The following is a 118,001-nucleotide window of genomic DNA, read 5'->3' as shown; positions in this document are numbered from 1 at the left end:
AGCACGTGCACTGCAGACACCAACTTACAGTTGTACTGTCGAAATTACTTAGATACTGCAAGGAGGTGCTGTAATCCAGCACACCACCAAAGCCCAACCCGAATAGATGAAACAGCTGGACCTTTGGTAACAACTTTCCGCTTTGTTGTACCAGAGTTTGTCGGTGCCAAAGGCAGTTCAAGCGGGTCTCGCAGCTTATGGAAGAACGTGACGAATGGAAGGATTGTCTGCAAGTTTTTGCTTTAGCAGCGTTGGGGAGATCTATGTTCAAGAATGATTCGGAGAATATGCTGGCGACCGCTTAAAAGAACAGTACAAAACCTCTGATTAAGTAAAGAAAATTATTCATTTATTCAAATAAAAGTAAAGGCAATGGATAGAGTCACCGTCGTTTAAATCTATTTGGGATGCGCCAACGCATTTCACTGTAATTCGCAATCGTTGGGGTCTTTGAACACGCGTTGGCCTATGGCATGACAATGACTTGCGCGTGCAAGCCGGTGATCAATTTGGTGATTTTATCCTCCAAGACAAGGCTGGTACCAAGTTATCGACCCCAAATAGATGAAAGGTTTTGTTGGCAATTGGACGGTATCGAAACATCGACCGTAGGGCTGCACCGCACCTCTAAACAAACACCTCTAAACACCTCTAAACATAAACTAAACTACACCCGCCCATTAATTTAAATATGTAATTCTAAACGATGAATAGATGATATGATATATTACTCGAAACATCGGCGCTTTCTACAGACGACTTTTGCGGCAATAAGTGCAGCAAATCCTTAATTAAAACTAGCGTCAAAAATGCATCTGACATGTAGACATAGTCGTAACCGAAAAGGTTTAACCGGGCGACAGCGTGAAGATGCCTCAAAGGACGCTCTTTTACAGCTTGACAAGCATTCCTTCTCCATTTCTCTTTGCTCTTATCAAACTAAACAGTTTCAGTGGTCACTATCTATTCTTAACAGTAGAACATAAGTGACCCAAACATAGAAGAAAACGAAATCGATGGAAATAAAAAAAAGGTGAAGAGAATGAGACATGTCAAAATACTGCAAACTAGTTTATAAGACAACTTTACAAACCAACCAAAGAAATTAAGGACATGGACGACGAGTGTAGAAGAACGTATTGCACTACACATGAACGCTAGGTGATCACGAACTTATATGTACGTCGTTCCACACCATGTCTCGCCTTTCTGATCATACATCGCGTACCCAGCATGTCTTAGAAGCTTACATCCATCAAATCCGACCAATGAACACTGTAAAAGTCAACCCCTACGCAAATGATGAATGGCTTTTGTGAATCCCACGGACTCTAACAGTCTCCAGAAAAATCCTGACTACAAATCATTTAGAACCAGTGACAAACACAGAGATAATTTCTCTCAAGGTAGCGTCAGGTGCGGAAAGCTAAGCAATCAAAACGAGTTTCCATCGCTTTTCTTCATCCCTGCTGAGCGTTAGGATATGTCCGTTTAGATAAACTAGTGAGTGTACCACGAAGCGGTACTCCTTAAAAATGAATGATTCCTTTTACGAAATCTTCTCTGTTACAGGGCCAAAATCAACTTACCCAAGTTTGAAGTTTACAGTGACAAATCATGTGATTGACCATATCATGAGTTAAAAACCAAATTACATAGAGGGAAAGGTTGTTCACGTCCGAACCTCTTTTTGCAGAAGACGGTATACATTCTTGCTGGACTTCAACGCTTTCTATTTCTTTTGTGGATTACATTAAAACATAAAACATTGTACTTGATTACACAGAAAATGTCAAAAGGCACATAATGCCGTCCATTCCGCATTCATCAGTATTTTCTTCTGTTTTCTGCTAGAAAAGCTGTACTAGAAAAGAAAAGCGAGGATAGAGAGGGACACGTAACACAGCAGTTCTTTGCTGCAACGCTCCAAATTACGCCCAACGATTGTTTTACAAACGCTCTTTTCTTCTCACAAGGAATAAAAACTAGGTGCTAATACTTATGTTTGTCCGGACAACCGCAAGACATTCACTGGGATTTCTCCGCTAAGGCTTTGTCCCACGCATAGCAGTTGTCAACGAAAGCACTGCCGCCACATGTCGAAATTGTTCCAGGGAATTTTTGATCTTTTTACATATTACTCAGGAGATACCCAACCAAATGCAGTTTTTGATACAAGGACGAATTCTAAAGGTAGTAGATAATAATCGTGTTGTTGAAGACGTCGTCCACAGAAAAACTTAAAGAGGAGATGGAAAAAAGAATATTTCTCGTGTACTCACAACAGCACCAGCCTTCAAACAAATTGATTTGATCCCGTAAGACTCGCCTCGTTCTCACTTCCATGAACACAGTCCTTGGCCGTTTTCGAGCACGGTTATTGGCTTTCGAATAACTCTATTCTTAGAGTCGTTGCCTTTCGAGCTAGCATGCAAATGGTATTTTTTTATTCCTAGCAACTTTCCTCTATTAAAAATTCAATTTTTTTTTAATCTTAAATGCAGCAGTAGCGAATTATCTTGTATAAAAAGCGATGTTCCATTAAGTATTTTCGTCAAGCGCACTCTATATACATATGATAAGACGGCTTCTAAAAATAGAGAATCATTTCAGCATTTTAAACATCTGCTGCACATGTTTATAATGAAATATTCCCTATGTTAATGTTAATAAATATATTTCTTTTTTGTGGGCAAATACTTTCATTTGAAACAATTTCACGCATTTTTCTCCCTTTCTGTGCTGACCACAGTATTTATACGCAATCCAGCATCAACCAATTCAAGAATGGGCACAGTTTGTCTAGCCATCACCGTTTTCAGCGCTAATACGTGCACCATAATTTCGGGCATGTGTTGGTTTGGAAGCTTTAAACACAAGTTAAATATGTTCCTCGCAAAATTGGATAAATACATGTTTAGGAAAGTAATTTCGATAGAGTGACTGATTTCTTTTGATTAGCGAGAGTCCCACGCATTTAATGGAATTTAATGGGATCAGGACGACACGAATCACGGTGCAGTTGGGTAAGTGAACCGTAGCGGTTCGCGTCGTGGGAGGACCTTTCTAGCACCATTCTTCACTTCACTTCCCAGCGGTCCCACCTCGACTCCGACCTCTGTCTCCACCGCACGGCTTCAAGCGATTTCTTAATAAAATTATGAGTCAGATTTCGCCTAAAATATCATCACATTAGTCGAACAAGCACCATTTCTTTGAAAGATTATGCAATGTGAGAGTTGAAGACGCCTGCGCGATAGTCCTTTGATGTGACCGAACTCTAAACGAATGTGAAAAACAATGAGGCGCTAGTTCTATGCGAGATGATATATTTACATGGTAACTAAATGGAAGCTTATGGCCTTAATACCTAAATTGCAGCATTCTCAAGTGGACAGGAAATTATTTTGAAAATACAGAACATCAGGCAAATAAAGGTTTCATCTATCAATCTTGTAGGCACACTATTATTGAACTCAGACAAAACTATGGCGAAAATTCAATTCACGAGAACGTTTGAAATACATTTATCGTGGTTTTTTGTTATTAGTTCCGGATTGCTAAAAAATCGAAGAAGACAGGCTTTCAGAACCAAGGTGAAGGTTCCTTCTAACTTTCTTTTGCATCACATTTTCTTTTAATTAGGAAAATGCAAAGGGACGTATAAAACAGATTATTCTTGGATTTTCATTAAAGGTTGGTTTTATTAAAGGTTCCAAACAAGTAAAAATCGACAAGGAAGACTCGGGCTCGATCGTAATAAAAGATCAGGATTGTTTCTAAACGTTCCTGCTGCTACGCTTTCATTCAGTGTTTTGAATTCAAAGTGTACATACGAAACAGGTTTATCCTGTATTTTTGTTTTGGGTACTGGAATGCCAAGAATTGATCAAGAAGGTTCGGACTCGAACACCTCAAGACTAAAGTAAAGTGGCTGCAAAAGAAGTTAATCTTTGTTAGTTATTTTGTTCTGTAAATAGCTAGAATAAAGTTAGAAGCTATGTGTAATGCTGGATCCACGGATCTTCCTTATTTCAGGGGTGACACCCATTTGGACACAAGGTTTGCGTGTGCAGGTGGCGGAGAGGGGGCAAATCGCGAACCAAAAGCGATCTTGTACTTCACGTCGGTCCAGTGAAAAGCCAGCAATCAAGTGCCTGCGAGGTGCAACGAAGGCGGTTTTTAGTCGAGGGAGTTTGGAGGCAACTCCAAACCGTCTTCGTTGCACCTCAAATCAAATAAGTCAGTATTAGTCAACGTATAAGCTCCACCTGTCCTTCACCGGAGCACGTAACGCCCTCCCAAAACTCATATGACTAGAGGCCTGCAGCCTGCCCACAAGTTTTAAACGTATATGCTAAACACGGTAATAGAAAAGAGACTCTGGATTCTGGAGGAAAGCCGGATACGATAGCGCCAGGAAAGAGGGGGTTGCAGGAGTCATGTGGGCTACCGAAACGGAAAAGGACTAAGGTGATAATCTGAACTCATAACGTTCGTACGCTTGCGCTCGATCATGTTTAAGTGGCAGCAATACTTGAACAGGACAATACGCAAATAGATCGGCTACATTACTCTATCTTAGGAAAATGTAAAATGTTGGAAAAGTATAACTGAAAGCTGCACAGACGAAAAATCAAAACGAAAAAGAGCAGCAGCAATAAACAGGAGTATCATAGTCTCACAATCATGTGACCAATTACTGTTTTACTCAAGATATTCGTAAGTCTCATGGGTGACCTTGACCAGGTTTTTAAGCCACATCCAGAAGACGTCAGCGGATTCTCTCATGTTCTTTCTCGTTGGCAGTTTACCTTGTCGAACACGTTTTTGAATTCATGCCAACGTCCTCTCTGTCAAGCTGACGTCGATTCTCATCAAAATCTCACCGACCCATCTATACTCCGTTCTCCATATATGTTGCCAGAGTCAGAAAAGTCATTTGTAACATATCCTCTCAAACGCCTCATCCAGAACAAGTCAAATAGCGGTCTCGAGGAGCAAGTGAGAATAGAGAGAATATTTCCACTCCTGAAATCCAAAACGAACGAAAGAGGTTATGATAACGGGGAGGAATGCGATGAGAGAGAGAAAATTTTCACTGAAATATACTTAAGCGAACTAAACATTTTGCACTCTTTAGCGCCTACACGTGTTATTCGATGCTACAGTTTTTCCATGAATATTCCTGAGAGCAGCACCACTACAGTTTTCCGCAAAAATCCTCATAAACGATTTTAAGAAGGAACGCATCCTTGCACAAGTTGTTGTCCTCTTTCTTCCTCGCGTACAGCATATTGCAACGAACTCATTAGTTGCAGAAGGTTTGTGACTCGCCTTAAACAGAAAACTGCTTGAGCGCAGTCGCCTACCATACGGTTGGTTTTGAGATTCTGTTGGAGGTGTTTCCACTTCGACAGTGGATTTTTAGCCGGTTCTGTCCTATTGAAGTGGATCTGCTGCTAGCGCTGCTTTTTCGGTTAGCTATGAGCTATAGTTAGCTCACCTATAAATTCAACGCAAGAAATTGGTTACCCACTGCACTATTTTAAATTTCGCGGGATGTTAGCATTGGCCCAAGTGGCGGAGCCTCATTCTTCTAAAATATTCACAACAGTGAAAGTAGCTAACGGATTGGATAAGAATTGGCCAGAATGACATATAGAGGGAAAAAGTAGGAAGTTGCATGTGCTGTGCATTCAAAATCGAGTCCAGAAATGGCAGTAGACCACATCCAGGTCAGTACTGTTGAATATTTGCATTTGAGTTTTGTCCTCAGGATTCCGAAGGTTTCTCTGCCCTTTGTATGATACCGCACGATGACCAAGTAGAGTAAATAGATTTTGAAGTTATGTCAGCCTGAAGCTTGCTTATTCCTTCAAGGCTGGCTTCTCCTCGCTTCAGGACCAAGAATTCCTAGAGAGATAATGAACTTGTGCTTATGACGATGAGTGTATCATTCTACTTTTATCGGCTATACATGTTTTGGCAGAAGTAGATGATTCCTTAAGGAAATGTTGCACCTGTCACCTACTATTGTGCCAAATTTCCTCCCTTACGTGATCCCAGGGTCGAATCAAAATATGGTGATGCCTTTAGGGGAAAATGTGGTTGAGAAGAGAAGAACACTCATCCGCGTTCTTACTTCAAAACACAATAATAATAATAATGATAATAATAATAATAATAATAATAATAATAATAATAATAATAATAATAATAATAATAATAATAATAATAATAATGGGCGGGTGTAGTGTAGCGGTTAGAGGTTCCGCTTACTGCGCAATCGATCGGAGGTTCGAATCCTAGTGTTCACCAAGCCTTTCATCCCTCCGGGGTCGATAAATTGGTACCAGACTTGTCTGAGAGGATAAAAACACTGACTTGACACATCGGCTAGCCACCGCAAGTCATTGTATAGGCCAGATACACGTTCGTAAACCTCAAACGATTCTGAATTGAAGTGAACGTGGGGGCGCATCCCAAGCGGATTGATTACCGCCAGAAACTTTGTCCTTTATCCTTTATCCTTTAATAATAATAATAATAATAATAATAATAATAATAATAATAATAATAATAATAATAATAATAATAATAATAATAATAATAATAGTAATAATAATAATAATAATCATGATATATAATAACGGGTTTATTCTGTCACGTATGTGTGTGTGTGTGTGTGTGCGTGTGTGTGTGTGTGTCAAAAAATTCGAAAAGTGGGGCGGCACCGGCGTTGAGTTCATATGTCGTGGTGTAGAAGTATTGTGCAGTACCTTCCTGTGCATATCGCAAAAGGTAAATGGGACGTTCCAAACGTTTCATAGGTGTATCCGCTTTCCGCGTTGCTTTTCACCTCTACGACTCCTCCGTTCTTCAGAAAGTGGAAACACGAATACTAGCTGCTGCTTGTATAGTAGCCAACTGTTTACGTGATCTGTGGATGTGGAACGCCATCTTTATCAGTATGATGATATCGTTCACTTCATTTTAAGTGAAACATCATTCTGCGATAACTGTTGGGGAAAACAAAAGGGAAACCTATATTCCGAGAAACGATTCCAAGTCGTGTCTATATTACGTTGGTATCGAAGGTGAAAGCTAAATGGTGAAGTTTGAGTGTTCTCCAAATGCAGAACTGACGCAAAAGACGTTTTACAAAGAAAAATATGAAATTTTCAGCCTAAATTTCCTTTAAGAAAAAGAAGAAAACGTTGTTAGAAAAACACAGTTCCAATTTTACAGAAACTTTCACTATTATTAATTTATTTTCATTAGTCAGTGATAGCGAGCGGAGCGAACACCAGAGAAAGTCTGACGTACGACGTTAGCTGGATGTTCAGACTGGTAATAATACTAATAAAGATAGATGCACGTCGAATGCCCGATTAAAACCAACGCTAATAACCTATGGCTCTCTAACCTTTAAGTCAAAATATAGAGATATTCGTTAAGAAACTTGAACTGATCCCAAAAATGATAACCAAATGAATGTGTACATACGGGAAAGGGATATACATGTGCAGCACCGCAGGTTTAGTCACCGCTTGACACAGGCTCCCTCTGTCGCAACCCCATCGAAGTGCATTGCAGTTATTTGGTTGGACATATCCGCCGCCAACTATGTGGTCCCGATGAAAAACAGCTCGTAATCCAAACACTCCATGTAATTGGTTCAAAGTTGTGATCACCCATGCATCACTTCTATACTTAATCATTTCCTTCTAATTAGTCCAAAACTATAGCAACAAGAAAAACCGGTGATAAAAAAACAGAAGAGAATAGGATAGAATCGTAGAACATTTTATTCAGTGAAGTGACTTTTAGAAGGTTTCTTGAGATAAATGGACAAATGTAGCTCAGACATCTACAACGATTCTCAGAAGCAGTCAGTTGCTGTTGGCCTCTTCCGTTACAACCATCCTAGAAATTGCAAATATTACTGAAATTCCAACGCCGTACCACCGTATATTCACATACCACCTATTTTTCTTTAAAAAAAAAGCCTACCTCCTGGTCCACCCCATCCTCCCCGATTTGGTAGCCGAGGCCCTTAAGAGATACCCGAACATCTGCTGTCGCCTCTTTTAATCGTAATAATGAATGTAACCTGGTCCTCCTTGTCCTCCCCAAGGGCCGCCTCCACCTTAAAGTCGTTTCTCTTTTTCAGATTTTGAATACATATTAATTTGTTCAAGCGCGTAACAAACCTCTACTTGGTCCACCTCCCATGCCTCCTTGGTTTGGTAGCTGAGGACCTTAACACAACATTTATACATTTGCTATCACTTCCTTCTTTAATGTAGTGATAAATAAAAACCTGGTCCTCCTTCTCCTCCCCAAGGACCGCCTCCACCTTAAAGTCTTTTCTGTTCTTTAGGTCTTGCATCCACATCAATTTGTTAAAGCGCGCAACTAACCTGGCCCTCGTCCACCTCCCATGCCTCCTTCATTTGGTAGCTGAGGCCCTTAACAGAACATCCATACATCTGTTATCACTTCCTTTTTTAATCGTATAAATGAATGGAAACCTAGTCCTCCCCAAAGGTTGCCTCCACCTTAAAATTATCTTTTCTGAATATTGCAACTCCACTAATTCTTTTTTTAAAAAAAATAGCGCCAACCTGGTCCAAGTCCACCTCCTGGTCCGTTCCAGCCACCTTAAAAATTAGAAGTTTTGGTAGCCTGCCTCAAATCTTTATATAACTTTACATGAAATAATTTCTTATGTCTTTCTTTCTTTCTTTCTTTCTTTAATTCTTATGTCTTTGTCTGTCTTTGTGCACAAAAACGTCGTGTACGAGTTGACAGCACATCACCAGTGAACGATACCAGCACCAGTAAACGATACACAGTATTTACTGTGCAAGTAGGAGATGCAAACTTGTCCGCGGAGATCCAAATTGATCACGCCGTGTTTGATGTATGGGATATTCAGAAGACACAAATCGTTGTGATTATCCCATTTTTTGGTCCCCCAATACATGTCTTAATTCAGCAAGTTAATGAAAAACGTTGCGAAACAATTCTTACTCTTTCTCTTTGATGAAGGGTGTAAACGTTGCTGAACAAATCTAAATCTTTCTTTTTCGATGAAGGGTGTCGCGTATTCGACGCCACTCTTTTACATGTTATCCAAAAGGTGTCCATCGGGGCCGGCACGACAAGGTCCAAAGCGGTGTTCCTACATTGCGCGCTTTACGCCCCGCCAACGTCTGCCTCTATAACGGCAGCGTTTTTGAAATTCATTCGAGCTCTTGTTGGATCAGCAAGCCGAACGGAAAGAAGAGCGGAAGAGAGCCTAATACACGAGGAGCGCAAAACTCGAGCAACACCTTTATTCAGAGGAGGGACAGGAGAAACTGGCGAGAGCTGGGCCCTGCCCCCTTTCTACATTTTAGTATGTGTATATTCGTAGAGTAGGATGAGGACTGAGTAGAAAAGTGAGTACAAAGTGTAGTATGCAGTCGAGCACACAGGAGCCACAAGAGAGTTGGGAACAAATCCAATATGTTATGGAACATAATGGGGTATATTGCCTCACTTGCTCTACATGAAATCTACAATATGTAGGTATAACAACCAGAAAACTCAAAATTAGAATTAGAGAACATATAAGTGGCATTCCTAATAAAAATCATTCGAACAAATTATTTTATGACCATTATTATAAAAATAATTGCGATCTCGCTAAATTTAATATACATTTATAACTTAGAAGAAATTAAAAAAGAAGTTACAGATCTATTTACATCTAATCCTCATTTTGATTACATCTACAAGTATCTTAAATCCAAAAACAAGTCTTTTATCCAAAACCTCATTTACCTATCCACGTATGACTCCCTTTCTTTCAGAGTATCAATCTACAAAAAAATACTTCTACTCTCCACTTTATGTTTTTACCAATTTAAAAAGCAATCCATATGTATATGTGTGTGTGTTCCAAAGGATCTCGACAGGTTGAAAGATTTCGACAGGGAGCGTGCCGAGGCGACTGCCTGTGGATCTTTACAAGTGTTTGAGCCGACATGAGGCCAGAGAAAGCGTAAAATATAGGAAAGGTGTAGTAGGTAGGTCCTCTCAGTAGGTGTCTATGCGAGGCACAGCGAAACCACTGATGTCGAGCGCAAGCCTAGTGGCTACCATTACAGGTATATATTCATTACGGGTATATTCTAGCCTGATGTCCAACTTTGTTGTGTCCCAGGGGTGTTAGCGTCCCGGTGCCAGTTCCTCACATAAAAATACTAATAAAATTACCTGGGCCGCCTCCACCCCATTGAGGAGCTGAATCAATGAAGTCGATAAGGACAAGAATCAGAAGAAACAAGTACATCTTCTGCCAAAAACGCCTTATTCTGCAAAATACACGAAATGATCGAAAGTGAAAATTACGCCAATTTTATAGCAGTTCGATTCTATTGATCAAATGAGGAGTATAAAAGGAAGAAAAGCATGATCGTTTTTGCCAAGTACCGTCATAATATGTTTTGATTGTTGTTGGCCCGAGGACAAACTGGAAAGAGTGAAGAGATGCTTTGTTATGACATACACGATAACCAACACACCAGGATATCATAGATGAATAAGAGGAAACACTGAAATTTCGATGGTCTTGGATCAAACTTTAATCAATCAAATCAGCAACTTTCACCTGGTAACATACAATACAATACAATGGTAATACCACAACAAGAGGCCAAATAGGATATTATTACAGAGTACAACAGAACATTATACTGTCATTCTAGTGCAACGCTAAGGCTCATACATTACTATCACTTGCGATCCCAACGATCCAATTGCAACCTGCCATGATGGCCCCGCTTCCACTAGATCCAATCAGATATTTGAGTATACGCTCTGAGCACGTGCACTGCAGACACTAACTTACAGTTATACGGTCGAAGTTACTTAGATACTGCAAGGAGGTGCTGTAATCCAGCACACCACCAAAGCCCAACCCGAATAGATGAAACAGCTGGACCTTTGGTAACAACTTTCCGCTTTGTTGTACCAGAGTTTGTCGGTGCCAAAGGCAGTTCAAGCGGGTCTCGCAACTTATGAAAGAACGTGACGAATAGAAGGATTGTCTGCAAGTTTTTGCTTTAGCAGCGTTGGGGAGATCTATGTTCAAGGATGATTCGGAGAATATGCTGGCGACCGCTTCAGAGAACAGTACAAAACCTCTGATTAAGTAAAGGAAATTATTCATTTATTCAAATAAAAGTAAAGGCAATGGATAGAGTCACCGTCGTTTAAATCTACTTGGGACGCGCCAACGCGTTTTACTGTAATTCGCAATCGTTGGGGTCTTTGAACACGCGTTGGCCTATGGCATGACAATGACTTGCGCGTGCAAGCCGGTGATCAATTTGGTGATTTTATCCTCCAAGACAAGGCTGGTACCAAGTTATCGACCCCAAATAGATGAAAGGTTTTGTTGGCACTAGGACGGTATCGAAACATCGACCGTAGGGCTGCACCGCACCTCTAAACAAACACCTCTAAACACCTCTAAACATAAACTAAACTACACCCGCCCATTAATTTAAATATGTAATTCTAAACGATGAATAGATGATATGATATATTGCTTGAAACATCGGCGCTTTCTACAGACGACTTTTGCGGCAATAAGTGCAACAAATCCTTAATTAAAACTAGCGTCAAGAATGTATCCAACATATAGACATAGTCGTAACCGACGAGGTTTAACCGAGCGACAGATGCCTCAAAAGACGCTCTTTTACAGCTTGACAAGCATTCCTTCTCCATTTCTCTTTGCTCTTATCAAACTGAACAGTTTCACTGGTCACTATCTATTCTTAACAGTAGAACATAAGTGACCCAAACATAGAAGAAAACCAAATAGATGGAAATAGAAAAAAAAGGTGAGACAGGTCAAAATACTGCAAACTATTTTATAAGAGAACTTTACGAACCAACCAAAGAATTTAAGGACATGGAGGACGAGTGTAGAAGGAAAGTATTGCACTACACATGAACGCTAGGTGATCACGAACTTATATGTACGTCGTTCCACACCATGTTTCGCCAATCTGATCATATTTCGCGTACGCAATAAGCTTACATCCGTCAAGTCCGACCAATGAACACTATAAAAGTCAACCCCTACATAGGTGATGAATAGCTTCTGAGAATCCCACGGACTCTAGCGGCTTGCAGATAAATCCTGACTGCAAATCATTTAGAGCCAGTGACCAACACAGAGATGTTTCCCTCAAGGTAGGGTCACCTAGGCAATCAAGACGAATCCCCAGCACTTTTCTGTATCCGTATTGAGCACTATTATATGTCCGTTTAGGTAAAGTAATAATTATACTGACAAAGCTCCCATTATTAAGCAACCCCACCTTTCTTAAAATCAATCTCAAATAAGTAATAGGTGGTTTTTCATATTAGATGTACAAAACGTGAAACCTTACGGTTATTCTGTTTTTTTTTTACCTTAGCACATCCCTTCTCACAAAAATCTTGAGAAAATCATGACAGACAACTGTTGTACAGTTACCCTTTTGCGTGGATACAGATGCAAATATTTTCTATGTTATTAGATAGAGATCTTTAAATAGCAAGAACAGAAATTTTTCATAAGCAATGGCAAAAAGACTAACAGCTGTAAAATTTTTAATTTTCCACTCTCTAGCACTCCGCGAAAACAATCTCCTGAAACTGGTCAAATTCCTAAAGAACAGGGTGGCGAGGGTGAATTTTACTGCAGAAATTTTTCATTAGAAATTTTTTAGTACAAATAGTAGGAAGATCAAGAGCACTTTTTTCCAGAATCTCCTATCGCCAGAATTCCGCAGAATCACTTCCCCGAAACTGGTAAAACTCCCAAAGAACAAGGTGGCGAGGGTGAATTCTACAGTTACAACAGGAATTTTTCAATAGAAATGGTAGGAAGATCAAGAGCTCCTTTTTCTAGGATCTCAACACACCAGAATTCCGCAGAATCACTTTCCCGAAACTGGTCAAATTCCTAACGAACAAGGTGGCGTTGATGAATTCTACTGCAGAAATTTTTCAGTAGAAATTTTTATGTAGAAATAGTAAGAAGATCAAGAGCTCTTTTTTCGAGGATATCTAATCGCCAGAATTCCGTGGAATCAATTTCCTGTAACTGTTCAAATTCCGGAACAACAAAGTAGTAAAAGTGTATATTACAGCGGTATTTCACAGTTCTCTAAATTGTGGAGAGGATTTGAAAAATTCGTGTTCGAAAACTGGGAATTAGTGAAGTAAATAAGAGTTGTAAGTCTTAAGAAGGTGAAATTTCAAAATATTTTTCACCTTGAATTAATTTTCTAGTTTTAACAGAATAATACTGTACCAGGACGTAAATCTCCTGACCAAGCGTTGTCAAGAGGGCGCATCCTCCCGTAGATCTCTTACGGCACATATTCCTGCATAATATTACTGGCTATTTTCTTCTGAACCGAATTCAAAAAAAACATTATTGTAATGGTGCTGACAAAGGACAACATTTGCATATTAATCAGGAGGGTCTTAATTGAAACTGTGCATAATATCATACTATTATATCTATGTATTTATGTTGTATTGGAATACCTTATTAAAAATTATTATATCCAAAGTAATGCTCATGGTTTTAATTATTATTCGAGCCTCCCAACTAATTCGACTAAGCAAATGAGGATACGAATGAAGAAATCACCAGATATGCTGCTATTTCTTGAAAAATACCTTTTTTCCCTCGTTTTATTCTGTTTGTTCTGTTCAAAATACTTTTTTGTGCTATTTCTGTTGATGACTGTCTAATCTTGAAACCGACTGCAAAATGAAAAAACGAAATAAATGGATGAAAAAAAGAAAAAGGAATATGATGACTACATTAGGACAAAGAAAAAGATACATTACCCAGAGTTCGAGGAGAAGGGACTGAAGTCACCGAGTTCTACTTCTATTCGAAATCGTTACAGGAGTATGCAACATTTAAAGATTTACACTAAACAAGCGAAGGATTAGATCAATGTTTTTAGTTTACCAGACCAAATCGTAACCAATTCGTTGCATCCAAAGGGGTGAAAGGATTTGTTGGCCCCGATCCGTCTCGAACCATCGATCGTCCAGAGCCCTTGAATTTTCTCCGTTCTAATAGTGTTATACATGAATGAGAATTATTACATTACTTTCCCACAGAAATTTTCATTTTTTTCTGTCTAGCGCGTTCTATTTTTTTGGTTTTTTTTGCTACTACGTATAAATAACCATTCAAAGAGGAATATTCGCAAATTTTCCAGCATTTTACGCCCAATTAAATGATGTATGGACCGTTCATGTTCATAAAGCAAGAGAAACTAATGAACACTGTTGATAATGTCAAAAACTAGAATATTTCTTAATCGACGAACAGAATTCGCCCGATTCAGGCATTTATTGCTTTTTTACGACGATTTTCCACATCCACAACCTGTTTTTCATGGAATTGGAAGTCAAAATGACGGCAAAGATCATGAACACGAAAAAAAACACGAGTTCGGTAGTTTTTCACGCAAAACAACGGCGATAATCATTAATGGATCGAATTATTTGGTTGATTATTATTTATTTTATTTATTTATTTATTTTATTTGATTATTTGGTACGTGAAAAATGTATTTATACACAAGTTCAGCAACATATTTATTCACACGTGAATGGGATTTGTGCACAGGTTACTACTACGAGGTTATACTCTTCACTAACATATTACATTATAACGTTATATAACGAAAAAAAATTCTTAGTTGAGTGCTTTTGTAAAGTGATTCAATTCCTTCTAGGAAGATCACCTTCACGAACGTAAGTCGGCATTCCCATACGTGGTAGAACAAATCGTCGTTTAAGATACGGTCGAAATCGTGGCGAAATCACTGCATTCGCATTCACCGGTATATTAACCACACGAAATTCGTCAGCTGAAATTAGGAGAAATCAAAAGTTATTCAGTTGAAAAAAAAAACTGAATAATGATCCCTTACACATAATTCTAGGAAATCTCAAGAAATACTTTTTTCCAATTATTTTTTCAAATAAAGCAGCACTGATCTACACTCAAACTGTTAATAAAAACACGTAAAATAAGGTATTTTGCTAGTACAATTGTTAGAAATCCTAAAAATTCTAAATGTCTTAATACATTTGCCTATTTTTGAAAATTTTCTCGTTCTCATACACTACATTAGAAACAGCTATGGAAAGAAAACTATCTGGAAATATGAAAGAGAGCCGAAAGCGTATTTTTTTACAAATTTTCTTATCAATTCCGACTATCGCAGATCTGCAGAAGCATGTATTTGATCGATTTCGCTCTCTCTCTCTTCCTCTTCGAAAAAAAACTCCTATCCTCTTCTTAAGCGTTCGTGGCAACGTCATTAGCGGAAGCGATAACGAAAGAGCTCCTTAGGTTCACAAATAAATGCATAGATTCCTTAAATCAGTATGTTAAAGGCAACAATTTGACGCGCTCTGTGAGAATTTCACAGATTATTGTAGTAATTTACGAGTAATCAAGAATTGGCATATTGAAGTGAGGGAAATTTCCTATGGATTCCACATATATCTGTGCGTTTTTTATTGAAATAGTTAGGAATTCGCTAAAGTTTTTTTTCCCAAAATAAGTGTCAATTTTCAAATTAAAATAAGTGTCAATTTTCAAATTTTCAATAAAGTTGAGTTATAAAAAATAAGAAAGATGCTGTCCACCTCTCCTTTAGAAAATTTTATGAAGAGATGGAAGGCAGTTGTTCTCATTTTCACTTATCTGTCTGATAAGTTAAATTCTAAATATTTATTCAATATTTCTATTTATTTATGTATGTGTTGTATTGTTAATGTATTTCTATTACTTACATTTTTGTTAGCACGAAAAAAACCTCTCAAAATCAATTTATACACGATATCCATGCGATTGTCACTCCTTATTTTTCTTTACAGAACTCCAACAAAAACCTATTATTAGAGTAAGCAACAACAGGAAACTCACACGGTGACTGCCCTCGAAATGTGAAAAATGCCTGAGCAGCAGCGACAACAGCCAGAACGAACAGCAACAATCGCATTTTGGCTTATTGTGTGATCTCTGTTTAACGGACCGTCTGAAATTCGGTATTTCAGCCAAGTTGCCTCAATTAGTATGCCCTCGAGGATCGAATGAGGCGACCGTAAATCAAAGAGATATGTGATATGACATGAAATTTTGGGTAATGATAAACAATTATAGAGGAAAAGCTCAGTCAACTTGCGATTGATGAGTTTTTATGGTTTTCTTTAAGGTCATTTTTTAGAATGAATAGAGAAGGGTAAATTACTTAAGGTTACAGTAAAATACTTAAGCCTGCAGACTTATGTTGAATGGATTTTTGGGGTGTTGGGTTTTTTTTTCTTGAAACTCTTATTAAAGTTCCCCAGTATTCGAATTTTTTTAACAAAGCTATATATGAAGCGAAAAAAATTGTGCAATTCTAAATCTCTCAATGCACTTGGGCCCAACTGACCTCTCTTTAAGAAAAAATACAAATAAATCATAAAATCAAATAATACAAAAAATACAGAACACACTTAAAATTGAAATAAGAAAATTCAAAAAATACAAGGAATATTTCAGGGAGACCTGAACTCTTTACCGTAGACCGCTTTGTGAAGAGAATATGACAACTGCGAGAAAAAAAACTAACTAAACTAATAAGAGAATAAATGTATTCACAGCAAGAAATGTCGGATGCATTCTTCTAGAAATAGCCATGAAAAGTGTGAAACATTTCAGCCAAGGCATGCTCATAGGTGAAATAGCATCATATTTGCCCACGGCTACATACCTAAGTACATTATCACCTGTCTTATATCATTTGTTATTTATGACGAACGAGTTTAGCATTTGAACTTGGATAATTTTAGATGTGAATTGCATTTAATAACGATTCACTAGAAAATTTCATTATTAACGAACATTTTCTGAGATACCTGTTTAATGTAGTGCTCATTTAGTTGAAAAAAATCGCTAAAAGTTAACAATCCTCGCTTCGGAAATTAAAGAGCATCCATAATTTCTGCATTCAAGACTTAATTTCAAAAAAAAATTAAGCCGATATGTTGTGCTCAAATTTGGAGCCGAATTTCGCAGAAGCTCCGCAAGACTACTAAAACACTACTAAAAACATTGTTATTTCAGCTAGCCCTTACCTTTGGAATAAAGTTCTACAATAGGATTCCAAATATTTTTGGATTTTCAAGACAAATATCAATGTCTGACTAAACAATGAAAATATCAATTGTCAAATTCGTCATGGATTCCAACACATGAAATTACTATTACTCAAGATTTCAAATACTTGAATTTTTGAATGTTGAAGTATTTCGGATTTCAAATCTTCAACTTTTCGAATATTTTATTTACATCTTTCGCATTTCTCGAATATAGTATTTTCGAACAAACACTTTGCAGGACTAGTGCAGAATATTTCATATGTCCTGAATAACAGAGACTTCAAACAGGAGAAATTCCATGGAGTGAATGGAGTGAACTTATGTATGCAGATTTTCGCTCAGCGATCCTCCCTGCAGTAGGATATAAAATTGTATCTGACAAATATAATCGCGACATCTGTCTATCGTTATGAAATGTTGGCTTATCCCTGTGAAAGTAAAACCTCGAAAAAAAAGCTTTTTTCTTTATGTTTTGTGACAGTGTGCCTGCGATGTTTTTAGATGGAACTTTTATTTGCCTGACGTTTCGGCTTTTTCGCAAAACACAGACAGAATAGGCCGAGGTTTCAAGACAAGAGAACATTCGAACATTTTTCTTTAATTTTGCTCATGTTTGCAGCATTTTTTTTTTCTTTTTGTCCACTCCCATTCCAAATAAAGCACGTCAGGAAGAAAGATTTTAGGGGAAAAATGAACAGAATCCTGTTATACATACGGAGGAAAAAGCAAAATCCTTAAGGAGGGGGGAGAAATTGAAGTTAAAATCGTAAATCTCATAATGTGTCCAACGTCTCACTTTGAAACTCCTGAATTTAGGGGTCAAATATTCCATTTTCACAATTTCAAATCATTATAAACTACTTCTTCACAACAACAACAACAACAACAACAACAACAGCAACAACAGCAACAGCAACAATAAAAGTCCTGCAAAGCAACTCCTCCTCCACTCTTATTCTAAAATGATTAGGAATTCATCATCACGTCATTGTCTACAACTTTTTAGGAATTTGATGGAAGCATAAATTAAACACAAGTTGTCACAGTTTTTTTTCTCATTTCAAGAGAAAAATCGTTCGAATTCATTGCGAGCAGCATCATGTCATTAGTGGGGGATTTGACACAAATAGAACATTTTCTTACATTTTAATGGGGGCTTATAGCTGGCCAAAGAAGAACCCCTTTTAATTTTGCTTTTTTTATTTGTGTGGGAGAACAATGGAAGGAATCAGAGAAGCGTTGTGGTGTTTAACAGCGGATAAAACGTGATATCATAAAGATGTTCCGCTACGGGCACGGAAACAACAGACAGACATTCTAAACGCGTGAAGCTGAGCAATGACCACGATTTGTGCGCACAGATGAGCCCAAAACATTCAGATGGGACCTAAACAGAGTACAGAAATGCTGCGATTCCATTTATATACTCCTTTAGACCTTTTTCCTTACGATAAATACCTGGAACATATGGAAAAGAAGGTTTTAAAAAACTCTATTAGAAAAATTATCTGAGTTTTAAAAATTTGAAATTTTATGTAGGTTCAAAAACCGAAGCCCACTAAATGGTTAAGGAGCGTTTTCCAGATATATTATTTCTTTTTTTTAAAATAAAATTTTCCTTTGAATATAAGAAGAACACAGAGTAGAAACTGTTCGAAATGATTCAAATGTGTCAAAAACATTGGCAAAATAGGTAAGCTAATACAAAAATATCTAATTAAATTAATTACGGTTTCTATATCTAGTTCGTGTTAAGCGGATCTTAAACTTGTTCCCGGCTTCTTCCAAAAAATATTCATGAAAATTGAAAATATGATAAAAGCTTATGATGAATATTCATCAAATATAACCTATCCTTGCATAAAAATATTTAAAATTTTCATCTACAAAGCAAATACCAACCAGAACAAGTTTCTAACCTCTGTTACGATCCCTTTAAATTCATATAGATCTAATTCTTAGAGCAACTTTGAAATTCATATTTCCTTTCAAAGAAAAAATGTGCGGTTAAGTAGAAAAAAAGAAGATATTTCTGAAATTCTTTCATATGCTCTCTTATTTTGTCCTCATCTTCAATTAATCACAGAAGGACAACCACCTACAAATCGAAATACGAGGATTTCTCATCCTTTTGGCAAAAAAAAAAACTCGTGCAGATGAGTATATATATATATACATATATATATAATGATTCTTCTCTACATATATTTTTTCTTAATGTATTCATATGGGAAGTTTTACATTAGTTTCGAATATTCTTTAAAAAGCAAGGAAAGAAGGAATACGCTCGTTGGCGTAGGGCATGATATTTTACTAGCAAATATGTAATGTGAAATGCAAAAACTCAATTCATTAGTTATTCATTGGCTGCAATTTTTTGAAATAATAGCATTCATAACTACAGTAACTGTTTTCATAACTATAGGTATCTGCTAGTCAACGAGATTATCCTTTCATTTCTGAACAGTTTTAGTTCTCATTATGTGAAATTTAAAGAAAAAAATGTTATCAAAAACAAAAAACACGTCAAACTTCGTACAACGATTATTCCATTTTTGTGTGATTTAATGCTTATGTATTTGACAAGAAAACTGAATATTACATGTAAAAATATAATAGTAATATATAATAAAAATATAAAAGTTAAGTTGTAGTGTGGGGCGAGTAAATATGGTCTCCGTTGTGTGTTTCTGCTAGTTTCGCACTTGGATTTCAATTACTAGTATTTCTCTCCTATCTCCTCTACGTTCTAACAACTATAAAATGTTATGTTTGAGAAGATAAATGTGTTCGCTTGCCTACTTTTCAGGATAAAAAAACATGCGGATTGATAAATTGCTACTTTCCTCAGAAACGGATAAAGATTCGAACGCGTTCCACGGATAACTTATTTCTCAAACAAGTTGAAGGGAAATATTTTCTATTTTTCGTCTCTATTTCCAAATATGTTTATCTTTTCAAATTTTTTCTGATTACGCTGAAAAGTTTGATGAATTTGTAGCGTCTGAGCGCAGAACAAAAGAGGTGGAACTTTACGGAATCAGGAAAAAAAATCTGCTCACAAAAACTCCATAGTACCTCCATAGAAAACTTTAGCTTGCAAAAAAAAAACGTTTGAAATTGAGAACATAGCGAATCAACTTTCTTTTTCATGTTAATGGGTGGATTCCGGTAACCGATGTACGCATGGATGATGTAATTACGCTATAGGTTTTTAATTTGCTATGTATTATACCTTCATCCATTATTTATTGGCGAGAGACTCATTAACATTTCGCGCGTAATTATCTACCGTATTTGAATCTGTAATCAAGATGAACGAGAATAAGTCCATTAATTTTTTTTTCTAACTATTTTCATTTGTTCGAATATTCATATATTCGAATTTCTATTCGAAATCCACTTGCTAAACGATAAAAATACAAACTCTGAGAAGTCAAAAAAGCATTTATTGAATTAAAAACAATTATGGATGACCTGGTTAACGACTGAGGGAACTTGGGATGGAAATAAATGGGTTTTGATGTCTAAAATGAATCACGGTTCCTGTTATGAACATTATTTTTAATCTACGAAAAACAAGTATTGCTCATGATTTTCGCTAATGCTTTCCGCTGATAATTAGCTGCTAACTAGCTTCTAAAGAGACAAACATTCTTTTTTTAGTAGATCAGACAACTCCTACATACAGTTAAATGACGAAAAATCAGCAAAATTTGCATTATTTCCAGTGGAAGAACAATTAGAAAAAAGAGGACGGCGTCGGAAATTTCTTATCACATTTCATTTAAAAAAAGTAAAGGAATTTGGACCTCGTCCTAGAATCAATTAGCCCCTAAATCCGTTTATTCGAGAACTATCGAATTTTGCGCACTCTTTTCTTATCAACATGTTACACTAGATTCCAGAAAGTATTATTTTAAGATTTTCCTACGCAGTAAAAAAAACTAACCACAAAGAAAAAATACTACAACTATTTTTAATTTATAGTATACCTTTTATAGTGGATCTACTTTTAATCTAAAATAAACAAAAAAAAACCAAAACAAAGCAAAGTAGAAATACTTCAAAAGAGCTTAAATTTACTGCTGGAGTATTTGCTCCTTTTATGTCGAGTCTTTTACGAAGAACATTAATAGCAGAAGTCCTACGCAAACATTAAAAAAACAATTTATTGACGTCATGCTCGAGTGGAATGTTATGCTGCTGCACACATCCTTTTTTTTAGATGTTTTACTCACTGGATTTGATCCCATGTAAAAATAGCACCAAAATTAATGTGTAGGCTCTTTTTTATCCTGAAAAGGTTAACGTCATATGCAAACTTATTAATGTTAGACAAATCAAAGGTCAAAGTAATCATCTCTGTTAGATGTTTTTTTTTTTCAAATTTACAAAAGAGGAGGAAGTACAGAGATCACCTAAGTGTCTAAAGTCAAATCCAACTCGAAGCGTGGTGAATGAATGGAACCAAGTTAACACAAGGGAGGAGGAAGTAGTCACGCCCTATCCGATTAGCCGCAATCTGATCATACAGCATATAGGCGCAATTTTGATGTTAAAAAAAATCTTTTGAAAGAAAAACCTGAATTTCTCAGTTAGTCAGCAACTTCCTTGAAAAAAAGGTCTCCTACCAAATTTCTGCTGCTGCTTTTTATCCCCTTTCTCTGACGCGGCTACTTTCAATATATTCCAAAGAAGAAAACCAGTTATAACGCATTCCCAATTAGTAGCTGACATATTCGTTAAAATAAAATTCCGTGTTTTTTTTTCTCCAATGAACCTGCTATCAGCATTTTCCTGAGGAAAAGGAAAATTATTTCTTTTTTCGCAGCTTATTCGCTAAAGTATACATTCAAAATAAATTCTAGAAATTCTTCAAACGGGTTACTTAAAGTAACAGATTATAACAAAATTGAAAAAAAAAACGAAAAAAAAAATGTTCAGTGGTGCTAAACCCATCGAAACTCTTGGAGATGTCAGTTATTAAACTCCAGATTCCATGAAAAAAGTTTAACCCGGTCATTATTCTGGTCTCGAAATCTCGAAAATATGAAGTTTTATGTGGTATCTAACTCTCTGTGGAGCTAAAAATCAAAAAGGCAGAATTGCTTAAAATTGTTGTAATTTTATGCAATGAACATTAGCAGAAATTCTGAAAATATGTGAAATCCGGATCTCGGAATCGCTCATTTTTGAGTGCTGATAGATGGTACAGAATGATAGTATAGAATGCTTATGAGTAAATCTTTTGTCATTAAATAGTGGTTGGAATAATTTTAAAAGTGTGGACCCTTTGATAACAATTATAATAAAACAATTAGATCAAAAATTAATGTAAATCGTTAGGAACGCGTTCATCTTTTCGTTGATGATGATTTCCGTATTTGGTATGACATCCGTGAGAACGTTTACATTTCAGAATTAATCAAGCATACAGCTCGCGTCTATAAGACAAAGCAAAATAGCTTTCAGCATACAAATAAGCTCATTTGAGAAAGCTAAACAGAATTATTTTTTCGAATTAAATCTTCCCATGTAGCTTAGCAACTAACAGAATGTCCCTTTTTTTGGGGTGTCAGAAATGCGCATATTCAAATAGACAAAAAAAAAACTGTACTTTCTGGATAGAACCTTCTTGACTAGTCGAAAAAAAAAATTGTGTCTAAGGGTTCTTATCGTCCTACGTCAAGGTAAAGATTTCACGTTCAAAGAATTTAGAACTACATAAATCTAGTAAAATCCGCAGTTACAGAAATTATGAGTAAACGCCACTGTTCTTCGATTTTAGCAGAGTATACCGTTGACGAAAGGTCACTACGTCTTTGTTGATACACATGGAAGGAGAGCATTTTTTGAAATTTTGTTTGGTTCTTGCCTGATCTTGCTGCTAACATGCGAAAAGAGGAAATTATCATTGAAGAAATGATTTGTGACGGGTAAATTTAGTGGATTGATCGAATAATCACTCCCTGTGATACTATTTCCTAAATTTTGAGCCTTTGCTATTCCATCTCATGTAATTTCAGACAGAAAAACAAAGAAACATTCTGGAAAATTCCTATATTTGACGGAAAAGAGTGATGAGAAATCCAAAGCACGGCGGGCGACAGTAGCTACGAGGTCGAAATTTCTGTGCCTTTTTATAGGAGACTACCACAATTCTCAATTAGACCCAATGGTGTCGTATAGCGATAAGGTCGGTATATGTACACCTACGTTACTAAAGCAATATAGTTTTTATGAGAGTGTCTAGATGTCATTTTCTGAAATAACGATCTAGTAGGTGGCGTACTTTACCAATTGACTTAATTACACAAGAATTCAAGTATTTCCTAGGCATATTCCAGTCTGGAAGCAGTATACTGAGAAAATACGGAAAACAACTCATGGATGTGATATAAATCCATTGGCACCGTTCCACTTCATCTTTACAGAGAAACTGCATCGTTCTTTGAGATAACTTCAGGCCTCGGCTCAAAGCTCACAGAGATAAAGCTCATAAAGAAGAAAAAAATTCAAAAAATAAAATCGAAAAACTACTTGTTAGATCGTCCCTGCGCTCAAATAGCGTAGAGATGATAAGGAAGAGTTGGATTATCTTGTCGCTTTTTTTTTGTTGTTTTTTTAATGGTTCAAGAGAAATAGAACGTAAGAATAACTTTTACGTTTTCGCGAAAGTTAGTTTCACTTCGCATTAAAATTGACTCTACGGCTCACTTTTGACCAAAAGAAAAGTGAACAACGTGGCGTGAGGTGTAACATTTTCTGAGATTCTCTTACACTTTTTCGAACTCTCACTTACGTTTGCTCGTTATTAATTTACTATTTTAATTCGCCTTTAAATTCAATTTTTTCTGGCTTAGTCAGGAGTAGTAGTTTCTCTATCCTTCCAATATCACAGCAAAGTTCATTAAGGCAGAGATGTTCACAGATATCCTGAAGTTTTCTGCGTCTCTAAGTCTTCATGAACAATCTGTGAGATAAACTGGATCCTAAAGTTGTACTGAACTTTAAGACGTTCTACGATTGAGTAAGATTTAAGCTGTGGTGCTGGTCCTTCACAGATCCCACCAAGGTGTGGTCGGGTCAAGACAACATGAAGCAGTGTAGTTACACGAGCGGTCGCAACGGATGGAGCAACACGGTTTCTTGCTCGCAGCGCCTTGCGAGCGGTCTGCCTGGCAATTTGCCAAAGTGATGTGAAGTGACTTCATTTAGATCGATATTGGCCTCAATACTTTGTTTGTTTTCATTTTTTCTTTTCATTCCAGTTTTTTCGTCTTTTAAATCTCTTTTCGGTATTTTTGTTATGTTCGCTGTATTTGCTTTTGTTACGTAGATTTATATTGTATCTGTGTTGTTCTTAAGTTGTTGTATTGCTTTTTTTCATGTTTTGCTTTTAAAGTTTGGTTCAAAAATGTATTTATTTCTATGTCAATATTCTTTTTTTTTTGTTTCTTCGCCTACCCTCCCTTCCTCACAAACCAAAAAAATATGAAACAAAAGGCACGAACAAAAACAATACAATGACTGAAGAGCAATACAGATATAATATAGATCTACATAGCAAAACCAAACGTAGCAAACATAACAAAAATAAACATAACATACTAAAAAAAAGAAACTCAGAAAATGAAAAAACCAGAAAGAAAAGTAAAAAGAGTGAAAACAACCAAAAAATTATGGTTCAGCAAATGCCTACTTGATACGGTAGAGTCACAAGACGTGGAGAACATAGTAGTCGCATAAGCGACTGCGCTGGAAGCGGCATGGTGGAGATAGCTGTTGGAGTCGAGGTGGGACCATCACGAACAACAGCGAAGAATGGTGCCAGTGAAGGTCCCCTCTAGATTCTGACCGCTACACTTCGCCGCACCACCTCGAGCGCACTTGCTTACGCAAATGCACCGTGCTTCATGTTGTTTTGACACTACTACATAAATACACTTGAATAACATTAGCTCTACACTATTTTAAGTACTTTTCGCAAGAAATAACACTATAGTACGAAAAGTAAAATGTGGGAAGGTGGTGAGACTCTTTCAGAGCCGTTTTGAGATGACAACAATTTTTATCAGCGGAAGGTGTTTACGCAGATTCTTAGAACTGTGCTCTAGAAAAAAGGGATCTATGCGCAAAGAAAGGCTCATGGTTTGACTTCAAGGCATCGACAAACTTCTTAAGGACAATCAACTCGATCCATGCATGGTTGGATTTCCAGCATGCTAATGAGAATCACAGAAAATTGACTACTTCTCTATTGAGCATCTCCATTTGTTCAAGTTGACTAAAGCTGATTTGAACCCACTAGCAACTTTTAGGTATTTCTCTGTCTGTTTATAAATCTAGCTTTGAAGTCGTGCATTACTGAGCTCTAAGTCATCTCTTAACGGCGCTTTTTCTACCAACCCAACGCCTTAGCTATGGTTGCTCGGTAACTTGACATTGAACACATTAAGCAGCACCTCATGGATGTCATATGAGGTGCATCTAAGTGCTAAATGTTCCCCATGTTTCCCATTCGCTCCACGTACCGTACCTAGCCAAAAAGTGTCCTCGCAGTAAAATCTGGTATTTTGGAAAAGAAATGACCCTAAAAGCTTCGCAATCACGCAAAACTTTGACATTCATTGCTAAGGAATAACAGAAAGTAACAGCTACAATCCTTATATCAATGTGTTAAAACTGAATGGGTAGAAATGTCGAATAAAGGGAATCCCAGGTGAATTTTCAGAGAGCATGTGGTACAATGAAAAATAGACAATACGTACATTAAAGAAGTATCTGGCATAGACAGATATAATTACCACGCAGATAGATCTCTTCGCTCATTTTTGTTCAGCATGAAGGATGAAGAATAAAATTCATGTTGCTGAGCAATCCTTTTGGAATATGCCACTCCCTTCCATTTCAAATCCAAAATTGTGGAGGATTATGAATTGCATACGGTAGAACAATGACCTTGAAGGGCTGGGCAAGGTGTCATATGCCATAAGGTGCACCTAACCTCTCAGACAAGTTTACCGCTAAGTTTATCAACTTCCAGGGACGAAGGTCTGGTATGAAATAAGAATTTTGAATTTTTATTCTTTCCTCGAAGGAACAAGGTAAAAATTAGTTGAACAGATAGTAGTACAGATAGCAAATCTACTTCAAGTCACTTATAGATGTTATTTTACAGTTCAACTTACGTGGAATGTAATGACAAAATCAAACAATGCTATTGTGATGAAATCTAAAATGGTCAGCGTACGAGTGTGTTAGATCCATCCTGGTATATCATTAGTCCTCGACCAAAATGTGTGAGAGTTTATGGTATGTTCGAAGCTGAAACTTCTAGAGGTATATATAGCAATCGATTTGCTGGAGCCATATCGACGTAACCAAGTTTGTTCCTTTCACATTTGTAAAATTAAGCTATTTGTACGTCCAATAATGATTATGTTGGCTTGCACTATCTACATATCTGTTTTTCGAATACGCTTTCCTATAAGCGGTGTGCACCTGAATTTGACTGTCATGATTTATTTTATGCGACAAAGGGGTTTTAATGGCGCATGAGAGGTGGAGCTACGAATGAGATCTGCCGCCGTTTCAATTCCTGACATCGCTGAAGCGCAGATATAGCAGTTTGCCTCTGCGCATCGACAAGTCTCTCAAATCCTACGGCAGGGTGAGAAAGGTAAGGACGGATAAGGTAGGTAACTTGGACAGTTGTGGTTGCAGCTGCAATTACTTGTTTCAAAAATAGCTAGAAATACAAACCTATCAAATGAAGGAAGGATTTTCGTGGTTTGAATTGCGAAAGTGATCCCACTGACTTTCTAGTCCCAATATTAACATTTTCCTGCGATACACCTCACTTCTATAAACTGTTTGCTACAAGGAAAATCTGGACATTTCCTCGGTCCGTACAAATAGTCACTGTTAAATAAGTACTGCAGCTACAAAATGGCATCTATACTTAAACACAACACACTCAGTGCGGTCTAATAGAGAATCTTAATTCACCTACCATGTTCTTACCGCAGTTTACACCTTTACATTAGAATTTCAGAATGTTCAGACTAATCTGTCCGCCTGGGGATTATATGAAGACTGAACGACTGCTCAGTTTCGCCATTCTTCTCGCAGCTGTCGGTCACGATTCATATGTGGAGGGAGCGTGGACATTATGCAAGTTTGATTCCTTTTCTTGAAAAAAAAAACTGCGAGAAAGAAGAGGACCAAAGCAGAATAGCATGACAGTCCTCATACACGAGAAGCAATAGTTGCATCGACAAGGAAACTCGGAATTTATTCCAATCGTTCTTCTTTTAAACTTGCAACTTCAGACAATCAAAAGATCCAAAATCAAAAGCTATAGCGTCCGAAATTTAGAACTGCAGAGGTATGAAGTTCTAAGTTTGCACGAATGTACACATCTAGACTTCTCCATCAGCATAGGCAAAATATTCGCATGAGTGTATCTAAGACGCAAGCGAGATTGTGTACTCTGTGGGCAACCTAAATGACCAATATTTCCTGGTGGCCAGAGGTATGGCAGCGTACGTAAAAGGACTTCGAGTTGTTCACAGATAATGTAACGGAGAAAGATGGTACAGGAAGTTCCAAATAGGACGACCTTCCTGTGCAACGTGACGCTACTACCGACACCATTAAACGCAACATACCACGAATCTGACGTGGTGATGGAATCCGCGCGAAAATCTACAGTTAGGGTTACAGTTTGCCGGATCAGGAATGTTTCCGCTCATATCTTCCTGATCGTCGTAAGAAACGTGCAAAAAAAAGCGTGGAAGACGGCGTCTTTTTAAGAAGATTTCACTAGCAACGCGCCACCCTTATGCACGCGCCGCATCCAAGAGCGATCGGTCGAAGATCAGTGATGTCTTTTTACCAGTCTATTCAAGTAAAACCAATGAGTAGGATGCTGAGCGGGCAGGAACGTTTGCATAGAGTAATTAAAGTTATTCCCACGCCGTTTCTTACGACGACCAAGGAACCAGCGCTGATTCCGCAGACTACAATCTCATCTCTAGTTTTTCCCGCCGAATCCGTCACCACGTCAGATACGTGGTATGCTACCTTTAAAAGTTCTGCGTGTTTCGCCGTCGCTGATGGGACGCTGCGAACAGCCTTTGACTGTTTCGATGATCGAGTGGTCACAGAACAGGGTTGTGAAAGTTATTTCAGCCAGCAGATATAGACGGGTCAAAACGAAATGAATCACGAGTGTAGTTGCGGTGCATTTGCGCTCGTGCTCGAAACGGCGCGGTGGAGGCAGCGGTTGGGACCGTAGCAAACTGCAGCGATGGGTGGTGCCAACTACAGTTTCTCCTAACTGCTACGCTCCACCGAAGCGCCTCGAGAAAAGCCGCGTACGCAATTGCGTGCCTGCTTCATGTCATTTTGACCCTGCTATACAACGGCGTTTCTCTTTGAAAAGTAAAATTGATTGTTGGAGACTACTTGGTGCTCCATGTTTACTAATCTAGAATTTGTACGAAGTGAGTCAAATAATCACAGGCAACTTCATCACTAAAAGCTGTTCATCCATCATAAGTGCTTGAAATCGCACGCAATGCTAGCAACTCATATAAGCACTTACGACAGCTGAATGAGTTAGTTAAGAAGCAGCAAAACAGGGATCTTAAAACGACTAGGATTAGTGCTGTGAATATTTCGAATGGCCTGGAAGTATCGACCTACAATCCTAAGTGAAATAAAGGCACCAACTTCAGCAACTTGATAATATTGAGCAAACAGCAACTCGTGCAACCCAGCATGGAGAGGTGCAAGCAACAAAGAACTTACGTACGACCTCGCAAGGCTTTCCAGAGAGACGATAAAAGAAGAACTCAAAGAGAGAAGAGCAGAAGTGTTGGCTGAAGGTACACAGGCGGGATAGAGCATTCACTACTCCCGTCGAAACTTCACCAATCGTAAAACAATAATGACTGGATCCCAGATGGAAGAATCGCAGAGAAGGGGATGGAAAATGTCATTCAACTTCTACTCAGATCTCTTTGACAGCTACATCCATTTGCCTCCTCACCATCTGAGGGAAGATGGACATGTCATTTCAAGGGTCCTCCTTTCCGAAGTCTAACATGCTATCATTTCGGTAAGAAATCGTACGACCCGGTCCCGACAGAATTAGACCAGAACACCTGAAGAACCTACCGCCAGTCCTCATCAACACACTGTCGTCACTTGCTATCTGTTGGAATGCCAGGTTCCTAAGCAATGGAAAACCACTAAGACCATGTTGTTGTATAAAAAGAGAGATCCACATGATCACGGCAACTATCGCCCAATCTGCTTAAAGTCCGTCATCTACAAGGTCTTTACAAGAGATCCTTAATAGGAAAAACTCTTGGATGAACGACAGCTATGCGAGCAAGCAGGGTTTTGAAAAGGGTTCAGTACGTTTGACCACATACACACGGTTAAACCCATAGAGGTATCGTGAGAGTACAAGCTCCAGCTTTGTCTCACTTTCTTCGATTTGAAGGAAGCCTTTGGTACACTTCAAACCGAGCGGTCATGGAGGCCTTGAACAACCAGTGCGTCCTTACTCCATACATAAAGATACTCCGTGAGTTGTAGCTTCACGACCAAAAGTTTCCCATTCACCAATAATGTCATGATCGACGTGAAGAGAGGGTTTTGTCAGGGTGATGCAATTTCACCGAAAATATGTATTCAGTGCCACCCCTGAGAACGCAATGCGAGGATTGGAATTGGATAATATGGGAGTGAAAGTTGACGGCTGGCATTTACACCACCTTCGTTTCGCTTTACATCCTTCTTATAATATCAAGCATCAATCAGGCTAAACGGATGTTGGCCGAATTTGATGAAACGTGTAAAAAGATCGGTCTTCAGCTGAACCTAGACGAGAAGATGTTTATGAGGAACGGATGGGTTTCTGATGCCTCATTCACGTTCAAGAACATATCTGAATGCTTCAGCTATGTATATCTACGTCGGGAAATCAACATGATGAACGACCTGACCTCCGAGCTGGGCAGAAGAAAACGAGCGGCTTGGAGAACATTCAAGTGCATCGAGGATGTAGTGGAGAGGACCAAGAACATTAGCCTCCGTGCTCACCTATTCAACATCACCGTTCTTCCTGCTTTCACCTACGCTTCAAAGACGTTTGCGTTTCGCAGGCAGAAGAAAAATGCAATCGGCGTCATAGAACGCGGAATTGAAACGGTGTTGCTAGAAGTATCCCTCTTTACGCAAGTGAAGGAAGGGATTCGAAATTCACTCATACGTCACCGATCGAAGATCAAAGACGCTGCCGCATATGCCAAGGAAAGCAAAATTAGGTGGTCCGAACACGTGATGGGTTCCAACGACAATCGTTGAACCAGAGCCGTAAGCGACTGCATACCACGCGACATTAAACGGACCGCAGGAAGACCGCTGACCCTGTGGTCAGACCTCTTTACGAAGTCCTTCAAAGAAAAATGCGATGCTCTCCGACGATGTTACGGTATGGAATCGCTTTGCTAATACTAATAAGATTGCAGCTCGCATGTGATCCCACAGATCAAAAACCGCAAATCTTTTGATGCAGAGCTGACTCGTTGGAAATGACTATGCACTCTTCCTTCCAAAGGCATCAGCCCACGAATCCCCCATAATCCACGAGTCCGTATAGACATAACTCACCTGAAATCCGCACCAACCCAGATTCGTGGAATGATGCCTTCAATTCATTTTTTATACATTTAGTGCTCATCCAAAACGCCTCAATGGGTCTGCGTGCCACAATTTCGGGTCGTACAATAGGATAGTTTCAACCTTGCAGAAAGGAGCATTTTGATGACCTTGTCTGCTCCAAGAAAGGTCGCTGCATCCGCGTGTTTTACCGAATTGTTCCCCACATGCTTTGAACAAAATTAGACCCCAACGCCGAAACGTTTGCCGTCATAAAGAGTGTTAACAATCTTAGCTCTTGCTTCACATTGACAATCTTCCGTATATCATTTTTGTTGAAAAATACTTTTTCAATGCAAAAAAAAACACATCACAAATACAGATACATTTCTAAGCGCACCGGAGAAAAATAGTGTAAAGATTTCCTGCAAAAAAAAGAAACGTCCGTCAAGAGACACAGTAAATTCATATCCAGTTATGTCCTTAATGTTTCAGCCACCAAGATTTGTATCGAAGGTGATGACAGCTCATCCGGTTCGACTATTTTAGAAGAAGTCAAAAAAAAGTGCCACTCACTCTTGAATAATCTTGGAAACGTTGAAAGCGGGAAACACTTCGACGAGATAGAGTCAACGTTTTGTGAAGAGGCTGTGAAATGTTGTATGAAACCCACAACGTTGAGCCAGACACAATCAAATACAGATCCACATCTCACTTCGGGCAGAAAATATTTCTCCACATGCATTCTGGATTATAACTACAATCCTCATATAAAAAAAAATACATGCCACATCAACATAACTTTTCGCAAAAAGTGTACTACGAATCAAACATCGGAGGAACAATCTCAAAATACAACTGCGAAGAGAAACGCTTGCATTAGTGTGAAAACAAAGGAGATACAAGCGATGGTTACCTCTTCGAAGAAAAAAGTAACAGAAGCTGTCCCGAACACTTTTTTGTTCATAATCGACGCTGCTGAAAGTAAAACTAGTGGCGACTCGGAGGGCAGCAGCGCGAATACTACCTATAAAACGATACCACCAGACGGAAATGAAGAAAGCGAAGTGGATGGAGAACTTCCCGAAAACACAGCGAGTGTTACGGCAGTGATTAACGGTACGATCGAGCATACAACGTCGATACAACGTCTCTTCTCTGCACATTCACACCCAGTGACGCAAGCAACAACGCTGTCGACGACAGTCCACACTGATGGAAGCAGTAGCGCCACAGCCGGTACAGCTACACTAGCAAGTGATGTCACCACCTCTATCAGTTCTACCTATTCGTTAAGGATCCATCGCACAAGGCCTGGTGTGGAAACATACCATTATTATGATGGATATACCGATTCTACTGATACGCACCCATCACAATTCCAACGAAGGACGAGTGGAGTTGAAACCACATATTATCACGACACAAAAACCCACCTACCGGATGGCACGACTACATTGGTGGAGGATATTGGAAGGTCTACTTCCCCTACGTATTTATCTCAAATTAAAACTTTTACAGAACCACACAATGCACTAGGAGTAACATCTGCTATAGTTCCTGAAAACACTGACTTTACTTCCACGTATTCATCAGAACTCCAGAGAAGATCCAGTAGAGTGGGAACCTCTTACTATTACGGAAGAAAAACCCACTTTTCACCTAGCACATCTACAGTAACAGAAGATATTGGGAGGTCGACTGCTACTACTCACGAAACCCAAATTAGAACCTCAACAAAGCCATACAATGCACCAGAAGAGACCCTAGCTACAGTTTCAAATTCTGCTGCTGCTAACGGTTCATCTAGTGCTCCTAGGACAGAAGATAACGACTCTGGCTACACTGCTTCAGAAGTAACATCAGCTCCTGCTACTAGTTATACTAGAGGAAGAACGAAAGCTTTGTTTAGTAGTGCCAAAACAATAGAAGAAGAGAGCGGTTCCGCGAAAGTTACGTATGCTCCCAGAACTCAACAAAGAACCTCTCCAAAATTGGCTTCAACTGCACCATTCACCGCCACTTCTTCAACGCACTTCCTAGGAACTCAACCAATAACGTCTGCACAGCCACACACCACTCTAGAAATAACATCGGTTACAGCTCTTAGTCATTCAGGAAGAAGTATTAATGTTTTATCAGGCGTAACAACCGCAGAGAAAGATGTTGATAGCACTTCTACACATTCGCAAAAAACTCAGTCATCAGCAGTTGAAAACGGAAGTTTCACTGCCTCGAACAAGAACACTGCTCTACCAAGTAGTACCAGTAGTGGCAGAGCAACAGAAGAAAAGGGTATTTCCGCGAAATTTACGCATGATCCGAGAACTCAACAAGGAACCTCTTCGAAAATGACTTCATCTACACCATTCACTTATCCTGAACGAAGTGCTAGAACTTATTTAGACAAAAGCACCTGGGACGTGGAAGATCTCAGTTCTGCCACTTCTTCAATGCACTTCCTGAGAACTCAATCAAGAATCTCTACACTACCATTCATCACTCCAGAATTAACGTCAGTTACAGTTCCTAGTTATTCGGGAGGAAGTACCAGTGTTTTACCTAGCACTACAACCGCAGGTAACGATGACGATAGCACTTCTACACATTCACTAAAAATCCAGTCGCCAGCAGGTGAATATGGAGGTTTCACTGTCTCCAACAAGAACACAGGTTTGTTAAGCAGTAGCAGGAGGAAGAGCAGTGAAGCTCCGGTTAGCAGTACCGAAAATATGAAAGATAATTGGAGAACTCCTTCTTCTACAACGCATACTTTAACGACTCTGAAGGTAGCCTCCACATTATTGCACACTTACAAGGAACTACCGTCAAAAATGGATTTGAATACTCACAAAACAGTCACCGGCGAATCGTCCAGCAGCAACAGCTACGCAACAGAGTTCGAATACCCTACCTCTTTCTTCAGCATTTACTCGAAGAGAACTACGTTGCCACATAGTAATCCAAAAGATGCGCCAGCGACGCATTCTAGTAGTTCTCATACAAGTAACAGGGGTGTAGCTACCACTACAATCTCAGGTGCAGTTAGGAGTACCACTAGTTCCACACATACTCCAGAAATTCAGCGGACAGCTGAGTCTCCAAACACAAAGGAAAGAACGCTGCTCACAACCTCACCTCTTTTCGCTGAAACTGCTCGAGGTACTAGTTCGAAAAGTGATTTCAGCGCTACTCCCTTTTCTTTCATGACCTCGCAAGGAACAATTCAGTCAACTAAAAGTTCCGAAAGTTCATCTTCCGCTTCAATTTCTACTACATTCACCTCAACAATACCAGAAAACACAAAGCTCATTCACCATTCAAGTGCTCATGATCAAGTTCATGAAAATATTTCGGATGAAGAAACAACGACAAGGGTAACAGGTGTACTCACAACTAAAAACACAGTAACACCTTTGACAACCTTGTCTTTAATGACATCAGCGAATAAAAAGCAAGTCGACGAACTTTCGCTAAACACTTCGGCTACAAGCTCTACAGTAGAAACGTTAGAAAGCGTTTTGGAGCCTTCTGACGCTTCTGACAGATTTACAAATGGCACAGAACACCCAGAATTCGGGAAAACATCTCATAGCTCAACAGCTATCCCAGTGATAAACACCGCTTTGGGACTAACTAAAAGAAACGTTCAGCTCACAAATGGGACGGAACACCCGGAAACGAAGACAACATCGTACAGTTTAACAGCTGTTCCAACATTAAGCACCATTGCGAAATTTACTGAAAGGAACACTGAATTCAAAAACGAGACGGAACACCCGGAACTAAGGACAACCTTCCACACTTCGGCAACTACTTCGACGTTAGGGACAACTGAGAAACTTACTAAAAGACATTTTTTGAAGCTGTTTTCCCCTTCACCGCCTAAAATGATGGGCTCTATGTTATCTATTACGGAGCAACAAACCTCTCAGCCATCGTCACAACGACACACAAATTCGACTTCGACTTCAGCACCTAGCAGCAAAGCAGTGTTCTTACAGTTCACTGAAACTACATTAGAAGACGAGCTCAGAACAGAAAAAAGTACTGTGGGAAGCTATACTTCCCGAATCACCTCACCACAAACAACACCAAACACCATATTCTCTTCTACGCTGCCCAGGATCGATGGGACTTCATTCTCGGAAGACCATTCACGTCTAAAAACCTTGCCATATGGTTCCAGAGATAAAACGTCATTTACAACGACAATATCTGCATCTACAAAAACTAGTGAAGAAACAACAAGAAGTAGGAGAAATCTGTATTCCCTTTTTCAGATCATTACATTATGTTATCACCTGCATGGGTACTATTAAGGAGCGCTGGAGGAATGCGAGAAGCCTTGTCCGAGCGGTTACATTGAAGGTCCTGCGTACTGCTACCGCATTATTCCAATTAAACTATCTAGAACCTACCGAAAGGTAAGAATACACGCACATCATCAAAGCAGGTACATGCATAATGCAAATCATCGTTGGCATTCGCTATAGTTACACCAAAAAGAAACACGAGAAAGGTCACAATACATATCATTCACTAAATATCTTGATGAAACAAAGTGAAGATCCACCCACGCACAAAAGGATGCAACTTTTGAAAATAGAAAATAGAGTAGTACCTTGATAATAGCAAATAAAACTCATACGGGTAAAACTCAGTGCTCTTCTAAATCGACCAACATTTAACGAATTTTTAAATACATATGTACATAATATCCTTTGGGTGTAGGTGAAAAGCTTTCAAATCATAGAAACTCGTCGAGTAAACACCAACCTTATTACACAAAGGGTAGATTTACACAAAGGGTAGAATAACTGTGTGATTTGTTTTAAAAGAATATAATTTAAAAAACTCAGGCAGAATGAGATATTTAGTGCTTGTAGAGTTTCTTTAAGGATGAGAACGTAAGAAATGGAATTTCGCCATCTTTAATTTCTATGTGAGGAATACTTAGGACAACTCATAATGCGAATTTTACTATGTGAGTTAGATCAAAGCAGAGCCACAACATTTTATTATAAGATCAATGAACAGGGTCTTATTAAAGATGTTAGAAAAAAAGGTATTTAATGCCGTGGAATACAACAGTGTTTTCAGGCACTGGGTTTCTGTCAGACGAACGATAACTCAGACCTAGCTCGTCAACAAGACTTTCTTGACCCTGAGGTTATCCGCGTCGCAAAGGAGTTAAGGTAGTTCTTTTTGCAACATGTTTCATAAATTTGTAACGCAAAATGTATACCTTTTTCTGTCCTTTCCGCTTACCACATTTATTCTATTCTTCATCTATCACAGTTTTTTTTTTCTAAAAAGAAGATAGCTCCTTTTCGATCAACGGAGGAGCGCAAGACATAATAATGATAAGTACTTAAAATTACGCAAAAGTATGACTTGTATTTTACTCAGTTGCTGATGTTTGTATTAGTTGCTTTATTAACTATTACTTTCTTGTAAAATGACCATCTCTTCGCTTAACAAAAACGATGATTCAGAAGTGTCGATCGCAGTAATTGAATGAAATGAAAAAATTGGACTGAAATTAGGAAAAAAGCATTTCTGTTTGAAAAAACTGTATTTTCCAAAAGCTGCCATTTTCAATTCTTCTTTAATTCTCTTATTCCCGAATTAAAGTTGTAAATTTCAGCCAACAAATGAATATACCAACGACTAGGTTCTTCATAAACGAGAGGACATACCGAAACAGAGGGAAGTTGCGGCTGGTCGACATTAATGGGACAGACGGCTCTACACTTGTTGTAAATTCCACTGTGTCTGCTAACGAGGTCGTCCTTAATGTGGCTGCACTTTGCAGAAAGACAAGTATGTGCTTATGATATCATGATATCGGGTGTGGTGCGCATCAGGAGGTACCCAGAGCGGCTGTCAGAATATACCCTTAGGTGCGTCGATGATTGCGCTGCGCTGCGGTCGGCAGCATGCAGGATGCTCCGCCCATCTACTTTCTGCGGCTGAGCCTAGGCAGACTGATCAAAGTTATGAGAACTCCAGATTGCGATAATGACCACTGCAATCCGCGTAGATGGGGAAAGTGTGCATGGGGTGGTGTGAGATAGCTTATTTCTTATCGGATTCAGATCTTGAAGAGTTTAAAGCTTCGTTTTATTTGTTTCTGAAATCCCACTCGTACTCTCTTTATTTTTCAAGTGCTATATAATATTAGTAATATATAATAAGTAATAGTTATGATAACATTAGTTTATATTAGATTGTTTTATTGGTGTTCGAGTGATATTGATGCTATCAATCGTCCTGGCAACTGCGAAAACTGTGTTGCAGGCACACAATATTCCTGGAGGCATATCTTGCGGACAGGACGCCGTATGATCGCGGGTCAACGAATGTTTCTAGACAAAACTTTTCTTAAACATGAAAAAATATGGAGTGAAGTAACGGGAAAACTTACTTTCAAAACTATACTCTGATAGCTACGATTTTTACCTTCCTGCACGAGTGAAGATTTGCATTCAAGTTCTACTCTAGTTATGTCAGAGTATCCAGGTAGAGATATCATTCGCGTCTTCGGTGGAAGGGGTAAGCGGAGCCTAAGGATGGACAGTGCGCTGGACAGACGTAGCGGCGATGCTACTGCTACTAGCACACCGATCGGCTGCACCCAATTCGCTCGGCGACTAACTGGACTCCTGAGCCCCCCCCCCCCTATCGGGTGATATCAGGTCAAAGCAGCCTGACTTCTGAAGCGATCCACTCTAGCATTCTTTTAGCCCACCTATCGTCGATTTTTCTCATAATATGGCCTTTCCATCTATACCTTCATTTCAATATACATTCTGCTGGGTCGCGAGGACGGGACATTGGTCTTAAATCGGAGCTGGGAAGATGGGCTGGGTGTCGTGTGCAGCAGTTAAACTTTATAAGACATTTACGGGTACTCTGGGCATTAAATGGCTTCGTAGACGTAGCAGCTACGTCTGCTCACGTATCCGCTGCGTAACAGAGCGCTGGAAGAACCCTCAAGTAAAAAAAAATGGGCACGCACCTCTTGGTTCGTCAGTTGCTCCTTTCCCTGACGGGTGGAAATGTTGCCCATGCTGTTCTCATCCTTTCACTTCTTTTTTCAAGCCGTTCGTCATACTCATAGAATCTCCGAGGTACACGTATGTCGAAGTTTCTACGATTTGGAGACCTTCAAGGTGTACTCCTCTGTCCTCGCTGTAGACTTCCTTCATGAACTCTCTTCTTTCTGTTTATTCACATTCCTATTCTCTTCCTTCCTGATTATTTTGATTAATAGTTTAATTAGTTTAATTCCTTGACCATCTTCTCTGCTTCACTCGTACTTCTCGAGGACAATATCGTCCGCAAAACGGAGGTTTGAAAGGAATCCTCCACGAACACCAACACGTATGCCACTTTTTTCCCAAGCAAGTAATTTCATTATCCATCCACTGTAATGTAACCGTAAACAGCTTTGGCGATATAGACATCGTCCTTGTCGTACCTTCTTTCCAAAGAGTGTGGGGAGTATCGTGTCGATCGTAGCAATTGACTAATGTCTTCCCATAAGACGCGGTCACAACTCGATCGGCCAGCGTTGACAGTATTTCATTCGATTCTACATTGTTGAAGGGTTTCTTATACACGACAGTAGCCAGGCGATATTCCCGGCAAACCTCTATGATTCATGATTAAGCTGGAAGGCGGTAGGTTGGATTCTCTGTCGGGCATACTCCCCTGTCCAATACAGTGCTATGCAGGATTTACTGTTCGCACTCTCGAGGCTTAGGTAATTAAACTTTATGATCATAAACATTGCATTATAACATTTACATTATAACCATAAACAATTATCTGAGCAAAACAACATAAACGATAACCGATATCGTATGACAATAAACGTAAAGTTAGGTAACCTTCTAATCGGGATTGGATGCGGGCTTGTTATCTACGTCTGGTTGGACAATGAATTCGATGAATACGTAGGAGACGTACACGTAATAGCCAGTGCAAGGACGCGGTAATGTAGCGATAGCAGCGACAGCGTAGCGTATCCACAACAAGCGCAGAATTACACACAATAAATGGTGATGGAATAACACGGTAGTGGGAGATGAGGAGGCAGTGAAGCGAAAAAACGAAACGATCGATCCTGTGTGGCAGAAAGGTGGTTCAATACGAATAAAATGAGCCCACCACGGAATAAGGAAGACAAAGTAATAAAATACTTCACTCAACGTAACGGTGGATTAATGCTGCAACGATTCTTTCCCCTGCGTCTGGCGGGGAAAAGGGCTGTGTGAAAGAGCGTAGAAGAGGTGGGGTGGAGGAGTAGTGAAGTAGTTGAGGCTTTGGTGAGCCAACTGGCGCTGAAAACTGCGGCATATCGCCAGAAAAACGCGTCCAATCCAGATTCATCAGCTACTGATGCTGGTGGCTAGCACTTGATGATGGTCATGAAGCGGCGAAACCGTCATCGCCTGTATCTTTGCCTTTCGTGCGTGATGTGCAAGTGTAGCTTGTGCCTGTTGTTTGACGACGGAAGGAGAAGTAATCAAAATGTTATATCGAATAGTTTCGCTCACTGTCCACTGACGATAATCCTTCTTCATGAAAAGAAGAATTCTCATGAAAAAGGCGAGTGGCAGACAACAGCCTGCGAGACGATTGCCGTTCAGTTCCTATCCCCAACTGTAAATCTTTATATACTTCTTCGGTGGTGTTTCCAAAGTTTCGCCTTAAAGACTTCGAGAACAATTTTGTAGAGGGGCTTCTTGTTGCAGATCACTTCCTACAGCTCCCCATAAAACGCCTCCAATTCGGATTCATCAGCTACTGATGCTGGTGGCTAGCACTTGATGATGGTCTTGAATTTTTTGCTGCAGAGGGAGGGGGAATGACCCGACGAGGTGTCAAGGGGGCTGACGACAACGACGACAGATGGGTGCATAACAAAAACAACATCAGTGCATTTCGTTCTGCAACTTTTTCTCCACAAATGACTACTGTACCGTCATCCATTTGTCACAAGTCGCTCGTTCTGCTCCTAGTCTCTTGGAGAACAATCACGTGGAATTTGATGATGCTATACAGCTCAGAGCAGGGCACGTAGGCTAGCATCTGTAAATACTGTTCTCGCGTAGTAGTCTTCATTACTAGTTGTAGACGTGCCGCCTTGGTCCGGAATACAAGTCATTTTAAGCAATTTGAGATTTCATCGCCTCTTAGTGGTGGCCATACCGTCTGAAGCCTGAGGCGGTACTGCTCAATGAGCAGTGTATTGAAGCACTGTATGCTGGAGCGACATGTGCACTTTTCTCCATACTGAGAAGCTCTGCTATGGTGAGGTATCTTTTACCACAGCTCGCCGCACAATCTATATTTATCAGAGAGCAACATTTTAGTAAGACGGTGATGAATCTTAGCAGCGGTTTACTCTTAACTCGGCTTACGATTCCGAGAACATGGAGGTGGCGAGCTCCTTCTCAGCTGGCTGGTGAGCCCCTGCCTGAGGATTCCTCTGTAGTTCCTCTTTGTATCGCAGTTTACGAGTCAACTCCACGCCACCATAAGGCTTAGAGCGATATGGTGAATAAAACAATTGACGAAACAAAGAAAAGATGCGTGTGTATAGAGTGTGTGTCTCTATTCCTCCGTTTGGATAGCATAATTTTGAGCTCAATTAGCGATTTTCACTGCACCTGAGACATTCAAAGTGAGGCACTCGAATATCGAATGCTCACGTAACTAGTCAGAACGCGAAACGGATGATATTTAATTTATGGGTGGGCTATTTTTCGGTGGGGGGAGCTCGGGACGTACCCGAGCTAATTGGATGCAGCCGACAATTAAAGAGAAGACAAGTTAAGACAAGTTACCACAAACTAATTGATACATTTCAAAGTTTCCTTATATAAATGCGCATAAATATATAATGCTTCAAAACACGTGTGAAGAATTGGAATCTACTAGTTATGTCACGAAAATGACTATCAGCGAGTACTGCCCTGAAATTCCCACCTTGTTACGCAGAAGACTACGTAAGAGATATATTTGTAGTATATGTATATGATATATTTCTTTCCTGTACGAGTAAAAGTTTAGCTTCAAGCTCTTCCCTGGCTACTCACTTCATTGCGTTTTGGAGTTCCTGGATCATTGGTGAAACTAACTTTGTCTTGTCTTGTCGGCTAAACTGAATCAGCTCGAGTACCTCCTGATACGCAATCACTCTTCGACATTAGTGGCAGCACAAGAAAATAACTGTAAACAAAGTTTCTCTAAAAGCCTAGCACTGCTTCTTATTCTCTTAAAGGCATCACCCCACAAATCTGAGATGCTATGGATTTCAGGTGGAGTATTCGTATACGGCATAGTAGATTATGGAGAGGAGTGTGATTCCGTTCATTTCTTCCTAATTTCCGTAAAAAACGGCCCGGAAGATGCGGCGCGCGCACAATGCTGGCGCGCTCCAATCGAACTCATTGTAGAAGATAGTGAGCCGGAACGCTCGAAGCCGTATCTTCCGGGTCATTTTCTACGGTAATTAGAAAGAAATGAACGAAGTCACCCTCTCTCAATAATCCACGATTCCGTATACAAATACTCCACCGGGAATCCGTACCACCCCAGATTCGTTGAGAGATGCCTTTAAAATCCAGCTTTGTGTGCTTCTAAGAAAGACTAAGTAGATACGTATATGTTTCATGAGAGGATGTTCATGCATAGAGTCCAGTCAGAACGACATGAAACACAGACTACACAAGCAGATGTGCTCGAAGCGGTGCGGTGGAGGCAAAAAAAAAAAATCGAGGCGGGACTACGGAGATGAGTGGCGGTAGCGAGGATTCTTACACGATTCCAACCGCTACGCTCCACCGCGCCGCTTCGAGCGCAACCGCTCACGCAACTGTCCGCTTCATGTCGTTTTGACTCAACCATACCACAATTTCGTTATCAATGCATTTCAGAGTACTGTGCATCCTTGCCTTGTGAGTTGAGCGATTTCGCAAAATTTGGTAAAGAAAAGGAGCTGATCATTCCGGAGAATCTGACAATAATCAATATTGGCGAAACAATCGAGTAAGCATCTACTCATTCTAATGTTCTGGTGGTTTTGAGATTCTGTTCTGACATTAAACATGAGTTCTACGCGACAGATTTGTCCAAGTTATTGTATGCACGGTATTCGGTATCTCAATTGCCAGGCTTCCATGTGCGTCCTCCGAGAGCAACACTGTCATAACCTTCACCTGTAAAGACAAAGGGAACATTCGACCACATCCAAGCAGAGTCAACTGCGACGTAAAAGGTGATTTAGCGGAATTGCAAGTGAATTGATATTCAGCTGAGCGGTGAACTCGGCATCATGATACGTTGTTTCTCTAGGGTGGAGTAACACGAGCTATTAAGTAAGAGTAAAGACAGCTACCTGAAGCTTGGTGCAGTTGTTAACCAGCTACACCCGAAGCGGCGCGGTGAAGCCAGCAGTTAACAGCAAGGTGGGACCAAGTCGCTAAGGGGTGTGTATCGTTAGGTACCCACAGCCTCCTCGACAACCTATCCTTAGGGAAACGACTGCCAGCGGCGTTCGTTAATTGCGCTGCGTAGCAGTTAAAGGCATCACCCCACGAATCTGGAGTGGTACGGATTTCTGGTGGAGTATTCGTATACGGGATCGTCGATTATCGAGAGAAGGGTGATTCCGTTCATTTCTTCCTAATTGCCGTAGAAAACGGCCAGGAAGGTACGGCTTCGAGCGTTCCGGCTCACTATCTTCTACAATGAGTTCGATTGGAGAGCGCTACCCTTGTGCATCGCCGCATCTTCCGGGCCGTTTTTTTTTTAAATGAAAATTAGGAAGGAAATGACGGAATCACCTACCTCTCCATAATCTATTATCCCGTATAACATACTCCACCTGAAATCCGTACCACCTCAGATTCGTGGGCTGATGCCTTTAATAGCGTCAGCAGAGCATTGCGCTGTGTTTGCCTTATGTCCCGTACATCACATCGTCCATTTTCTGCCCTCATGGTCTAGTGAAGTGCGAAACATGCCTCGCAGGAGCATGTTATCTCTTGTATTGCTTCTGTACGGAGTATCGATCACTTACGTATAGAGATACATCGAACGATTGCACACGAAATACCAGAAATAGAAAATGATAGTGTTTTATTTGTGTAAAACGAACAAATCGAAACTCTTACAAACTACTGCAGTATCTTACCTGCATTAAATACTCTGTATGAATACAAATATATCTATATCTTCTATATAGTTTCTTCAGTCACAAATGTACGCCTTCCAACGTCTAAGTTGTTGTTTTTACTCTTTTTATCTTTTATTTTGGAACGTTTCAGCTTCAGTTAGTTTTCTTTCTAGTTTTTTTTTTCTTTGTTGTTTTGTTCTTGTACAAATCCTCCATGTTTTGGCTTAATTTTTAGCGTTTTCATTCTCCACGTTTTTTCGGCTTTTCTATTCTACGTTGCTACATTGTTGCCTTTTCGTTCTTCGAACCTTCCTAGAAGTCAACTCTACCACGTTATTGCAATACAAACCATGGCACATGACCTCAGTGATGCGGTGATGGATGGGTTAGTGAACACAGCTACCCTACGATATGCCTGCTCTGGCCTACCGACAGCCTCTTCTGCAGGCACTTATTCGGCTGCAGACGGCTGCGGTTACCTAACGATCGCCCCCCTCCCACCCCAGTCGCTAAGTGGTGCTACCGAAAGTTCTTCTCGATCGCAAGTGCTAACTTCATCGTATCGCTACTAGCGCCAGCTTTTACGCACATGTACCAAGCGTAATGTCGTTTCATTATACCACTTTATTTACTTCGGACTCGAAGATACTTTGAACAGCGCAATATTTTATGGAGCGCTACAGGACTCAAGATTACACAAGTGATGTTGTGAGGGAATGAAAAGCGTGTCGCTGGAAATCCGGCATAAAATTTTAGTCTATTTCAAATGTACATTGTCAATTGGTGTGCGGGGTTCCAAGTAATTCTTGAACTGGTATCAAGAAAGTGTTTTCGTTTGGAATTTTTGATGTTTCAGACACAAGTAAAGATCAGGAAAGCATTGAAACTTCCTGGAATACAAAGGTACAGACATCTTGTGAGAAGTGCCATAGTTTGGGAACTGCTTCGTGCGCTGTTGTGTCAGGAGGATTTTCTTGTACTTGTAACCCAGGATGGACGGTAAGTTAACATTTCGAAGACCAGTTGTGTAATTTTTGAAAAAGCCTTCACGGTACACGGTTCCCTTGGAATTTTCTTACTTATCAAAAATCACATGTTTTTCACACATTTATTAAAGACATCACCCCACGAATCTGAGGTGATGCAGATTTCAGGTGGAGTATTCTTATAAGGGGTAGTAGATTATGGAGAGGAGGGCGATTCCGTCTATTTCTTCCTAGTTGCCGTAAAAACTACCCGGAAGATCCGGCGCCGCACAAGGCTGGCGCGCTCCAGTCGAACTCCTTGTAGAAAATAGTGCGCCAGAACGCCTGAACCTGTATCTTCCGGGCCATTTTTTACGGCAATTAGGAAGAAATGGACGGAATCACCCCCCTCTCCATAATCTACTATTCCGTATACGAGTACTCCACCTGAAATCCATACCACCTCAGATTCGTGGAGTGATGTCTTTAAATGACCAATTAATTGGCATTTAAGTAATCCAGCATTTAAGTATGTACCACCTAGGTATTCTTCCAGACTTAACTGGAGAGAATATTCGTATCATCGATCCCGATGATAGATAAGGGGCGTGGCGTTCGTTGTTGTGATTATTTTCGTGGCATAACTACTTGTACCGGCCACGAGACAACACTCTGCGCACTCATTCATTTGATCACATTGCTTGCAACTGTTCTGTTTATCTATACTCATATAATAAATACGTTCCACTGAACCATCGTCTCGGTCTGCTCAATTCTAATAGAAGCCTTAAGCCTCTAGTCACCCACTCTATAATTCAAATATGTCAAAACATCGAAAATTCAATCGAATCTCATCAAAGACCCATGCAAATTGCTATAAATGAAGTCATTCCAATCGTGGTGTCCGACTGGCTAGCTAGCGTAGTAGGGTCAAAACGACGTGAAGCATGGTGCTGTAGCGTGAGCGGCGCGGAGGAGCGTAACAGTTAGGATCGCGAGAGGATCTTTGATAGCACAATTCATTTAGCGATGGTCCCACGTCTATTCCAACCGCCATCATCACCGCCCCGCTTCGTGCTTGAAATTGAAGAAGCGGTGTGGGACCTTAGTTCAACTCCAGAGCCATGTTGTAGCTGAGCGGTGGTCTAGCACAAGCGCTTACGGGCCACAATCAGGTCGTGTTGACTCGATTGTAGCGTCCTTTTTTTTGAAACACGATTGTAGGATAATGCTCACTCGCTCCTTTCCAAGGTGTATTAGCTGTTTCTCCGTGGTTGCATGTAGAGGTTTTCAACGGTAGTGCCACAGTTTGAATAACAGTAATTCTACAAGATTCTGTAGGAGCCCATGTTCAATATATAAAAGAAAAAGTTTGCTCTCAATATCGACTATTAGAATATTTCGTTCCAGGGATACCGATGTATTAGTGCACCAGATATGTGTAAATTGCAAAAATGGAATTGTGGGCAGAATGGTAAATGCGTGACAATAATAGACCAGGTACCGTTTTACTTTCTATACTCCTTGACATGAGGACGGGTCGTCACATTCTGCGGCGAGAGAGCTTTGAATACTGTATATCTCAGATGCAAAATGCAAAGGTTTGTAGTAATCTACCTGTAAAGCATGCGTCTAAAGATCTCATATGATGACCACAATCGGGTGCCAGAAGCACATAAGACATAAAGAACCCATCTTGGTTCGGTATGCCCTGTTTCAGGCTTACTGTGCTTGTGACGAAGGATTCGGTGGAACTCATTGTGAAATATCGATGATCCACATTTCATTTAATGGACAAAATGAGGTAAGAACTGCAGAAGGGATGGCATACTATTCAATCTCGAAATTCAGGTACAATACCTGAATTTCGCGATTCATTCATCCTAACGATTGAACGCTTAGATGAGTAATGTATAAAACACCATCTGTTGAAACGGGAAGTTTCCATAAGTACATACAGAATTCTTGATTGGAAGAATTAACATCAAGAGAAAACTGTAAGCTAATCATTTCAGAGTTCATTTCTGTCTCCAGGCACTGCTTCAGCTCTAGCGCTTACTGCAGGCGAAACATTCACGATAATTGCAAAGGCTGTTCTCCTCATTCACGTCCCACGAACGGAACCTGTAAGGTGTTTCAGAACGGTTGTAATTTTCAAGTTAAAAAGAACTTAATCACAAGTGTAGTCGCGTTGAAGTGTAGTTGCACTCGACTGCACTTGTGTCAATGTTCGATGAAGTAGTTCTCCATCATTTGGGGGGCACTCATTCGGCTCATTTCGGCGCCCTTATTTCTCGAAGTAAATAATCCAATAAGTCGGGGCCCTAAGGCCTAAGTGTTAGTTTTAGAGGATCTATGACATGTAAACTGAAGTTACTGAGAGAAAAAAAGTAAGTTAGAGCGTCGGGAAATAAGGGCGCCAGTGAGTGCTCCCCCCTCCCTTCCCAACTACATTTTTCCCCAAATAATTGACTCGTATTTGTATCTGTACCGACAAATATATACAATTCGAGCAAAACAGCAGGAAGATCGGTGCAGTTGCGCAATCAGCTGCGCTCAAAGCGTTGTGGTGAAGCTAGGAATGGAGATCAAGGTGGGACTTTGCGCGATTATTGGTGCTAGCAGTAATCCCCATCAATTCTAATTGCTACGTTCCAGCGCACCGGTTACGCACCTGCACCGAGCAAGCTTCAGTTGGGTTTTTTATTCGCTATAAATGATTTCACAGGATCCTCAAGCATCATATCAAGAAATACGTTCAACATTCTTGATGTGCGCTGGTTATCTGTTTTTGTTTCTTCACCATCCTGGTCTACTCCTTCTGGACATGTATAGATGTACACTTGCGTGGTACGGAACTACTACCTTCTACTCACTTGGTATGTTCATGTGATCTCGTTCTTCCTATTAGAGAAAAGAATCCGTAGACAGATCAACCTTTTTGCGGCTAACAAGACATAACCAGGTTAAAGGCGGCATACCATGAATTTGATGAGCGAATCCGCGGGAAAAGCTAGAGATGGAGTTGTTGATAGTGTGATTCCGCTCACATCCCTAATCTTCCGTAGGAACCGCTTTTGTTCCTACGGTGAACGTTAGAACGCTCCTCTTTGTGTACATTCTGGTCCGCTTACCAACCTATTCATTGGTTTCACTTGAATAGGTAGTTAAGGAGAACCCGCTGGCTTTTGACCGGACTTGCAACGCTCCACACTTGTCAAAGTGTGGAGCGTTACGACTGAAATCGTCATGAAAAGCGGTGTCTTTCACGCCGTTTTTTACGATTAAGGAAAGATGAGCGCAGCCACACCTGATCGCTCGATCGCCGCATCCAGCTGCGCAGTGGTCAAAAGCCAGTGAGTTCTCCTTAACTGCCCATTCAAGTGAAACAAATAAATAGGTTGCTGAGGGTACCAGAATACATAGAAGAGCGTTCTAACGTTCTTCGTAGGAACTAAAGCGCTTCCCACGGACGATTAGGGAGGAGTGAGCGGAATCCCGCTATCTACAACCCCGTCAGATTCGTGGTATGCTGCTTTTAAAGGCGGAGGTGTGCTATAACCGTTGGTAGTTTTAATGAGACGTTCATCCGAAGCGACCTGCAACGTCGCAATTTATACTTCTATCTCCTTCTTTAATATGGTGGACTCAAAATGGCCTGTATTCTGGTACATTTTCATAAGCTGCTGTGTTCGAAGCGGTATGGAAAAGCCCGTGCTGTTATTGAGATGAGACACCATCACTAGCTTCAGTCAAAGTGTAGTGGAGCTGTGTGTGAGTGTGTGTGAGTGGAGCTAGCAAGGGCCTCTATCTCATCATCCTGTCATCAACCCGCTAAAACTTCAGTAGCGTTTTGACTTGACTATGTTACATATTATCTCGAAGAAATTAATTTGCTATTTGAAAAATATCTTTTAAGAGTGCAAACTTATGGGCTGTCAAGTGATGCATAACTTTTTGCAACATTGAAGGTGAAAGGTGTGAGTAATGTGGACGATAATTTTTGCAATGGCACTGAAGAAAAAAACGAAAAAAGTTTTTGCGCACCCTTAACCACAATATTTTTATGTTCCTTAAATAGAATTTGAAACATCAACTGTCTATGTTAGGCGATAAAGTCTCGCTAGCAAATAAGCGAAAGGTGGGCGATGGAGATACTGTCAGGTATACATATATACTTCCGAATCACACAGTCTTCGCACCCAGCTAGAATGAAGTGTAAGTTGGAGAAAGACAATTGACTATTTACAACAAGCAATTAGGATGAAAATGAGAGGAGGAAGATGAAATATCACAGTATGTTCATTTGGAACCTATTCTTACAAAAAAAATTTTGTGAACATATGAATGAAACAAGGTGCATTGAGATTTAGGCCTGAAAAGTTTTGTGCCGAATGTTTCATCGTTTATGATCTACTGTCGCAAACTGTGGCCAAAGTTAAAATCATGTTACTCTTCTGCAGCGTTGTCCTTAAAATTCAATTTTCAGTGCTTTGTTCATGCGTTCTTCATATTTTGTCGAATACCGGACTACAACAGCTAGATATTTCGTGTCCTGCAATATAATGATATCAATGTTCCTATTTCAGCACTCACCACATACGCGCTTGAAGCAGTAAATGCTTACGAGGTCATAGTAGTAAAGCAGCGTAACGTTTGGGGTCTTGATATCGATGAGAAGAAGTCGTGGTATTACGGCTTGACAGTACGTTTCATTTTGCAAAACTCACTCCGCTTGTTTAGCTACTAGCTTGTTGAAGCATCTTTGTGCAGTTCGATCTAGCTGAGTGTGTAGAAAGGGCGTGCTTCAGTTAAGAGGAAAACGTTTACGTTTATATGCTTTTCTAGTTTCGTCTGCTGTTTTCTTTCGCCGCAGTGGGTGGTGCCGTTATTGCAGTTGGTGCTAGCGCATTCAATCAGGTTCGTACAATGCGTATCCTTGGGACCACTCAGCCGTGCCCTCGTTGACTTGTACTGTAAAGGCGCCGAAAATTGCCTACACAGGAGAAGGATCGTTCTCAAGTGACAAATGGCTCTCCCATTTGAAAAAAATTTGAGAATCATTTGAGAATTTGAGGTTCATCAATCGACAGGTCATTATCAGAAATGAACAGCTAAGTCAGTCGGCGCCTTAAAACCTGAGAATAACTCTTAAAAGATCTGTGAAATAGAGACTAAAGCTACTAAAAAAAAGTAGTCCACGATCAGCTGGGCATTCATCAAGCTCCTTGGTAGACTTTGATGCAAGTTTCGGACACTTGAAAATCGGAGTGAAATACCGGATAGTCAGCAAGTTACTTTTTGCAGCAATTATGCCAATGAAACGACTTAACAGCAATAAATGACTTAAAACGGAATAAATTACAATCTTCGTGCTCTATTTTTGCAGTGCATGCAGAAGTACAAGCCAAACAGGGCACAGCTAAGTGTCCCCACCATCATGTAAGACCTTCCTTCAATAGCCTTCACTGAAATATTGATGCATTAGTTATGTAGTGAAGTCGAAATCGTGCATTGAATAAGATGGAAAGTGTTGATGGATAAGATAGTACATGTATTGTATCTCCGTGAAGTCATGATGGGTTTTCAAATCCGTACAGTTCAAAGCAGAAGACAGAACAATATATGCTCCACGACATTTGAAGAACATCACAGTGATAGCTCACATTAATACTTTGGAAGACGAGATACCATACTGTTTCGTGGTGACTTGCTGAGATCTATAACCTTACTTTTTCTTTTTTGAAAAATGTTTATAAAACGTCACTTACCTCTCCGTTTTCAGCTCACCACACAATGGACCTGTGTGGGGATCTATTCGCAGAACTCTATAAATTTATGGCTTCCATTAGTTCTTCTGAATTTGATACTTGCATTAGCTGCTAGTGCTTATTCGTACAAAGCATCATTTATTCAATGGTACTTGCCGCAATACGAAGAGAAAATGGAGAAGAATACAGAGAAATTGGATTTGGCCGCGCGGAGCAACGTTGAGAAGGTAAAAGTATAGTTATATTTTCTTATTCTGGTGGAGAGGAGCAAAGTGGTTTTGTTTTTTGTTCACATTCTAAGAATAATTATGAATAATTCTAAAGCAGTTCCGTTCAATAAGCATTCTACGGTGAAATGTAGTATAACTACAAGGAAGCAAATTTTGTAGGTTGGTTTCTAATGGCGCAATTTCCTATACAGGTACATACACGATGTTGATATTAAACTAGTAAAGTCTCACTCACATGAATTCATAGCTATGAAATTTCATTTCATGGTTGTGGATATCAATTATAAGGCAGTAATTTGTTGATCATCCCCTTTAGCTGTAGCTAACCTTAAGCGTCTCTATAATGATCTTTTGAATTAATTTTTTGAATTTTTCTTGAATTAGTGTAAGCGGGATATTTACTTCACGTTCATTGGGCCATGGCTATTGTGTGGAGTTTGGATTCTGCAGACAGCATCAAGTTACCGGACGATGGACACATCTCTGAATCTGTACGTTTTTGGTTGCTCTATTTCTCCACTCGTTTCTTTTTTCTTGCAATAGGAGGTAAAGTCAAAAACTCTGTTCCATCCGTACAATTCAGTATCACATTGGCTATCGGAAGAAGTATTTACTATCCAGTATTTATTTGACACTCGTCTGAAACAAACTCGATTACAGACTAACAATGATAATTCCACTACTCCATACCGTCTGCAATATCCTCCAATCTGTGCTCACTACTCCAACGGTTCGCCTCTTCGTTCACTATATTGAAGGCTGTTAACAGCAGCGACCTAATTACAGACGTACAGCAGAGCACTCCAGCTGGCCATGAGAACAATGCCTAAGAGCATATCACCTGCATGTGATCCGGTAACTATGTGGACAAGAGGAGAAGTTTTGCAAAGGAGTAAAATTAGGAAATATGGAGGAAAAGTAGAAATTTTACAAAACAACGCGATATATCCATGGACTCCAGCGTTTGAAGTGAACTTTCACTTTATTGCCCTGTTTATTCGACTCACATTCGCCATACACATCGTAGTGCAATTTCAACATATTTTTTTGTTCCATTCAAGCATTACGTTCCAAAATGCAAACGTGGTCGCATAAAGAAGTGTTGGATGCGCACCTACGCTAAAATGAGGGTAGAGGAGGAAAGCAGGACAAAATCCGAACTTATCTGGGTCAGTAGTTCTTTCCTAATATTGATAAATCCAATCATCACTAGAATCTGAAATCCTGATTTAGCAGCTTCGATAATTTTCACAGTTAAGTTTCATTTAAGGGAGTGTTCGTTAAGGAACTATGTGACCATGGTGTATATGAATACAGTAAACCTGTCCTAGATCAACTAAGGTCAGTTTCATGCTTCAAATTTAAATCTTGAGGGCAAGTGCTAGTTTGTACTCCTACATATGTTTGAGCGTTATTGTTTATTTGTCAGTAACGAATTGATCGAATCAAATTTAAGTGAAATATAATCTCACTTTTTGTCAACAAAGATGAATAGAAAGAACGCTGACTCATTGGGAAAATTGTAAAGATTTTTCAAAAAGTGCGCAGGAGCTGACTTCTCCTATAGTAGGCCCGCGAATATCGGAAGATATCTGCCGATGACCCCACCACTTAGAGTGATGCCCTCTGAAAAAGAAACAAGGAAGCAGGCTCATTCCTTGTAGATAAATTATTAACGACTTAGTAAGCAAAGTCAGCACCATATTGTTTGTAAATGTATGCTACGAACGTAGTTAACACATTTGCCCCTCCGTTGAGTGAAAGTGATCAAACGTTATTACTATCCAAGTGGGAACATGAGTATCGATTTCGAAATGCATGGACGAGTTTCAACTCAGGCAACTACTGTAGTAAGGGACAAAATTAAATGGACGAACGTGATAACTTGGAACGTGAACTTTGCTTTGACTTAATCGATGGCCTGATATTATCGCCTAACGCGATTGCCTGCATCTTCGCAGAGGTGTGTCGCCCTTAACGACAGCTCCACCCAACCTAATTCATCCTCAGCAAGAGCTTGCACAGATCCATTTGTCAGGGGCGTAAAAGTTCGATCTTCTCTAAATTTTGACATAATGAATGAAATCTGCCGATTGTCGATGTGAAGCAGGAGCTAAGATTTTCAACAGTCTTTATTACGGCTATCGCTTCAGCGTTGTCACCGTCGTCAGAACGTGCAAACTCAGGACATTTGGAATATATCCTCTCAAAGCCTCACAACTCAGCATCCCTTGAGATACTACACCTATGACCAAGAATCAAAAGAGCCCAAATCGTTGTGCCATATGAATATGTAGATCAAAACCTGCACAGATCTTGATACAGAGAAATCTCGTTGGTGACATCTATGCACTCTTTCTTGCTGTTCATTCTCGGACCTTTTTGATTTATCCAAAAACCTCTAGAGTTTAGTGAGCCACATTTTCGGCTTCGTACGATACGGTGGTGGCAGCAATGCAAAAAGGAGCATTTTCATGACATTGTCTGTGGTGAGCTGCAAGAGGCTGCATTCGATTGTTTCATCCCATTTGGATGTTCTCTAATACAAGCACAAAGTGGTCCCCCTGTTCGCTGTTGGTTTCACTGTGGCATACCCTATGCCAAAAGTAGCAAATACAGTCGTCTACGCAGCTTCCTTTCAGTGCATTTAAGCCTCTCCATCACCCTCGACGTTTCCGATTCCGACAGTGATTAGCTGCTGGCTGGGTTTTAGACAAGAATTTTAGACAAGAACGCATTGAGTTCATCATAGAAGACACATGTAGTTGAACCAAATTTCTCCACCACGTTGTTATAGTCGTTCTTTTTAATTATCTCGCAGTCTCCTATTTTCTTTTCATCGACTGCAGCAAATAGTGCAGTCTGTGATACTGGTGACAAGCTGGTCTCTGATACGTGTTTCCTGGAGCGCAGCAAACAACACACAGAAATATCGTTGGAGCCAAGGCGGGACGGCTTGTTAACTTTCACTCGACAGTGTTTGACAGTTCAGCATAATAAAATAATGGTTTGTTGCTAAAAATTTCAAGCTCCCTTTAGGCAGTTGACCTTTCAGAACTGGACGACAGCACCTTTTTGCAATGTATGGGAATATTGTGCCATATAATTGTGTCCACAGCTCGTGTGTTCCCAATGCGTACACTCGAATGTTTAATTAGTGAAAGCAAGGCCACCACGAGCAGGTAGCAATGAAACTTGTGTACACGGCCCTTGCCTAAAGTTGTTCTGAGTTATTAATTGATTCCTGGAATAGACCATCGTCATAACTCGTCCAGTCGTAAGGTATTCGAAAGAATATGCTGGGCATTGCTTCTGGATGTCAAGAAACTACACTTGTATACGCCTTAATTCTTCTGCGCTTTCCAGATATCTGTTCAAATGTTGGGTTGTTCAAACGTACCGAAGCGACCCGAAAAGTGACACCGTGAAACCAAGACGAACTCGTGCTGGTGAAGAAGTAAGCGAAAGATGCCACTTTTCACCAAATTTGAAGGACTCTTTGTTTTTGCACTTTTTCGCAGTAACAAGTATGACCATTTTGTTGAATTATAAACTAACACTTGAAAACAATGAATGACTTTCAAAGAAATACTTTTTAGCTGGAATACCTTCTGTCCAACTACTACGAAGTGCTTAACAGTTTGAATATTCTGAAGCTCACTCTTTCCAGTCGCATCCAGAGAAGTGATTACTATGTAAGTATTGTCGCAGAAGCTACAACTTTTGTTGTATTCTTGTACTATCACCTACGGTTGCAATGGAACGAAGAGGAGAGAGTCTTCCTGTGCTCATGATTGCTACGAAATCCACATAGGGAACTCGCAATTTCAGAAGACCTCTTCTCTACGCTAGACATAAGAGTCAGCTGGTAGAGGGTGCCGCAATGAAATTGGAGGTTGCTGACTTACATACTGGACTCGAACGGCAAGCGGATGCAATGACCTAACTTAATTTTCCGCATCTTCGCTGGGGTTTGTCGTCTTTAGACATATCGGACCCCATCCTCGTCGATCTCCAGCTAGAATCTATCCATTCGTTGCTATTCCATAATCTGAGAAAATATACGTCCTGACTGAACTGCCTGTTAACCCCAAATGTCCTCAGATTTTCTTTCTCCCCCTCTGTCCACCGGCAGATGTAGTGTAGCGGTTGGAGGTTCCGCTACCTGCACGATCGATCAGAGGTTCGAATCAGCCTTAGTCTTCAGCAAGCCTTTCACACCTGCGGGGTCGATAAATTGCTACCAGACTTGTCTGGGAGAATAAGAACACTGACTTGACACATCGTGTAGCCTTCACAAGTCAGTATAAATCAGTTACAGGTTACTGAAGTTCAAACGATACTGAATTGAAGTGAACGTTGTGGCGCATTTCGAGCGGATTGATTAACGCCAGACACTTTATCCTTTATCTTTTACCTCCATCCAGAAATTTGTTGCACGAAGGAGTAAAGAGTGCTTGTAAGAAGCACTTTTCAATTTGAATGTGGTAGCATCAGAACAAATTGAACAAGATGATGGGACGACCTTCTCATACGTGACCAAAGAAGCAAAAACGACTCCTTGTGACTTATCAGAAACCCTACAAAATTTCCGTGTGTCACCAGCAGTTACAGAACATTCATTTCTGAATAAAGTTCTTCGCTTTGGCACACCAACGGCTAAAAAAGCATAACAGTCGTGTATACAGCTTCTCTTCCATCACCGTCGACGTTTCCGTTCAAGTCTCCGATCATCACAGTAGAGCACAAATAACAAAACTCAACAGAGTATAGGCTTTTCTCGGGTTCTCGTTCTCTCACCTCTTTTCAAACTCATTCGTCCTGGACGTCAATTTGTTCTCACGATCACGTTTTCGCCTAGGACGCAGCTTTCTCAGACGCTTCTCCTGGCTGGAGTCCTAGCTGAAGCTACTCATACTGAATTGTACATGGATCTTATCTCCTCACACGCAAAGGCGAGCTTCTTCCTTGGTTTTGAAATCGAAGGCTTTCTCTTTGCAGCATCCTGAATATATTCAGTGAAAGAGTCAACATCATCCATTTTTTTCTTGGTCTCCGTCTCCGTAATCCAATATTGATCCACACCTGTTGGCGGAACTTCTCTCTGCATTTATCGTCAGACTCGCAAAGTCGGTATTTGGTCAATGCTAAACTGTACGACTCCTCATCTAGGACCGTACCATCAAGCTGTGAAGAACTGGACGGAGGTCGAAATTGAATGAGAGGTCCCATATTGCTCTAGATTTTTGGATGTCTGACAAAGGAACGTTCCTTGACAGAACATAATCGAGCTGGAGCTTAAAGGCATCACCCCACGAATCTGGGGTGGTGGAGGCTTTAAGTGTGTCATCCCTATATGGGGTCGTAGATTGTGGCGAAGAGGGTGATTCCGTCCTCCGTTTCTTCCTAATTGCCGTAAAAAAACCGCACGGAAGATGCCGCTTCGCATAATCCACCTGAAATTCGTACCACCCTTGATTCGTGCGGTGATGACTTCAAAAGTCGGCATTCTCCTCTTTCGCTGCTCTTCTAGCGTTAAATGGGTTGTCCGTTGTCATGTAAGCTGATGGTGCCGAAGAGTCCTCCTAAACATGGATGCAAAGATGAGGTTTGTCTCTTTGCAAAGGTCTATCAGACTACTTCCGTTCTCCGATGTAGACGCTTCGTGGTATAGAACCATTTTTAGGCACATCGGGTTGTTGTTCGAGTCCCTTCTTTGCTTTCGCAATTCAGACAATAAAATTTCCTGCTGACTTGCTATCTTCAATGTCAACACACTGAATTAGTAATAGAACTTGTCCTTGTGATTGTCCTCAGCGGTTAGGAGCGTGAGTAGCTACGTGAGTTACCAGAGTTTGAGTCATCTGCGGTCCCGCAACCGTGCAAAAATGCATCTTGACGACGTTGATCCAAACGCTTCCACCAGACTGTTATAGTTGTTCCACACAGCTGCTGGTTCCTACATTCCTTTCATCAGCAATTCCGTAGTATATGGCATAGTCATTGATGCAAATGATGGGCGATCTTTGATACCTGTTTCATGCAACACAGTAAATGATGCATGGAGATGACGCAGTAGTCTCGGCAGAGCGGCTTGTTGGAGTTTTTCTGATAGCGATCGGCAGTTCAACGTTGCGAGAAAGATGTGTTTTTTTTTTTCTTGCTAGAGTTTCTTCTTAGACATTTGACCTATTCAGGTATGGGGTCTACCAGGATGCTGGACGAAATCATCTTTTCCAATATCTGAGAAGTTTTTGCCATATAACAGTGCGGGTTATATAGCTCGTACGCTCTTAGGGTTATACTCAAATACCTGCTTTGGTGAAAGCAGGGCCACTACGTGTAGGTAACAATCAGAGTTGCATGCGCGGCCTCGGAACGTCCTAAGCAATGGAACACGACATCAGCACCTATCGCCCGATGCTTACTCTCTGTCATCTACAAGCTCCTCATAAGAGTAATCCAAAACAGGACTGAAAGAACATTGGGTGAAGGATAGCCATACGAGCAAGCACGGCTTCGTAAGAGGTTCAGCACGATTGGCTACATAAATATCGTTAAAAAACTCAACGGGAGAGTAGATGTCCCTGGGTCTCAATTTCATCGACTTGAAGAAACCTTTGACTCAATTGAGGGGGAAGCGGTCATGGAAGCCGTGTACAACAAAGGACAACTTTACGACTAAAATTTCCCCGTTCTACACAAATGCCACAATCAACGTGAAGAGAGGGGATCGACTTCGATTTCTTACGACAGAGCGACACAATCTCACCCAAAATGTTCAGTGGTAGTCTCGAGAACATGATGCGAGGATTGGAATAGGATAACTTGCAGTGAATGTTGACGGCCATCAGTTACACCATCTCCGTTTCACTGATGCTAAACGGATGCTTGCCGAATTTGCGAAAATTGTGCGAAAAGATCGGTAAGACTGTAGGGATGTAGTGAAGAGAAGTAACGAATGTGATCACCTTTTCAACACCACCGTTCTTCCTGCTTTGATCCATGCTTCGGAAAGTCTCACAAGTAGGAGGAGACGGAATCAGCATCATTGAACACTCAAGAAATTGTGATGCCAGGAGTATCCCACTAGTGAAAGGGGTGACATGGAGTTCAGTTTTACGTCAGCAATCAAACATCAGAAAAACTTTCATTTTATAGCTTTTATGTTGCATAGCTGCTACAGAAGGACTTCTGACCAGATGATCAGATTCTACCTGGAGCCTGTTAAAGAGAGGTGTGGTGCTCTTCGAGTCACTCGCGAGAAGAGAAGCCACCGGGAATGCTTGCCCACGATCGTGACAAATGGGAATACTAGTGGTGCAGCTTAAGCAAATCGAACAGGGGAAGCACAGGTAGTACCGGAGAATTGAACTACTTATGACTGGACTGATCTTGTATTAGTGTACTTGCACTAGAGTGAACTATCAGAAGTGCATTGCTAGTGTTTTACTCCTTTGTTTTGATTTCATATCAACAACCAACCTTTTTTCAATAGAAACTAGTTGATATTGACCTTTTTACCTTTGCTTTTAGAACTCGATTGAGAACTACCTTAGAACATGTGACACATATGATCCTTTCCTGATGTGTATGATCACTTCGATGGATAGGAACGGTAACACAGAGCAAATTCCACTTTTAAGAACGCCACTGAAGTTGCTTAGCATCCAGGTACGACTTGTGACATACTAAAAATGAACCACTCATTTTATTGGTTCTTTAAGGTGCTGGACGATATGAAGCTTGCTTCAGAGGAGGAGAACACAATGTCACATCGAAACGTGTAAGCGGTTACATCTTTACGCAACAATCTTTACGTAATGCTTCCTCTGACGACCGCAATAAGTGTTCAATGAGAAGGAAACGTAGTTGGGAAAGATGTTGTGTCACATAGTATAATTCGTAGTTTTCCACATAGTTGTTATTAAATTCAGAAGAAGGAACGGAGAACCTAACACTCCAACTTGGATGCTAACGAGAGGGGAGAAAACAGCGGAAGAACTACGTGTAATAACTCTTAAATCTTTACGTTCGTAATTTTTCAATTTTAAGAAACTTTTTTTTTTAGGAATTTTCTAATCGCGTTTGGGAGATGGCGAAACAAAACTGGGATTATCTTCAGAGATCAAAAGCACTATAAGTTCGGCTCCGTTGTAGTTTTGCACTCTTCAGTTTCTGCTTTTGAATTCACTACGTTAGTCCTACAGTCATAAAGAAGTTTTCTGCGAAGAATATTTTTAGCTACAGAAACGCTTGCCTTTGTTGAGAAATTGTGTTCGAATCAGTAATGTTGCACTTTTCTAATAAATAGTACTGTACATGGAGATGTTCTGTGGGTTCCCACCGTTCTAGATACCCCGAAATAGTTGTCTATTTTCTGTTGTTGTTGTTTGAAAGCTGTATTCCCACTTTGTTTTAAAACTCTAAAAAGTTACTGGTCTGTATAGAAGCCGAGAACCATTGGAAAATGTATACCTAGGTGAATTCACCGTTCTTCTAGGAGTCATTCGCAATTATCATCTTTGCGTATATTGATTGCAGCAAGTGAGAGTCCGTCCCTGATCACAACAATTAACTCTACCAGGCAACTTAGAGCGCACTGCACCATGCTTTAAATCATTCCAAACCGACTGTAGTGACTCAGCGTTGTGTTCTGAACTTGAGCCGGACGCGAGGTTGTTATAATACTTTATAATCTTCTTGAAAGACAAAATTTATACCTACAACCGTGAGTTGACCGTAAGCTGACCGCTGATAGCAAGCTTGCCCTTGAAACTCTGTCATCGTTCAAGGTAAGACCTATCATGAGCTGCGTGGGAAGCCTTACAGACAGCATCGCATCATTCCTGCACACAGTGCTGGTTCAACTGCTGAAATTCATTCCTGTCCACCCGACAATTATTCGTGTGTTTCTGGGCCAATTATATTATGCAATGCACGTGCTGGTAACTCACCTGTAATGGAGTCTTTCCATGTTTCTGCATTGTTAACGAATCTCATAAACCGCTATGTAAGCGATCTATGAGACCGAACACGACAGGTCAATCAATGTATATGTCTTTGCAGTAAAACGGTTGATGGTTGTCCTCAGAGAATGTCTGATGCATTGTCTTTAGATGGTCGGACAAGTATTCCGCACAAATCAGAGATCTTACTATAAGACAACAGTTGGCGCCTATGGTTGCCAGTGTTTTCGTATACGGCATAGGAAGAAATGGACGGAATCACCCTCATCTGCATAATCTACACTCCCGTATAAGAATACTCCACCTGAAATCCGCACCAACCCAGATTCGTGGGGTGATGCCTTTCAACGTCACACTTGCTTCATTAAAAGCATCACCCCACGAATCTGGGTTGGTGCGGATTTCAGGTGGAGGATTCTTGTACGGGAGTGTAGATTATGCAGATGAGGGTGATTCCGTCCATTTCTTCCTAATTGCCGTAAAATACGGCTCTGGCTTCCAGCGTTCCGGTGCGCTATTTTCTACAACGAGTTCGATTGGGGCGTGCAAGCCTTGTACACAAACATCTTCCGGACCGTTTTTTACGGCAATTAGGAAGAAATGGACGGTATCACCCTTTCCATAATCTACAATCCCGTATAAGAATACTCCACTTGAAATCCGTGTCACCTCAGATTCGTGGGGTGATGCCTTTAACATGGAAATACAATGGTCCAACGGTGAGTGGAAGACACGATGGTTTCGAAAACCATGAAGTAAAGCATATTAGTCCACTTTTTTTCCCGCTCATCCTTGGAAAACCAGGAAATCAGTCATTGATAACATGTTTAGGACAGCCGTAAGGGTAGCATTTGATGTTCAGGAGCGGATCTATCAGCATGTCCGGTAAGGCTTGTGTGGGCTGGTTTTCTCAAAAGAGCTACACGGCACAAAAGGAATTGGACTCGTACGGTACCCAGCTCTCATCTCCAGTAACCAGGTCTTTCAGAGACTTCTTTTGATTGGTGCGGAGAAAGAGATATTGTGAGAAAAATACCGAGTGTACCTCGTGACATCCGTCAAGGTATGACGGATCCATCAATTCAGCACTTTTCTGTAGCTGAGATCTATAAGGCAACTGAGGACTGTTGGTTGGTTACATACGAGTCTCACCGCAGGCAGGACTGCGATGCAGTGCGATCCACATTAAATGAAGTGTCGTCAGCGGTTTATTCACTGAAAACCAATGAACAGGTTGCTGAGAGAAGCGGACCATGCACAAGGTACATTCTAACATACCTCGTAAAGACGAAAGCCGTTCTAACGCCGTTTTTTGAGGTCGACTAGAGGGAATTGGGCGCGACCATGGTCATACTCGTCATCTACAACCCTAACTCCACACTGTCCTACGGAGCCTCTGACATTCTCGATTTCTTGGTATGCTGCCTTCAAAGAGAGTGTCGCGAACATTTGGGTGTGCATCAAACAATCACTTCTTCCACTGAATTTTTTCTCGTTAGTGACTCATTGAAGAGCATAATTCCAAGCTTCAAGGGGTCATAACGCAAAATAGCCGGCTATACTAATTGGAATCTTCCTTCATCCGCTCTGATTCCCTTTTCTTTCGTGATCTACCATGAAGAATGAGAATTATGAACAGTTCAGCATTCAGTTTTCCTTCAGCTTCCTCTACAACGGCTTGTTGTCAGTATATCATTTGCATAACAATGCAATACATAATTTACTTCCAACAAAAACTCAAAAAAATCTATCTCACCTTTCGCAAACGCTTATTTTGGGTACCTATTCCAAAGACAACCAGTACTGTGAGAAAAAAAAATGTGTGTAGGTTTTTTCTTAAAGCTGAGATGACAACATTTTCTCCCAGGAGATGAAGTTTACGCAGATCCTTGAGACAGCGCAGAGAAGTGAGGACGTATGCGCTAACAAAAGGCAGGTGATTCGACGAAACATATCAGCAAACCGCTGTTAGACAATCAATTCTATGCAAGTATTGTTAAATTTCCATTATCCCATAAGAATCAGAAAAAATTGGTCACTTCTCCATCAGGCACCTTCACTTGTTTGAGTGTAGTATTAAGCTAATTTAAAGCTAACATTTTCTTAATTACCTCCGTTACTCCGTTTAAAATTACTAGACTCATGTAACTCTTAAAAGGAGACGACAAAAAAAAAATTCGGATTCATAGCCATAAACTCGTGGGTTACCTAGCTATAAGCCATCGCTCGAGGACAGTTTTTTTTTTCTAAAAAAAAGGACGTCTAAGGTCTGGTTGCTTGGTAACTTGTAATATTAAGCACATTAAACAGCACTTAAGGATGCTGTAATAAGTGCATCGTTGTGCTGAATGTTCCTCTAATCTCCCATTCAGCTCCACTTACCGTACCACTCATTACTGTTTTTAACCTGTATTTTGTGATTAATAGAGAAGAATTGAGCCTAAAAGCTTTGAAAACTCCTCAAACTTTGATACTCATTAAGACGGACGTAGTGACAGAAAATAGCAGCAACAATCCTTGTAATGGATCTGTTAAAATTGAATGGGTAGAAATACCTAATAAAGAGGATTATAGCTTGATTATCAGATGTTACGGTGTGCTACAGCGAAAAGTAGACAACATTTTCATCGAAACTTTGTTCTAGAAGTAGCTGCATTAAACAGATAATTATCGACCACGCTGGTTGATTCTACCATTCATTTTTGTTGAGGATGAAGGATAAACGATAAAGTACTTGGTGCTGATCAATCCCTTTGGAACGTGGCAGCTCGTTCAATTTTCGTTCGAAACCATAGATGTTTATGAACATCTTTATGACCACTTCAATGAACATCAGGGGTTTAGTAATCTGCAAAATCGGCAAACCCCACCTCTCAGACAAGTTTACTGTTAATTTGCCTACTTTCGAGATATGAAGGACATGAAGGCATGAATAGTAAGAATTTCGAAAGGATTTTTTCTTGGTGGATAAAGTTAGAATCTAGTTGCACACCTACGTATGGATAGCAAGTCTCATTCATGTCACGTATGATATTTTACAATCCAACCTGGTCAGCGTACGAGTGTCTTAAGTCCATCTTGGTAAATCTTTGGTCCTGGAACAAAATGTGTGGGGCTTTTATGGTCTGTTCGAAGCTGACACTTAAAACCAAACTTCTAGAGCTATAAAACAATCAATTTGCTGGGATCACCTCGATGTAACCAAGTTTGTTCCTTTCAGATTTGTAAAATTCCGATCAGCTATGTGTACGCCCAATGATAATTACCTTGGCTTGCACTACCTACATATCTGTATTTCAAATAGGCTTTACTATAAATGGTGTGTCACTGAATTTATCTGTCACGATTTATTTTATGCGAAGAGTGCATGCTGGTGCATGAGAGGTGGAGCTACGAATGAGTTCTGCCGCCATTTCAATTCCTGCCTTCGCCTAAGCGCAGATATAGGAGTCTCTTCTCCACGCATCGACAAGGCTCTTGGATCGACGGTAAGGTACCTGGAGCAACGGTGGCTGTCATGAGCTAACGGTTTTTTTTTTCTGCTTTAAAGCCCAAAGTAGTAGAAGTAGAAAGAAAGAGTAGTAGAAAGTAGTTAAAAAAAAACATTGATTAACTTCATAATGATCCTGTTTTCATCCATTAATCGCTTAGTTGCTTTTGAAAAAAGCTAGCACTACTACTATACGAAGGAACATTTTCGTGACTCTACCTGCGAAAGTATGATCTTAGCAACTTTCTGGTCTTAATAGTAACATTTTCCTGTGATGCATTTCAATTACATGAATTTTTTTTTTATGAGGAAGATCTGGACATTTCCTCGCTGCGTAGAAAATAACACCTCCCAAATAGGAGTTGCAGCTACAAAACAGCATCTATACCTAAACAAAAGACGCTTAAGAAGGTCTAAATACGGAACGTAATTTAACCTACCATCCTCGTAAAATTTTTGTTTTTTACATTAATTTTTGGAGGTTCAATCAAGTCCATCCGGCAGGAGATTCCCATGAAGACTATGCGATTGGTTCTGATCAGTTCCGCCCTACTTCTTGCAGCTGTCGCTAACAATTCGTATGCGATCCGATACAAGGCGTTATGCAAGTTTCATTTTTTCTTTGTAAAAACAAAAAACGATAAACAAACAACAAACAGGACAAAAAGAGAGCAGTACAACAGTCATCGTTCACAAGAAACAAAAATTGCGTCGGCGAATTCTGCAACTTCTTACAATCATTTCTCCTTCAAATCGGTCTGGTATTACAGCTGCAATTCAATCAAAGGTGCCTGCTATTTATAGCGCTCGAAATTTTGTTCTGCAAAGACATAAAACTCATAACAATGTAAACCTTTGACAAAAAAAACCTTACCTTGCAACAAGCTTCCACCAGCGCCGGCAAAACATGCGAACGCGTGTATCTAGTTGATGAATATATGTACTTTTGCTAGAAAACATTAATTTTTAAAGGCATCACCCCACGAATCTGAGGTGGTACGAATTTCAGGTGGAGTATTCGTATATGGGATCGTAGATTATGGAGAGAGGGGTGATTCCGTTCACTTCTTCCTAATTGCCGTAAAACCGGCCCGGAAGATACGGTTTGTGCACGAGGCTGGAGCGATCCAATGGAACTCCTTTGTAGAAAATAGTGCGCCGGAACGCCCGAAGCCGTATCTTCCGGGCCGTTTTTTACGGCAATTAGGAAGAAATGAACGGAATCATCCCTCTCTCCATAATTTACGATCCCGTGTAGGAATACTCCACCTGAAATCCGTGCCACCTCAGATTCGTGGGATGATGCCTTTAAGTCACTGGGGAAAGGTTTGTATAGATATATTTTTGTGCAAAAACAAACGCAAATTCTATTAAGGGTCCGTCAAGGTACATGTTAACTTCACATCTATTCATGCTTATATCATTTCAGCTTTCGATACTCGCATCGAAGATGCTCAAGTAACCTGCTCCAGTGATTCGAGTTCTTTTGAAGGAGTAGTTCAAGCAAAATGTCATTCAATCCTTCGAGAAGAGATACAAAAACTCGCAGAAGATCTCGATACTAAACCTGGCCCAAACGCGGAGAAGAGTTTTTGTGGAGAGGTTGTGCATGAGTGTGTGACATTCCTGGCCGACATGAAGTCAAATGCAAATTTGCGAAGCAATTTGTACGGAGAATGTCCATGCAAGTGCTCTATGAAATGCAACACCAATCCTACATTCACGCAAACTTCATGCCAGAGCAACAAGGATTATCACCAAGAGTGTACTACGAATGAAATATCGGAAGAAGAAATTCGCCATACAACTACGAAGAGAAACTTTTGCATTAGTGTGAAAAAAAAGAAGATTCAAGTGTTAGTTATCCCTCTAGAGAAAGAAGTTGCAGTGCCGAATAATCGTTTGTTCACAGTCGACATCAACATGTCGGTCGCTGAAAGTGAAACAAGTGGTGACTCAGAAGCAAATAGCGAGGGTGTTACCCATAAAACGACATTACCGACAAGTGAATTACCAGTCGGAAATGCAGAAGGCGAAGTTGATGGAGAATTTTCCAGAAACACTGCGAGTGTTATGGCAATCATCGAGCATAGCACGTCGGTACAACGTCTCCTCTCCACACATTCACACCCAGTGACGGAAGCAACAACGCTGTTGACAACAGTCTACCCTGACGGCAGCAGTAGCACCACACCCCGTACAACTACACCAGCAAGTGATGTCCCCACCTCTATCAGTTCTACCTATTCGTTAAGGATCCATCGCACAAGGGCTAGTGTGGAAACATCCCATTATTATGATGGATACACCGACTCCACTCCTACGCACCCATCACAATTCCAACCAAGGACGAGTAGAGTTGAAACCACATATTATCACGACACGAAAACCCACCCTACGGATGGCACGACTACCTTCGTGGAGGATATTGGAAGGTCTACTTCTCCTACGTATGTATCCCAAATTAAAACTTTTACAGAACCACACAATGCACTAGAAGTAACATCTGCCATAGTTCCTGAAAAAACCGACTTTACTTCTACATACTCATCAGAACTCCAAAGAGGATCCAGTAGAGTGGGAACCTCTTACTATTACGAAAGAAAAACCCACTTCTCACCTAGCACATCTACAGTAACAGAAGATATTGGGAGGTCGACTGCTTCTACTCACGAAACCCAAATTAGAACCTCAACAAAGCCATACAATGCACCAAAAGTGACCCTTGCTACAGTTTCAAATTATGCTGCAACAAACGGTTCATCTAGTGCTCCTAGGACAGAAGATAACGACTCTGGCTACACTGCTTCAGAAGTAACATCAGCTCCTGCTACTAGTTATACTAGAGGAAGAACGAAAGCTTTGTTTAGTAGTGCCAAAACAATAGAAGAAGAGAGCGGTTCCGCGAAAGTTACGTATGCTCCGAGAACTCAACAAAGAACCTCTCCAGAATTGGCTTCAACTGCACCATTCTCCGCCACTTCTTCAACGCACTTCCTAGGAACTCAACCAATAACGTCTGCACAGCCACACACCACTCTAGAAATAACATCGGTTACAGCTCTTAGTCATTCAGGAAGAAGTATTAATGTTTTATCAGGCGTAACAACCGCAGAGAAAGATGTTGATAGCACTTCTACACGTTCGCAAAAAACTCAGTCATCAGCAGTTGAAAACGGAAGTTTCACTGCCTCGAACAAGAACACTGCTCTACCAAGTAGTACCAGTAGTGGCAGAGCAACAGAAGAAAAGGGTATTTCCGCGAAATTTACGCATGATCCGAGAACTCAACAAGGAACCTCTTCGAAACTGACTTCATCTACATTCACTTATCCTGAACGAAGTGCTAGAACTTATTTAGACAAAAGCACCTGGGACGTGGAAGATCTTAGTTCTGCCACTTCTTCAATGCACTTCCTGAGAACTCAATCAAGAATCTCTACACTACCATTCATCACTCCAGAATTAACGTCGGTTACAGTTCCTAGTTATTCGGGAGGAAGTACCAGTGTTTTACCTAGCACTACAACCGCAGGTAACGATGACGATAGCACTTCTACACATTCACTAAAAATCCAGTCGCCAGCAGGTGAATATGGAGGTTTCACTGTCTCCAACAAGAACACAGGTTTGTTAAGCAGTAGCAGGAGGAAGAGCAGTGAAGCTCCGGTTAGCAGTACCGAAAATATGAAAGATAATTGGAGAACTCCTTCTTCTACAACGCATACTTTAACGACTCAGAGGATAACCACCACATTACTACACACTTACAAGGAAGTACCGTCAAAAATGGATTTGAATACTCACAAAACAGTCACCGGCGAATCGTCCAGCAGCAACAGCTACGCAACAGACTTCGAATACCCTACCTCTTTCTTCAGCATTCACTCGAAGAGAACTACGTTGCCACATAGTAATCCAAAAGATGCGCCAGCAACGCATTCTAGTAGTTCTCATACAAGTAACAGGGGTGTAGCTACCACTACAATCTCAGGTGCAGTTAGGAGTACCACTAGTTCCATACATACTCCAGAACTTCAGCGAACAGCTGAGTCTCCAAACACAAAGGAAAGAACGCTGCTCACAACCTCACCACTTTTCTCTGAAACTGCTCGAGGTACTAGTTCGAAAAGTGATTTCAGCGCTACTCCCTTTTCTTTCATGTCCTCGCAAGGAACAATTCAGTCAACTAAAAGTTCCGAAAGTTCATCTTCCGCTTCAATTTCTACTACATTCACCTCAACAATACCAGAAAACACAAAGCTCATTTACCATTCAAGTACTCATGATCAAGTTCATGAAAATATTTCGGATGAAGAAACAACGACAAGGGTAACAGGTGTACCCACAACTAGAAAAAACATAGTAACACCTTTGATAACATTGTCAGCAATGACATCAGCGAATAAAAAGCAAGTCGACGAACTTCCGCTAAACACTTCGGCTACAATCTCCACAGTAGAAACGTTAGAAAGCGTTTTGGAGCTTTCTGACGCTTCTGACAGATTCACAAATGGCACAGAACACCCGGAATCCAAGACAACATCGTACACTTTAACGGTTGTTCCAATATTCAGCACCATTACGGAATTTACTGAAAGAAACACTGAATTCAAAAACGAGACGGAACACCCGGAACTAAGGACAACCTTCCACACTTCAGCAACTACTTCGACGTTAGGGACAACTGGGAAACTTACTAAAAGACATTTTTCGGAGCTGGTTTCCACGTCACCGCCTAAAATGATGGGCTCTATGTTATCTATTACGGAGCAACAAACCTCTCAGCCATCCTCACAACGACACACAAATTCGACTTCGACTTCAGCACCTAGCAGCAAAGCAGTGTTCTTACAGGTCACTGAAACTACATTAGAAGACGAGCTCAGAACAGAAAAAAGTACTGTGGGAAGCTATACTTCCAGAATCACCTCACCAGAAACAACTCCAAACACCATATTCTCTTCTACGCTGGCCAGGATCGATGGGACTTCATTCTCGGAAGACCATTCACGTCTCAAAACCTTGCCATATGGTTCCAGAGATAAAACGTCATCTACAACGACAATATCTACATCTACAGAAACTGGTAGAGAAACAACAAGAAGTAAGAGACATCTCTATTCTCTTTTTCAGATCATTACATTATGTTACCACCTACATGGGTATCATTAAGGGGCGCTGGAAGAATGCGAGAAGCCTTGTCCAAGAGGCTACGTTGAGGGGCCTTCATACTGTTATGGTATTCTTGCAATAAACCTATCTACAACCTACCGAAAAGTAAGAACAAATACAATATCAGACGATGTAAAACCGTGATGGAAACATTCCTCACTGTTAATTCTTTTAATTCAATTCATGCAAGCGTACATATTTTGAAAATAGAAAGGGAGGTGGCAACCTGCTAATGGCAAAAAAAAACTTGTAATGAGCGGAACTGAGTTTCCTTCTGAGCCCACATATAGTTCACAAATTACACCTCCTAGATGTACATCGTATCCTTTGAGTACATTAGTTAGGTTCAGAGTTTTCAAGTCATTGAAATTCCCACATGTGAACAACTTCATCACATCATTTGTTTTCTTAAATTGAACCAGAAAAGAAGTTATTATAATCATTTTTTCGTTGTTAACGTTTCGGCAAGTTCGAGTTCTTCAGAGTCTGAAATGATAAAGTCGAAAGTGATTTACCCGATGAAACACCCTATCTGGCTGTCAGAAAAATCCTACTTCGATTGTTGGGTCTCACAGCTCCAAGTACAAGTGTCGATCCTACAAAACCTTAGCATCAGTTGACTTTCCTGTCGCTGCTCGAAACCTGTGTTGGGTCCCATTTGAGGCTAACACTTGAATGCTAGCGCTTTCAAGTGTTAGACTCAAATGGGGGCGAGTTCCCGTGTAATACAGAATCCTTTTTGCAGTTCAACTTTGGGCCCCTGAAGAGGATGCAAAACGAGACAGCGACTGGATTGGAGATGGGACTATGGCGAACATGTCATGTCGTTTTGACCCACTTATAGTAATGGGGCGCGCAAGCCTCCGGAAGTTGACCGTTTTGACTCAACTATATGTTTGCACGCCAATATCGTGAGACTGTCTTCAGAATCTTCTTCCTTATGACACCCTAACCTATGAACACCTATGGCAGTGGAGTCATGTGAATTCCTTCTGCGCTTCAGATGTTCTTTAACTCAAACACATAGGGATTTGGCCCATTCTCCTCTATATTCATCGCCGCACTACATACAGAAGATCAGATAAACAACGCAATAACTCATGCAACCGCCTTCTTTGTTATTAGGACATATTGTCCAGTCCGGTATAGTGCCGAAACGGTCATATCAGAATCTTCAAGATTTGTCTTCCTCAGATACCGTCGAATGACATTACATTACTTTGCAGCCTTTATTGACCACGATTTTCGTTGCAAGCTCCATTGATTTTTGTCTTTCCTCTGTACTAGTGCACATGGAGATTGCTGTGTGGAACAACCGACCTCTTGTGTTTGTTGAGCAGAAGGATAGTGAACTATGTCATTCTTGTTACTGGATTCGTGGTATCACTTTGTTATGTGCGTTCTGTTTGAGGTTGAGATATGCACTTGAACAGTGAGAAAGGGGAACTATCCTCCTATAGCATTATTTTATTAGGTTGAGTCGAAAGTTCTCGGACAATGTGGTAGTGATGACTTCTGGAGATCATCACTCAGCAAAGAGCTGACAAAAATGGATGAGTTAGCTACCGTTTGATAGAGTATAAAAGGCTCTTCAAAGCGTAGGTTAACAATTACACTGAGCTAGTTCCCTTCCTGTTACCATGTCGCGCAATTTCAAGCCGTCGTCACTCCACCTCCGCAACGTCATACTCTTTCTCCATCTATCTGGGCAAGAACCCGCGGATATCGATAGACGTCTCAAGGAAGTTTACAAGGAGCACGCCGCCGCTAGGAGTGCCGTCTACATGTGGCACTCGAAGTTCACATCGGGCGACTATTCCATCGAAGATGAAGACCGTTCGGGACGCCCGATGGAGTTGGATTTGGGCTTGCTGCGGAGACAGGTGGAAGCCGATCCGTATCAAACCACTTGCGAACTGGCAGTCGCTCTTGGGGTGAATCAAACCACAGTTGTTCGCGGATTGAAGTCAATCGGCAAGGCGCGAAAACTAGGTCGATGGGTACCACATGCTCTGACGCAGTATGAGATGGACTGCCGCGTTAATACGGCACTTTCTCTCCTCACGCTCAAGCGCACCCACACGTGGCTTGAGCACCTAGTCACCGGAGGTGAGAAGTGGATTGACAATGGGTTGACAAAGGTACGGATGCAGAAGACGTCTCTAAACTCAACGTACACGCCAAAAAGATTATGCTCTGCATCTGGTGGAGCGTACACGGCGTCGAATACTGGGAGCTGATCGCTGAGGGATGTACAGTGATCGCAGACGTCTACGTTGAGCAACTGAGGAATCTGAAGGCAAATCTCGAAAATGCACGCTCACAACAGTGCGAAGTCTACTTCCACCACGACAACGCTTGCAAGAACGACCAAGGCTGAAACTGATGAAATTCGGTCGGACCATTTTGCCACACCCGCCCCAGACCTGACTACCTCGGATTACCACCTTTGTTCCTATATCCAATGTCATCTGGATGGTCGAGACCTCCAAACCCGCGACGACATCAAAAAGGCACTCGAGCAGTTCTTGAAGGACAGTCCCCAGCGTTCAGGAGCAAAGGCATCTACGATCTGCTTAAACGTTGGCAGAAGACCGTCGATGCCAATTACCCATACTTCGAATGATTCACAGTTGTCGTTTGAAAACTGCAAAGTAAATAAAAATATTGTCAATTTGTCCGAGAACTTTCGACTCAACATAATATGTGCTCTAATTTAGTACGTTGAAACAATTGACCACCTTATCACACATCAGAATAAAGAATTACTTGCTGTGATTATCGAAGGAGGATGAGATACGTAGTGATGATGGAAATTCTATAGTAGGAGGTCGTTATAATTGGAGTTTCACCATCACTTATATCTCAGTAAAGAATGACTAGGTGAGCTTAACATGCGTGTTCTACCGCACTAAGTAAATTACATCAAAGCGGGACCACTATACACTATTCCAAGGTCAACGAGCAGAGTAGCATTTGAGATCTTTCAAAAAAAGTTTATGCAGTGGAAGACAGCAGTGCTTTCAGGCATTGGGTTTTTGTCAAGCAAGCGATAACTCAGACCTGGCTCGTCAGACGGACTTTCTTAATCCTGAGGTTATCCGAATCACAAGGGAGCTAAGGTAAGTCTTCTTGCAACACGTTTCATGATCCGGGACGCAAAATCCTGACTTTTTCTTCCCTTTCCATTTATTCTTCATTCAAATCTGCTTTTTTAAGTAGAGGATAGCTCTTTTCAATTAGCAGGGAAGACAGCAAGCCTATTTGAATGGAATTTACTTAGTACTTAAAGTTGAATAAAAGTATAATTTGCATTTACTCTGTAGTCACTATTTGCGCTACAGGTTCTCTTGGGAATGACTAACTCTTCTTCTTGAAAAAAAAAATGGTTCAGATGTCTCGACTGCAATCCCAATTACTCGAGACGAAAAAACACGTTTTAAAAAGCTTATATCCTAGAAGTTTGCTGTTCCCTAAGTAAAGTTGCACATTGCAGTCAACATATGCATATATCGACGAGCAGGTTCTTCATAAACGAGAGGACATTTCGACATAGAGGGAAGTTGCGGCTGGTCGACATAAGTGCAACAGACGGGTCTACACTTACTATAAATTCCACTGTGTCTGCTAACGAGGTCGTCCGTGATGTGGCAGCACTTTGTAGAAGGACAAGTATGTGCTTATTGGTTTCAGGTCATAACGAGCTGACTTCTGTTGCAATTGCATGGGTTATTGCTCCGGTCTAAACGGGTGGTGGAACCTCGCCAGCCAGATTATAGCTGGCAAAGGTCCTTTCACGAACCCTCACCCTTACGCACTGAAACCACAAAACCAGTCAATTGGACTCGACCGCATGTCCAATCATTTCGAATGAGGAAAAAAGTCGAAGAAAACATTAGGCTAAAAACCCTTGGTGGTCTAGCGTTGGCTCTGGGACTCACACATACATTACACCTTACACATATTCCAAATATTGATGAGACTTTGGAAAACTTCAACTGTCATAAAGCAGCTTTGGCAGAGAAGTTCCCATCTACCGCCGCAGTACATCACCATAACGTCAAGAATAAAAATAGAAATAAAATAGAAATAGAAAAAGATGTGCATGTATGGTACGTATAGTAGGGTCCAAATGACAAGAGATATGGTGAAGGTTCGCAAGCGAGTGCGCTCGAAGCGGCGCGGTGGAACGTAGCAGTTAGGATCGAATGGCGACCACTGCTAGCACCTTCCATCGTTAGAGTTTGCGATGGGCCCACGTCGACTCCAACCGCTACGCTCCACCACGCCGCTTCTAGCGCACCCGCCTACGTAACTACACTATGATTCATGTCGTTTTGACCCGACTATGTATACCTCACTCCCTCTTTTTTTGGCAGATTCTGACTTGACTTGCGATTCTCACTGCAGTTGAAACATTCGAAGAGAGGGTTCAAATATCCGAACATCGAAAGCTAGCAAAACAACTAATAATGAGGCCGAATTGTAGCGTCGAAACGGCATGAAGCACGTACGGAATTGCGTACGCGGCTTCTCTCGAGGCGCTTCGGTGCAGCGTAGCGACTGGGAGCGTGGTGAAACCCTTGCTGGCACCACACATCGCTGCGGTCCCACCTCGGTTCCATTTGCTGTTCCCACCGCGCCGTTTCGACCACGTACGCAAATGCACCGCAACTACGCTCGTTTTGACCCGACTATATTTTACGCCGAGCATTTTTCTGCAGAAAAAAACAACTGTAGGAAAAGTTCTCCTAATAGGCTAGTATTGCCTCTGATTCTGTTAAAATGCAGTTTTGTGTGCTTGTAAGAAAGGCTGAGACAACACGTATATGTTTCAAAAAGAGAATATTCATACACCACAGTTTCATTATCACTGCATTTCAGAGCATTGTTCATCATTTTCTTGTGAATTGAGCGATTTCGCAGAATTTGGTAAAGAAAAGGAGCTGATCATTCCGAGGGATCTGACAATAATGAACATAGGTGAAACAATCAAGTAAGCACTCTATTCGTTCTAATTTTCTGATGGTTTGAGGTTTCGCTCTAACGTTAATGTCCTACACAACAGATTTGTCCAAGCTAATTGTTATTACAGACCATGTCTTCGGTAGATTTTTAATCACAATTTCCAGGTTTTCATGTGCCTCCCCCGAAAGTAACACTGTCATAACATTCAGCTGTGGAGAGAGAGGATATATTCGACCACATCCAAGCCAAGTCAACTGTAAAGTAAAAGGTGGTTTAGCGAAATTGCACCTGAATTGATATTCGGCTGAGAGATGAACTCGAAACGATGATACGCCGCCTTTTCTCCAGAGTGAGACCAACACGAGGTAGACGAACTAAAAGTAACGATAACGACCTTAAGCCTGGTGCAGTAGCATATGTGACGGAAGCGGTGGTGAAGCGTGAAAGCATTGCTTACGAAGTTGGACCATTACTAGTTTCACTCTGCACTGCTGCAGTGATGAGTGGGGCTTACGGGTCCCATCTCGATCGCAACTGCTAGTTCCGTTGCGTCGCCGTTTCCCAGATTTTTAATAGTTTTGACCCTATCACACAACTTCGTTTACTTGGGGTTCGATGATACATGAAACAATGCGATCTTTTATGGAGCGCTGCTAGACTGAATGCACCGGAGAACCGATGTGTGAGACAATGAGAATCGTGTCGATGAGAATTCGGCATAAAATTTTGGTGTGTTTCAAGTATACGTTGCAAATGTATACGCAGGTTTCCAAGTAATTCTTGGACGAGCATCAACGAACATTTTTTCGTTGAGAAATTTTTGGTATTTCAGATACAAATGAAGATCTTGAGGGCGTTGAAATTTCCTGGAATACAAAGGTACAGACGTCTTGTGAGAAGTGTCATGCTTTGGGAACTGCGTCGTGTTCTATAGAGCCAGAAGGATTCTCTTGTATTTGTAACGAAGGATGGACGGTAGGTAAATATTTCGAAGTGCAATGCAATGTTGTGCAATTCGTAGTAAAGTTTTCGTACGGTTCCCTTCGAGGTTCTTTACTTGCTAGAAATTATATTTTCTTTATATCTTTATTTCCAGGATCAATTGATTAGCAATCTGGCATTTCAGTATGTGCCACCTACGCAATCTTCTTAGCTTAACTAGAAGAACATTCAGTTATCTCAAAACATCACCAAAGTTCAGAGAGAAAATGCTCGGCCAAAACACATAGGAAGACGATATGCTTCGCGCTAAGTTACTCTGGGATATTGAACCTACGACCCTGGATGGGAAAATCCCAAGTGGATTGATACGCCAGTGACTTTATCTTTATCTTCATCTTTATTAGTTAATATTCCTATCCAAAGTGTGGTGCGACCGTTAAAAACATGCACGCGCAAGGGAGTGCGGTGAGATATTGAATTTCCCACCTCACTCCCTTACGACCCCCCTCCCTAGCAACCGATCCTCCCTCTACGACCCTCGATGGGAAAATCCCATCACACATTTGACCCTGAATGGGATCGTTTCAACCGTGATCCGATTGTGGGTAACTGGTCGCCACGTGCCAGCGTTCGAGATGGCGCTGCGAGACCCTATTTCAACTTCACAGCCCGACTGTAGCTGAGCGAGGTTTGTGCGTGGAGGTTTTTAACGGTCGCAACACACTTTGAATAGGAATATTAACTAATAAAGATGAAGATAAAGATAAAGTCACTGGCGTATCAATCCACTTGGGATTTTCCCCTCGAGGGTCGTAGCGGGAGGATCGGTTGCTATGTGCCAACGTGTTTTACTGGAATCCGTAATCGATGAGGTTTTGGAACGCGTGTTGGCCTACAGAATGACTTGCGGGGGCCAGCCGATGATCAAGTCAGTGTTTTTATCCTTCTAGACAAGTCTGGTACCAATTTATCGACCCCGGAGGGATGAAAGGCTTGGTTTCGAACCCTCGACCGTGTGGCTACAACGGACCTCTAAACAACTGCGCTACACCCGTCCTGTTAAATAATAGTAAAGAATAAGTAATAATAAGAATAAGAATAATAGAATAGTAAAGAATAGTAATGTACAAGATTCTGTGGAAGCCTATGTGCAAGAAATAAAAGAGAAAGAGGATTTTTGCCTATGATGTCAACTAATAGAATATTTCGTTTAAGGGACATCGATGTTTTAGTGCCCCAGATATGTGTAAATTGCAAAAATGGAATTGTGGACAAAATGGCAAATGCGTGACAACAATCGACCAGGTACCTTTTTCTGCAGTAATCTACCTGTAAAACACTTGTCTAGAGATCTCACACGACAGCACAACCACAATCGGGCGCCAGATCCACATAAGACATAAAGCAGCCATCTCACTTTGGTTTGTCCTGTTTCAGGCATACTGTGCTTGTGACGAGGGCTTCGGTGGAACTCATTGTGAGATATCGAAGGTCCATATGTCATTTAATGGACAAAATGAGGTAAGAACTATAGAAGTGATGGTATTCCACCTGAACTTCGAGATATTTATTCATCTTGGTGATGAGGGGAGGGGGACGGTCGTTAGGTACCCGCAGCCGAGTAAGTGCCTGCAGAAGAGGCTGTCGGTAGGCCAGAGCAGGCATATTTTAATCCACCTATGATCACTAAGCCACGCTCGTCCATCACAACTTCACTGAGGTGATGTGCCGTGTTTGTGTTGCAATTAAGTGATAGAGTTAACTTCTGAGTTGGTGATTGAATGGTAAGAGTATAAAGGATAAAGTGTGTGGCGTTAACCAATCCGCTTGGAATGCACCACCGCCACAATTTAGAATCGTTTGAGGTTTTGAAACCCATAACTAACCTACAATGAATTGCGGGGGCTAGACGATATATAAACTCAGCGTTCTTATCTTCCCAGACATGTCTGATGTACTAATATTGCTGGGTTGAGACATTCTCCCTTGCTCTCTTTGGCTTGTACTGTACTTGTACAGCGTGTAAAATCGTCCACAGAGCAGAGTTATCATTCCTACGTGACAAATGGCTTCCCCATTTGAAAAGCAGAAAAACATTTGAGAAGGCGGTAGTTCATCAATCGACAGATCATTACCAGAAATGAATAGCTGAGTTAGTCTGGGCCCTAAAAATTAAGCGCTATCCTTAGAGGAATGTCTGATGTACTAATATAGCTGGGTTGAGGTAAGAGTATAAAGGATAAAGTCGTGATATGTTGGTTAAAGCTACTAAAAAAAAGGAAGACAGACCCGGAACAACCTCTGCTTTAACTATAACAAACCTTCCAAACATGCTTACAAGAAGAGAATAGCTAAGTCATTCCATGTAGGAGTTTCAAAGAAAAAAAAATCGAAAATGGCTTCCACAGCAATCCACGGTCACCAGGAAAGCATGCAAATTATTTAAATTAAGACAATTAATGACTAACAACAAAATGAACTACAACCTTTGTCTTCTATGGACGGTTTTTGCGCAAACTTCAATTTCTCTCATGCACCTTTTTGCGCGCCAAAGTGCAGGCGAAAGAGGGCGCGGCTGAGTGATCCCAGCTACCTTAGCAGCCAAGTCTGGTACCAACTTATCTACCCCGAAGGAATGGAAGGTTTGATTAGCACTGGGACGGGTTTGAACTTCTAATCCATCATGCGGCCATACCGTAGAATCTTATTGACTTTGTCACACCGCCTGACTGGTTAGGTGAGCAATGTATAAAGTACTACCTATTGAACCAAAAAGTTAGCTTAAGTACACGTAGAATTCTAGGGTAAAGTGGGGGAGAGGGCACTCGGTGGAGATCCTTATTTCAGCAGCAGTGGCGCCCTTATTTCTCCAAGTAAATAATCAAATCAGTCGGGGCCCTAAGGCCTAAGCATTAGTCTTAGAGGATCTATGACATGTAAACTTATTTACTAAGAGAAAAAAGCAAGATAGAGCCTCGGGAAATAACGGCCCCACTGAGTGCCCCCTCTTCCCAACGACATTTTCGCCAAATTCTTAATTGGGAGAATTTATGTATTAGGAGAGCAGTGCAAACTAATCGTTTCAGAGTTCATTTATGTCTGCAGGCACTGCTTCAGTTATTGTGCTTACTGCAAGCGAAACATTCTTGATGATAGGAAAGGCTCTTCTCCTCATTCATATTCCACGAATGGAACCGGTGAGCGGTTCTAGAAATGTTGTAATTTTTAACTTAAAAAAAACTTAAAACACAAGTGTAGTCGGGTGGAAGTGCAGTTGCACTCGATTGCACTTCAACAAAATAGTTCTCCGTCAATTCAAATATTTGACTCATGTATTTGTATCTGTACCTACCAACACCGAAATCTAAATCTAAATACCAACACTGGAATCGAAACGGTACGAAGCTCATTGCAGTTGCGTAACCAGCTGCGCTTAAAGCGTTGCGGATGAGCTGGTTGATGGGATCGAGGTGGGACCGTCGGGAACTGCAGCGATGAGTGTTGCTAGCAAGAGTCTCCGTCAATCCTAACTGCTACTTTCCATCGCACCGGTTACGCAGCTGCACCGAGCGAACTTCAGTTGTTTTTTTTTTACTTTTTTACTCGCTATAATTTCACAGGATCCTCAAGCATCATATCAAGAAATCCGCTCAACATTCTTGATGTGCGCTGGTTATCTGTTTTTGTTTCTTCACCATCCTGGTCTACTCCTTTTGGACATGTATAAATGTACTCTTGCGTGGTACGGAACTACTACCTTCTACTCACTAGGTATGTTCATGTGGTCCTGTTCCTCTTATTACTGAAAAAATTCCGTGCACTTATCAGCGTTTTTGCATCCAGCTAGACATAATCAGGTTAAAGGCAGAGGTGTGCTGTAAATGTTGGTAGTTTTAGTGGAATGTTCATTCATAGCAACCTGCGTTATCCTTCTACCTCATTTTCCAATATGGTCCGCTCAGAATGATCTGTAGCTCGGTGCAGTTTCATAAGCTGCTGCGCTCGAAGCGCTACGAACAAGCCCGTGCTGCTATCGAGTTGAGACCATCGCTAGCTCCAGTCAAAGTGCAGAAGTGAGTGGAGCTAGCGAGGATTTCAACAACTGCTCTCTCCCCGGCGTTACTTCGAGTACCACTACTTACGCAATTTCAGCAGCGTTTTGACCTGACTGTATCATATTATCTCGAAAACATTAACTTGCTGTTTAAAAGATACCTTTTTAGAATCCACAACTTACGGGCTGTCATGCATTGCTTAACATTTTGCAACATTCAGGGTGAAAGTTGTGAGTCTGGACGATAATTTTTACAGTGCCGCTGAAAAAAAAAACAAAAACGTTTTTGCGAACCCTTAACCACAAAACTTTATTGTCACACAACGTAGAGTTTGAAACAAATGTCTGTATTAGACGCTAAAGTCGGCGTAGCAAAGTAGCGAGACGTGGGCGATAGAGATACTGTCAAGTATACATACACATAGTAGGGTCTAAACGACGTGAAGCGCACTGTAGTTGCGTATGCGGCTGCGCTCAAAACGGCGCATTGAAGGACCGTTGGAATCGAATCGTGCTAGCAAGGATCCTCCCTCCAATGTTAATCGCTGCGCTCCACCACGCTGCTTTGAGAGTATCCGCCAAGGCAACTCCAACGTGCTTCATATCGTTTTGGCTTTACTATACATATTTCCGAATCACACTGTCCTTGCACACAGCTAGAGTGAGGTGCAAGTTGGAGAAAGGCATTTAGTTATTCACAACAAGCGAATAAGTAGAAAATGAGAGGACGAAGATGAAAATATTATAATATGTTTATTTGGAACTAATTCTTCCAAAAACACTATGAAAAAATGAATGAAACGCCCTCTGCATTGAAATTTAGGCCTTAAAAGTTTCGGGTCGAATGCCTCATCCTTTATGATCTACTGTCGTAAACTGTGGTCAGAGCTAAAATCGTCTTTCTGTTCTGCATCGTCGTACTTATAACTCAACTTTAGTGCTTTGTTCAAGTTTTTTCACATTACAATCGTAATACAGCAGCTAGATGTTTCTTAACGTGAAAAATAATTATCTCCGAAGCTCTTATTTCAGCACTCACCACGTACGCTCTTGAAGCGATAAATGCTTACGAGGTCATGATCGTAGAGCAGCGTAACGTTTGGAGCCATAATATCGATGAGAAGAAGTCGTGGTATTACGGCTTTACAGTACGTTTCATTTTAGGAAACTCACTGCGTTCGTTTAGCTACTAGCTGGTTGAAACACCATTATTTAGTTCGATCTAGCTAAATGTGTAGAAATTCCGCTTTCCGCCTCAGTTAAAAGCAAGTACTTTACGTTCATATGCTTTTCTAGTTTCGTCTGCTGTTTTCTTTCGCCGCAGTGGGTGGTGCAGTTGTCGCTGTTGGTATTAGCGCTTTCAGTCAGGTTCGTGCAGTTTCCATTTCTCTTCCATTCAACTTGAAATTGAAATATATGAAAAGAAAGATTTCCACGTAAGCCTTTCTTCAGTAGCCTCGCCAAAGCTTACAACCTGAAATGTAAAGTGACCGGAGGAAGCATGGAATCTTCTGCAACAACTATCCGTTTGTCACGCTGAAGTGCTGTACATTGTTGAGCGAACTCCAACAAGCCGCGGTGTCTAAAAAATCTAAGATATCTCAGTGTACCATTTGTTGCGTGTTAGCTGTGAAGTGAGCCTACAATAACATGGTAGAGAGATTCGGCTTAACGCTGTCAGGAAGCGCTTTTGTACCACAGCGGAATCGCAGAGGACTCAAACTTTGGATTGTAGGTGCCCCCGCATGTACGGAGGCAACTGAAGAGAACAGCAAAGATCCGTTTTATGCTGACAACAATGCTCTGATGTCTAGGATACATAGTAAGCATGTGGTCACTGTTGCAGTCGATGCGAATGCGAAGATGGGAATTGAACAACAATCCGATGTGCTAGGTGAATAATACTGACGTTTAAGGCATGTTCCACGTACCTGAACTGGCCTCGTCATCGCTCCCACGTTCAAGAGCAATCATTGTCACCATCATTGTGGTAAGCATCAACCATTCTGAACATGAACACCTGAAGACCTGCGCAAGCAAAAGATGAGAACTACCAAACTTCAGCTTTACCTCGTTCTGATGAGGTACACTTCCAAGAAACATATCAAGACATCTAAAGCTGTTTGGAACGTCGCTTTCGAGTCTGACAACCGTCCAGTTCTTCACACCGTCACGATACAGGTCCAAAAAAGAAACGGAGGTGTTCTTCTTTGTTCATAAACTGACCTTGCAGGTCTGAAAGACGAAGCGTACAACTGAATTTCGCATACGAGCATCTATTTATGTTGAGTACTGATAAGGAAGAAGCTTTACGATGGAGATTCCTTCACATAGTGTACCGAAGAAAAAGAAACGCTCCCTGTTCTAGAGATGAGGAAGAAGTTTGGTCTTGCATCTGCGGAGACAAGATCCAGGTATGATTCTGTGTGTGCTGCCCGTAGTACTGGTGATTCCAACTAGTAAATGCGAATGAAGCTGCGTCGTCATCTACAACAAGACCGCAAAAAATTAACAAGAGCGAAGGCATTTGAAGAAGCATGGGAGGACAAAACTCTGAAGAAAGCCTGTACCTTACTAAGACAGTGCGGCGTCAAAATGAGAAGATGTTCTCCAGTCCTTGACACTGCTAATGGAGTCGTTGTCGATGCATCATTTGGAGAGCATTTCATCACCTTGCTGAAGCGGCAACCACCATTGGCTCCTCTTCTTGAGCACGCGCAGCGACCGATATACGCTGTCAGCTAAGAACCACCGATAGAATCGAAGAATGTGGTCTTTATTGAAAAGAAGAAGGAATAGAAGTCTTGTTGAGACGACAGAATCAGCGCAGAAATGCTGAAATCTTTCCCTTAATTAGGCATTCGTGAACTAACGAAAATTATCCGTTCAATGTAGATCGATAAATGTATACCTGCCACGTGAAGACACCACATCATCATTCCACTCCAAAAGAAGTTATCCATCAACGAACCCACAAACTATTAAGGAATCTCACTGCTGCGTGTTATACACAAGGTCTCAGAGCGAATCATTTTGGACCTGCTCATCAAACGTCTCGAAGAAATATTGTGCAACGAGCAGGCTAGCTTTTTTCCTACTCTGTTTATGATTGGCCAGGTGTTCATCGTCATTAGAGTGATCAAAATGTGGCTGCGGTATCCGAAGTTGATACAGTTGCTTTTTCAGACAGCACTATTGTACGTAGGGTTCTGAATACAGCGGGGAACGGTCAAGAGGTACCCGTATGATGTGCCGCCGCGTATCCAGGAGGCTAATGAGCGTCGTTAATTGCACCGCGCGTCTCCTGATACCGTCATGATCGCTACAGTAGCCTGGTTGCTCCTCTTGTGCTACGTCTTCAAGACGCCCCGCCTACGCCACCCTCCCCACCCATTTCGCCGCGTCTGCCACTCTTACGACGATTTTTTTCCGCCGCGCTTTTCTTATGATGCGCTTTTAAAGTCGAACGGAAAGGAAAGTACCTGGTATTAGATGTTGTTTGAAGGTCTACATAAAGTGTGCTTGTAACTTAATATAAAGCAAAGGAAGAATGAAATAGTGATATGCCATTTAGAAATGCGAGTGAAAATGAAATTATCCTGTCTCGACTTGTTAGGCGGAAAACACTCATCCATTTCTGGGAATGCGAGATATCTTTCAAAAAATGTCTCACTGATCGGTGTTATGCTATCTTTTTTTTACTTTTTTTCCCTCTAATGATTTCTTTTTGTTTATCTAGCTGGGTAAAACTGGCATCCAACGATTAACGAGGCGCGAATAATGCCTCGCAGACATACACTGTACCTAAAGGTATATCTCGAAGATACAAAGGTCTCTGTTCGCCACTAATACAGCTAACCTGTCATATTGATTTTATGCAGAGAATAGATAGAAATGGAGCGATAAAACGAAAGAAGTTTGAAGAGCCATACAAAGGTCTGTTATATAAAACTGTATAAGACGTACAAGCAAGTATTAAAATATGTCAAATATTGGTATATTTCAATACTTGCTATACATAAACATTATATCTATGTAAAATTTTGAAAAGGTAAAATGTAGAAAGGAGTTAAAGAATGTATACAAAGTAATAAGCGCATAATGTTGCTGTTATTATAACTGCCGCAGTTGAAAGTTGAACACGAATTCGTTGAATGGCATCGTGACAAACACATACTTATGCACTGCTAGTTTATATAGAAAACTTAGGGCATGAAATGTGTTAAATTATGAGATGTTTGAAAATATATGCGTGTTATTCTTTTCCCTGCAGCATCTTTTTGAAATAATTTTTACTTATTCTTCTCCTTTATTCCCAATAATATGCGCTTAGTTTACTATATCCGTACATCAGAATTCGCCTCGGCAATTCGTTCTTCACTCCTCCCCTTCAAAATTCGCACAATCCACCACTTCGTCGCGGCGCGAACGTCGCGCGCGGCGTTGATTAGAGCAATAGGGAGGCGGGGTGTAGGTGATCTCAGGCGGTCGTGAAGAATGTCTAGCTGGTGGAGCGGCAGCCGTAATTACGCGGAGGCGCGCGGTGCCGAAGGGAGGACAGAGCGGTCAGCCGGTTTTCACGGGTACCTCTTGTTCCGCACCCGAATACAGCGCGTTAGTGAGGTGTTCCCACATGCACTTTAAAATACTTTGTCGTTTATTCGGCAACTGCTAGCATCAGTATTTTGGTAGCCGATATAACACTGTTCTGTGGTGTACTTGTGAGATCTAAGGACTCTATTATTTTTGTGCTTAAAAAATGTTGCTTGTATCCCTCTAAATTTGAGGTGACTACACAATGGACCTGTATGGGCATCTACTCGCAGAGCTCTACAAATTTATGGCTTCCATTAGTGCTTCTGGATTTAATACTTACATTAGCTGCTAGTACTTATTCGTACAAAGCATCATTTATTCAATGGTATCTACCGCAATACGAGGAGAAAATGGAGAAGAATGCAGAGAAATTGGATTTGGCTGCGTGGAACAACGTAGATAAGGTAAAAATCTTGGGGAGAAGCAGAGTGGATTTCTTTTTTGTTCACATTTTAAAGCAGTTCCGTTTGGTAAGCGTTCTACAGTAAACTAAAAGAGTATCAATTCTAAATCAAAGATTCATTGGTCATCTACTTTCGAACATCCACAATTAACATTTTGAATTAGTGTAAACGGGATATTTACTTCACGTTCATTGGACCGTGGCTGCTGTGTGGAGTGTGGGTCCTACAGGCGGCATCAAGCTACCGGACGATGGACACGTTTCTGAATCTGTACGTTTTAGTTTGCTTCTTTTTATACTCGTTTTTTTTTTCTTGGAATATGAAGGGAAGCTTCAAAGCTCTGTTCCATCCGTACAATTCAATATCATGGCTATTGGAAGAAGCACCTATGAAAGCCACCACCACACAGTGCTTATTTGACACTCGTCTGTAACAAACTCGATTACAGGCTAACGGTGATAATTCCACTAATTTATGCCGCCTGCAATATCCTCCAATCTGTGGTCACTACTCCAACGGTTCATCGTATTACCGCGTTTCACAATGTTGAAGGGTGGTAAATGTTCACTGCCAAATTACAGATCTATAGCGCAGCCATCCAGCTGGCAATGAGAGCAATGCCTGAAAGTATATCACCTGAATGTGACCCGGTAACTATGTGGACAAAAAGGGAAGTCCTGGAAAGGAGCAAAATTAGGAAATCAGGAGGAAAAGTTGAGGGTCTACAAAACAATGCTATGTATCCGTGGACTCCCGCGTTTGAGGTGAGCATTCGCTTTATTGCTTTCCATGCCCGAATCTCTTTGGACATGCACGGTTTAGTGAACTTTCAATTTTCGATATTGAAGGATTACCTCCCAAAAAGCAAACGTGCTCGCATAAGAAGATGTTGGATGCGTACCTACGCTAGGCTGAGGATAGAAGAGGAAAGCAGGACTAAATCCGAACTTATCTGGGTCGATTATTATTTTTTCAATATCGACAAATTCATTTTCCAGTATAATATCGAATGCTTATATAGCACATTCGACTCAAATTAGAGATAGAAGCTATTTAAGGGAGTGTTCGTTAAGGAGATATATGACCACGGTATTTACGAACGCAGTAAACCTGTCCTAGATCAACTAAGGTCAGTTTCATGCTTCATATACATATCTTTGTGACAAGTACTAATTTGCATAGCTGTATTTTCCTTTTTCCGTTGACACTAAGCGTATCTGCTTATTTCTTCAGAACTGAATCTATCGTTTTCAGTTTAATAAGGATTATAATCTAGCAGGTTTTTGTCAACAAAGACGAGTTAAATGAGTTCTAACTCTTTGAGAATATTGAAAGAATTTTTCAAAAATACGCAGAAATTCTCATATTTCTTGGTAGCTCCGCGAATACAGTTGCAAAGATATCTGCCAATAACTATACCAATTAGAGTGCTGCTCCCTGACAAAGAAACACAGCCGGAAATATGTTCATTCCTTAAAGAAAAATTTCTAATGTTTTAGCAAATAGTCTGAGCGCTAGATTATTTTTTCAGTACATGCTACGAATGCTGCTACGTAATTAACACGTTAGTCTCTCCAAAACAACCAGCCGTAATTACTACCAGTGTAGGAACAAGGGTATCGATTTCGAATTGCATGCACGAGTTTGTACTCCTGTAACTATTATAATTAGGAACAGATTCAAAGGACATCAGTGATAGTTTCGAACGCAGAGTTAATCTAAGTTATTGTTTGATCTCCGGCACAAATCATTGGCATGAGGCTGGCCGCAGAGTTCATAGACGCGCGGGCTCGACGGCTGATCACGCCGCCTGAAAACATCGGCAGAAGAAGTTACCAACCGCCACTGATACGTTCAACGTGTCACCGAAAAGCGAGCAGGAAATGAGGCAAAGAAATAGAAAGATACTTATAGAGGGGAGAGGAGTGTAGTCCACAGTTCAGGTAATGCAGGAAGTGAAATAATGAAATAATGGATAATAACGGATGAAATATTAGTATTGCCGGTGAATAGGAGTTTGAAGTGGCTGTAAGTAGCAAACCTTATTCTTCCAATTCGTTGTCGTATCCTCATCCCTAGCCGTGCTCAAATGATGGTATGGAAGAGTAGCGGTGGTAGGTATGTACGCAATGTTGCAGTTGGTGTACTGGGATCGACCCTTCGACGGCATTGAAATAGACAGGTGATCAAAGTTTTTTGTACGCAGAAGTTTTGCATTGACACTCTGAAACACCAACCGCACAGTCGCTATCCCATCCAAAGAGGCGCGGATTGGCAGCTCAGAGCCACCTTCCTGGGTTGATCCCGACTAGATACTGTAGAGGAGCTGATCGAATCATAATCGACTGTTGAAGGTATTAATGGTGGCTCTTTTCATGCGCGACCAGCGGCGGCCCTCGAAACGCGCCAACTCCGCTGTTGTGAACTCTGCAGAAGCCTAAGTCGTCTAATTTTAAGTCCGTTAGAAAGATGTAATGGGCATAGCCTCTGTATTTGGAGCAACTACATTTTTGTACGCTTGAGTTTTTTAGATATCTGTTCAAATGTTGGGTTGTTCAAACGTATCGGAGAGACCCGAAAAAGGACAGCGACAGCGTGCAACCAAGGCGAACTCGCGTTGATGAAGAAGTAAGCGAATAATAGGAGAACAGCATGTTTTACGTTTTTATTTCGCAGTACTTTGTAAGATCAGTTTGCTGGATTATGAAGCTGTAATGCACGGAACTAGTTAATGACTTTTAAACGAGTATTTTTAGCTGGAGTACCTTCTGTCTAACTACTACAAAGTGCTTAACAGTTTGAGTGTCTTTAGACGCAGTTCTCCCAGTCACATCCAAAAAAGTGATTACTGTGTAAGTGCTGTTGCGGAAGATACACGTTTTATTATATGGTATCTTTTACTGCATACGCAGACAAGGTTAATTATCAAAAGCCCAACCAGTGTTTTACTGTTTACTTCTTTGTTTTGATTTTATATCAACAACCTTTGATTTAGAACTCAATTGAGAACTACCTTAAAACATGTGACACATATGATCCTTTCCTAATGTGTATGATAAATTCACTGGATAGGAACGGTAACACACAGCAAGTCCCACTTTTAAGAACGCCACTGAAGATGCTTAGCATCCAGGTAGGACTGGTGACATTCCAAAATGATCCACTCATTTTCTCGGTTCTTTAAGGTGCTAGACAATATGCAGCTTGCTTCAGAGGAGGAGAACACAATTTCCCACCCAAACATGTAAGCGATAACATTATTACGCAGGGATCGGTTCCTTTGAGGACCGCAATAGGTGTTCAATGAAAAAGAACCGTAGTTGGGAAAGATGTTATATTTTATAGTATAATTCGTAATTTTTACATAGTTGTTATTGCATTCAGGAGAAGGAATGCGGAACCTAACTCTCCAACTTGGATGCTAACGAGAGAGGAGAAAACAACGGAAGAGCTACGTGTAATAATACTGACAAATATTTACTTATGTAACGTTTGAAATTAAGGAACTTTTTTTCAGGGGTTTTCTAATCGAGTTTGGGAGATGGCAAAACAAAACTGGGATTATATTCAAAGATCAAAAGCCCTATAAACTCAGCTTCTTTGGAATTTTGCACTTTTCGTTTTCTACTTTGAATCCACTTTGAATCCGTTGGAAATACAGCCATAGAGAACTTTTCTGTGGAGAATATTTTTAGCTAGAGAAATGCTTGCTTTTGTCTAGAAATTGTGGTCGAATCAGTAACGTTGCTGTCTTTTAATAAATAGTATCGTAAATGCAGATGTTGTAAAGCTTCCTACCTTACTAGGTACCCCGAAATGTTTTGTATTTTCTGCTTGGAACCCTATTTGCAAGCTCTTCTCTACTTTCTAGAAGTTGGGAAGCTTTAGCGAATGCATGCCTGAGAGAGTAGTTTGCTCTTCCAGTAATTGCTCAAAATTATCGATTATCTGTGTCCCCATAGGTATCACATCACTTGTGATCACCTTGATTAATGTTGTTCGTCGATTAGATTTAGTAAGCTCCAGTACCACTTCCACTTCTCCCGGTTATTGCCAGAGTCGCTTACTGGACAAGAAACACATCAACTTTTGCTTGAAAGACTTTGTGAAGAACTCCGATCATCAAGTCGGCAGTCTTCCTGTAGTGATTCTTGGTATGTTGTCGCTGAAGCGCATCACGTCCGGTCCACCTTATTTCGCTTTCCCTTGCAAACGCGGAGGTGTCTCTGATTTTCGATCGCTGACGTAGGAAAGATATTAGGATCCCGTCCCTCACTTGGCTGTAGCGGGATACTCGTTCGATTGAGCATTCGATGACGCTCACCGCATTTTTTCCTGATTGCAAATTGCCAGGTGTCTGAAGTATAGGTTAAAGCAGGAAGTACATTGGTGTTAAAGAGCTGAGCAGAGACCCATGCGTTCTTGATATTCTTCACTACGGCTTCGATGCTCTTATACGCTCCACACAGCTCCGCTTTCCCAAGCCACGAGCCGCTCGTTTTTTTCCTGCCCAGATCGGGGGTCAGGTCACTCTTCATGTTCATTTTCCAGTACAAATAAATGAAACCGGTGCATTTGGATATATTGGTTCCGTTGAGCCTGAGCGGAGCATACGAGACCCATAAACAACCCTTTTCCCATAAACACCTTCTTTTGGAGATTCAGCTGAAAACCGATGCATCCACATGTCTCGTCGAATTCGGTCAGGATTCGTTCCCCTTGGTTGATGCTAGGTGTTATCAGAACGATATCATCTACAAAGCGCATATGGTGTAGTCACCGACCATCAATCTTCACACCTAGGCCCCATTCCAACCTTCGCGTTGCATTCTCGAAGTGGCCGTGAATATTTTAGGTGAAAATTTATCACCCTCTTGGAGCTCTTCACGTCGAGATAACGATATTCTTGTGGAATGGTTAAACTCGGTCGCAAAGTTACTATAGAACCCTCGAAGTACCTTTATGTACTGGGCTGGGGGCCACTGGGTGACTCCCACGTCCAAAATAGAGAGGATAAATTCAGGAATTGTGGGTTCCCATAAATGTTCTTGATCGTCATGATGAACTCGGAAAACCTCTCTTCCTCCTCATTCCTTTGGAAGCCGCGAGTTCCGATGTGAGGTTTTTCAGGCATTCTTCCTAGGACAATTTTGGCTTTGAAACCGCCAACTATGACTTGTAGAAGGTATGATCTTCTTTGAGGAACTTCGTAGCTTGATGTTGGAGCGTAAGCGACGAAGACAGTGAAAGGTAAAGTTGAACCACATCTTCTCATCCACAAACGTCCGATCCGGGTCGTAAGCTATTCGAAAAATTGATGTTGATTGTCATCTTCGTGTTGACGAGGACACCAACTCTTCTACTGTCGCGTGTTCCTAGGAACAGTTCCTACCTAGTTTCATATACGGCGTGTAGTGAGTGGCGTCTTCTCATCTCGATCAGTCCGATAACGTCGACTTAATCTTTCTGGACTGCATCATCAGATCTTCGATGGCCGCTTGTAATGCAAGCGGACGTACTTTATAAGTACGGATAACCATCCTAGTCCTTTTTCGCTTCGGTAGCTTAGATGACTCAACTCAACTGCAACTGCGTCCTTACCAACGCTACCGTACTAGGCTTTCCTCAAGAGTAAGGAGACTTTTTTATTACTATGAAATGGGCATAATTTTCAAACCTGTGGGCAGGCTACAGGCCTCTAGTCGCGCTGGTTTGTGGAGAAACGTTGCGTGCTCCCAGACAGGACTAATTACGTTTTTTTTGTTGGAGGATTAAAAGGTTTACCTGGCAGAGAGCTTGATTAAGGCCGGTCCACATCAGTATACGGTTACGAGCAGCCAGGGCAGAAACCGACTCCGTTTCCTGAGTCTATCCTGTTCTCAGGGCAGACAGAAGGTCGCTTCTGGTCCGCGAATAGCCGCCCATGCACCTGTTTCCTGGGGATGGCCCACGTAGCCTCGCGACTGGCCGGCTGTGATCCCGATCCTTGGAGTGAGTGCATATTAAACATTAAAGCTACATTATTAGAAAATTTGCAGTTTTTTTCTCATTCCAGGAAACGTTGGGTTACGTAAGTGAACAACGTGGATTTGAACATAGTCGACAGCAGTGCACAAAAATAATGATATTTGAAGCTTAACATGGCGAATTTCGAGAAAGGGAAAACCAATTCCGATTCATGATCTATTCCATTTTTCTTTTTTTCGCTAGCAATTGCTTCATCTATGACGTAAAAGCAAGGTGCTTTTGGTTATTCTTTGGATTTGTTCAGAAGTCTCGCATAGATACTTTTGAAGACATCCTTGATATATATTTCCAACATCCTATTCTGGATGCAGAACAGATTTCCCTCACTACAAAAGAAGGACCACTAAATTCTTAGACCGGAAGAAGGAGAACTTATTTCGCATTAGGTTCATAACAGAAGAAACCATAGCTTCAAGAGACGCGACGTCAAACTCTTTAATTTTTCATGAAATCCAAGAAGACTGATTTGATTACGGACCCAATGTAAACAAGATTGACTACAAGACGCTCCCTGTGCATACGCATTTGATTACATCAACGTTAGTTCAGCGAATAGTGTTCATAAACCGGCGAGAGTAGAGTCAATAGAACCGAATAAGGAATGTAATAAGCCGAAAAGATGTAGGAATAACAAATTTGTCTAAAGAAATTGGAAGAAAAAAATCCACAACGCCACGACGTTAAATGAGATCTGAAGGTCCAAGAAGAACGCATGGTGGTGTTAATCCTTCCTAGGGTGATGAACTCTTAACCATTTCTGCGTAATCCGATTGCAACAGGCCAGAAACCTACCTTGATCGCAAACGATAGCTCTACCGCTCCACTTCGGGCCGCGTACAGCCGCGTACGCAACTACACCAAACTTTAGGTCATTTTTTTCCGACTGTGGGGACTCTGTGAGTTCAGGTCGTGTTGCGCACATTTAGCGGCAAATCACATTCTGAAACACGAAAAGCGATTGAGGCACGAGAGTGTTACGGAGCGATGGAGCGTTATGTGTTGTGAATTTTATGATGTGACTATTGTGTCACGTTGTGTGACATCGTGACAACGCATAAATCTTGGTGAAGAGATGTTAGCAATGTAAGCAAGAACACCTATACATTGCTAACGTCTACATAGAAGAGAGAAATGCCTCGAACTTTACTTCTTTTACTCACCCGTATAACATATTCACGAAAATTTCCCGCGTAAATTTGTAGTAATGAACGGATTTTGCGCGACTTAGAGAGAAAATTGAAACCTCCTCAGAAAAAGGGTAGAGTTTGATAGCCTCCCGTGGAAACAGGGCGTAAGAATTTGTTATTAATCATTTGCCTTTTTTTTTGCTTGTCTCTTGTTTGCTTGTTTCATTGCTTGGCTTTCCATGTATGCATTCCGTAATCGGACAACCCCGTTAAATTTCGTTCTCTAGCCTCGCTTTTCTGAGGCATAAAGGCATCACCCCACGAATCTGAGGTGGTACGGATTTCAGGTGGAGTATTCGTATACGGCATAGTAGATTATGGAGAGAGGGGGGAGGGAGGTGATTCTGTCCATTTCTTGCTAATTGCCGTAAAAAACGACCCGGAAGATGCGGCGCTTGCACAAGGCTGGCGCGCTCCAGTCGAACTCCCTGTAGAAAATAACGTGCCGGCGAAGCTGTATTTTTCGGGTCGTTTTTTACGGCAATTAGGAAGAAATGGAGGGGATTACCCCTCTGTCCATAATCTACAATCCCGTGTACGAATACTCCACCTGAAATCCGTACCACCCCAGATTCGTAGGGTGATGCCTTTAAAGGTTACCTTTTATGCTCAGCAAAACCTTCACAAATCTTACGAAGAGATGACCAAGACGGTAAGAGCTTATTCAAGTCCGTAGAGACGCGGTGGACGGAGCAGTCCGAGATGGCACCGTCGCAAACTGCAGCGATTGGTGGTGCCAACAAGGGTTCCACTACGCCCCTAGCCGCTACGCTTCACGGATGCGCCTCGAGGGAAGCCGCGTACGCAGTTGCGTACGTGCTTCATGTCGTTTTGACTCTACTATATAAGGTAAACGAGTTTCTTTTTTTTTGTTGTGGTGTTGTTTTGTTTTCGCTAGTCAACCGTATTCTTCCATTCACTTATCTCAGCTAGTTTTTTCAAAGATGAAGAAATTCCTCGTTTCAACTCCTTTTTCTTCACGCATGATCCAGTTTTCCTCTTTGCTGAATGAAAGGGGATCTTGAAATAGTGTTATTAATGAGCGCGATATTTGTATTATTGTTCCTGCTACGTATGGAATTATCGGATTTTCTGAGAGTCAAGGTCAACTTGCATGTGATGTGACAGTTATATGTCTTCTAAACAAAACAGAAGTTCTAATCATCAGTAGTAGTTTGTTCGCTTCTGGTTTACAATTCTCGTAAACTGAGTAGAGAAGAAAATTGATTATTTCAAACTCCCAAGGTAGTGTAATCTGTGGAATCTCGAAGCTCTATCCGAGAAATCTATTCCGAATAGATCCTGCTTCGTAACTTTTTAATCTTCACGTTTTTTTCTGTTTCAGCTGCATTACTGGCGCAAAATTAAGGCGTACATACATTATTTCCGTAGCAGTAGCTGGACAGAATATCCATAGATGCGTTGTGGAACCTAGACCTGGTAAATAGATCTCGTCATTACTACGAACATATAAAATTCAGAAGAAAAGAAAGGGAGAGAGAAGGAAACGGTATTGAAAATAATTAGCACGACAGCTTTTTTCAGTCCGTTAATAGAAATTTCGTTGTTCTTATGGATAGGGCCATTGGTAATGGTATGGTAAAGGTTTGACATGGCTTTGAGTCAAGTGAGGATGGTTATAGGTAGAATATCGAAAAACTTCTGCTATTATTTAGTTCTTTGGCAATCCAAAAATTTTTGTTCTCGTTTTCTCTTTTTCTATTTCTTGTTATTATTATTGTTACGTCATTCTAAATTTTTTCGGTACTGTGCTATGTAGGTTCGTAAAGGTCCAAGCAATTAGGCACTCATTTTTGACTCGTTCAAATTTCGAGAAACTTCATCACCAATACAAAAAATATTTCTAAGCAGTTGTAGTTAGTAAATATTAGTTAATTTATTTTCAATTAATCAATTATTCTAACTGGAATTAATCATCACGCATTGCTAATGTTTACGGAGTGAGCCTGAGCTACTCCGAGTCTTTTTCTCTGGAAAAAAAAATTGGTAACAAAAAACAAACGAAAAACCTCAGTTAGTCTTGTGAAATTTTTCTGATTGTTCTGATCTTATAAAGTTTGGCCAAAAAGGGTCAGATAGCTCATATTACTAAACGTATTACATAATTTGTAGCCCAAATTGCAAAAATACATTGGCGTTCTGTATGTGGGTGTACGAAACACAGCTTTGAATATTTTAATCCTAAGTCGATATAACCTGAATCCTTGCACTATCATCTGAGACAAATATTTGATGCAAATAAATTCTTTTGGTTTTCCCAGTATAAGTGGAAAATAAAGAAGTCAACTCCGATGAACGAGTAGGATGAAAGCGCTATTCCATAAGTGATAGTGTGCTTTAGATTTCTCTTCTAGTCAGCCGTGGTGTTTCCGACAAATTCCTTGAGAGTTTTCTCAATAATAGTTCTTCTTGCTATGATATTTCACTTCTACTCGTCTATTACCCGTGCAAAGTCGTCAGAGACGTCATCATAATGCCCGATTAGAACATCGAATCTGTCTAAGTGTGAGCAGAGTACGTTTTTTTTTTAGCAAAAGAAAAAATAAATACCTCCGCGTAACGGATGTGAGAGAAGTCACTTCTATCACGCGACATGGAAACCCGTACGAAATTAAAAATGATTCGTTCGAATTCCCTCGCACCAAATTGTTCAAACATCACCTTGATGTCGGCATTATGTCAACCTCTACGTGTCCATATCACCTGTTTGAAATAAATGCGAATAAATTAAAAATTCTGTTTGCTATGACGAGATACACATCTTTTTACAGCCATTACCCCCGCGAATCTGAGGTGGTGCAGATTTCAGGTGGAGTATTCTAATAAGGGAGAGTAGATTATGGAGAAGAGGGTGATTTCGTCCATTTCTTCCTAATTGCCGTAAAAAACATCCCGGAAGATGTGGCTCCGCACAAGGCTGGCGCGCTCCAGTCGAACTCCTTGCAGAAAATAGTGCACCAGAACGCCCGGCAATTAGGAAGAAATGGACGGAATCAGCCCCACCCCCTCCATAATCTACAATCCTGTGTACGAATACTCCACCTGAAATCCGTATCACCTCAGATTCGTGGAGTGATGCCTTTAAGCGTAGCGGCAGTAACAACGGTATAAACTGATTCTATTTAAAGTGACATGAAACAAAATGGAACACGTGGAAAACCCGGTACGGGACCCGATAAGAATAAACGTAGGAGGAAAAATGATCTATATAATTCTTGTTTGTTTCTTGCTCCAATTAGTACAAGAGACGATTACATCGCAGTGGTTCGAGTTTTTGCTGAAACTGAAATTTTTCTCAACGCCTGAAAATGACACATTGGGCCGGTATGGTTTTTTTGTAAAAAAAAAAAACTTAAATGCCAAAACAACTACTACTAGTACCTACGCAAAAAAATATATCGCAATTGCAATTGGCTTTGTATAACTCATTTTTTCTCATTTCTTGAAGTATATTTATTAGCTTGAACTTCCCGTCAAAGAATATTGTGAAAGATGCATAACCTGGATGATCTGAAAGGAGTACTGTGCATTTGTGTGCCCCTCTGATCGCACAAGAATGAAGTTACCCGCAGATTGCGTCTACTGCCTCTATTTGTAATAGAATGTAATGCTTTATTATGCATTAATCAAAAGGTGTTTCAGCTTCCAATCAATACTTGGAAAAAAAACATTAAAGAATGTATTATTCAGTGATTCTTATTCGTAAACATCTGCTTGATTAGCCTTTGTGCACAGCTTCTAGAGATTTCCTAGATAATGAAAGTTGCATAAATTTCACCTTTGCAACTAAAATTTACCTTTTGAAGTTTATGGTTGGGATCATTTTCCATTTTTTTTTTTGTCCTTACCATTACTAAGGCATTACCTTTCCGTCAATCAACATCAACCTCGCAAAGCCTGTTTTTCTTCACGTAAAAAATTCTTCCGAAAAATGCATGGAAGTTGGATGCCAATAAATCAATAGGGCTTCCAGTTATGAGTTCCTTGAGGTTTCTTCAGCTAACAGGGTAGGAGAGAAATTGGATGTGATCGTATATCCTATTTTTTTCATCACTAGCTTCGTAATGGGTTTATCTATATCATCATGACCGTGTAATAACGGGTTTATTCTGTTACGCGCGCGCGTGTGTGCGTGCGTGTGTGCGTGCGTGTGTGTGCGTGTGCGTGCGTGTGTGTGTGCGTGTGTGCGTGTGCGTGCGCGTGCGTGTTTGCGTGCGTGCGTGTGTGTGCGTGCGTGCGTGTGCGTGCGTGCGTGCGTGTGCGTGCGTGCGTGTGTGTGCGTGTGCGTGCGTGTGTGTGTGTGCGTGTGTGTGTGTGTGTGTGCGTGCGTGCGTGCGTGTGTGTGTGTGTGTGTGTGTGTGTGTGTGTGTGTGTGTGTGTGTGTGTGTGTGTGTATGTGTATGTGTATGCGTGTATGTGTGTATATGTGTATATATAGAGCAAAATTCAAGAATGCGGTGCGACGTGTCCAAGGGCTTTAGATAGGTGTACTGGCGCCGCAGAGCGGTAAATTAGGGTGAGACGGGTCCTACGAATTAGTGTGCCGACGCCAAAAAGTGATAAAATGAAGTGGAACGGGGCCCATGGCGTCGAATTGGTGCGGTGCCGCCAATTACCGTCATTATGGAGTGAGACATGTCCCAAAGCGTCGGATTGGTGCGCCGGCGCCAACAAATCTATAAAATGGGTTGCGACGGGCCGGCCGGCAAAAGTGATAAAATTAGGTAACCCGGATCCAACGTCGTGGAATTGGTGTGCCATGGCGCACTAGTATTGTGCAATAACTTCGGGTGGACGTCACATGAGTTAAATGAGACGTTGCAACCGTTTCATATCCATGGTCACTGCTCGTGTTGCGTTGCATCTCAATTACTCCGCGTATCTATTTCCTTGCACTCAAGTTTTTAGAATGCTTTCTTCAGAAAGTGGTAACACCCACGCAAACGGCTGCTTATATAGCAGGCTGTTTATATGATCTGATCGTGACGTTATCTTCATCAGTACGATGATGTCGTTCACGTCATTTTATGTTAAAACATTATTCTGTGATAACTGTTGGGAGAAAACAGGAGGAACACTTATTCTTAGAGTGATACTTTCAAATCGTGTCCACATTATATTAGGATCGAATGAGTGTTTGAAGCTGAAGTTTGAACGTTTTCCAAATGTAGAACTGAGACGTTTAGAAAGAAAACTATGAAGTCTTTTGTCTTTATTTATAATTAAAAAAAGTGGAAGAAAGCGGTGTAAGAAGAACATAAATCTAATTTCACTGAAAATCCCACTACTATAAATTTTCATTGATCGGTGAAAAGGAACGAAGCGAACACTACAGAAAGTCTGAAGTCCGGCTTTGGCCGGACGTTCAGACTGGTTAATTATAACGGAAATGTCTGGAATAATAAAAATGTGATAATCACGTGAAAAGATTAATGCTTTTAAGGTTGTTGCTAACATCATTAGAGCGTATAAATATCTAGCTTTTTAGAGATTAAACTTCTATAAACGCTCTGTGAAAAGCAAATAATTGCAGACTAGTGGTTAATTCTCGGGATTTCTTGCAAATTGGATGTATTTTCAAGGACGATTAAATATATCATTCTCAGTAATATCATGGAGGGAAATTATTATTCTAAGCGTACGCAGACACGTACGTGTCCTATCGAAAAATCATTTCCTCAACTATATTTTTTCTCCGCTGATGATTTAATGAAGTGCATAATTTCAAGCTTTAGGAAGTAGTAGCGCACAATAGCCTTTGATGCTAATCCATATCTTCCTCGATCCGCTTTGATCCTCTTTTTTTTGTGTGTCCTTCTATGAAAAAACGAGAATTTTAAGCAGTTCAGCATTCAGGTTTTCCTTGAGTTTCTCTAGAATTCCTTTTTTGTCAATACATAATTTGTTCCGTTGAAGACTCTATCTTACACGATCTTAAACGGATGAATCCCACACACACAGCGGTGGGGTTTCAGGAACAAAAGTGGAAATAAAAACAAAAACGGTTTTTGTACTCGTAGATGGATAATTTTCGCTTGTTTTCATTAACAACTGGCTTCTTAGCGTAGAGGAAATTTGCAGCACTATCTACTTTTCGTACAAGATTAACTGCACATGAAATATACATCAAAACGTTCTGAAATTCCCACAGAATTTTCGCTCTCAAAAATTCAACATTTTTCTTGGGTTTTTTTTTTTGTGGATCCATGCCAAATTGTAATTGTATAGGCCAGTACGCGTTCCAAAACCTCAACGATTACGAATTCTAGTAAAACGCGTTGGCGCATCCTAAGTGGATTGATACGTCGGTGACTTTATCCTTTACTTTTTATGCCAAACTCAAAGACAAATTTTTTCACACTTCAATGGGTTCAGATAGAATAGGAATCTTACACTCTAAGGATTCATACCTCTACTGCGATCACCATCTTTCACGTTCCACATCTAATTCTTATCGAAGTTTCAAATCACAGTCGTTAACAAGCAGACAAATGTTTATTCTTCGTTAGTCAACCGGTCATTCAAAGTCCTATACTGTTTCACCGTTGTTACTTCACTAAAACAGGATGATAATTTTTCTTTTCCTGGTTCAGATTTGATTCTATTCATCAAGCGGTGTATAGTAGAAGAGTTGAAGACGTTTGTCCCGATCACCGTCTTGTGACGGAAGATGTTGATAGAGACCGTAGTAGCGTTTGGACTAGAACAAAATTCAAACATCGTAGCGTAGAGAAAAGGATCTTTCGAAAAAAAAAACACGTAAAAATATCCTGAAGTTAAAGGTATCAACTCCCCGAATCTGGGGTGGTGCGGGTTTCAGGTGGGTTATGTCTAAATGGAGTCGTAGATTATGGAGAGGGGGTGATTTCGTCCATTTCTTCCTAATTGCCGTAAAAAAACGGCCCGGAAGACACGGCTTCGAGCGTTCCAGCGCGCTATTTTCTACAATGAGTTCGATTGGAGCGCGCCAGCCTTGTGCATGCGCCGCATCTTCCGGCCCGTTTTTTACGGCAATTAGGAAGAAATTGACTGAATCACTCCCCTCTCCATAATCTACTATGCCGTATACGAACACTCCTCCTGGAATTCGTACCACCTCGGATTCGTTGGGTGATTCCTTTAAGTAACAGTCGTAAAATGCTGTTCTTATTGAGTGTTGAGCTCTTTTTTTGTGCAAGGAGGTTTTTTTAAGAATGGTATTTTCCATATATGAGTCCCTTTGCTTAGTTTAGGGGAAAATTTCGCATTTTCCTCAAATATTGTTATAAATTATTAGCGAAAAAAGTTAATACACCTAAGAATTGGAATTTAAACAGTTGTACTTGTTGCGTCGAATCAAAGACTCTATAAATTCATTTGTGGCCTGGAATTTTCCGATTAGCTTTTGCTTAAATATTTAGAGCTTCTATCCATCAAAAATCGAATGAACAAGAATAGGAATAGACTGGAAACGTTAGATTTTTACAGCAACTGTCCGAAAGTTTCCGGAAGATTTTCCCCTTTATAACTTGTTTTCTTACAAGCTTTTTCTTTGAAGGGAAACCTCGATTATACCATTAAGCAGAGAAAAATCCCTTGAAATGTGCAAATTCGATCTCTTTTTCAAAACATGTACGACTAATTAGATATCCACAGAAACAATGGAAAAACTGATGCTAATGCGAATATCTATCGCGCTTTCGTGAAAAATTACAAGATTTCTCAGTTGACGGAAATATTTCACATAAGATCTACACGTAACTTACCGGCGGTTCTTGTAGATGACTCCAAATCCCATGAACTGGAGATGCCAACGAGGTCAGAAAAAGTGACAGCAAAATTCCTGGAATTTCTTGCAACCATAAAAGAAAGCAACCATGAAAGAAATCTTTTAGCTTCAAAAAACTAAGTAATAAACAAAAAAAGTAATAAGCTTACCTAGTGCGATCAACCTCATCCCCCTTATGCCCACTTGATGAATGGACGTCTAAGCTCGAAGCATGCTCCTCCCCTTCTGGAGGATTCTACTGAGTGGGCGGTGCCTATACTAAGCAATATTTCGAGAAGGAAAAGGAATATTTTCCAAATGTGACTGAAACCTTTCTGTAGATTGTATGATCGGATCTGTATGTGGACTTTATTAGCTTTTTTTCTATGATTTTTAACTTTATTTTGTTGTGCTTTGCCGGCAACTTTTTTCAGCTCTGCAATCAACGGAAAAGTTGAGTGAACGTTCGGAAATTATTGCTTTCGGATGAATTCCCGGAATAGCATAATAGATTTGAAAAACAGTTTTCTCTCCAACCTTAAAAAGGACAGATAAGTAAGGAAGAGGAGAATGGATCACCAAACGACGATTCTATTCGAATTTACTGGAATCTTCTAAAACAAAGTGAATAACAATGGAAGATTTGCGAGTTCTGGAAAGAGAAGAAAAACGAATAATGGAATAGAACGGAACTGAGCTGTAGAAAAAGCCTTCAAAATCCGAAAAAGAGGAAATGTTTAAGGATTACTCGATATCAAATCAAATTAAAAGCCATTGGCCTTTTTTTAAGCTTTCAGGACATTTAAAAAGAAGAGTGAAAAAGTACATTCTACAAAACATTAGTAGGTTTATTGATTATAGAATGTACACCGCTGAGTGTTAGTGACTATAAGATGTTTTTTGTTGACGATTTTTTTCCATATCTGGGGATTTTCGCAGTTTTGACGCCTGGATGAACAGAATTATCGATAAAATACACTTAAAAGTGATCACAGTCGAAAACAGGAAATTTGTCGACCAGTATGTTCCACTATGGCGGGTAGCGTAGTTGGTAAGCGGTTCCACTGTGATTAACGGTCAGTCGTTAGTTCAAGACCGCTCTAGTGCAATCCAGGCCTTTCATCCCTCAGGAGGGATAAGTTCTACCAGAATTGTCTGCGAGAACAAAAACACTGATTTGATTTTACATCGGTTAGCCTCTGGAAGAAATTGTGCAGGTTAGACATCGGTTAGTAAACCTCAAACGATTCTGGGTTAAATTGTTAATTATTAATTCCAAATTTTTTATCCTTATTTTCTTTTTTTTTCTTTTATTCTCCTCCTTTATATCCCGGTCATTCGCTGAAGGGTCTACCCCTTAATTTTTATCGATCTGTTTACCGATTATCGATCAAACAACATTTCACACAGGACCTAGAGTATCCTAAATTGTTCCAGGCTTACCGCCAAGCTCCTGTCCCACGGACATTGACGATGCGCAGCCAACGCTTTATGCCCTCTTCTTTTTGATTTACTGATTAATAAGCGATGAGCCGTTCTAAAGTGCCAATTTTTTTTCGGAAGAATCTGAGCAATATCCTATTCACCAAGGGACACTTCCCACGCATGAACTGAACGATTAAAAGAATCCATGAATTTTTTTTAAAACTTTTCATATGCAATTTAATAAGCAAACAGTACTCGCTACTCGAGTACATCTTCGGTTCCATTAGTGGTTTTTCTGCGCAGTTCGGAAATGATGTGAAATCAACGCCGTCATGAAAGCGTAACAGAAAATGTTTGAAATTGTGGAATCACGGTGAGAGAAAACGTCCCAGGGAATACTTTGAGAATTTATGTAGAAAAATTGGAAGTTCATTTTTGATCTTCGAAAAAATGAGAAGTGATTTGCAGGGCAGGTGTAGTGTAAAGGTTAGAGGTTCCGCTTCCTGCACGATCGATCGGAGGTTCGAATCCGACCTTCCATCCCTTTGGGGTCGATAAATTCGTACCAAACTTGTCTGGGGGATAAAAACACTGACTTGACACATCGGCCAGCCCTCGCAAGTCATTGTACAGGCCACTTAAACGTTCGTAAACCTCAAACAATTCATAAAGGTATCACTCCACGAATCTGGAGTGGTACGGATTTTCGGTGGACTATTCGTATACGGGATCGTAGATAATGGAGAGAATGGTGATTCCGTCCATCTCTTCCTAATTGCCGTAAAAAACGGCCCGAACGACACGGCTTCGAGCGATCTCCGGCGCGCTATTTTCTACAAGGAGTTCGATTGGAGCGCGCCAGCCTTGTGCGGCGCCGGATCTTCCGGACCGTTTTTTACGGCAATTAGGAAGAAATGGACAGAATCACCCTATTCTCCATAATCTACTGTCCCTTATAAAAATACTCCACCTGAAATCTGCACCACCTCAGATTCGTTGGTGATGCCTTTAATTGAAGTGAACGTGGGGGCGCATCCCAAGCGGATTGATTAACTCCAGAGACTTTATCCTTATATCCTTTAAGTGATTTGCGTGATCTGCATGAATTTCATAGTACATAGGTCTAGTTTTCAGGAAAAGTTGGAGGGTTAGGATTTCTATTTCTGTGTTTCGAAAATCTTTTACTATTCAATGGTAAATATTGCTTCTAGCGTTGATGTGTTCTCCGAGATAGCAATCATTTTCCATCTTCTCTATAATTAAATCGGCCTTATTTTCAAACACAGTTACTGAAAATAACAAATTCCTTCGCATGCTCTTTTGATTTATTTTCAACAATTTGCTCGACGCATGCAAGTAAAAGATGTTATCATTTTAAAAGGAAATAATCATGCGAATACCGGTTTTTCCAGACTTTTCCATAAAAAAACCTTCTGGTGTACCAATCCGCTTGGGATGCACCAACGCATTTAACTAAAATTCCGAATCGTTAATGTTTACGAACGAATGTCGTCCCAAACAATGATTTGCGAAGGCCAGCGAATGAATCCCAGTCAAGTGAGTTACAAGTTTATCGACTCCGGAAGAATGAATGTTTTGGTCGGCACTGGGGCGGTTCCAAACCGTCGATCGTACGCCCATAGCTGGACCTTTTACCGAGTGCGCGACACCCACCGTAACTTTGTACTATATTTTTAATTATATCCCAATATATGTGTTATTTTTAATTATATCTTCCCTGAAAATAAATACGATACTGAGTATTGCCCATGTTCGACTGTCTTTGAATCTCGGCATGTTGAAGCGTAGTTTCAAGTTTGAGTTTGCCTACCGTTTGGATGCTTTCTGTAGGGTGATGAGGCGCTTGAGAGGATAAATCACTAATGGCTTTGATTTTTCACGCTCTGTCGAAGGCGATAACGCCGAAAACTTAGCTGTTGTTTAATAAAGACGATCAATACCAATCTTGGCTACAGCTCAAGAAAATCAATTAAAAAATGCGACACTGGTTTCCTAGAAGTAGCAGGACCCGAAAATTGGCCATTGTCCATCTTTTTCCTCTTATTTAGTGTCCTCCACTTCATTTTCTGCTTCTCCACTACCGTTCCAACTTCTTCGTTCGTTCGTTCGTTTTACTTCCTTCATTTCCGCTTTTTCCCGCTTCCATTAGATCTCTCGGCGGTTGCTTATCACATTTAACGAGAGAAAAGGAATTCTACGCGGAACTAAGGCTTGAAAAGTTAAAAGTCCAAAGAAGGAGGTCTTTCTTCGATATCGCTTTCTCTATCAAAAAGCACGGGCAAAGAAAACCTAAATGTTACGCTTATAAATACACGAAGATTATTATTGTTGCTACAAATGTGGCTATAACTGAAATACAATAAGAAAGTTTTTTTAATGGCAGATATAAGAACTGCCAACTACAAACAGACTGTAACGTTCACCTTCTCTCAGCTTGTGAAACAAATTTCTTCGTTCCTTTTTCTAGAATTTTTGGCGCAAAAAGCGAAAAATCAATACGTCACTGGAGCAAAAAGGGGAAGATTTTGCTCAGTTCCAACATATATAAAGTTCGAAATACGTTGTCTTGATCTCGAAACCTTTTCCTATCCTCTAGGAGCTCCTTCAACTCTTTCCTCACTATGAAATAATTAATTTGTATGGGCTGTTCACGGGTTCCACAGAACCTTGAAAATTCCACAAAGGATTTTACCTTAACGGGAACAGACAGAAAAACTAAGAGAATTGACTAAATTCTTAGAAATTTATTGTACATTAAAGAGTGAAAAGAAACTTCGAGAACAAAGAAGGTAATCGAGATTTCGAACTCAGTTTGAAAAAAAGCTAGCATAAGAGGAAATTTTGCAGTCAATTAAATTTAGTAAAAATTTTAAAAATTTCAGGTGGCATTATGTGTGTGGATGATGCTTTTGAGCCATAAAATTATCTGCTTGCACTTCTGTTTACTGAGAAATCCATTCGATAAAAACTAATTTACGGAAAGCATTTTGATGTGCTATCTCAGGATTTAATTTGTTCACGTGGAATTGAGTTGAGCACATACTCTGGGAGAAGAAGCGCATACAAATTCATGTACACATTCATCGTTTTCCGTGCAAATTCATCATAGAGTTAACGAAATGCATCCACGAAGCACAAAGTGGTAACATTTTCCGCAACATAACCCCCAATCCCTTATTTTTAAATTAGAGCAGATATAGCGCAGTTGGTAAGAGGTGTGGCTGCGACTCCATGGTCGATGGTTCGGAACCACTCAGGAACGAACCAGGGATTTCATCCTTCCGAAGTCGGTAGGCTGTACCAGCTTTTCTGAAGGGATAGAACACCGATGTGATTCATCGATCGATTCATGTAGATCAAATTTCAAACGATTCTAAACTCGAAGGCGTTGGCGAACTCCCGCGAACTCTATCCTAAACTGTCAAGCCAAGTGAGTATAATTAAAGAACATTTGGATTCATTCCACTTCCAAATTTTATGAAAATAAGATTTAATTACGGTATCAATCGAATAAGCGCTTTTTTTGCTTTAACTACGTATTTTATTATTTTACTTTTATTATTATTTATTTTTATACTATTATTATTATTATTATCATTACTTATTTTTCTACCCTAGCTAAGTTGAGTAAAAAAAACCCTTATACTGGATTTTCTAAATCAGAGATCATGGAAAGAAGGACTATTCTCGGACATAATCCTGGGTAATCAACGAATGGAAGTTCCGCTGCACGTGACGTTTTTAGCCTGGGTAGTATTCGGTCTTGGTCTCTTGAATTCTAATTTTGTGTGGAATGTAGGAGGATAAACAACGTTTAACAGTGTATTCTGGCTATTTATAGATCCTTCAACCATGTAAATAACAACGACAGCTTCCGGGTACATAATAGAGATTAGTGAATTAAGGTCACAGGAAGTAAATATTTGCTAACTATAGATCAAGTGGTAAGATCTGGGATGAATCCTGATGGGAATTCTTTTAGGCTCTTTCTAAAAGTACACAGGTAGGAGTTTCAGTATAATTTTATAGGCTATACAGACTACGATGCTTAATCAATGAGCTATTTTTCCAACTGAAAAAAGGATCGAGTCCCAAGATTCCAAGTGCGTCATTAATTGCGTCATCACTTACGTAACGGAAAATGTATCTTTGTGAGTTGAATTCAAATTAGTTCAAAAAAAAATTTGAGAAAAATCACGTTGTTATCGGCGCGTAATTTGATTTTGAAGTGGAAACAAAGCAGAAGGGTACTCCACGGTTGAACTTTTAGGTCACCTCATAAATTCCCTTCCACTTTTCCTCTTTATTTGTTCTATTTATCATTTTTTTAATTATTTTTTTTATTCTTTTTAATTTAATTTTTTTTACCTTCTTCTCAAAAAGAATTATATTTCAACAAATATTGTGATGGGTGGATGAGTAATTGATGCGGCTTTTTTCAACTTTTTCTCCTCTTAAAAAATGGTGTTTGCTAATGTTTTAAAATTTTCTTGTATAAAAATATTCAGTTAACGAAAATGTTATTGAAAATCAAGTCTATATTCATCATTTTATGCTCTGCTACTTCGAGAAAAATTGAAATGCAACACAGCAGTTTCGCAATCGCAATCAATAGACATCGCAACATGATCTGAAACGTTCGATATCGATCGAGTGGATCACTGCTTATTTTGCCAAGAACTTGTGACTGGTGACTATGAATTTAAAAACCTGATGACAGTGGAAAGAAAAAAAAACTTTTGGAAGAACCCAATATTGAGCTAAATAGTTGTAGGGATATGAGAGAATTGCATTTTAGAGAAATCCCACCAGAAATGATCACAGGACATGAGATCTCTGGAATTCTTGCGCTTGCTAAATTCGAGATTAGCTAGATCTTTGCTGAAAACACGAAAAATCCAGTCCTCATCACGGGTTTGTACTTAAGAAAAGTGCGGATTTTCTTCTACTTTTCATAGATCATTAATCGATAATAACAGCTCATTTCTCAAAGAGTATGACTCAATTAAAAATAAATCTGTGAAGGCTGCAGTGAAATGGAAACATAGAGCGATTTATGAGTACCAAACACCAAACTTTAAAAATTTTGAGGTTTTTGAAGAAGGATAGGCGGTTCTGTAGGTACTCTGCGGTCAGCTCTCCGTGAAAAAAAAAGAAAAAAAGGGGAAAAAAGGAAAAAAAAAGAAATGTGATTGGCGAACAGAGATTAGTGCTCCAGGGAAAGAAAACTGATTTCAGGAATAGAATTGTTAAAATTTATTGGAGAGCTGTTATCCTCATAATAGTAGTATCTGCAGTGCTCATAGTGGTGGACGGAAATCGATCAATGTCAGATTTTGATCTTCCATTGAGATGAGTTACGGTAAACTCTTAAAGTCGACATTCTCTGTAAGAAATCTTGCATGGATGCAGTTCTCTAAAGCGAATAATGAAAAAAAATCTAGGAAGTAGGGTTGGTTCCTCTTGTAACAGCTTTAATACTACTCAACCCTTCGTTGGTATCAATTTTTCCAAAGAAATGCAACCTTATGACCTCATTTCGATCGACCACTGTTGTTTGGAACCCTGCAAGCACTGTTTGGAATCTCGAAGTGATGAAATTCTGGAATTAGATGTTTAAAGACGATTTTTCCACCACTGAACTGAGAATTGTGAAGTTTCTAAAGAATAACATCACTAAGTTAATAATTTATTATTATTATCATTATTTATTTCAATTTCTTGTGCCACTTTATTTTTTGTGCTTTTCTCTTAGTTTCCTAAGATTGAAATTAAACAGAATTCATTAGAAACTTCCTAAAATAGGTTGCGTAGAGTTGAGCAGCAAAACCAGTAATCACCTTTATATGCATCCTAGAAAAACCACAAAATTTTTATTTACTCATTTATTTATTTATTTATTTCACCGGTGCCATTCAAGTTGGGCCATTTGATGCAGGAAAAAAAATGATAACAACGTACCTCGTCAACTATAACAAATTCGCTACAGACTCTATTTTAAAAAAAAAAAACAGAAAAAAACGAAGTGAATATTTTGAAAATTAGCTGTAACAAAATCAAACATGTGACTGCAAAAGTTCAAAGGAAAGAAAAACTGAAATATTACGTAGTGTGTATTTGTATTTTACACACAAATGAGAAACCTATAAACCTACAAATCCAAGACCTATAAATGGAAAATTTTTCTATGGCTTCACTATTCAACTTTTTTTGGTATTTTGATGAAATATAAGTGGAATCCAAGACCTTGGACACCCTTCCATCTACAACTTGAGATTGTGTGAGGTTACAATAGTTGCTTTTTTTTGGTAAACTATTAGCTGATTTATATTTCGCTTGCTTTTCAGTGATTTGTCAGTTTCTGAATATTTTTCTGAGAAAGGAATCCAATGACATTAATTCTAATGACATTAAATCCAAATTTTCCACCCAAAGATAAGTTAGGGGCGAGCAACGGAGTCATCGCTCACGTCCCGTTGTTTGTTCACGTTTTGTTGTTTTTGTTGCTGTTTTTGTTTGTGTTTGTTTGTTGTTTGTTTACGGATACTATTGTTGTCGTAGTTCCAGATTTCGAAGTATACAAAAGCCTATTTGAAGAAAAAAAACCCTAGGAAGTGATTCTCTAAGTACATTATTTTAGAAATTATTGTTAATTAAATAATTATATTGTAATTAATATTAATTATTTGAAAAAAGAATATTTTAGAAAAATGAACGCTACGCCACAGTTCATATCGTTTTTAAAATTTCAAAGTTATATTTTAACTTCCACGTAGTGTTTAGGCTACGCATCAGCTATGCGTACTAAACAAAAAATCTGATAAGGAAATTTGTTAAATAAGGAAAATGCTGAGATTTTGTGTGGAAAATACTCAGTTAGGCAGAAAATTGTTCATAAAAAAACGTCGTTGATTGAGTCCGAATGTAATCAGAGGTGATTCAATTCACAGTGCATCTTTTACGTAACGCCAACCATACCACGTAATTCTAGGGAGCCAAGAATTTTATCTAAAGAGTTCTCTGTGGCTCACAGTCTTAATTTCTTTTTTTGTGTTGTTCATTATGATACTAGCTAGTAATGTTGGTAAGCCCTTCTGCCTGCCCCCCCCCCCACACCCCTTCGCCCAGGGTCCCTGACGGATTCCTCTGTCCGAGGTTAAACTGGTCACCCAAACCTCGGTTTCCGTTCATCTACTGTAGCGTTCTGAGTCTTTGAAAAGGATCTCGCGTGAGGACTTTTCACCTTCTTCAGCAGGAGAATGACTTGCCAACCCACTCCTTACGTTTTGAAGGGCCAGCCTTGTTGTGTAAAACATAGGCGGACTTCTAATGCGCTCTGTTCCATCTCCTTTTTGTTATAGTGCACATATGCAGGTATTTTTAAATAAATAGACAAATAAGGATTGAATTACAATAAATGACATTTGATATTGTCGGCATAAAAGTCATTTTATGATCCATTCCTCTACTTAAACACACTTTTCAGCATCGTATCAGGATTATTGTTTAGAAACCATCAAAAATTCTCCAGATGAATTTTGCATTCATCGTCTTTCAGACCTATCAAGTCGAGCTTCGGTTGATGGGGAACTTTTCTAGAACTGTACCGTTAAGCTGGGAAGAACTGAGTAGTTAAGAGATCGCCTCTTCCGCTGGGGCTGCTCTTCAGGCGTTAAGAAGGTTCATCCTTGCTACGTAATCCGATGACGTCGATGTTTCCTCCTAAGTGTGGAAGCAATGGTGAGATTCATCTGCTCGCAAAGGTTTACCAGATGATTTTCGTCGTCCGACGTTTGCTTAGCAGGGTGATACCATTTTCGAAGCGCATCGTATTGTTGTTCGCGGGCCATCCTTGCGTTCGCCTCTATTCCGAAAACTATCGCTGTCTTTATTTGGTTTATCAACGTATTGAGTTCATCATGGAAGTTCTTATTGTACTATTCAGCGGTTTCATTAGGAGTTTTCGCCGCAGTAGATAGAGAATTTTCAGTATTGATAATTGTTTCCTCTCTTATGCGTGTTTCCTGTAATCCAGCAAATGGTGCATGCAGATATTTTAGTAGTCTGTATAGAGCAGCTTGTTGAAGGTCAACCGACAGCGAATTGCGGTTTGTCATTACGAAGCTTAGGTTCATTCACAAAGATCTCATGTTCTCTTTAAGCATTTGACCTGATATATACTCTGACAGGGTGCTGGAGTTCAGACCTTTTAGAATATTCTGGAAATCTGTGCTATATAACAGAGCGGGTTATACGGCTCGGACGTTCGCAGGGCAATATATTCCGTTGGCTGTTTGCGTTTAGTGAATGCAGGACTACCGCAAGCAGGTAGCGTTCAGACGGTATCAGATAGGAGACCTAAAGAGAAAAATAAGGATGGAGTTATCGAAGATCAAGGTTCGCGGCCGATCCAATGTAAACGAGAATGGACCCACTGCAATTGATCTAGAAGAGACCAGTAACTCTGCGAGGTCTCGAACTATCATGTATTTCGTTTTACAGTTGTGTACACAATAATGACAGCACAACTTTTTATCTTCCCACCCTCAACGATGGCATTCGGCAGGGGAGGAATGTCAATCCCGTAAATCATGAAACGTGCATTCGATCGCATCGACCACCTTAGGGACGACATTAGTCTTCTGATCATTCCCGATCTTAATGTATCCTGTCTGGGACCAAAGAGACACATGAAATAAGTCAAAAAGTGATAGATGTTAACAGGAAACTAATCCGCTACCGTGCCCAACCGAAAGCGGGACACATGACTTCACGTGACTGTTGAGCTGTTAGGTATTCAGAAATTTGGTGTAATTCCATGGTGTAAGTTTAGATTGATGGGAAACTCGATAGTTACCAGTCGCTATCGTGCGGTTTTTCAGTGCGGTCATTTTCCGTGTCTACCCAGCACCCTTAGTGCGACTGTTGAGCAGAAATCCGAACGATTATGAATTTTTGAACCAGCAAAATACTGCAAAAAAATCTTCCAGGGTTCAGCAGGAGTGGTTTACAAGCCGGTATCACAAACTCCTAACTTAAACTTATCCAGAATCTTGGAGGTGAATCCTTACAATTAAGCAGTTCTCCACAGAACTAGTTTAGAACTCCCCTCACTTTTCGTAGTAGAACTCTCAACATTCCGAAGAATGTTCCTCCGACTTTTGGAGAATTTTTTCATTTGACCCTTCATCTTCGGAGTGATGCAGGAATTTTGTCAATTTCTCTTCTCCGTTTGTTTTTCGACATGTTTTGAGAAGCAACTTTCTGGATGAGCTCTAACCTTAATAGTTCTCCCTTCCTTCTGTGGAAGTTTTTCTGAGAAGTTAGTTGTAGACTCAACTATAGAGTTTGCTAAGAATTTAGTGCATTACGGCCAAATAATAATGTTCATCATGGAATCTGTTGTACAGGATCTCCCGGCTTCACAATTCCCGTCACCCTTGGAGGTTCGATTGTGAATCGAATAGTTTCATCCGTGAAAGGAGGAATAGTAATGATTGACCTTGGACGACAAGCGGCCTTCGGGCAGCTGGAAAACAAAAAGTTGATCTTTTGATGGAAAACACCAGAAAAAAAAAGACGTACCAATAATTTGGTGAAGACACAAGCACACATTTGTAAAAGGCTAAACATGGCAATAAGCATGACGTGTCACATTCTAAAATTTAAATCTTGCGATATGGAATCTCTACGAATCGTGAGAATTCGAACCTTGTTGAACACATCGAGGAAAAGCTCGACAGCCAACGCAATCATCAGGCACCAGCATCACACATTTGTAGCCGGGAGCGCAACGAACGGTTGCGCAAGAAAGAAGTGGAATGATGGCTGAAATATGGAAGATGCAGCTGCCACTCAGTTCCCCGGGGGTTTCGAGTTTCAGTTCGAGCAAATTAGAATTCGGGAAGATAAGGCATTTTAAAACAAAAAAGCAAAGTAATGCAGTAGGGATCCCAACTCATAGCAGGAAGTTGCGTACCATCTTTGAATTGTGTTCGTCGGGCACGCACATAGAATCATTCTTTAGTATTTTGCAGCTATGATCATGTTCTGTGTTCTATTTACAAATTCTTTTAAATTTATACGTTATAATAAATTATCATTTGAGTGGATTAGTGCATCTAAGTGGATTATGTGCAAGACGGTATTCTGGGGATGAAAAAGCAATTACTGCAGTCCCTCACTTTAATTCAAGAGTACTTGTTCCTAACCTATGACTCTATTATTCACTTTACAATCACAAGCAGACACAATTAGACTACGATCAGCATGACCATTCTTGCAATTACGTCAGTACAACAATGCTTCGTTTACATCCCTCTTGGATCTTTATGGTTGGATATGGAGTAGACAAAAAGTTTCTGGATTATTGATAATCATTTATGGATCATTCTAAGAATCGAGGGCGTTTGCTGTCGTTTACTTTTCCTTTACTTGGCAAAAAAAGGAAGAAACAATTAACAAATTTCCCTTCTCGGCACTTTTCAATTGAAAATAGTAATGCTATGGGTATATAAAATAATGTAAGCAGAAAGTTGCGTAGTAGATTATTGCAATGTAATACATCAGATAAAATTTTCAGTGTTCTCAATTTCTTGCTCTACAACCTGAGAGGTAGCTGAGGTTTCAACTTACACAAGTCTTCGGAATCTGCCTCGACGTCGCTCATCAAAATTGCGCCCAAGATACACTAAAATTGAAAAGATTAAAGAGTGATTTTTCTAAGTATTTCTTTAGTAACGAGACCTACCAACACAATAATCATCTTCTGAAACTTGATTGCAACAATGTCTACTGATATCTTCCAGATCTGAGCATATATAGGCAACAACGTTGGATTTGATTTCCATATTTTCGTTTTCCACACCATTCTTGTTTCTGTGACGGAGACGAGAGATTATGTTTTAATCAGAAATCACATGAGTTCCATGGGGCAAAATTAAAGCAACTTCGATCAGAAATTACGTAAATCCATGCAGAATAACACGATATTTGCACATTTTCCAGAGCTTAGTCTTCGCTTATTCAGTCACATCAGGGTGTCGTTGTCAACAAGGAAATGATTTTGAAATGCAAAGCCATTGCAAGTTGTGATTTATGGGAGCATAATCAGTTCTAAGTAATTTAACTTCTCCCGAATACTGCTCTTGATCTCGTGATTTTCAGAGACCCTCTACCAATTTCTCAGCCATGTGTTGTCTACGATAACGTCGCAATCAATCCCTAACCGAATTGTGGAAAGAGATATGGTAGTCTTATGTGTTTCTTCGATTTTACAAGCGTTTAATTTGCTATATCTTTGCTGCGTTACAACGATTATATAATCATGAATATCAATCAATACTCTCATACTGTAATGCTCCACTCACTAGCAGCGTTGTTGAACAAAAACGGGATTCGCACCTCTTCCCTTCGTGAGCTAAAGATAATAAGATAATTTTCACATGAGGCTTCTTTGGTCTTCAAATCAGCGCAAATATCCTCAGTGGTGAAAAGTGAAGTGGTCTTGAGGAATAATTTGTTGCTTTTTTGAGTTAAAAGCAGTGAAATAAAAGGATAAAGGATAAAGTTTCTGGCGTTAATCAATCCGCTTGGGATGCGCCCCCACGTTCACTTCAATTCAGAATCGTTTGAGGTTTACGAACGTGTATCTGGCCTATACAATGACTTGCGGTGGCTAGCCGATGTGTCAAGTCAGTGCTTTTATCCTCCCAGACAAGTCTGGTACCAGTTTATCGACCCCGGAGGGATGAAAGGCTTGGTGAGCACTAGGGCGGATTCGAACCTCCGATCGATCGTGCAGGAAGCGGAACCTCTAACCGCTACACCACACCCGCCCGGTGAAAAGTGAAATACACTGAGAAAATGTTCTGTGTCCTAAATAGGAAAATTCTCACTCAACAATACTTCTGTGTTTCACTCTCTTAATCTAAGGAAATAAGAGTGTAAGAGAATGGAAGAAGATGTTATAATGTGATGAAAGTCACAAGCTGACCTCTGACGGTGAGCTTGCCTCTGAAGATCCTTCAACGTTCAAGGTAAGACCTATCATAAGCTGCGTAGGAGGCCTCACAGACAGGATCGCTCGGTTCTTAAACACAGTGCTGGTGCAGCTGCTGAAATTTGTACAGGCTCACCTTACGAACACTCATATGCTTTTGGACCATTCAAAGGCATCATCCCACGAATCTGAGGTGGTACGGATTTCAGGTGGAGTATTCGTATACGGGATGGGAGACTACGGAGAAGGGGGTGATTCAGTCCATTTCTTCCCAAATGCCCTAAAAAACGGCCCGGAAGACACGGCTTCAGGCGTTTTGGGGCAATATTTTGTACAAGGAGTTCGACTGGAGCGCGCCAGCCTTGTGCGGCGCCGCATCTTCCGGGCCGTTTTTTACGGCAATTACGAAGAAATGGACGAAATCACCCCCCTCTCCATAGTCTCCCATCCCGTATACGAATACTCCACCTGAAATCTGCACCACCTCAAATTCGTGGGGTGATTCCTTTAAGCAAAACGCATAAAACGCTTACCATTTCTCAACCTCCAAGTGTATATTTCGCCCAGGGTCCCTAAAGGATTCCTCCGTACGAGGTTAAGTTGGTCACCCAAACCTATCATCTGCTGTAGCGTTCTGAGTCTGGGCAAAGGATCTCGCGTGAGGACTTTTCACCTTCTTTAGCAGGAGAATGACTTGCCAACCCACTCCTTACGTTTTGAAGGGCCAGTATTGTTGTGTAAAACTTAGGCGGACTTCTAATGCGCTCTGTTCCATCTTATTTTTGTTATATGGCACACCTGTATGTGTTTTCAAATAAATGAATAAATAAGGATTGAATTACAATAAATGACATTTCATATCATCGGTATAAAAATCATTTCATGATACATTGTTCTACTCAAACACACTTTTCTGTACCGTTTCAGGATAATTGTTTAGAAACCATTAAAAATTCTTCAGATAAAATTTGCATTCATTGTCGTTCAGACCTATCAAGTCGAGCTTCGACTGATGGGGAAGTTTTTTGGAACCGTATCGTTAAGCTGGGAAAAACTGAGTAGTTCAAAGATCGCTTCTTCCGCTGGCGCTGCTCTTCATGCGTTAAGAAGGTTCACCTTTCCCCACGTAAGTTGATTCCTCTTAATTGTGGAAGCAATGGTGAGGTTCATTTGCTCGCAAGGGTTTACCAGACGATTTCCGTTGCCCGACTTAGGCTTAGGCTTAGGCTTAGGCTTGCTCGCAGGGTGGATTTTCACAATCAAGCAGTTCTCTACAGAACTTGTTTAGAACTCCCCTCACGTTTCGTAGTAGATCTCTCAACATTCCGAAGAATGTTCCTCCGACTTTTGGAGAATTTTTCCATTCGAGCTTTCATCTTCGGAGCGATGCAGGAATTTTGTCAATTTGTCTTCTCCGTTTACTTTTCGACATGTTTTGAGTAGCAACTTTTTGGATGAACTCTAACGTTAACAGTTCTCCCTTACTTCTGTATTGAGAGGTTTGTTGTTCGTAGACTTAACCATAGAGTTTGCAGAGAATTTAGTGCATTATGGCCAAATAATAATGTTCATCATGGAATCTCTTCTACAGGATCTCCCGGCTTCACAATTCCTGTCACCATAGGAGGTTCGATTGTGAATCGAATAGTCTCATCCGTTGGAGGAGAAATGGTAATGATTTGCCTTGGACGACAAGCGGCCTTAGGGCAGCTGGAAAACTAAAATTTGATCTTTTCATGGAAAACACCAGAAAAAAACATACCAATCAGTTGGTGTAGAAACAAGCACACATGTGGAAAAGACGGGACACGGCAATACACATGACGTGTTACATTCTAAAATTTACATCTTGCGACATGGAATCTCAACGAACCGTGAGAATTCGAACCTTGTTGAACACATCGAGGAAAAGCTCGACAGCCAACGCAATCATCAGGCACCAGCATAACACATTTGTAGCCAGGAGCGCAAAGGATGTTTGCGCAAGAAAGAAGTGGAATGATAGCTGAAAGATGGTTAGCAGCTGTTACTCAGTTCGCTGAGGGCGAGTAAATTAGAATTCGGCAAGGTAAGGCATTCTAAAACGAAAAAGCATAGTGCTGCAGTCGAGATCTCAACTCATAACAGGAAGTTGCGTATTCTCTTTGAATTGTGTTCGTCGAGAAAGCATATAGAAGCATTCCTTAGTATTTTGCAGCTATGATTACAAAGAGACGCGATTTGGCCAGAGTGAGTTCGACCAGTCTCGCGATCACATCAGTACACCTATGCTTTGTTTATATCCGGCCTGGATCCTCATTTAAGAATTTAGAGTTATTAAACAGCTTCATCGATCATTCTATTAATCGAAGGCCTATCGTTTACTTTTCCTTTACATGGCAAAAGAAGGCAGAAACAATCAACACTTTTTGATTGAAAGTAGTAGTACTATAGGAATATGAAATAATGTAAGCAGAAAGTTGCGTAGCAGATTATTGCAATGTAATACATCAGATCAAATTTTCGGTGTTCTCAATTTCTTGCTCTACAACCTGAGAGGTAGCTGAGGTTTCAACTTACACAAGTCTTCGGTATACGCCTCGACCTCGTTCATCAAAATTACGCCCAAGATACACTAAAATCAAAAAGATTAAAGAGTGATTCTTCTATTCAGTGGAGGTATTTCTTTAGTAACGAGACCTACCAACACAACAATCATCTTTTGAAACTTGATTGCAGCAATGTCTGCTGATATCTTCCGGATCTGAGCATATATAGGCAACAACGTTGGATTTGATTTCCATATTTTCGTTTTCCATACCATGCTTGTTTCTGTGACGGAGACGAGAGATCATGTTTTAATCGAAAATCACATGTGTTCCATGGGGCAAAATTAAAGCAACTTCGATCAGAAATTACGTAAATCCATGCAGAATAACAGGATATTTGCACATTTTCCAGAACTTAGTTTCCCCTTATTCAGTCACATCATGATGCCACTGTCAACAACAAAATGATTTTGAAATGCAAAGCCATTGCAAGTTGTGATTTACGGGAGCATAATCAGTTCTAAGTAATTTAACTTCTCCTAAATACTGCTCTTGATCTCGTGATATTCAGAGACCCTCTACCAATTTCTTAGCCATGTGTTGTCTACCATAATGTCGCAATCAATCCCTTGCCGAATTATGGAAAGAGATATGGTAGCCTTATGCTGAGGTGGCACGGATTTCAGGTGGAGTATTCGTATACGGGATGGGAGACTATGGTGAGGGGGGTGATTCCGTCCATTTCTTCCTAATTGCCGCAAAAAACGGCCCGGAAGATACGGCTTAAGGCGTTCTGGCGCACTATTTTCCACATTGACTTCGACTAGAGCGCGGCAGCCTTGTGCGGCGCCGCATCTTCCGGGCCGTTTTTTACGGCCATTAGGGAGAAATGGACGGAATCACCCCCCTCTTCATAGTCTCCCATCCCGTATACGAATACTCCACCTGAAATCCGCACCACCTCAGATTGGTGGGGTGATGCCTTTAAAGAGAAGTGAAAAACATTGATAAAATGTTATGTATGTTATGTGACTTCTGTGTTTCACTTTTTTAATGTAAGGAAGTAACAGTGTAAGAGAATGGAATAAGATGTTATAATGTAATAGAAAGTCACAAGCTGACCTCTGACGGTGAGTTTGCCTCTGAAGATCCTTCAACGTTCAAAGTAAGACCCATCATAGGTAGCGGTAAGGTAGCGTAGGAGGCCTCACAGATAGGATTGCTCGGTTCTTAAACACAGTGCTGGTGCAGCTGCTGAAATTTATACAGGCTCACCTTACGAACACTCATATGTTTTTGGACCACTTAAAGGCATCACCCCACGAATCTGAGGTGGTGCAGATTTCAGGTGGAGTATTCGTATACGGGATGGGAGACTACGGAGAGGAAGGTGATTCCGTCCATTTCTTCCTAATTGCTGTAAAAAACGGCCCGGAAGATGCGGCGCCGCACAAGACTGGCGCGCTCCAATCGAACCTCCTGTACAAAATGGTGCGCCAAAACGAATGAAGCCGTATCTTCCGGGCCGTTTTTTACGGCAATTAGGAAGAAATGGACGGAATCACCCCTCTCTCCGTAGTCTCCCATCCTGTATACGAATACTCCACATGAAATCTGCACCACTTCAGATTCGTGGGGTGATGCCTTTAAGGAAAACGCATAAAACAGTTACCCTTTTTCCAAATGCATATTTCAAACAGAACGCACAGGACAAATTGGTACCGAGTAACAAGAATATCCTAGTTCACCATCTTTCTGCTCATACCACACAAGTTAGTAGTTCGGTAGTACGAAATGTGTTTCGCACAGCCACCTCCTTTTCCACTGGAAGAGATGAGAGACAAGAATGTGTCAAGCTTGTTAGGAAAATTGCGGTCACTAACAGCTATAGACCAATGTGGCCTAAGAGTAAAAGAGCGCAAATCCTAAACGAAGCTGGTATGTAGAAAGTACCCTTCTGTGTACCGTCCATTTCCGAAGAGGTTCGCGCTGCCATCCGACGGTATCTGAGGAAGACTAATCTTTTCTCTCAATCAAAGGAAGAATCTGTTGCTGTCGTGAAGGTCCCACTAGCAAGCAAAGGCTCATTCGTAGTCGCCTACAATCGCCTAGTTTGCATTACGCCGAAGTGCAAAATATGTGCGGATAACATAGAGTGCGAATGATTGAGTTCCTGTGTTGTTGATCTGATTTCCTGTGTGCAGCGTGGTGACGAATACATAGGAGAAACGGCTAGACAACTATGAATGCGGGTCAAAGAACACCTGGACGGCAAAAGGAAATCATCCCACTCCTCTGCATTAGGTGGTCACAGGCTACGGCACCGTAACGGAGAAGATTTTGAAATTAAGAGCACGATAAGCACAAACTTAGTATTGCGACGCTCTGGAAACATTTTGGATCCACTCGAAAGGTCCAAAGATGAATCGCAAAGAGGAATGCCTCTGCATTACGCCGGAACTCGCTTCCTATTCAATGCTGATATTTGATTGCACTAGTCACCTCACCATAAGTGCCTAGCAGTGGCAAGTTTGATCCTAATGTGCGATGTTTTTTCTATTTATGTATACTATGAGACTCAACAATAAGCTTAGGAGTTTCTTTGGTGAGCGAATTGTGCGTTTGATCGTATAAATCACGCTCGACTTCACTCTTTCAAGCTCCGAAGAAGGCGATGTTGTCGAAACATTACCCACGACCAACGGATAATAACAACCTCGTGTTCGGCTCAATTAAAAAAACCAACTGCTGAAAAATCACCATGCTGGGGTTTATTCAAAGTCGTACATGGAATTTTTGGATATTTCTCCGAGTGAGGAATCCAATGATACACAAAATCCAGATTTTCCACCCAAAGCGACGGAGTCTCTCCATCACTCACTGTGTGCCCCGTTGTTTGTTCAATGTTTACGGATAGTATTGTAGCCGTAGTTCCAGATTTCGAATTATGCAAAGTCCATTTGAGAAAAGATGCGTGAAATGTCAGGTTTTTTTTTGTTGCGTTTCTTTAGAAATTGGAATAAGATCAACGGGACAGTTTATATCATTTTTAAAATATCAAAATAACATTAAACTTCCGGCTAGTGTTTAGGCTACCCATTAGCTGCACGTACTAGTCAACGCATTTGATGAAGAAATTTGCTGGATAAAAAAATTGTCGAGATTGTGTCCGCAAAAATGCTCACTGAAGCAGAAAATTTCTCACAAAAAAAGATCCTTGATTGAATCCACAACGTAATCAGAGGTGATTCAATCCACAGTGCATCTTTTACGTAATGTCGCTATCATCCCATGTAATTCTAGGGAGCCAAGAAATTTATCCGAAGAGTTCTCAATGGTTTTCGGGGTAATAATCCTGAAACGCTACAGAAAAATATATTTGAGTAGAGAGCAACGGCAAAGATATAAAATCATATTTATTGTATTTCAATCCTTATGTGGACACCACTAAAACACTGGAATATTAATAATGTTAAGTAATCGAAAAAAAAACCTTGCAAAATCATGCACGACTAGACATCTCCAATAAAAACAAATGAAAAGAAAAGGAAATAGGATAAATAGAAAATAGGTGAAGCGGGAGCAGGTAGTTTTTTGCTGATTTATGACACATTACTAGAATTCATATGTTGTCTGATTGCTTGTTCTTCTTCTCGTGGTCATATTTTAAGGATATTTTGATGGCTCACTTTTTTGTGCATAAAGCATTTGCGAAAATTGCAATAGATAAAATTCTCGACAAGCCAGTGAAAGAAGCTGCCCAGTGATTTTGCACGGAAAACAGTTTGAAACTGCCTTACACCAACTAAGTGGTTCTTTCCTACAGGCCAAAATAGATTGGTCTCAGATTTGTTCGGAATCGTAGAATCCCTGCCTTGGCACATCCGTGTTGACATAACTTCTCCACTAGGTTAACTGAGGAACTTAGCACCCTGCAAATACGAATCCTTAGTTATCCAGCTTTCTTTCTGGAAAATGCGCGCATTTGATTTGCTTCAAAATCACCCCTTCGAAACTACGTTCAATAGGATTCCCCCGTATGTTTTGCCATTTTTTGAACGTTTTGAGATTTTTGAAGATTATAAAGTGTTTCTTGAATTGTGAAACAACAAATAAATAGCTGCATTAAAGCGCCCGCTTGAAAACATTCCACAGCAACTTATTACTGCATTGGGTGCAAAAGACATTAGCAGCGAGTGGTTTCGATCCACCGACCTCTGGGTTATGGGCCCAGCACGCTTCCACTGCGCCACGCTGCTGCACTATGATGCACTGCACGAAGTATCTACATAACCAGTACTCTCTGGACTATTAGGGCTCTATTCCTCATGTTTCACTCTAGAAATTTACTTAAGTGTTTTTTTGT

General features: G+C 40.6%; 10 protein-coding genes across 16 annotated transcripts; 4 read left to right on the top strand and 6 right to left on the bottom strand.

Annotated features, from left to right (window-relative positions):
• Positions 1-8,093: 8,093 nt before the first annotated feature.
• RB195_016042 (uncharacterized protein) lies at positions 8,094-10,345 on the bottom strand (the record flags this gene model as incomplete). 2 transcript variants are annotated; one of them, XM_064207018.1, is made up of 7 exons in its annotated part: positions 8,094-8,152; positions 8,217-8,264; positions 8,327-8,362; positions 8,427-8,474; positions 8,538-8,564; positions 8,631-8,666; positions 10,270-10,345. In XM_064207018.1, 7 exons carry the CDS (start codon positions 10,343-10,345, stop codon positions 8,094-8,096), a joined length of 330 nt encoding a protein of 109 aa, XP_064062899.1. The 2 variants fall into 2 exon arrangements, with proteins under 2 accessions (XP_064062899.1, XP_064062900.1); XM_064207019.1 differs by lacking the exon at positions 8,538-8,564.
• Positions 10,346-14,805: 4,460 nt separating this feature from the next.
• RB195_016041 (uncharacterized protein) lies at positions 14,806-16,097 on the bottom strand (the record flags this gene model as incomplete). Its single annotated transcript, XM_013443006.1, has 2 exons — positions 14,806-14,954; positions 16,022-16,097. 2 exons carry the CDS (start codon positions 16,095-16,097, stop codon positions 14,806-14,808), a joined length of 225 nt encoding a protein of 74 aa, XP_013298460.1.
• A 10,459-nt stretch (positions 16,098-26,556) lies between these two features.
• On the top strand, positions 26,557-58,223 carry RB195_016038 (uncharacterized protein; the record flags this gene model as incomplete). 3 transcript variants are annotated; one of them, XM_064207013.1, is made up of 27 exons in its annotated part: positions 26,557-26,631; positions 30,082-30,587; positions 31,397-35,175; positions 35,245-35,348; positions 36,025-36,119; positions 36,572-36,747; positions 41,874-41,985; positions 42,111-42,214; positions 43,971-44,113; positions 45,490-45,579; positions 45,800-45,883; positions 46,095-46,205; positions 46,808-46,958; positions 48,669-48,784; positions 48,928-48,999; positions 49,865-50,077; positions 50,465-50,571; positions 50,741-50,810; positions 50,867-51,049; positions 51,142-51,249; positions 51,351-51,421; positions 53,447-53,537; positions 53,680-53,775; positions 57,617-57,754; positions 57,808-57,866; positions 58,018-58,090; positions 58,152-58,223. In XM_064207013.1, 27 exons carry the CDS (start codon positions 26,557-26,559, stop codon positions 58,221-58,223), a joined length of 6,999 nt encoding a protein of 2,332 aa, XP_064062894.1. The 3 variants fall into 3 exon arrangements, with proteins under 3 accessions (XP_064062894.1, XP_064062898.1, XP_064062895.1); XM_064207014.1 differs by lacking the exons at positions 26,557-26,631; positions 30,082-30,587; positions 31,397-35,175; ... (1 more) ...; positions 36,025-36,119; positions 36,572-36,747 and adding an exon at positions 40,318-40,399; XM_064207015.1 differs by lacking the exons at positions 26,557-26,631; positions 31,397-35,175; positions 35,245-35,348; ... (21 more) ...; positions 58,018-58,090; positions 58,152-58,223 and having other exon boundaries at positions 30,091-30,627.
• On the top strand, positions 31,830-34,626 carry RB195_016040 (uncharacterized protein; the record flags this gene model as incomplete). The annotated part of the gene is made up of 2 exons (XM_064207017.1): positions 31,830-34,429; positions 34,575-34,626. 2 exons carry the CDS (start codon positions 31,830-31,832, stop codon positions 34,624-34,626), a joined length of 2,652 nt encoding a protein of 883 aa, XP_064062897.1.
• RB195_016039 (uncharacterized protein) lies at positions 35,035-35,460 on the bottom strand (the record flags this gene model as incomplete). The annotated part of the gene is made up of 3 exons (XM_064207016.1): positions 35,035-35,084; positions 35,226-35,295; positions 35,365-35,460. 3 exons carry the CDS (start codon positions 35,458-35,460, stop codon positions 35,035-35,037), a joined length of 216 nt encoding a protein of 71 aa, XP_064062896.1.
• A 5,615-nt stretch (positions 58,224-63,838) lies between the features above and the next one.
• On the top strand, positions 63,839-67,220 carry RB195_016037 (uncharacterized protein; the record flags this gene model as incomplete). Its single annotated transcript, XM_064207012.1, has 3 exons — positions 63,839-63,865; positions 63,926-67,099; positions 67,203-67,220. 3 exons carry the CDS (start codon positions 63,839-63,841, stop codon positions 67,218-67,220), a joined length of 3,219 nt encoding a protein of 1,072 aa, XP_064062893.1.
• A 103-nt stretch (positions 67,221-67,323) lies between these two features.
• Positions 67,324-67,772, bottom strand: RB195_016036 (uncharacterized protein; the record flags this gene model as incomplete). 2 transcript variants are annotated; one of them, XM_064207011.1, is made up of 3 exons in its annotated part: positions 67,324-67,400; positions 67,476-67,595; positions 67,694-67,772. In XM_064207011.1, the coding sequence occupies 3 exons, from the start codon at positions 67,770-67,772 to the stop codon at positions 67,324-67,326; spliced, it is 276 nt and encodes a 91-aa protein (XP_064062891.1). The 2 variants fall into 2 exon arrangements, with proteins under 2 accessions (XP_064062891.1, XP_064062892.1); XM_064207010.1 differs by having other exon boundaries at positions 67,398-67,400; positions 67,471-67,595; positions 67,697-67,772.
• A 1,582-nt stretch (positions 67,773-69,354) lies between these two features.
• On the top strand, positions 69,355-86,267 carry RB195_016035 (uncharacterized protein; the record flags this gene model as incomplete). 3 transcript variants are annotated; one of them, XM_064207007.1, is made up of 24 exons in its annotated part: positions 69,355-69,855; positions 70,742-70,836; positions 71,211-71,386; positions 72,599-72,710; positions 72,847-72,950; positions 73,515-73,657; positions 74,840-74,929; positions 75,062-75,145; positions 76,711-76,821; positions 77,245-77,395; positions 78,711-78,826; positions 78,975-79,046; positions 82,466-82,678; positions 82,842-82,948; positions 83,127-83,196; positions 83,260-83,442; positions 83,527-83,634; positions 83,737-83,807; positions 85,210-85,306; positions 85,435-85,530; positions 85,674-85,811; positions 85,864-85,922; positions 86,063-86,135; positions 86,196-86,267. In XM_064207007.1, the coding sequence occupies 24 exons, from the start codon at positions 69,355-69,357 to the stop codon at positions 86,265-86,267; spliced, it is 3,042 nt and encodes a 1,013-aa protein (XP_064062888.1). The 3 variants fall into 3 exon arrangements, with proteins under 3 accessions (XP_064062888.1, XP_064062890.1, XP_064062889.1); XM_064207008.1 differs by lacking the exons at positions 69,355-69,855; positions 71,211-71,386 and adding an exon at positions 70,027-70,368 and having other exon boundaries at positions 72,630-72,710; XM_064207009.1 differs by lacking the exons at positions 70,742-70,836; positions 71,211-71,386; positions 72,599-72,710; ... (18 more) ...; positions 86,063-86,135; positions 86,196-86,267 and having other exon boundaries at positions 69,355-69,954.
• Positions 86,268-108,496: 22,229 nt separating this feature from the next.
• On the bottom strand, positions 108,497-109,871 carry RB195_016034 (uncharacterized protein; the record flags this gene model as incomplete). Its single annotated transcript, XM_064207006.1, has 5 exons — positions 108,497-108,635; positions 108,692-108,764; positions 108,818-108,934; positions 109,742-109,796; positions 109,857-109,871. 5 exons carry the CDS (start codon positions 109,869-109,871, stop codon positions 108,497-108,499), a joined length of 399 nt encoding a protein of 132 aa, XP_064062887.1.
• A 2,807-nt stretch (positions 109,872-112,678) lies between these two features.
• RB195_016033 (uncharacterized protein) lies at positions 112,679-113,910 on the bottom strand (the record flags this gene model as incomplete). The annotated part of the gene is made up of 5 exons (XM_013436232.2): positions 112,679-112,817; positions 112,870-112,942; positions 112,996-113,112; positions 113,667-113,721; positions 113,791-113,910. The coding sequence occupies 5 exons, from the start codon at positions 113,908-113,910 to the stop codon at positions 112,679-112,681; spliced, it is 504 nt and encodes a 167-aa protein (XP_013291686.2).
• Between the last annotated feature and the right edge of the window lie 4,091 nt (positions 113,911-118,001).

Source organism: Necator americanus, chromosome V, assembly GCF_031761385.1.
Source record: "Necator americanus strain Aroian chromosome V, whole genome shotgun sequence".
NCBI classification, from domain to species: domain Eukaryota; kingdom Metazoa; phylum Nematoda; class Chromadorea; order Rhabditida; family Ancylostomatidae; genus Necator; species Necator americanus.
Note: the sequence above shows the minus strand (reverse complement) of the source record. Positions and strands in the feature narration are given on the sequence as shown.